This window comes from Diadema setosum, chromosome 19 (assembly GCF_964275005.1).
Source record: "Diadema setosum chromosome 19, eeDiaSeto1, whole genome shotgun sequence".
Taxonomy (NCBI): Eukaryota; Metazoa; Echinodermata; class Echinoidea; order Diadematoida; family Diadematidae; genus Diadema; species Diadema setosum.
This window is the reverse complement of record NC_092703.1, coordinates 3,113,827-3,258,005: the sequence shown is the minus strand read 5'-3', so window position 1 is coordinate 3,258,005 and position 144,179 is coordinate 3,113,827. Positions and strand designations below refer to the sequence as shown.

Sequence of the window (144,179 nt, the reverse complement as noted above, 5' to 3'; positions counted from 1 at the left end):
AATGGCTGCTTCGGGGAACAGTTTAGCGAGGATTGAACACTCTGTGTCGTCATCAATCCATACAAGGATTTAAATCTTGATTCTATATCAGATTTTGATTGCTTTCTTTGTCCTCCTCCGCATTGGTGTTTGGGTTTTTTCCTTCAGACGTTGGGATTTTGCATGGCAGACTATGCAAACATGAAGATACAATGTAGTAGCACGTAATTTTGAGCAAAACAAAATTCTGACCTTCGCACATTGTCACAAAAATGAGGCTCAGTTATCTAATTAATTTCAGTATTGAGTGGTCTGTAGCAAAAAATGTTTTCTGTAATCAAACTTTTTTTTTATTTAATTCACCTTTGAATGATTAAATGGTTTGTTTTTTTGAGTCCACTTAAGATACAAATAATGCTATTGCTAAGCCATTGCTTTTGGCAAATAACCTAACTCCCATTTACTGTATCATGCTTGCTGTCCATAGCTACAGCTAGCTACCTTTTCTGTGTTTAGTCTCAATTCTAAAGCATGCCCTTTGGTGCCAAAGGAGGCAGGCTCAGTAGATATGACCCCACCACTATGTGGTCCAGGATATGTTGCAACAGCTGCTGCCTCAGCCTAAGCCGTGCTGCAAGCACGCCATGCTGCAGTGAGCTTGAATGCCCTTTGGCCCGAATTTGCAAAAGCTGTTTATATCAAATCCATGGCTTGAATTTAGTCCATGGACTAAAACAAGCACAAAAAAGTGTACCGTTCACATATGTCTAACCGTGTGCATTGGATATTAGATTTTTCTAGCCATAGGTGATTTGTCATGCACTGTCACACAGAAAGCCCTGCATAATTCATGGGCTAGATTTAAACTACATGTACCTTTATACGTAAAGAATTTAGGCCATTGTATTATCATGGTTATAATGGCTTCTAGTGTAAGTTTTCAGAATGCATTTTTAATAAATGAATAACCTACAAGTTTTGTCTGTTTCAGCAAAGTGGTTAACATGACAATGATTTTCTCAATGAAATCAATACAAGAATTTGCCTCCGTCATTTAAGTCAAGCAGAGTTAAAAGACTGAAAAATTTTAAAAGAACTGTATTACAAAAAAAAACAAACTATTGGGTATCTCAAAAACTTCCTCTGAATCAGTTGCTCATTAAATGTTCAGTGAAGTAATCTTCTATTGGTTGAATTTATCACATGATTCATAATTAGAAGAACATCACTATTTTTTTTCTTTGTTTTTCAAAAGTCTTTATGAGCAAAGCATGTCTAGCATGTATGTCTAGGAGGGTTTCCTTCCAAGGGCAGAATGAACGCTCCGTATTAACCCGTTGAGGACGAGTCCCGAGTATACTCGGGCAGGGGTCTATAGGAAATGCATATTGTAGCAAAATAAGCCCGTCCTCAACGAGTTAAAAGCATGCCCCTGTAGCATGAAGCCACACAATGTGGCATGGCGTGGTGCGGAATAGGACGACATGATTTGCTTTACCTCTAAGACCGAATGCACCCAAGGACTCGCATTCATTTCGATTGACCAGAATTGATCGATTAATGCCCCTTGATTTCAACCTCCCTTGAACATAAACTGCATACCTCTGATATATTTTCTTTTTTTACTGTCATGGAGCTCCTGCAATGTTTCTATGGTGCTACATCTTTTCAACAAGCCCCAGTTGCATTCTATGTTACCACTCCGACTGAAACGGATTGACAGAACGGCAAAGTTGCAAGCATAATGACTGTATTAACAAACTATGCTACGCTCACCTAAACAGAAATCACGCCAAATAGCTGGATGTCCTACAAGTATTGCAGCAACCAAAACTGTATTCTTGCTTGCTTTTGAGAAGAACTCTTCATTGAACTTCCTATTTCATTTTTTGTATGCGATATAATGCTTTGTATTTAATCAGGGGATGTAAATTCTTCTTATTGAAGTGTGGCTCATGTTTAATCTCTTGTAATAGTAAGACCTAATATCCTTTATTTTATTATTTTGCCGTAAACTCTGTTTCAAAAGGCAGACATTGTATTATGGGATCATAACGCAGACAGTGGGGATTTAGAGATTAATACCAGAGTTTTATATCAGATGTTTCGACAAAACTGCACTCCCCAGTTGGTGAGACGTGTGCAGTACACGTAGCATGCAAAACGTATGCTTTGACAGTGCACATGCATCATCTGTGGTTTCACAAATTTGCTAATCTACTGCTGGATCAGCATGACGCAACTGGGTTTGGAAAAACCCGCCGATGAAACTGAAATGCAAATAGTACAGAGTAATCAGTTGACGTAAACGTATGACTAATTTTAATGCATTTTCATCAGCAAAGTGCACAGGATATGCTCTTTGCAATACATTCATAACTAATGCATACTTAATTCTATATGAAAAATATGCTTTTGTGCTTGATGGAGTGATCTGTTTCTGAAAAGGTATGCGAATACACTAAGAACTTGTGGTAAATGTTAGATGCATGTATATTCATGAGACCATCAAGAAACTGTAGAGTTCAGTGCCTGGTCCTGAAGGAATTTAACCCATACTTAAACAGACAACAATAATTCTTTCAGATTGCGGTGAATGAGATTCATGTTGTCATGGAAATTAATCTCTTTCAGGTGGGCCCATATTTTGTGTTCAGTTCATCTGCCGATGAGATGTGATTTTCAGATTGTGCTCAATACATCAGCAGTATTTCTCTTGTTATTGCACAGTAATCCTGAATTTACTTCTGCAGTGATGTTTATTTATTATTCCAGAAAATTATTTTGTAGCCTCTGTATTTTCCACAGCTGAGATGTCTTACTGTCTGTGTCGAAAAAAAAAAAAAAGGGAAAAAAAAGAGATCAGTAGCCCTGATAGTAGAAACGTGCTGTATGTAACAGCAAATTGCATCAAGAAACCCTGTTGTAAAAAGAATTCCTTGGGTGTCAAAAGATGCTGTTTGAGAAATATTTTTTGGTCTCATAGTAGTATTTGAGATGGTCAGATGATGTATTTGATTTATGTGATATTCGTTCCATTCCAACTCAAGGCAATGTACCTCATGATATTTGCAAGGCTGGTTAGCATACAATAGCAGTACTATAAGATACAATGGGCACCCGAAAGGCTGATGATGGCCTTATAAAATTCATTGGCATATAGAACTATACATTGTACTTTTACCTTTGAGGCACAAATTTGCAATTTGCATGTGGGTAATTCCCCTTTGTGCGACTGTATGGGTGTGTTCGAGCCAAAGCAAACTGAACTAAAGCGTACCGTACTGAACTGTGCCAGATTTGGAGCATTCGAGTGCTCTGTTGAGAAAGCATACCTCATGAGTTATTTTTAGAAGAGGTCACACATTTAACTGGTGCACTTGAACTACTTGCAGATGTCCCGAACAAAGAAAATGAGATCTTTGCATTATGATGTTTGTGCATGTTAAGTGCATTCTCACAAGCAAACTTGTGGTATGCTTTTGCTACCTGTTTGGAGCACATTGGGAAGTGGTCCACTTTTGGCTCGGTGCAGTATGGTACAGTACACTTTAGGAGCATTCGAGCACTCCTCTGGCGCGGGAATGGTACGGTACAGTTCACTTTAGGAGAGTGCTCGAATGCACCCTTTGACTGTATAAAAATTAGTTTTCTGTATAATAAGGTGTAGCCAGTAGTGAATTCTATCACTAACCACGGAAATGCACATAGTGCAATCAGAACTTTGGTAGATATTACAAAATGTTGTATAAAGTTGAAATTTATGTAGATTACACAACTGCTACTATGACATTTCGTGTTCACAATATTTACAAATGAAAACAATTAAAATGGCTTTTACAAATATGTGTCAATTGTGCTGTGTATTTTTGGTCTTTCTTTATCCACAGCATTTCCAGCAGGTCCTGCTGATAGATTTTGTGGTGGTGTTTGTATGTTTGTAAGTTTTGATTTTTGTCTTGGCCTGTCTTTGTCTCAGTTTTTCCTGTTTGTTTTGAATTGTTTTGTTTTGTTTAACTGTTGTTAAACATTCATGTTGTAAGGGTGTACACTGTGACATACAATGTAACGGATGACACAAATCTGTGTGCTTCTGTAGAGGCTTTACAAAGAACGCCCTAATACTTTTGGAGTAGTGAAAGTGAATTGTAATCACTTTCACCTAACAGTGCTCAGCTCTGCCTCTCAACGTGGCAATATTGCTATCATGAAAAAGCCAGTTTGGGTTCCACTTTGTGGAAGAGCCGAGTAAGGTCATTTTATACCAACAGGGCAAACAATGTTGGTTTTTAAACTTGACTGTGATAAGCATCTAGTTGTGATGTAGTGATTATTCAAATAATCCTTGTATAGAATGCTTGCCAGCATTATTTACCTGACAACGAAATAAATATTGTGGCAATATCAAAAGAAAAAGATTGTTACTGCATTCAATGCAAAATAATGAATGGCTATACTCTTCCAGCTATCAATAATGATGGACCATTCTGGTCACCTGGTCTATGCACATTAATCCTTACGTTTGCACATTATTGATGATTTTCTATAAATTGCAAGCCTATGCCTATCATGTTGCTTTGAAAATGAGTGAAAAGAAAGGTTAATTTGTAACTATGTGCATATCAGCTCACTCAGAAATGGCTCAAACTCAAATAACTGTATAATCGGTGGGATGTGAATGAGGTGCGTTGACGTACCACATGCTTCTTGTGTGACCTTCGTAAATCTAATTTTACAAATGAGTTGTAAAACAATCCTAATGTGACACTTTAAACCAACATATTGACTAAGCAAGTCATATGTTTGTTTGTTTGTTTTGGTGGGTTTTTTTTTTTTGTTTTTGTTTTTTTGCTTCCAAAATCATTGTCTTAGAGGCCCTAGTCAGTCAAACTGGCCACTCTGAATTTGACTGCATATTCGGAATTCGGGTTCAAAGATTTATAACTGGTATTGAAGATTCACTGGATCTCTTCAAGGTTTAAAATACACATACATATTGCAAGAATTTGCCAATTTGAGGCAGAAGCATAGATTTGACCTTCAAAAATGTGTTGCCAATTTCAGGATCACTTGTAGATGTGCATGTAGTGGTCTCAAAGCTTTACCAGAAGCAAAATGTAGCAATGGAATATATATTATCTAAACAGGGCTCAAAAAACATATTTTTTTCTGTTCTAGCTACTTCATGAAATGCTGGCAATCGATTATAATATGAGAGTAGACTTAGATAACAGTATCAAAACCACCAAAAACACGATGTCTGGGACTTTGGGTTAGATTACTTTTCGCAATGAAGAGAGATTATTTGTGGCTGTGAAATATTACTGAAATGTAACTTTGTAACAAGACACATCTAGTATCAGGTGAGTATCCAGGAAGGATGTATTTGAATGAATATAGAAGGTACAAGTACCATCATAAGCATTAGTTATCAGTTTGGCCCTCTGTGAAATGTGTGAAAGGTGGAGGGAGCAACTGAAGAGTTTAAAATGCAAAAACTGATCTATAAATTTCAATCAACTTCTGATATTTGAGATTCAAGCTACTGAATTAGAATTAGAGTTACAATGTAAGTGATAATTTCAATGAAATATTCTGATATATTTGGTATGTAATGAGTGCAGTATCATCAAAAAATAGTTTTTTGATAATTACCTTATTTAAAAAAAACACACACACACATTTGAAAGTGGCATTTACCATTGATAGCTGTTTTGGCTCTCAAACTCTTCCATTGATGATAAGATCGAAGAAGGATTTGTAAAAAAAAAAAAAAAAGTGCTGCAGATTTCAGATGAAATAGCAGCAAATTGCCTCCCTATACATTTTCTATATCAGAAGTAATATATTATGAAAATTTTGATTGCAAAATGGGTTAAATGCCACTTTTAACAATCTAAAATAAGGCCATCATCAGATAGAGCAAAATAAATAATTTCCAGAGATACTTGTGACATAATAAGGAATATTCTGTAAGTTATGATAAAAGATATCCTATATATTTTTTTTAGAATTTCCTTAGTTGGTTCTCTAGCTATTTTGATCCCAAATTTCTCAAAGTAACAAGAATGGAGTTATCTTATGTGATCAAACTCTTCATGTATTCATTTGGTTTGTTATTATTTTTCTTTTAGAAGTCACCAATGCATTGTATTATTTTCCAATTTCATACTACTGCACATTTATTCTAAATGTACAAAAAAAAATGTCATTTGTCAACTTGCTTTAGAGGTTACAGGACAAAAATGAATTAATGCAAATTAATCCAGATCCAATACTAATACATATTAATGGATTTCATTTCATTTCATTTTTCATTTCATTTTATTGTTTCTGTATGGCACAATATAATCAACTCTGATCACTTTCAGAAATGAACATATGATTCATAATAATTCATGGCTGATTTTGCACATGACAGGTAATCAGATCTTAGTGACAAAGAGCGAAGACATAATGATAATAAACAAAAAGTCAAGGTACTGGCATTCACTGTTTGTCATTTACTTGACCAATGTGCATCACTATTTGGCACTCTAGCAACAATGATATGATACTTCAAAGAATTATTAGAATACATTGTTATTTGTATTAGTATAGGTAATATGTACTGTGTGACACCATTTCAAGATTTAGTATTCAATGAGGTGATTTCCCTTAACTTCCTTTGCCTTCAAACATAAATTGCAAATTAGGTCATTTTTCACCCTATTTATCTGTGCAGGTGACAACACCCAGTAAGAGGCACATTTGGTAAATGACTTTGTTTGTTATTCCTGTTTTTTTCCCCTTGCCCTTCGTGTCTGGAAGAGTATATTTATTCTGTGTAAAGTTATTTTATATTATATACCTCATAATATATAGATTCCTCTCATCTGATTGGTTAAAAGTAGAGTCATGAAAATAGCTGTGCACCATTTTTGATCAAAATGACGTCACGATTTACTGTGCCCAGGGCATAGAATCAACAGTGCCCTGTGAATAGGTTTGGAGACAGTCGCAACCCCGTACACATAGATCACTCATATGTACGCACCAATGATACGACCGCCGCGCTGTCGATCAGCGTTGATTACGAGTGCTGTAAAAGAGATTAGAATCTATATTTTCGGTATCTATGTTCCGGAATCTATATTTTCGGTATATAAAACAAATAATGACAGCTTGATATTCGGGGCACAGTGATGTGAAAATCATAACTATGCCCTCAGCTTCGCTTCGGGCATAGTTATGGTTTTCACATCACCTTGGGCCCATAATTTTAACTGTGCCCCTCATAGCAGTCATTATTTGTATACTGTTGATTGCGAATTCATAGAGAATCATGAAGTGACAGAAGTAGCACTTTGAATATTGTGAATTTAAACTTGTGAGATACTGTAAATATATATTTAAATGACCTTTGATTGTGTAATGATCTTTGATGGCATGAAACTTTCATGAATTTAGTGTGGAGCCAAGAATCACAAAAGTAGAATGCTCCCAAAAGTCTTTGTCTACACAATACACTGAATGCCACTGAATGACTGCACTATCATGGTCAGCAATGCAGGTTTTGTTTTGTTTTGTTTTGTTTTGTTTTTTGTTTTTTTAATGTTTCTGGTTTTGCAGCATACAGATGCGTTCTTCCTATGTACCACATACAGATGTACCCGTTTTCCATTGTTTCAAATTTTACTCTATGGTAAGAACATTATGGCTCATTTCAAAAGTTTGAATCATTTATGTACTACTGGGAATGAGTTTACTCTTGAATTGTGTGTGTGTGTGTGCATATATGTACTGTAGGCGTATGTGTTTAAATGCAGGCACAAGTCCTTGACTAGTTGGGCCGACTTTGTTCAGCAATAGTACCAGTTTTCACTTCACAATCTGTAACCACCAACTGCAAGAAAGCCATCGGGCACAATTTAAGTCCCTCCTGGGACTAAGTACATGTACATGTTTGGGTAGGTCATGATGAAGATTATATAATTGTATGTTTTTGTTCGCAGCAATCTATGTACGTAAGCATGTAGGCATCATATACAGTTTGTGTTATATGTGTGCTGCAATGTGTAAATCAAAACACCTGTCTGTAATAAAGGACTTGCCCGTCGTAAAGAGAATTAATTGATACTTGGAAGTTTTTGTAATTATATGTCCCTTTGTAGCCTACAGCAGCTCTCCACATTTTCTTTATCCTTTACCCAATCCTCACTCTATTCTTCCGTACAACTGTCCCTGTCGTCTTTGCTCCCATCTCCATCGGTGCAACTTCAACTTCCACCTTATTGCTGCCCTTCGACTGTCACCGTTTGTCTTTCATACACTCTCCGTACGTCCATTCTCATCTTTCTAGGCTCTTTTTTCACCAAACAATGATCTTTTCAAGGACTACACATACACATGGTGTTACCATAAGCCTGTCTGCCTCAATCACATCTCACCATGCAAACTTCTGAGCAGCACAAAGTTGTATTATTATATTAAGAATGGAACAATTAAGTTAAACACAGAACTATGAAGTGACTACAAATCAGTCAACCTGGACCCTTTTATGAAGTTATAATTGATTATATAGTTGATATCTATGGTAAGTCTATGGCAGCCTGTGTGGAAAGGAAATTTATAATCGATTATATCTTGACAAAACGGGGCCCTGCACCACCAAGAGGGGACGGTAATGGTTACCACGGCAGCAGTCCAGTTGCAACCAATCAGCTGATAGCACTGCATTCGATGTCATGGTTAAACAGCCAGTTGTACACTTGAAGTGACTGTAGATTTGTTTGCGTGTTTGTAATTCGCCTCACACCACCGTTTATAAGGAAGGAACAGTCCATGTTTGTTTGTTTGTTTGTTTGTTCTTACCTCCGAGAAAGAAGGCACTGAGAAATTAGAAAAAAATTACCAGACTAACGCTTTGATATAATTTGGAACATGGTCTGCATAGGGTTTGGTACATTTTTGCCCCAACATGGTTGTACATATTTCAGGATATGGCACATACATTGTACAAAATGTACTTGTACATACATTCATCTCTCTCTCTCTCTCTCTCCTTCACTCTCTTTCTCCCTCTCTCTTTTTCTACAGACATAATACATACATACATACATACATACATACATACATACATACATACATACATACACACACATATTCATACTGTACATACACTTGTACATATACATCACACACACACACACACACACACACACAAACATTCATGTGTCATTCAATTGTCTACATCAACTTCAAGTATACATGTGGTACATTAACTGGTAGATATCTCACAATAAAGAAGAAAAGGAAAATTTCACAAGAAAAATATACGACAATGGACAATCATCTTCAATTTTGCAAAAAAACAGTTTTGTTTGTATTACTGCAAATCACATACAGTATTTCTTTCCCATTTCAAAGACACTGATAGATTTATATAATGCGCTTTCAATAGGAACTCTCAAAAATCTGGCTCTGTTGGTATAACAGCCATTTTTCCTGTAAATCTTGATACCTGATGCTGATACATAAAAATATACAATTCATTTGCATCACAGAAACCTCATACGATCTGTAAAAACATAATTCTTTGTTTTGACAGGTTGCATACATCAATGTCATCCAGCTACATGTTCATAATACATGGAGGTAGAATAACACAGTGTGTCCAGAGACCAGCTTACTGTAACATATTTGAATTTTTATGCCTACTTTTTAGAGTGTGGCCATTCATGCCAACCATAATAATGCTTGCAAGACGGTGTCCAGACACTGCACAGACTTTGTGCATGCAAGCTAGACTCCAGGGGTTTATTTCACAAAGAATTAAAGTTGATATTAGAAGCTCAGACTGCATAGAAATATAGTTTGCCACTGGTTTCTCTACTAGGTGTTTTCAGGCCTTCAGAATCCTGCACTTCAAATTGTTACAGAATTTACAGATAAAATTCTTTGTCACCTGTTCCAGTTTGCATATCTACATGGCTGCATGTAAAATTCAAAATTTTCTCATTTCATTAGGTAGTTAGAGCACCACTGAAAAGACACACAGCATATCAATAACTTTAATTTTTTTCCCAGCTTTTAAGATCAATGTAGATTCTTTGTGAAACACTCCCCAGGTTTTTGGAAATTCATCTCAGCGTGAAACACGGATAGAGCATTTGCTTCCCCTCAAGAGTGGGGTGGCATCCATAAAATTCAAATATATCAATAAACGGGTCTTCTGTACTATTGCACTTAGTGTATCAACTCCTTCCCCTTATCCTCAGCTCCAGCCTGTTAAACTATTTCCCATTTTTCCTTATTCTTCTTGTCTTCTCCTTCCTTCTTCTTCTTGTTCTTCTTCTTCTCCTTCTTCTCTTTCTTAAAAATAACATCAAAAAGAGATCTCTATCACCCCCTTTTTTTCCTTGTTCTTCATGCTCTTCTTCTCAGAAGGTGTAACAATGCCAACTCAATCATGGAATGTCATTTAAAATTCAACTTGTAAAAGGAAACATGTCACATGAACTTGATGATCACAGACTTGGGTGACTACAGAAATTAGGAGAAACAAGTTTGAAATAACTAATATCATGATACTTACACAATTTTTCTGAAATATATGCAAGTGTTGGGGATATATCATCCAGAAACTCCCTTCTCCCACAAAAAAAATAAATAAAAAATAGTGCTCGACATAATTTTTTTTTCTTCTGGTGAGCCATCGGGCCACTGAAATCTTTGAATTTGAAATTTTGATGGCCCAATAAAGGAAAGCACTGGCAAAATGTAAAATAAAGATAGAAATCCATTTTAAACATTATTTGTCTTATAGGACCACCAACAGGAAACCTTTTGCAAAATTTGGTGGCCCGACATTATTTTTTCAGTGGCCCCGGACCACTTCTTATGATGAATCCTTTATGTATTCAGAAAAAGAAACATAACGTGACCTTGGAAGAGCTGCTATCACTGATTGGTGGTTTTTCTCTGTTTGGCATTACAGCATAATCTCTCTTTTCTTTTCTTTTTTTTTCTGGGGGGGGGGGGAGGTAACACAAAAGCATATTTTCGTGAAATTTTCACACGTTATCAATGATGTTACAATGATGATGTAAGGACATGGCATTTCAGATCATTATACAACACCAATTCATATTTGTACTTTTCAAAATTGAAGAAAAAAAAATCATAAAACACAAAACCAATGATCTTCAAATCGAGGTAATACTCACAACAAGGTAAAATCCTACACACACAGAGATTTATTTAGGATCAGAAAGAGTGAAAAGGTTATTTCATCCCTTATGACATACATTCAACATACCTCAGACGTCAATCTTGTCAAAATAAGGTGTTTTCCTCTTACACAAGTGAGGAAAATACTGACAAAATATCGTCGGCTGAGAATGATAAGGGCGTCAAGTTGTCACAAAACCCATAGTGTTCAAGATAACTTAACGCCCTTCTCATTCTCAACAGACGAATATGCAAAGGAACAAGAAATAGTTGTGACACAATTGCAAAAGCATAGGATAGATTAACTAAGTTTTTTTTGTTTTGTTTTTTCATAATTTTTTTTTTTGTGGGTGGGGTGATATTTTTTATAGAAAATTTTTGGTTATAAATTGAGGCAGCATGATCTCAAATTATTTGTACTGTACATTCTATAGCTTTTCTCTGTATGTCCTCTATTCTTCTTTAAAAAATCTCAACTTATCTTCAAGTTATCATAAGGCAAGAGAGCATAAAATCTGAGGTAATCGTTGAGAAAGGAGCTTAAAGGGATCGTACAGTTTTGGCTGAGAACTAATTTCAGGTTTCTAACATTTTTTGGTGAGATAATGAGGAACCTCATATGAAATATGAAAAAGCATGTAACTCTGTGAGGAATTCAACGTTTATTTGATGAAAATTGGTTTTGAAATGGCTGAGATATCAAAAAAAAGAGCGATTCTAATAAAGTGTGGGACCCACACTTTATTACGATTGCTGTGTTTTACTTTGTTTTTAGATGTTTCAGTCATTCCAAACCCGATTTTCATCAAATAAACTTTGAATTCCTCTTAAAATGGTATGCTCTGTACTATATCATAAGTGTTTTCTTGGTACATGTATCTCGCAAAAAGTTAAAAGCCCAATTCTCATTTCCACCAATACTGTACCATCCCTTTAACTTCATACATTCAAATTAGATAATGGGGATGATCTTCACATGTTCGAGTAATTTTACCCAATGACCTGCTATTCCAAGCTTTCCTGTGTGGTTTAATGTAAGACACTCTGTGAATCTCCCGCGAGTTGTACAAAAATAGAGATTTATGCACGAATATTGGATATGCCAACTCACAAAAAATGCCCCCCCCCCCCCCCCCCCCCCCCCCCCGTACACTCTATGAGCACACGAAGCTCAGTTGGCACTTTCTAAAGATTGGCAAAACTCCAATGATTTGATTTACTGTATACGCCGAATAATTCGCAAGGTTTTTATTTTCATGAATTTCGTGAGTCAGGTGCTATTCCCGAAATTAAAAACACGCGAAAAATATTGACTCTTATCCCGATATGACTGTCACACACACAATATACATTTCTCTGTTGAGTACAAAACTCCACGATCGTGAATTTAACCACTCGCGAAATTGTCGGGAATTCCCGATTCGCGAAAATTTAGACTCATGAAATATATGGCGTATACAGTTTGTGATACCAAAATGCATTGGTATGCTCAATGTATTCACATTTCAAAAGATGAAATGTCTTGGTTTAGTCAAATTGTAGTTCATACCCTGTTAAAGCATAGAATAACAACAACAAAAAAAAAACATATACTGATGCTTTAAAATAAAGACTTTCTTGTAGCGATGAACTTGAATATCATGGTTAGGGTACATGTTCTTTACATACCTGTGAATTCATATTCAACTCAACTCATGTTCCCTGCAGCATCAAACGCACAGAAAGCTTCCAGATGTGACTGTGCATCACAAAACCAACAAAAAGTTGCACACGCTGATTTTGTGAGAGGACTCAAAATAGGTGAAAATGGTCAACCCAGTTGATCCTTTGGTCTTGATATTTTCTGAAAGAGAAATTCATCTTCTACAAAAATTGTAAAACAAATGGGAAAATCATGTTTTTTAGTTTCTCTGCATCATTTTTTTTTAGACTGTGAAGCTTCTTTTCATTTCTGAAAAACCCTAAACACACTTTTCAATTTTAACTCATTTAACTTTTGAAAGGATGATGATACTGCTTTAAATGTCAGTACTAGTCATGAATATAATGTGCTGATAGAGTGTGCAAAATTTCAGTTAGATCTGATAATCCCTCCATTGCAGTTGCTACAGAGTTTTTCTATCCTTTGTCCCATTCACTGCACAGAGCAGAGCTTGGTAAGATAAAGTGCTTGAATACCACTGCCAGTAGGCCCTAAACTTTAAAGCTTCTTTTCTCAGCAAACTCTTGCTTCGTGTGTGCATTTTCTTTCCATCATTTGGAAAGTCCGGTTTTATACGAAGCTATACTTCATCTGAAGCTCAAAGTCTGCTCTTTCAGAATCTGTTCTTAACTAAAAAAAAAAAAAAAATCCAGGTCTAGCAAATTTTTGGTGGTTTTGTGATGCAGGGTCACATACAGTATGCTTTTTTTATGTTGACTTCATCAGGACATTCCATCTTTTAAGTGATTTTCCTCCTAAGAACACAACTTTCTCAGTTTCTTAATAAATAAGCGAGAAATGGGGAACAGTACTTGGCTGTAAATGGCTCACAAGAGTCTCATTCTATCGGCAGTCTCAGAGCTTTGAATTGCATAAAGAAGGAGGAATTTTGTGACCACCATTTTGCTGCAAATACTTTGTCATCGGTATACACGTGTACAAGCACTGGGGTCTGTGCCCATCTCCCGGCGCCCTGCAGCACGAATCCCATGTGGGCTCCAGAGTGGCAAGCTTGGCTCCAATACGTTGTGACCTCAGTGTGCTTAACGCCTCAAATCTTTGGTAATGGTTCTTCCACGGCGATCCCTTCTGTGAAAAACAAAAACAAAAAAGCACTTCATGCACATCATATTCCTATATGCATGGCTAAGTGGGATATTTCTTGTTTGACTGATTTTTTTTTTGGCAACATAGAATAAAGAAATAAATGGGGGTACACTATCATCATCCTCATATATAGATAGTGTCCAAAACTGAACAAAAAGAAATCTTTGCTTTGAACATCTTTTTAGAAGCAAGCAAGAGATTTGCTTCTGAACATGTAGGAGAATTACAGAAGACATGGAGAGCTTTCTTTTGCAATAATAACACTTTATCATTTAGAATCTGGTAACTACTTCCCAACACTGAAATTTTATAATGAAGATAAGGCAATATCAAAGGATGTGTATGTCATAAATGATGGTTTTTGGGGGGATATTATAATTTAGTGTATCAATTACCCCAGCACCATGTTTGTAACATACAAGAGAGTTTATTGTCTACAAATATTCCAAAAGATTTGAAATATGATCCACTTTTACACCCCAACCCAGTATCAACTGTATTGCAAAAAAAGTGCATATTTTGTTTTTTGAGCATTCAATGAACAAGCCTTTGACTTCATATTCTTCACTCCTTACAGGGGAAAAAATATGATAGATAAACACAAAGAGGAGAGTATTTGGTATGCAAAGCTAACCCTTTCTACACAACAAGACAGTGCTGGGGGGCACTCATTATCCCCAAGGTAATTATTTCATCTTTTTGTCATGCAACTAGAGCAGCAAAGTTTTCATACACCCTGACTTTAAACACTCTAGATAGCTAGATTCCGAACTGTTTGGATTAAATTCTGTGGTGTTTCAGATCTTTGTTTTTCTGTTTTAAATGAGGACGTCCCATACCCTATAAACACCCTGGAAATTCTATGTGTAACAGGAAATGTTGTAAAATGTCAAAACTGCCCCAACTTAGAATAAATCAATAAAGAATTAGTTATCAAAAAAGAAGAAGAAGAAGAAGAAGAAAAAGTTGTTTCCCATTTGAGTAAATCTATTCACGACCTTGTTTAATCATACGCGATGACAGTCTGACATACAACCCAATCCTGCTAAAGACAAATGGCAGAGGTAATGTTGCAATGTAATGCTATGCTATGCCATGCTATCATTTGTGCAACTTAAGGTCAAGCATTTTATTTTGTTGTGCTACATGTTATCTGCCTAATCGGGGACCCTCAAGGAAATAGGAACTCGACAGGGAGCATCGATCACTGTTTCCAACCATCTGACACCACTAGCAATTCTTCCACAAGCCATAATAAAAATGAAACTGAAAATGAGAGTGATTTTTTTATTCTATGTCACAAAGAGACTGCAAACGGGGATATTGGTCAAAAACCACAAATATGCAAATCGGATGAGGTGACTAATGTGTTGCCCAACAATTTTCCAATAGATCCGCATAAATGTTTTCACAAAACGTGCTTTCATTTCCACACTGAAGTTGATGACACGAGTCTGTGAAGTCACCTACAATGATTATGAAGTCATACTTACCTACCTCCTTAAAATAATAATAATAATAATAATAATAATAATAATAATAATAATAATAATAATTTCTGTGCAATAGAAGCAGTGTGATAATGTTGTGAATAATAGCATCAACTTTAATATGTAATTTGCATATATGCAGTTGCAACTAATAAAACTATTTTGTGCAAATGTGTGTGAAAGTAGCTTTGAAATTGCATTAAACTTCCTTTAATTTTGAATGAGTATGACATGAAAGAAAATCAGTATGAATAAACTTATATAATTATGAAAAGCACAGCTGGCATGCCAGTTACGACACCTCTATGGTGATAATGTAGAACATAAAAACAAGGATGACAAAATTTGTGATATTTATGTGTCAATAGCGTTAACACAGATTCCAATTTCAACGTGAACCCTCAAGCAAAAGAACAGTTACTGTACGAGCTGAAATTTTCGCAGTGGTTTTATTTTTGCGAATTTCGCGAATTGCCTTTGAACCGCGAAAATAACAACACGCGAAAATAACAATGCGCGAATACCTACGTTCAGTTAGACCCTCGCAACCGCGAAATTAACAACACGTGAAAATGTCCTCCAAGTAGCAATTGGCGAAAATATCTGTATGCGAAAATTTCAGCTCGTACAGTATCTAGAATGATAAAACAACACAGGGCTTGCCAGATTAATACAGACAGACTTTACATTTATGTTTTAACCCTAAAAGGGTCGGGTGGGGGTGGGGGGGGGGGGGGGGCAAGGGGGATGTGCTCTGTCATGAAACTCATACAAACCTATTTTTACCACTAATTCCTTTGATTGATCAATTTTATTCTAATTGTGGCACAGAAGTGGCTGGTGACAACTTGCAATAAAATATAAAGGAAAAACAAAAGTTAAAAAAGCAAAGAAATATATGACATTCCGAAAATAATAAAATACGTACAAATTGAAATGACTTTTGGAAACTTTCAGTTAGCTACATTTTACTGCACATGCACATGTTGGGGTTGCAACTACGTGAATGCGAAGGACTAGTCATAAAATATTCTCATTATACCCAAATTCTACAGAGATCAGATCGCAGTCTGATGAATCCGACTTGTTGGTCGACTATCAGGTGAGTGTCAGACACGTCGCGCATGATCTTCATGGGACGATCTTTCCTCACCAGGGCCCGAGCTGTTTCATAAAACTTGTTATCAGTGCCAAGTTGTCACACACCCTCGCTGTTATAAGCTACTAAAATCCTTGCATGTGATTGGCTACCAGCAAATTTGTCACAGAAATGTGGCAGTTGTCACTGTTATGAAACAGGACCCAGATCACAGCCCAACACGTCTGACACTGACGTGATAGTCCATCGAAACAAGTCGGATCGACAGGACTGCGACCTGATACACATCGGTGGTGGCTGGAAGAGATAAATTTGCTTCGATAAGTGACCGATGAGAGAAAATCTCTGTGGAATGGTGTATTAATCAGATTACATTGAGTAATATGCAGTCAACCTTTCCAAAGTCGAATCTATTTGGACCGAAGAAATAGCATTGACATAGAGAAAATGTGACTTATGAGGGATTAAAAGCAACAGAATATCAAGAGAAGAGGACTTGAAAAGACCTTCGACTTGGGTGATTATTTGGCTTATGCGAGGTCAACTTAAGCAAGGTTGACTGTATTTTCAACCAGACAAAAGATTGCACAAGTTTTGCCATTTTGTGGAGTCAGTATCAATTTTTGAAAAGAAAATAATTGAATGTATGCTTATAACTAATGCACTTGTCGTACAGCAAAATAAAAATCAATGTGTATTGTCTCTTCCTGATAGTACTTTCTAAAGAAACCAAGATGTGAATGGACTAGCGAATAATTTGAGAGATATGAAAGTCAAGATTCTTTTGATAATCTCTCTGTTTTTAACATTGCACCCACAAGTAGGCCTACTTCAAAATAGAAGTATCTCGGCCATATATGGGACTGTGAAATCACATGCATGGAAGATGTTTTGATTTGTTTCTCTCAATAACTGCACTCTATGTGTTTCTGTTTGTATGAAGATACATATTGTATGTTTAAAGCACATCTTTACTTTTGAACATATGTGTAACTTTTGAATGGATTGTCAAATTTTCAACAAACTTTTACTACACCGCCTGCATTCACTCAATTCACACTTACAATGTACATAACACGTCAAACTTGTCCTTTGATATGGCTGATACAGAAACGATGACTGCTTGTGAGGAAGCAAGCGCCCATGCGACCAACTATGTTACAGTCCACTTCCAAGGACTCCATGGGTAGTGAGGATAAAGTATTTTACGTGGGGCAAAACTGCTGCAACCTCAGGCTTTAATACGAATAATACCAAACATTGGACACATTATTTTAAAAACATTACCTTATTAATTCATTTCCGACCCATGGGACGCATTACCTTTCTCATACCCAAACGAACCCCAAAAAGTAATTGCTTTGAAATTCACGTGCCCCTTTTGCAAACCTGAAAACAAGATTTCTTTCAGAAGCTGGCAGTGTATATTGTAGCCACAGGGAAGTCGGACCTTTCCTAAAAATAATAAAATGGCAAACTGCTTTATTATGAAGGAGGAATAGAACTAAAGATAAACCTCCATTTGATTTATTCGACCCCCCCCCCAAAAAAAAAAAATGCAACCATAATTCTCGGTACAAATGGGAAGCGTATTCTCAAGTTACATGGGGTTAGTTTCTCATTTATTTTCAATTAACGATGAGGTGTATTACCAAAAGGTTTCATACACGATGTTGGGAGACATTCATCAACCATGCAAAATTTTGTGACGTTTCAGACAGGAATGTACAGGACCTTCAAACCACACGCATCATTCAGGGTGTGATTGTTGGTATTTGTTACTAATTGCTTAATCATCATCATCATCATTCTCAAATGTCAAAGTGGGTAAATTTGTCAATCAGTTGCAACAAAAAACAACTCCATGGACAAATTCCATGATTTTGAATAAAAGGATTAGAACCAGTACTTGCTGTCGGGCGGAAGCTCGGTGGTCTAGTGGATAAGACACCTGTCCGGAGATCACGAGGTCGCAGATCCTGCTCTAGAAGTATGTAAGCCCATGCTCTCTATTGTCATGGCTACTACTATAACACTGACCAATTCAGTGCTTAATCATTGTCAACGCACGGCAATTTTTCAATCAGTTGCAATTCTCAAACTTGTAAGCTTTGTGGCGGTGCAAGTATTTTCTTTAATATGTACAATACAGTGCACTCCCGTTATAACAAACACAATTATTTGATAACAAAATTCCGGATACAACAAATTAAAAATTAGGGCCACAACGTTACCTACTCTATATGCTTTTAATCTTAATCTGTTCGGTTATAACGAAATTTTCAATATAATCAAAGAAAACTGCCAGTCCCGAGGACTTTGTTATAACAGGAGTCCACTGAACTTTTAAACGTAGTGTTTCAATGTATTTATGAGTGCAAATTTTGCAAGTAAACAGGTATGGATGACATGAACAACTCAGGGAAAATACTGTCACTTTTACCACAATACCGCTCTATAATATATGATCTTGAGATCGAGAAACCGCTGAAATTTATCCTATGAAGGGATGAATGATGATTCAATCCATCTCATTCAACCATCTACTTCTTAATCACGTATTCAAACACTTACAACACTGTCTTACAAGTTCCAATACCAAACATTTTTTTTTGCACCATACAAAGGAATACATAAGGTGTCACCACATTAGGGCCCCCCCCTTTTTTTTTAACCCCAGAATCATGTAAGTGGCACTAGAAAGAATAGATAGAAACCTTGGAGTGTGAGCGTGGTAAGGCTTTGTCTTGTTTTTGTTTTGTTTTGTTTTGTTTTGTTTTGTTTTGTTTTTTTTTTTGCTTGTCGGCTGAAGAAACCCGGAAGTGGAAGAGTAAGATGAGCTGAAGATCTTTTTTTTTTTTTTTTGCTTGTTAGCTCATGAAATGCGGAAGCCCCCCTCCCCCCACTTTTGAAAACATGGCGCTGGTGGTGTATACTGTACAAAGTCATACAGACACTTGAAGCAGAGACCATTTTCTTTGAACTGAATAGACTGCGGCCATGAGTGATAAATGTGTGCAGTTCTTGAACCCAGGTATTTAAAGAGGAAATCCACCCCAAAAATGAACTCTAAAGGAAAGAGGGGGAAGAAAATCACTCCAAGATGTTGCACAAGTGACAAAAATCAGATGAGAAATATCAGTATTAAAGAAAGATATTACATTTTGAAATTTCACATTCTTTCGGAAAACATTTCTTGACCAGACCTTATAAACATTCAAATGAGCAAATTGATATTAAGATGTCCTCATAATTTTTCATATACATGTATGTCATAAAGAAATTCGTAATAATTGCTATATCTAGCAAAAACATGTAAAACAATATTCCCCTACCAAAATATATCATAGTTAATACTTGTTCTTCTTCATTTTGTGTGGTCTTAGGCAAGTTCTTTATTCATACACAGTAGTGTACCTGAAAAATCAGAGTTTTTTTTTTTTTTTTTTTTTTTTTTTTTTCATTTCTGTATATGAAATGAACAAGAAATTGTTATGGCATGACATTATCAACTTGCTGATTTAAACATTCATAACAACTGGTCCAGACGTTATTTCCTTTAAAAAAAAGTTGTGAAATTTTAGAATGCTATAACTTCCACATTTCTTATCCAAATTTGATAATTTTTACACTGTTCTATTGGATCTTTTTTTTTTTTAAATGAAATTTACAAAATTCTGGAGTGGACTTCTTCTTTCTGGGCATAAAGTGTCAATTATAAACAGCCAAGTTGCCTCTCTCTTTCTCTCTCCCTCTATCTCTGTCTCCAACACACTCTACCGTGATTTTATACTTGGGCCATGACACCAGAAAGGGGCCCTTAGGGCACAAAATACCGAAAAAGAGTTTCGTCCCCACATTGTAGAATGAACACTGACATATTAAGATATGCAAGGTACAGTTTTCTGAAATTCCACTCCCAAATGCCCCAATATGACATTTAAAAAAACATGTTTTGACCAAATCCTGCCACTTTTTTGATGCGGCTATGCATGTGCGTGCAGCTAGCTAACTGATCTTATTTTGCATGGTATGGTATATCAAACTTCAGCGCCGTTTTATGGCATTTGTGCGTGACAGCGCTAAGGGCCCTTTTCTCATATCACGGCTCATCTAGTTTTGTGTGTAAACTATGGATAGACGAATAAGTAAATACAGACAGATGAATAGATAGATTGTCTTGGTATACTTGTATATCTGTTGTACAGAAACATGACAATATTCTTTTGTGTTTCAGACATCCACCTGAAGATGTACTGGTAGCTAAAATTAAGTTACTTTACCAAGAAATCACAAATAGAAATGGTTATTAAAGGTAGGAGATACCTTTTACAGACCTCCCAAAATGCAGCAAAACATTAAATATGAACCTCAGGGGACTTGTTTAGGCCACTGCTGAGAAATTTGGAAGTCAACAGTTATCTACAATTGGAATAATGCACAAAACTCAACTACTCAGTAGTTCTGTGTGTCAGCCACACTTAAGCCTTTTTGTTGCAGTCTTCTGTATTTTTTTTTTCTATTGACCGATTCTGTGACGCGCTATGTGTATTTTTGGCATGGGCGCAGCCATAGTGGGTGTATCAGCCGACCCCCCCCCCTCTGCACTCCCCCACCCCTCTCCCTACATTAGCACGCGCGCAGAATGAAAAACTGCTTTAGCCAATAGGCGTCTCGTACTGAGTGCGCGAATGCTTGCTTAGTGCGCGAACCTTTGTTACGAGTGCGTGATAAACATGTTGCCCCGGGGTGGGGGAGAGCAGGGGGGGTCGGCTGATACACCCACTATGGCTGCGCCCTGTGCCGTAAAATGTCTGCTGCCCTCAACGAACCCGAATCGGTCAATAAACACAAATCTATAAGTATAAGAGCTGATGTAATAACATACAGAGTGTGTGGCAAGAATGTATATAGAAATGTTTGTAAGTTTTGATGAACTTTCTTCACAAAATACACATGATGGACACACATGCAGTGCATGGGTCTGCAAAGGTAGCCTAGTAATGTACTGGAATTTATGGTGAGCCCCGAAAAATTCAATTCAAAATCTAATGGTCAATAAAAATGTACTAAATGTTACCTTCCACTTTCAATACTTTATGGGAGTTTCTACTGTAAAATGATACTCTCTTCAACATACCACTGTATTTATACAACTCTTCATTTAAGGCATGCAAATGGGATTCCCTACCTTTAAAGATAATATAAAGTTTTGGTATTACCTCAAAAGTTTCCCTGAATTTCCTTGTCTTAGTTTGTGTTTCAGGTTAAAGTACCTTTCATATAACTAACACTGTGAGACTTACTCGCCCCAAAGTGCTCTCATGTCTTAGTAATCATGCAATAATGGTTTCGTACCAGAGCTGCCGCCGTACGGCGGCGAGGTAGTACACGTATTGTCCGAAACTATTATTGCATGATAACTGCGACCAGCAGCGTGCATCCCCATACGCATACTGAGTAGCAAACTGCGACCAGCAGCCCCATACTCATAGCTAAATGGGGCTTCGCATTGTAGCTTACAGGATCATGACAGATTTAGTATCGCGGGTAAATATCAACTTAAAATCCAAAAATTTCTTCAATTTGAAGACTTACCAGTTAAGTTGAAGTATTGAAACAGGCTTCGGGCAACGTTTGGTTCTGCCAATAGTCCCTTTCTGTTCGAATTGATGACTGAATGTGACTCGGTCGAGAGGACATTGGGAGAGCTACACTGAATCGACAGCCAGCGCATGCCCACACAAACATCTTATCCGTTCGTGGATTTGAAATTTGTTCGCATGTGATGTGTGCGTATGCGCTGGCCGTAGTAATCAGTGTATGTAGCTCTCCCAAGGTCCTCTCGACACAGAGTCACATTCAGTCATCAATTCGAACAGAAAGGGACTATTGGCAGAACCAAACGTTGCTCGAAGCCTGTTTTCAAGACTTCAACTTAATTGGTAAGTCTTCAAATTGAAGAATTGTTTGGATTTTAAGTTGATATTTACCCGCGATACTCAATCTGTCATGATCCTGAATGCTACAATGCGAAGCCCCATTACGCTATGCGTATGGGGCTGCTGGTCGCAGTTAATTGCATGATTACTAAGAAATGAGAGCACTTTGGGGCGAGTGAGTCTCACAGTGTTAGTTATATGAAAGGTACTTTAACCTGAAACACGGAAATTCAGGGAAACTTTTGAGGTACCAAAACTTTTCATTGGCTTTAACCCTCCTAAGCACTCAGCACTCATTTTTCATACATAAAAAACAATACATACACACACACAAACACAAACACTTCCTTCGGAACTAAATGTCCACTCACAAAATAAGAATACTGTGAATATATATAGTATATATTTAAAGATATATGTACATATATTCAGACACACCTTCGCACATACACTGTGTACATACATACATATGTATACAAACACACACACAATACATACATTCATACCACATACAAACACCTACTTATGCATGTTCTGCCGAAACAGTACCATTTCCTTTACCTACTTAAAGTACCAGAGACAATTTCTTAGATCAAGATCACAAACACTAAGACAAAGTTATGAAAAACAAACCTGTGTAATTTCACAAGCCGACACATACACATTTAAACAATCCCAATATTCATTAGAAACTTCAAGAGAACTCCACAGCAAAACAAAACACATTGTGGCAATTGTGAGGTAAACAAATGAATTTTTGGTGTGAAATTCCTTCACCTAAAAAAACATTTTATACATGATTAGTACTTAGTTCAACCCAAGACTAGTACCACATGCCAAAATGTTTCTTTTTTTTCCCCCCTTAAATTACTGACTACATGTCAGTGTAAATGTAAATCACACAAGTGCATATGATATTGTTTTTGCAAATGAAAGCATTCACAAGGAAATCTTGCAGAGGAAAGGTTGGAACCAATGTTCCTTATGAAGAAAAGAAAAATAACAAAAATGGAAGGCAAGAGCAAACACAAAATGATGAAATGAGATAATGAATATGTTTCTATGGGAAAAAGAAAGAAAGAGTAACTTTTATAAAGTCTGGTTTCAAATTACTCCAAAAACCAGAGAATGATATATATACAAAGTCATTCACGAGTCACAATCCAAGAACACATTAAACACTGTTTAAAAACAAAGTCTGTTGCTAATATCTTACAAGGATACATAAAGAAATAATATACAATAGACATGTATTGTATGCTTTGCATACCTACACAAAATTTTACAAACTTTTTTTGAGGTACTGACCCTTGACGAGTCATCACATCTTTGATACACTTACAAATCATTCAGCTCTTAAAGTTGATTAAAGGGGCATTCCGGACGATTTTCATAATTTCACATCATGTAGTACATAAATCAACAGCTTCATGTATAGATTTGTAGAATTTATTGTGGTTCTTGAGCAGAGAAACAGTACTTTCAAAAACCTTAAACAAATTACACTGAACAAAGATGATGACATAGGAGCCTCACATATCTCAGAAATGTAGCAGTGTCATTCCATTACAATACCGCATGCTTGCAAGCTCACCTGTATGTAATCTATGCATGCCTTCTTCTTTTGTGCTGCTTCCTTGAGCCACATCTCATGCATTCTTATGGTGAGGCTGCCATGTCATCATCCTTGTTCATTGCAATTTGTTATAAACTTCGAAAACATTCTTATTTTTCATCCCAGTCATTATAAATCCTGAAACTCTGTACCCAGTATAATTAATTTATGTATGTTCAAATGTAAAAATTTGAAAATCATCCGGAGGTCTCCTTTAAAGAGACAATTTAACATTATGTGACTTGATTTTACAGAATTCTTCAACTTTACTGGCTGACCAGTTTGATGATGTTGAAATGTATGAAAAATTCTGCAATCAAACTCTTCAAATGTCATCATACTAACAACAAATCTGCTGAATGGTTTATTTCATATCTTTAGTCTTGAGGATGATCTCATTCCTCACAGACTTTGGGTCCTTTGAAGTATTTAAGACTCGGCAGCATGAGAATTCATGCAGTGGGACGAATGGTCCAGCTCCATATATCGTCGCTGGGGCGACAAAACCTCGTATCTACAAAATGTCAAATGTTCAGGAGAGCCAAAAAACATGGCGGCCAAAGCACTATAGCGAATGGGATAGCCTTTCCTTGGACATGCCATGGTGGCTTCATTTTTGGAGTAAGACAGTTGGGATTTGGACAGGACATCACTCAACCGATTATTTGACCATTAATCCAAAAAAGTCAGCTTCACCAAAATTGCAGACACACGGTCTTGTCACCCCAGCGACGATATATTCTTGTATAACAAATTGTGTTTACAGGATAATCGGTAATCTTTACATATAAAGTATACATACAGGCAAGGATTCACAAGTGGAGATGACTGTTACGGATGAGCTTCTGCTTTGTTCCACACATTCACTGGCTGGCTCATTTGTGGCTTTCCAATATAACCCAGTGGGCAATAAATGGAAAATTGATTCTATCACCACCCACGTTTCCTAATGCTACCGGGTCTTAAATGCTTATTTCTGCCCCATAGCTTTATGGCTTTGTATTTTTACTACACATTAAAGAGACTTTGGTAGTATGTAAGAACACGCAGTCCTTACTGGAATTATTTCAAACCGGAAAGAACAGAGAACAGTTTCGATACATTCCCTTCACTTACAAATGCCATTGTTGCATAACAATTTCTTTATAAGTTTTTATATTTCTTCCGAGGTCAAAAGTGGGACAAAATTGAAATAAACACCGCTAAGTTCTACCACAACAGTCTTAGCATTACTACACTACATGTACAAACACTGATCCTAAACAATTTCATACAAATTTATTTCTCATAATTTGAATCATTTTATCTTTGTCTCCTTTTCTGATTTCCTGAGGAGTTAAATTTGCTCCTAGAGTAGTGGAAAACATCTTTAGGTCATCAATTTTTCTCATGCTTCACATCAAACATGGAAAGATCTCTTTGGAACCGATCAACCCATCCTACCGATGCTAATATGTCACTGACATCGGAGAACAAGATCAAAGCATTATCAGATCTTGGAAACTTGTGGGATTCTGCAGCGTTGATGGTGGGAGAGGTGAGATTTTGTTGCTGATTTGTCTACATTTGCAATGTCCTCCACCTTCCCCTCCCACTAAGCTCAGTATTAAACATATTGGCAAACTGCTGTTGGCAGTCCCAGTGTAATTTTGACACATATTTTGCTTAAAGGTCAAGAAGCTCTCACTATACAGGTAAGACTTAACAACCATACCAGTGTACCACTGAGTTACTTGAAAAGTCACGGGTGGGACACATTTCTCCCCAAAAATTGCATTAATGTCACGGCAAGGTACTGCAGGATACAACAAACTACACTTACACAGTTGAGCAAAAGTGACCAATGAACATTTGGACTAAAAATCAGACAAATGCTGAAGAAGTTATGACCACTTTGAGTGTCAGCTATTTACTAAATACTACATCCTATATACTGTAGATGTACACAGAATTTATACTGAATACTAAATCCAGTTAATGCACTCAACAAAACAACCGTAACAATTGTTAACATTATAAGTATGTATATCAGTAAATGATACTCTGTGGTGTCCACTGAGCACCAGGAAAAAAAAAAAGAACCATTAATTGAGGACACTTGAATACATCCTGCTTAGTACTCATTTCTTTAAAAATACAAACATACATTCTGTTAATGTTTTGTTTCAGTTTCAAGTTTTTAAAAGCATTCCATTTCATTTGTCTTGGATGATGTTATCAGAACATAATGCCCTTGGATACAAAGCACAAGATGCATGTATTTTAAATGCATGTAAAGAATTTAGTCTCATTACAGAGCCAGTTTTTTCAAAGCACCCAAATGGAGTAGCACAATATGAATCTTCCTTATCCCCAACAATAGGCAATCTTGCAATCGGCAACCCAGTCAGTGACAACGGTACAGTGATGTTGACAGCTGTTTTGAGGTCATGACTGATCTCCTGGGTTTGGTGAGCTCTCTGCACTTATTCATATGATTTAAATTACCACGTACAGTTATAAATAGTAGATCCTAGTATATCTATAACAACATTTCTGAAGTGACACGCATTGCTGTCATTATACTGCATAGATATGAACTACACTCCATTGATTCTTGCAGCTATAGGGAATTTCATCTCAAACAAATTGTTTGTTACAAATTAATGCTATAAATATGCTTTATCAACCCAAAACAAATGACGAATGTCTTTCGTGCACTATTCTAGCTGATATACACTTCAAATGCAATATTACAATGTAGCCCTTTGCTATTTTATTTCACTGCAGCCTTTGCCTCTGTGAAATAAAACTGCACTGCTAATTACTTGATATGCCTTTGTCATGCATAAAACCTAGTAGAGTACATTCAAGATCATGTACTATTTACAACTGTAATACAGCATGGTGAAGTGGTGCCCTTGCACTGGCTGCATACATATTGACGAATCAAGGGTCAAAAGGGCCGTAACTTTTATCATATTTGTCTGACATCATTTAAATGTTCATTGATCTTTTTCTTTCTTTCTTTCCACCACCTCCACTTATAATGGTCCTTATGCAAATTCACTTCTGAAAAAAAAAAAGGACTACATGAGAACACTGAAATCTAAAATACCTACACAGCTGCTACAGAACAGTGTGTTACCATAGTTTACTTGTAATGCGGTATGGTTTGATCTACGTATTGTACATTCATTTACAACAAAGAATAATAACATGGCTTGTTTTCATTTGGGATGCAAGCCAGCATCAACTTTTGATGTTCTCTTGAACCCTGACTGGATAAATATTCTTATATTTAAATATCAAATACTGTACGAGCTGAAATTTTCGGGGTGGTTTTATTTTCGCGAATTTCGCGAATCGCCTTTGAACCGCGAAAATAACAACATGCGAACAGATAAGCACAGTTAGACCTCGCAACCGCGAAATTAACAACATGTGAAAATGTTCTCCTAGTAGTAATTCGCGAAAATATCTGTACGCGAAAATTTCAGCTCGTACAGTAGTAGTAGTAAACACAAAACAGATCTATTCAAGGTATATACATGTACATGAGCCTTAACACAGGCCTTTGCTTTAAAAAAAAAAAAAAAAAAAGTTTTACACTAGTAGTAGTATAAGAGAATTTTGAGAAACTACACTGTGTGTAGTGGGTAGTTGATCTAATGCTGGTGGTGCAGGTCAATAAACTGTGACAAATTTCAACACTCAACAAGTGGAGAGAAACTATCCAAAAAGAAATGTTATGTCTGACATGTCACACGCACTACACAATACAATGTATCACGTTTGTTTATCTCTTTACGCACAAGCGTAATTTCTTCTTCCAACTATTCTTGCCGTAAGAACTGTCCTTTTCCGGTCTTCTATTGTTTTCAAATGAAGGCGACACAGGAATGAGGCATAAGGTTTGTTTCATGCCGGAAGTGGGCAGAATCACCCTTTGTGAAAGATTTTTAAGGCAATTTAAAAGGTAATTATAGTTCTCAAAGAGTAGGATGCACATTCTGCAAGTTATTGTTCCTGTTATTCTACTGGAGAGAAGGATAACTAGGGGCATTCTTCCTAGAGCAGCTTCCTTCATACAAATGGTACTTGTAACAATTCTTTAGTTTCATACACTACCTTCAATCATATAGCAAATGGAAACAAGGACACCCTCTTTTTAAAGTGAGCACAGGCTTTTTTTGTTTCTTTTTTTTTTGAGGGGGGGGGGGGGGATCGCCCCCAAAATTACTTTGCGTGTACATTGTCAATGTGTATTCTTGTATTTACGAAGTCTTGTGCAACCATGAACTGTGCAAACAAGTGGTTAAAATTTCCACCAATCTTAAAACAGTCATAAAACTGACTGCTGCACATCCATAGGCAATGTGTAGACACTGATATAGCGAGCACAATAAATGGGAGAGTTATTGCAACATGCGGTGAGCTTCAGTTAGTTTCATAGAGCCCTACGTACAAAGTAATATCTGCATGCTCTATGATCAAAGTATAATACTAACAGACATCATTTCTTCTATAAATACAGTCACTAAACTACATTACCAAGAATATAAAACATCCAAAGAGTCTTTTAGAATTCCCTCAAAAAGAGTGTGGATGCACAAAACTCTTATTTTTGTTTTCACGTATCACTGCTTAAATAACCTTGTAATTCATCGCAAAGTCAAGCACACACATTTCAGTGCTTTTAGGAATTACCAAATGTCTAATACAGTCCAACTCAAAAATAGGCTGATTTGTTTAAACATTTTGTTCAACATACATTGATCTTTATAAAATGCTGAATGTAAACAAGGAAGTAGGACATGGCCATGTCGCTAAACAACTTTGATGTGGTAATCATGAAAAAAAAAATGAATTAAAAAAAAAACACCATCTGATGTTTTTATTTATTTATCAACTTTTTTTTTTGGTAGAGTACTGCTCAGGGCTGTCTTTCAAACTTGTTTGTCAGATCTTCAGAATTTTGTCAATCTTGTAACTTTCCTCCACAAATCTATGATTACATAAAACACTGTGATATCTTGCAAGCTATTTGCAGTGGTCTCTCTGATGAGACAATAGTAAGCTTCAGATCTGCGACACTAATGTTCACAATGCACCGACTGTTTACGCCATATAGGGAGTCTAAATTTTTGCGAATTATGACTTCGCGACAATTTTGCGAGGGCGATTGTGAAGTACTGAACTGAACAGAGAAATGCATACCTGTACGTCACATTCAAATCGGGATCAGAATCAATATTTTCATGTGTCTTTAATTTTGTGAATAGCACCTGACTCGCAAAATTCACGAAAATTAAAACCTCACAAAATATTCGGAGTACACAGTATTTCCACTTTGGACAATGGAACAGCTGTCTTGCATGTGTGTGTGTGTGTGTGTGTAGAACACTTTTTTCTTTTTTTTTTTTGCTTAATAATCACATTGTACAATTAGCGTCAAAAATCTAAAGCGCACTTATGTCTATAGGAGACATTACAATACAGAACAGTACAGTGCTACTAAGGGGGGGGGGGGGGGGGAGATGCATCTAACATACGTGTATAATGAAGTTTCATGTAGAATACGGGTAATGATAGAATTAGTAGCACCAGCTTCAGACTATGTTTCTCTTTCAGTTTCTGTACATGACTATTATATTACAACAAACAACACTTCAGAAACTTTGACTGTCAACATTTAGGACTCAAAGTGATTTCTCTAAATATTCAAACATCACCTCAGCACGTTCAGTACATGCCTTCTGAAGTCTTTGGTCATATGACAGTTACATGAATTAGCATGTTAGCTACAACGGTACTGTACCTTTTTTTTTTTTTTTTTGAACAGCATTAGCCATAATAATAGCCTAACGGAACATGATTGATCCTGTGCAAAGTTTCATAGGGTCTGCGGCATCTTGTACCAAATGAGTTACACAAATATCAAAGATACATGTTCATGCAGAAAATCTAGAAATATTTCAAATCTTGTTGAGCCAGTTCACAATCACAATCGCAAGATAAAAAGGTCATGGCAGACTTTTCTCTTGAAATCGACTTGTAACAAAAGAATTCGAAAAACTGGAGGTCTTCACGAAAAATGTTACAAATTTTCATGCATGAAAAAGGTATATATTGACTAACTCAATTTAAGTAATTTGTGCAGCACTTACACATAAATTACCATTTTCTGCTTGACTGTGTTCAAATGCTCTCTTCTCATTCAAAGATTAATCCACATTTTGAAAAGTCTGGTTCAGAGGTCATTGGGGATCACTGCTGTGAACTGGCTTATTCTTTTTTTTCTCTCTCTTTTTTTCATCTTCTATTTGTTATTTTTCCATCTTTTATTGACAAAACAAATCTAATTTCTGCTGCTTATAAGGTGTCTTTACAGCTTACCACCACTTCAATACATTTTGGTTTTGTTTTCAAACAAACTTCTTAAAAATGTAGCTTTTTTTTTTTAACAGACATAAAAACTAAGGCTTCCATCAAGAAAATATGGCACAACTCTCTCTCACACTGTGGATACAATTTTGAGTGGGGAGAGTTCACCATCAGAAAGTTTATTATCCATTTCCTCAACTATTGTTTGAGTAGACACAGCTTTCTTGGAAGGCAATGAGGTATTCTTAATCAACTTTACATGTTGAATCACAGCAAACATAAAAATTTGAATCCATTTTATATAGGCAATGTACACAAGATTCAAGACAGCATGCAACACACATATCATATACAAGTTGTACAATATATGACAGTTCACCAGTTATAAGATCATCATTCAATTGATATAAATCATACAAACATCCAAACATGATATATCATAATTTTGTTTGTTCGGTAAAACATGGGTTATTTTGGAATAATGTTAGAAAAGATCATTTTCCTCATATTCACCCATACCCATTAGAATATGGTAACAGAAGGTGATGCATTTTAAAGATAAAATGCAATGTACAGTAGATCACACACAATAGCATCAGAGTTCAAATGGTATAAAGCAATGTGAGTGCATTAAGCATGAGTACATACATTTAAAGTAATGAATTAAGATTAAAATGCGAGCAAAGCACGAATGAATGAAAGCATCCCACAGCAAAGCACCCGTTTGAGAAGCGAAATGAGTGCCGTTACCCACGGCAACAGTACGTTTAGTGGAACATGGCATGTGTCGACGATGGCAGCGAAAGCACAAGAAATAAAGAGTGGATACATTCAATCACATGAGGTCAGAGGTCAGAGGTCACCATGAGCATTATAGACACCGTGAGCAGCATGAAATGTCGAGACGGAAGAGGCAGGGTAGTAATGGTTGCCCCCCGGATTGTTGAGTGGTCGGGCGAAGATAAATGACAAAACATGAGACAAGAAATGGAAGGAAACACATTATCAGATCGAATATTAGCCAACCTTCACACAACACAACATCTAACAATGAACAAAACAAACACAAACCATGCTCTCATGCCATTCATTCTCAATGGTCTGACATCACTCACGACATGCTCTTCATATTGGCTACTGGCTAAAATCCTAACAGTGACACACCCATGACTACGGGCATGGTGCTACCAGTGATATACAAGGTGGATGTGATATCGAGCTTTGAATTTAACTCCAAACCCCGCCTCACTGTTAATTGTGACTGTATTGCAATAAATGACACCGTGTTTTCTTGTTTGTTTGTTTTTTCTCAGCATGCTATTAAACACCATATGCATTCACAACAATCTCCAAAACACTTACTGAAACCCAGCATGCAAGATATTTAGGCATGGGAACTGAGATTTTAGGTTATTGTACTCAGTGTCTATACTGTCATTGAACGATCTTCTTTTTCAAGTATTCATTAAGGGGTTTGTGCTTCTATTATTCTTCTTGCAATATACTTCTACAGCAAATGTCTTTTTTTTTTCTTTTTTCTCTTTCACTGTTGCTTCATTATACCAGATAGAGAAACTATAAAAGCACAATCACTATATTTGGACGATGTAAAGTGCATGCATGAATGTCTAAAACAGACACTTGTATCATGGCATGACATGGAACCCCCCTCCCCAGACGACCATGCATGGATAATAAGTGACCATCATCACATCAAAATGAAAATCTGAAAACATAATACATGCACAGTGGGCTCTCTCTCTTTGAACCACGATTAAACAGTAAAGAACATGCAATAGTCCAGAGGTTTGACTCTTGCTACGTCAAAGGTCCAGTGACAAGGGTAGATGGAGAAATGTCTCGCATGCAGCACAGTCAAAGTAGGACATAGAGTGGGTTGGTTACCACGGCAACAGGGGAAGTACAGACCAAAAAAAAAAAAAAAAAGATAATAATAATGAACTGTCTTCACCTGGCTCTGGTCAAGGCATGGATAGTTTACAACAAAATTGACACCACCCGTATCAACCATCTCCCAAAAAGTCTTTAAATATTGAAGTGATCATGCTAGAACGGAGATAGGTATCAAATATATGAAGCACACAGTGGAAGTTTGAAAGTAGTAGTACCATAGCCCCTGAGGTAGAAAGATTCATGTTCATCGACAGTGATAATGTGACACAAGATGAAATGGTAAATCGCATGCAACATGTACTTGTACATTTCAGAAGCAGAAGGAAGTTAAAAGCTCTAGAAGGCATTGTAGTATAGCATTAAAGCCCCTTTTGTGCTCAACTGAGTACAGACAGAAGTGTGGGCAGAATAGACTCAGGGAAACAGGGAAAAAAAATGGGGAAAAGAGAAAAGATGCAGCAGACCCAAGGGCACAGGGAAAATCTAGTTAAGTGACTAGGTGTACACACAGCACACAGCATATGAATCAAACCTCAATTCTGGCAGTTCACACTCTCCACACCATAGAACTAGGATATTAGGAAACAGCCTTAGAGAATAATGAGAGTTAAAGGTAGCCCAAGCAGTCAGTATGTTAAAGGTTGAAGCTTGCTTAGAGGGTTTTTTTCTCTCTCACTCTTTTTAACACAATATGTACCCTACTTCCCAAGATTACAATCAGATGCATGCGATCTGATTTATTTCACCAATCATCCCTCCGCAGAAAGAAAAAAGTTTAGAGTTTGCATCCTTGCCAACTAACCAATCACAGAAGTCGTGCGAGGGCACATTTCTATAAACACTGATTGTACAAGACCAATGCCATGGTGTGGAAATGCATGGACAATCAACTGGCAATACGCAACAAACAATTCATGTATGAAATGGAGTAGATGGGTGAGAAATGCAGTGTACACACAAACATCAAGGGGGCTTGAAAAGGGCAATAGAATGAGAACCAAAAGTACTGCATCGTTGCACTCTAACTACTGTTACCGGTAAATTTACAAAAGATCAAATCAGACGACGCTTCTGATTTACACGGATGAAGCACACAGCTGGCTCATATGTACTGAATACATTAAAAAAAAAGTACTGTGCAGTACTGCAGCTAGTACTTGTACGGACACAAAATAACAAAATGGCACACGCACACATACACACACACACACCCACACACACAGCATTTTAGAACATGCACAATTTCTACAGCTTGCAGTCACTGAGGTCCAAAATCAACAGAGGTACCCTGAATCTAATCCATGGTTTAAATTCAGTTCATACATTGAGAGAAGCTCATATCAACCAGACCTTGTATATCAGGTGCGAGTTTCTTCAATTTGTCTCCCTCTACAAATTAAATTTGTTCAGATCGCAACTGCTGATCTGTATATTAACAAACATTTTTCTGAAATCTTTGTTAATTTTTTACAAATCAGCCATTGCGATCTTAACAAAATTAATTTTGTAGAGGGAGACAAACTGAAGAAACTCACACCTGAATCTTAATCCCTTTGAATGATATCTTTCTTTGAGACCCTGTATACTTTATGCCTGAATCGATTTCCCACTGGATTGTATGACATATCACACAGTCATGATTAAACTTTTAACGAGATCAAAACTCTCTTTGTGAATTTCCTGTCAGAAGGACTGAATGACATGTACACCTGAATGAAAGAAGGATGTAACTCCACTGTCTCTTTACATTCTTTCCAAAAAGAAAAAAAAAAAAAAACACAGTTTGATCGAGGTTTTGAGGGAAGCTCACTGCAATTATTCATTCGCAATGTTCAAGTACATGAGGTCTCTGCCTATGCTGATATTTGACAACTTCTGAATGCAATACCGTGTTCAGCCAGCGCTGAATTTTAAAAATCATTCAATGGGAGTTGAGGCCCTCTAGCATACAGGCACAGTATGTCAGTGCAGTACTATCTAAGATGCTGAGAGTTTAGTGTGGAGATCAGAGCTCACTGTAATCAGTAGTAAACTCAAACGCACATTGACCACTCAACTCCCTGTGGTTGTCATCCAGTAAGGGAAATGCGACCCAAATTTAATATGGATTGAGTGGATTCAGACAAAAATAATCCAAGAACACATCAACAAAGTATATAGGAAATGGGATAATCCATGAAGAAGTTATGAATCTAAAAAGTATTTGTTCCACCATCACTGAATCAGAATTACAACACCAGTTTGTGATGTCTTACATGGAAATCGATACCATCCATATCTATCAAAAATCTCTAGTCTTGTCGCTCAGAAATGCCCACACAAAAGCTTTACATAACTCGTAAGTTTTGAACAAATTGTCACAATTTCCCCAAACTTCACAGATGTGTTCTACTGCATTCACTCAATCCACTTTCATTCTCCTGTAAAGGTCTTTGCGACTAGTAAACTTTTCAGAGAGGCTTTCAGGTGAATGGGCCACTAGTTACAAGCTTTTGAACTTCTTATCTACTAGTCAGCTACAGGGTAATCTGCTCTATAGCTAAAACTGCCACAAGTATGCTTTCATATCTACCTGCTACTAGTTTGCTTTACAACTTAACTAGCTACAGGTTAGTTCTTAAATCAATTTGCAGCATACGTTGTGTGCATTTGATTAGTACCAAGCACATTCTCTTATACTACCACTGATCTCTGATCCAACTTTCTACTTTTTAATATTCTTGATTGCCCGAACAGCTTCACACTGAAAGCTTAGCAGCATCTTACCCATGGCTTTCCACTTCAAGGAATTTTCCTGGGCCACAACTAAAATTCTGTCACAGGACAGGTTTGAGAGCAACTTCCAGTAATTGAGGCATCTGCTTTGTTCTTGAGAGCACGGGTCTATTCAGAACACACAATTGTCTTGCGCTTCAGCAGCTTTGATGCTAGACTTTGTACAGACATCAGGTCAGTTGAGTGCAGGTTTAGTTCTGTTGTGGTTCTCACTGCTTTGACTTTATAGTGTATTCGGACTGTTCTGGCAATCAATTAAAGGGTGTGTACAGTTCTGGTCTGGGTGAGGATTTAGCTTTGAACGTTTTGCGATATATTCAGAAACCACTCTATGAAATGTCAAAGAGCATGCAATTTTAAGGGGTATCAAACGTTTATTTGATGAAAATCGGTTTTTAAATGTCTGAGATATCCAAAAACAAGGTGAAACAAAGAGATCCTAATAAAGTTGGGGCATGTCGCCTTTTATTGTTATCACTTTTAGGGATATCTCAGCCATTTGAAAACCAATTTTCATCAAATAAACGTTGAATCCTTCTTAAAATCACATGCTCTTCCATATTTCATAAGAGGTTTCTCATTATCTCACTTAGGAATGTTCAAAACATGAATCCCCACCTCAACCACTACTGTACAGTCCCTTTAACCAACCACTGAAAATTCTTCCTGTTTGTCATACTATACATATGATACACACACCAGCATACACCTACACAAGATCATTCAAGCAATTAAAGGCATGAAATGACTGCAATATAATCCTCACATCTGATCAAGTGAGAATGCAACTTTCATCGCTGTGGATTCTTCCGTTTTGATCAAGTCGGAATGCGACTTCAGTATCATAGCATAGTTACATTGTGGGTGTGAACGCAACCAAAGCATTACTCATGCTCCGCTTCTGATCAGATGGGAACACAACTATCGTCCCACACAAGCATCCGATGGCAATGTTCGGTATCGAAGGAGGTAGACATTCGGCAATCTACCTAACGCCCGGCGTGGACACGTAGTGGTATTTACATAAATACACAGACACATAGAGACTACTCTACACAAAGAACCTGGTGGCGGTAACGAAGCTAAAAAGACACCTGACCTTCGGTTAGATTTGATTGCCTCAAAGGTACAGTCTGGGACGGAGCGCGTGGGAGAAGAATATATGAAATGGAAAACAAAACAAGATAGGGGGGAAAATTGATGAGAATTCCAGTTTCACGCACATATAGCAGTCGCAGCACGCTGAGAATGTGAGCGGATGAATTACTGTGAGCTTACACTGTATGAATTACATCGCATAAAACTTTACTACACAATAGCATTCTGTGTTATAATAAATGTGTCTGTATGTACGTGGAACACATTTTTTTTTTTTTATATGCATAAAAGGGTATAGTGCATACCAAAGATCTGAAGGAAAAGCAAGAAGTTAATTTCTTCAAAGGCAAAGAATACAATATTGCTGCACTAACATGATTTCATACATTATGGTACTTCTCTGAGTGCCCAGCTAATGAATATACAAGGTCCAGGATCACACTGATGATGTAATATTGAAAAGCTCTTTTCCAAATGGTTTTAAATCCCCTTTTTATCTAATTGGACTATTTTGATAGTAATGTATTCATTTTTAGTAGTTCCGTACAGTAAACTCTTTAAAGTACTGCAATTCTTGAGACACACTGGTAAAATTAGGCATGAAAAATGGTCTTTGCCCCCAAAGGTGCTAAATCCATTTCACTTTTGTTCCAAAAGGTATCCAGCAAGATTCACTCAGAAAGCCATGTGCATGCTTGAACGCACTTTGACCCCACAGGGCTAGCTGGCTTTCTTACCTGCATAGCTTTTCAAAAAAAAAAAAATGTTTAGAAATCAAAGTAGACACATGGATTCTTCCACGACACATTTTTTTTTTTTTTAATCCCATAATGGGGTGCTGTAATGGGACATCACGTCTTTGCATGAAAACGCCTAAAACACTGTAAATAAAATCCAGCTTTTTTCACCAAACCATCAAAAGAGGATCTATGGAAAAGAACTCTTCAACTGTACTTTAACAAGAAAGCTTTTGTCTCCATACTCTCGTGAGAGGTCAAATGTAGAGCAATGGAATGATCACAAAGGTATGACCTGCCTCAGAGTTTGAAAAATATTAAAATCCATCTACAGCAGCCACCCAAGGGAGAAAAAAAAAAAAACGGTGGTGGCTACAGACATGGTCTTTAACACGGTTTTCCCCCTCTGGGATAATTTTTGCTTTGTTTTGTTTTGTTTTGTTTTGTTTTTTAAAGGGTCTGTATATGGCAGGTGGCTGCTATAGACAGGTGGCTACCAAGGCAGGTTGGACTGAATGTGGGAGTGGGTTTCTCATCGGTGATTATCTTTTTGTTTATAATGTTTGTTAATACAGTTCAAGATTGTCCTGCGCTAGATGGATACAGGTATTTAAGCTGCCTGAGTAAAATGGGAGGAGCAAACTAAATGGATTATTTGGACACTTAGTATGCAGGCTAAGCTCACACTGATAGCTGGATATAGTCTTTATCTCTAATGCAACTCTTGCCATGCTAATATACACGCCTTCCTGCTCCCCTGGCTAACAAATGAGGCCATATGAAATAAATAAAAAATAATACAATTCCACATTTTGAATTCTCCATCCTCAAACTTGTGGCTTTCTCCCCCCACCCCCCCCCCCCACCAAAAAAAAGAAAAGAAAAAAAGACTACAAACTTTATCACTCTGACTATACACTGTATTAAACTGTTATTCTCTTAACAAATCTGTTTCTAGAATACCCATCCATACACCTGTACTGTCACAAAGCACAGTCCTGAGCAGAAATCTGTTGTGAAGTTGAAGTCCCCTACTATTCTACATGTGAATATGTGACCACCTAGCTCAAAATCCCACAAAAAGAAGGCCAAAATGAATCCCTCTTTCCTACACAGTTTAAAAAAGTGAGTTCTTAGCCTTAAAATGATTATATAGATAACCAGTTAAATTTGGACCATCTGAACCCACTTACAAAGTGATTGAAAAAGAAAAGAATTCAAAGGTGCATTTTCATAAGAAAGGGAGAAAGAGGATTTACAAATTATGATCACTCAGGTGTGTCGTGTAGAACTATCAATGAAAATACAATATTTCCCTGTGAAAGCAGCCCCGTCTGAAAAACATAGTCCAGAAAACCACCAAATATCTTGATTTGAGGTTTGTTCTATTTTTTTTTACCACAAAACTTTGACAGTAAGAAAAGAAAATATTTATTTCCAAAGTAGACAAACTTAGAGTATTTGAATTGGTCAACCCAAATGATATATGGTTGGACCTACTACTAATCGACCGCCTAATGTTTATTTGCTTAATAAGAATATTTAACACTGAAATTCATGTAAAAAACTTGACCTACATGATTGAGAAAATCCAGCTCTATCAAATGCCGTTGTTCCCTTTTCGATTCGAAGTTTCAGTGCAAAAATATCGCCGATGAACTCGCGTGGCCTCGTTTCAGCTCCCCGCGGTAAATCGCGTTATTAGGATCAACCGCTGTTTTTGCATTGACAATGCACGCAAACCGAGTTGTATTGAACACCGTGTTGTACGAAGCTTTTTAGAAGCCTTTTAGAAACTTCCATAGACATTACATTGTGCTGTCATTACGATTCGGTGAAAATATTCATTCGAAATTTTATCCTTGATTAAAACCATTAATGAACAGTGAATTATCGCGTTTTCCCACACCATCCTCATCTACATTCAAAGCCAATCCATTTTTATGTGCTTTGCGCGCAGAGAAGTGCGTACTAAGTGTTCAGTGCGCAAATTATACGCGGTCGGTTTCAATAAGGGTGGTCGATATGTAGTAGGGCTACCATACATGTATTTGGTCCACTACAGAAAATCCAAATCTGTGACTTTCTGTGGGTTGCGAGCTGAGCGGTTACACATAGGGTTTCTACAGTCACTTTGAAAAACATCACGAGCAAGCCTTAAATCATTACTAAGGTATCAAGATATGCACTAGGTCATACATAGTCTTAGTGCATGTACTCCTTATACTTTTCAGAAAGATGAGAGGCAGAAAAGGAAAGATTGACAATTAATCATTCTCATCTATTGTTACAAATATATGCTGGATATTCCCCAGAAGAGTTCAGTATCTACCAACTGTTTTCAAATTTGAATTTGTGTGTGTCATTGTCTGTGAGAAAAAGAGTCAAATTTCACCTTCAAAAGCAGATAGCTAATTTCAAACAGTCGCAAAAAAAATAAAAAATAAATAAATAAATAAATAAATAAATTGGTTGCTGCACGCAAAGTTCTGGGCCCCATTTCATAAAAAGTTTATGCGATAGCAACCCTTGCTGGAATGGCAATTGTCATGGTAATGACATGAATCCAGCCTCCTGATTGGCTGTTGCCATTGAAATTTGCCATTCTAGCATAAGTTGCTATCCTAACATCTTTTATGAAATGGGGCCCCGGTAGCCCTGTTGAAATTGAATGTCTAGATTTGATCTGCTCTGGGGTTGGTTGGTAACGGGTTGGGAGATGTCCGTCAGTTCAGTCCAGAAAAAAGAGTTTGGAAGAGAGCAAGGGGTCACCGAGAGGGGGTGAGTAGGTGGTCACTGAGAGAAGGTCAGGGGTCAGTAGATGAAGAGAACGGATTCACCACACCAACCTCAACATTATTGGTTTCCATCTGCAGCTGACCTAGGGAGGTGGCGCTTCTGCTGCTCCCAATTTGCCGCCGATTGCTCCTGCAGCACTTGTTCTGGTCGGAGCACGAGTCGATCGGACACGGGATCGGGCAGTTCGCCTCATTCTTCAGCTTGAGCTGCCGGCAGAGAGGGAGGTGGGGGAAGTCAGACGTGAGTGAAGAAATTAATGAACACTGGCTGTAACCTGTCAAGTATCTTGACCTATACACTTACATTTGTATATATTTCAAGTTGAGTGCTTTGGTGTCTGGCTCTTGGGCAAATAGGAGTGATGTTATTCAAATTTTGCACTTGTGAATAATCTACAGGTCTGCCAACATTCCCACATCCAAATCAGGGAGATTCCACACAGCAATCAGGGAGATATCTGTGTGTTACATGCATTTCAATGGGCAAAAATAATTCCCAAATCAGGGAGATTTTAATATTCTCTTATTCAGACATGAACAGATTTTGACATTTTCAGGGAGACTCCTGCAGAATCAGGGAGACTTGGCAGCTCTGAAACTAGAAACAAACGAGAACTTTAATTCACAGCTTAAACCAGAACAAAGAGGCAAAAGCAACATTGCAGATAATTTTCAATGCAGGTAAACTGACAAAGTTTTATGCAGGCTCTCAAACAGAGGAATGCAGGCTGTATCATTGTCAAGTGAGTCAGCAAGGTTTTGTGACAATAGCCATATCTCGCTTCTCAAGCAGACTTCACAATATGTTGGTACATTGTATTTCAACTTACTGCTTTAAATCATATGCATATTATTAACAGAACAATAAAAAGTGCAGACACTGGAGAACAAAACCTTCTTGTAGGCTGTGCAAGAGAAACTGTTGCATCCATTGAAATAAATTTGTTCATTTTTCACTGCACAGCAAAATCTCATTGCACATCTGAATCAAATCTTACAAAGTCCAATTATACCCACATACTGCCTGATAAAAGAAACACACACACACACACACACACACACACACACACACACACACACACCAAAAAAAAAAACAACAACAACAACAACAACAACCAACACAATTTCTTTGTAAAGAATAAATATAACCAAAACCTTCCTTTGAGCTTTGAAAGAGGCATTCACACCGAGGAATTCCGGCTGTACTGTTCGCATTTGAAATGCTCATTTTTCACTACATAACATAATGCGATCCAGTAATGCATTGGAAGTTCACTTTTCTGCCTCAGATCAAATACTCGCATGCAACGCAAAAGGGTACACACACATACCGAGACAAAAGAAAAGAGCATGAAAGAAAACGAACTTTTCACGGATCTCATATCAGGACACTAATTGTTTTTTTCCTGACTGGTGTCTGGGAGATACACATTTCGGAGCAGGAAACTATAGGTGACCCATATCGTTTGTCCAGTGCGCTTTAAAGGGACTGTACAGTACTGGTTGAGGTGAGAATTCAGCTTGCAACATTTTGCGAGATATTAAGAAACCACTCTATATGAAAAGAGCATACAATTCTTCTCAGTAGAATAAGAAAAATTATTTGAGGAAAATTGGTTTTGAAATGACCGATATATCAAAAAACAAGGTAAAACAAAGAGATAAAAGTCCTGGCCTGTCAATTTAATTAGGATCACTTTTTTTTGTGTGGATATCTCAGCTATTTCAAGGCTATTTTCATCAAGTAAACTTTGAATCCTTCTTGAAGTTACATGCTCTTTCATATTTCATGAGAGGTTTCTCATTATCTCACCAAACAATGTTATAAACCTGAATCCTCACCTCAACCTCAACAAAGGAGGATGCATTCAGATTTTACTCGCACAGTGCACTTTTATTGTAAATAGAGATCATCACCGTGGCACCTCCCAATGGCACACATGTGTAGTTCATCCCAGTAAAGCTTCTTGGAGCTGCGAGAGGGATTACAGTATCAAGTATCAAGTAACCAGTACTGTACAGTCCCTGTAGGGGAAATACTCACACAGGTGAATTCCGGCTGTATCGTCGTTGAGTGGATCCCTTCGCTGTGTAGGATTCTCGTCGCCTGCTCGATGACTCCGCCGTACTGCTCCAGGGATGACACGCTGACGTGCAGGGTTGCGATCAACTTGTCGCCCGTCAGCTGCCACACGTGAAACTCATGGATGTTGTCTATGTCGCCGCACTGTTGTCGCCAGTAGCGACGTGGCAGAAAATCGAGACGACAAAGTATATTGTAACCACTTGTAAGTAACTCATCTACGAACTATTTCCTTTCCTTTTGGTCGAAATACTCAAGTGGCACGACAGACAACCCTGAGCCCAGTCAAAAGAGTGACCTGCTACAACAAAAGGATCCCAAAAAGTCGAGGGAGGTAGATTTTCTGAAAATGACACGACATTATTCCCTTACTCTTCCACTTTGAAGTCATATATAACACGACTCATAACAGTACTCAGCTGCGGAGATATTTATAATTTTATGAGACCATGATGAGTGGTCTAGGAAATCAGCGTTTCAAGAAAACCACCTTCAAAGTTTTCTTTGCTTTGCGTCACAATTGCTCTGAAATTAAATTATTTGTCCCCAAGCATGGCTTACAATACATGAAAGATTTTGGGTTCTTACACAAATGCTCGATAAGCAAAGTCGATTCCTGAGTGTAAATCCTTCAGAAAACTATTTGTTAATCTCGGTCTTCCATATACTGACGAGCAAATGACAAGCATGATGCAGATTACTAGCCACATTAACCCAGACAGCTTCTATGCAGTCAAAACTATCAGCATGTGCGATGGTTACATGACACAAGGGTCATAAATTCTGTATCATTTGGACAAAAATTGCATGCCTCTTCACCCATCTGTCACTCTTCAACTCATCTGTCACTCTTCAACTTTTTGTCATCTTTATCAACTCTGAAATGATCTCCTCACGACCAAAAGAGCTCACAGTTGCAAAGCTACCGGTAACTTCCTAAAAACCTGAATTCTTCTCCGTGTGACAGTCTTTAATGCATAAACTTGAATTGGTCAGACAGCACATGGGTCTGGAACACGAATAGGATGAAGAATCAGAACTTTAGGTCCACCTTCTTATTTTGAATAATTTGTAAAACAGGACAGTAAAATCAGGGTACATAACCCTGTCTATGCTATGGACTTTGAACAGTGTGTCCAATGCTATGAGATTTCCCGTGCTGCTCAGCACTCAAAGCACTCAAGACCCTTCACTTAACAGAGCGGAGTGCTGGGAAGTTCTTTCAGATCTACAACTCAGTGGTTGCCACATCATACATAACTGAAGCAAGTAACAAAACTGGCAAAGTGCATGGCCTTTAAAGTTTACAGTTCTAACTCAAGTTTCAAGCAACAGGTAATACCTTTTTCCTGTGGCCAAGTGCTTGACAAGCAAAACAAACAGCAGTAAAGGCTAACCTTAGGTTAATGGGTAGCCAATACCACATTACACTCACTTCACTGTCACAATGTCAAATACAACATTTCCCACACAAACTTAAGATTTTTCCGTCTCGGGACTACCGGACAACACCCTTTACATAAATGGGACACTGATATGCCTTTAAATGCTTGACGTTCTGCAGCTGCACTGTGTCAAGGGGTTGAGCTTCATTCAAGCGACAGTCAAGTAGATAGGTAATATTATATCCCTCACAAATTGCTTCTCGTCCTCTGATTGGTCGAGAGCACTGAAAACAACAAAACACAATTCTACCATACAAATCCACGTCTCGCTATTCTCCCTAGGGAAATAGTAAAAAAACTATATCACGCTGGTGAAATTCGCGCCTTTTTTGCTTCGTGTCGCGACGCGAAAGGTTTCACATGTAAATGAATGGGTATCGCAGCACCTTCGCTTCACATGTAAATGAATGGGTATCGCAGCACCTTCGCTTCGCGCGAGATTTCATGTACAAATGAATGGGTATCGCGGCGCCTTCGCTTCGAGAGAAGCACAGTCAATTTTCACGTACAATGAATGAGTATGGCACACCGTAGACAATACGTGTAACGTTAGAGAAAATAACAGACTAAGGGACTCTTATCAAGCCATCATTCTACCTAAAAAAAAAAAAAAAAATATTATGTTACAACAGAGTAGGCGATATCATTGATCTATTAGGCAACATCAATAAGCAAACATGGGCTCTAGATTCTAATGTTAGAGATCTTTACGACGTACCGTTGTCCGTAGATCTTGGCCTCATTCAGGTTTTAAAGATGGGTGCCATAGACCCCCTATATAGAGATATTGGAAGGTCGTTCCAAAGTTTTGGGGCCATGTATGAGAAAGTATGATCCGCTCACTACGGTATGCTAGATTCAAGATTGTGTCTATGCCTATCCCAGTGTAGGACTGTCTGTAATTTTGGGGAGTTCATGCTTCGCCGCTTGAAATTTGGTTTCGCAGTTCATAAACTCGAGCGACCCACCCAAAAGATGTTGACAATAATGTAGTACTGGTAGATAGATCTAGGCCTGCTTAAATTATTTCTAGTGTAAGTTCAATTAGATCTAGCTAAGCCCTATTTCTACCTGTCTAACCGTAGTTCCCATAATCTGAACCTTATAGAAACCCTAATAATTAAAATTGTTACGAGAGTGTACTTATACTAATAGGATCTAGCAGTAGAACACGAATCACACTCGATGCACTCGATGCCTAATCTAACCTTAGAATTGCCGTCACTGAATTTTCTAACCAAATTTACAATGAATACTTGCATTTTTAACAGCATAGGATAGTCCATATTCATGTATAGACAGTTAGAAAATGCCAGAAGGACGATAAAAAAAAAACATAACAGCTGCAGCTCACATCATGATTAACTCGAGCACACCAACGTACCGTACTTGATGGACAGACTAGGCATATTGCATGCATGAAGCGCATACCGAGTTTGCAGTTTGCGCATGTTTACCAGTACGTTGTACAGCAGTACACTGAGTACAATTTGCGGCTGAGCGCGCAGTAGTCTCTTCATAATACGCGTACGCGCTGCCCTCCTCTGCTTTCCCAAGCATGATTCACCTGTCAATCTTCTCGAAAAGAGTGAAGCAAGATGTCCTAAAAAAGGGGTAAATCACAGAATACCAGCAGTCAATTACTCTTAAATTCGTTGGGATGGATACAAAACAAATATACCAGGCCATTGTTCTAGGCACCGGTTGAAACTATGTGCCTTCGGTGACTTCAGTAGCACTATTTTCTGAGGGGCGCAGCCCCTCAGAAAATAGTGCTACTGAAGTCACCTCATGCACGTAGTTTCAACCAGAGCCTCTCAGGCCTGGTATATTTGTATACTTGACAGCAGTGTGATTAAACCAGGGTAGTCCTGACAAAGCACCGATGGTAGCGGGGCATCGATCCTTGACCCACTCTCAGGGCCCAAGAGCCCTTCCCCTATCCCCCCCCCCTGGCATATATTGCTCAAACGCACGCACAACCAGTCAATCAAACCTATCAATAATCGCAACATGCCACAGTACATTGATAGCATCACAACCATACATGTAGCTCTGCTATAGAATTTACATCACAGCAAAGAGTGCAATTTCCCGAAGACTCTGCTGTACTGTATTTTTAGCATAAATGCATCTATAAAAAGTAACTACAGGTAAAAAAATTGAATTTTGTTGTACACATTTTCCTTACAATGATAACAGTTGTAATCACTTGTATAAGCCAGATAAGAAAGACTGTAATCAACTCCTAAGACTCCTCATACATGCACAAGTCGTCACATAAAGTCTTCATTTTTTGACACAAATCAAAACAGAATAAATCACGTCCTTCAATATAAAAGTACTGCAGTTTGGGCAGACTTTAAAAACAGACATGTTAGGGGTGGTATTGTAGATGCTACATTGTCAATCAAACTCTTGAGTGATTACAACCACAACCAGCATTGCCAAAATAGGAAAAACTTGGAACTTCAAAAATTCTGTTAAAATTCAAGTTTTATGCTCAATCTTCATGGAATTTGAACCACCCTGTTTGTTTGCTTCCAGGCTTTCCATAGATTGAAATTAAGTGAACTTTCAGATCTAATCCTGAAAACAAAGCAAAGCAAAGCAAAAAAAAAAAAAAATAAAATAAAAAATGAATATACAAAGTCTGGTTCCATATGACACCTACCTGATTCCTGAGCTTTTTGTCGATGGCTTCAATATCTATACCCGTAGGGATAGACTGTAGTAGGATCATGCTGGACTGTTTCACTGTAGAAATTGGAAGACAGTAATTCAAGGACATAATCAAGTATGAGATTATACAAATATAATGTTTGCTGCCATGGCTGCCATATAGGCAGAGATTTGAAGAATCAAATACAGTTAATTATCAAGGAGTGTAAAACCATAAGATCAATAAATTGATGAGAAAAACAGTTATTTTGGAAGCAATAAACACTTAGGTATGCGGACCTTTGATATAAACAGACAAAAGTAAAGAATAAAGTTTAAGTCTCCATATAATCTGTAAATGCAATCAATCATTTCTTGGTTTATACTACACAAGTGTCATACCAATGCTACATGTATGTAGCTTTCATTGGTATGTGTTTTCAAAGCAAAAAGAGATTCACAAAAGTCGGCCATAGCCTGTCGGTACCCTGGAAAAGCCAAATTGAAGTTTATATCCAAACAGCAGGGGGGGGGGGGGGATGTAGAAATTTCCCTGGGCACAAGAAATTTGTAATCACTCCTAGACCTTGACACTCACAGAGTGGCCATGTCGTGGTGCTGATGATGATGACGATAAGGATGCTGAGGACGGGGTCAACGGCGTAGATCCAGTTGCCCTTGGCAAACATGACGACCAGGGCGCTGATGATGACTACCACCGAGCCCAGGGCGTCCCCGAGAATGTGGAGGAACACGCCCCTCATGTTCAGTTGGGATGCAGAACCTGCAATGCCATTTTGAAAACAAAAACAAGGCAATATGAAATAGGGATAAAATCAAGGTTATCACGATTATAAACATAGAATATATAATTTTCCTTCTCCATATTAAAGTCAGGTTCTATTTGGAACAAAATCACACCACTTACCCATGGATGCCAACTCTCACACATTAGAAAAATCACAAGAATTCTAGAGAGCTACAGTACCAGGGAGAAGTTACTGGTGTATTTATACGTATGCATCTAACCATCATGTTGTGATATCTAATGCACAGAGGCTTTTACTGTACGAGCTGAAATTTTCGCAGTGCTTTTATTTTCGCGAATTTCGCGAATCGCCTTCGAACCGCGAAAATAACAACACGCAAAAATAACAACGCGCAATTCAGTAAGTTCAGTTAGACCCTTGTAACCGCGAAATTAACAACATGCGAAAATGTCCTCCAAGTAGCAATTCGCGAAAATTTCAGCTTGTACAGTATATTCTTTTGCCAAGATGTCAAGGAAAGTGAATTTTTAACCATTTAGATGGCACATCTGCAGGAGCTACGCATGAAAGGAAACAAGGTTTCTGGATGGGATCTCCATGATAAAGCACTGGGCAGTGAGTTCAAATGGTTGGTTTAAGTTCTAAATAAAGCTCCTCTGAACACCTACAATGTATCAATGGACTACCAACTGATTCCCTAAATGCAAAATATAGGATGAAATGACTTTCATTTGCAACTCACTTTAAAAAGTGATTTCAAAATCATTTCAAAACTATTTTTAGTTTTTTTTTTTTCTACCTTATTTCAATCTAGCTTCTTACATGTACATGTATATCAGGAATTCTGAATAGCAAATTCTGTACAAATTGCTGTCTGTAAAATAATTAAATGAGTGGATTACTAAGGTTCCTTTTCCCTTATCTCCCAAATAGAAAAGAGGTTAAGGCCCTGTCACACCTTTCTGGGCAAGCCTTGTGTGTGATTTGCAGAGAGGAATTTTTGCTGCGCGGAGATCCTCGCAGATGATCCGCACATGACAGTACCTTGCACGTATCTTGCCTGTAGTTGCCCGCAGGTGCGCACATGAATCCTATTTACCCGCAGCCATGTTTAGGCCCTGTCACACCTTTCTGGGCAAGCTATGTGGGCTTGTTGCGTGTGGGGATTTTCCAGCATGCACGACAATTTCTGAGGGCAGACAAGGATTTGGGCAAGTTTTGCATATGTCTTACCTACCGGACGCCTGTTACTTAAGTTCTACTTGCGAGTATTCTGTGTGACTTGCATGCCAGGCGCATGGGGGCTGACAATCAGCAAAGGAATTCCTCTGAAGGACTATTTTTTTGGCAGAGGTCTCAGAGAATGTCATTATCCTGGCCACAGCTGACACTCAACTAACTAGCAGAATGGCAGTAACTACCCTCGGCATGCACACAATTTGCTTGTATATCTCCCTCCACGCCTGCAAAACTGACCAGGTACAAGGATGTAGGCAGTATCAACACTGTTCCTTGCCAGTAAAACACCCATATTATGCTCGTAGAATGTTGTCTGAGTGGACCTCTGCTGGCACTCTCCTCAACTCACCCAGAACAAGTTCTGAGCATGCTCAAAACTTGGCTACGGGTAAATTGGACTTGCGTGCGCAACTAGGGGCGACTATGTGCTAAGTACTGTCACTGTGCAGGCCATCTGCGGGGACCTCCAGGTAGCAAAAATTGTTCCCCACAAGTCACAAGCAAGGCTTGCCCAGAATGGTGTGACGGGTCCTTGAGCATGCGCAAACTTGTTCTAGGTGAGTTGCGGGGGTTGCCCGCGGAGGTCCAAGCAGAACACCAGTAGAAGGGCCGTAGCTGTAGCACCTCCCATGCAACTTACCCGTAACTAGAATGTGAGTAGAACGTAAGTAACACATGTCCAGTAGGCAAGATGCACTCAAAACTCGCCCAAATCCTCGTCTGCCCACAGAAAATTATCCTGCGTGCTGGAATAACCATACACGCAACAAGCCCGCGTACCTTGCCCGAAAAGGTGTGACAGGGCCTTCACTCTAAAGCAGACATACCACTCTTTCAAATAACCATCCTAATATTCCACAGCTTTCAGACATCTGAATAAAGAGTTGTGATATAGATCTCCATGCTATATTTCTGATGAGCCCATTCAAAGTACAAATAGCAAGATACCACTACCATACCAATACAAATTCATTTACCCTCTACTATTAAAACAAATCAGTTTCCACTTTGTGTTAACAGGTTATACCCCGAGCATCACCTGAGATTAAGGACATTTTCAGACCCATGCACTGTATAGTGCATTTGTGCATGTGCCGCCGTATGTGCGAGTGTACTTGTGGGTGTGCTGTTTGTGTATTTGTCTCACTAACTTTACATGTTCACATACTGGCATGTCCTTATCTGTAATCAAAAAATTTATATTTACAGACGACGAGGTATCAGAGCAAAGACCTTGGTATGTGCAATGTCAGCTCTTGTAAAGTGTACTGTTACTGGACTGTGCAATTGTTGTTTTTTTTTTTTTTATTCCCTACAAGAAAAGTTGATAGCTACAACGACCGAACACAATGGGGAAGGCTGTAAGGTCAAATTCAGAACGCCAACACCATTGTCTACTCCAAAGGGCAAAGGTCATTCTAGGGATTAGTGATCAATGGACCCTTTTCCATGAGCAGTATTACCTGCATATATTTTTTCGAGCTGTTTGCTCTCTTGACGCCAGAGGACGATTCGCTATTGACACAACTGTCATCTGCCACAAAGCCATATACCAACACACAGGGTGGTGTAGAAGGACAAATATATTTAGATCTGTCATTTGTATGAGATAACATATAATTTGCATTAACATACAGCATGTACATTGGGTAAAGCTAGCTGAGAAATCAGCAATTCTGCATGTTTGTCTTATCTGGAACACTAACCGCATGCTACACAACAATGGACATGAAAACTGTACAAGTTTGTGAGATGAAATTCTAGGTGAATTTATAAGTTTTCGGCTGCCACCCTCCTACCCCCCCCCCCCCAAAAAAAAAAAATAACACGAGTTCATACATCAACAGCATTTGACATTGACACTACAATGACACTAGAAATTTGCTCCTTCAACAATTGCTCCACTCTTATTCTCACCAAGGACTTAGGGTTAGGGTTGTAATCTATAGGGTTTTAGGTTTAGTTTGATGTGAGGATTAGGATAACGGTTAGAGTTATGCTTGTGGGTAGAATTTACATATTGATTCAATTTGTCACAAGTTCTAGAAATATAATTTTGTTTTCTTACAAACGTTTTTATTAATGCTATACTAATCTTTGATTTTACCTTTTTTGAATTATGGCATACTCACCTGAGGTAACACATATTCCTCATATTTAGAAAGAATATTATTACTGCAGAACAAAGCTCTTCATATTGTTTGTAATGAATCATGGAAATGCATACAAATGTTTTATTCTAAGAAAATAATAATTAAAAACAAATAATGACTTGAATTGTTTACATTCAGGACAATTTTTGTACAAACTAACAAATTATTCCTGCCCTCTTGTGTTTAACTCTATGTTTGTTTATTAAAAACAAAACTGTCCATTCATATCCTACCAGACAATCTAATGAATTTCATTTGCCATTGTCAAAGACAATTTTTACAAAATTCATATTCTCTTTTGCCAGCCCTAAATTCTGGAATCACTTGATAATAGCATAAAAGACGCTCCAAGACTTAATAAAATCGAAGAAATTTCTTTAAAATTCCTATATCACTGGGGATTTGCATTTTTGGCAGCTGTAAATTTATTTCCTTGTTTCAGTGTTAATAATTTTGCTTCACTCATTCAATACAACACAGTTTTTTCATATACAGTGGATATCTCGGTAAGCCCGGGTCTCGTGTGCTTTGGCATTGACCCTTGACCTCTTCCCCCTCTGCCCCTTTTCCTGCCCTCTTCCCTCTTGTCCCTGTTTTTTCCTGTCCACTTTGATCTTCTGTTTATTCTTTCAATGCCTATGCAAGACACCTGCTTTGTTTCTGTCCATGTGTGTGGCTATGTGCGGATGATTTGATTTTTGCTTCCCCTGCTTCTTCTGGCCAATTTGCATTCTACAAGCTAGGGCTTTCAGCAGCTCCCTCCATTTCCGAAAACTTTTCCTCCAGATAATTCAGTTACAGTTTGCTACAGGGTATGCTTTGTTTTATCGTAAAAAAGAGATGCACTGATTTTATTTATATATTAATGTGCAAATGTCATATTGTTCTTTTTGTACTATTCATATTGTACTTTTGATAGAAATAAAATATAATGAAATGAATGCTATTTGTTTTTATTGTATCATATTCTGTTGTTTTATTCAAGCTGTCAACTGAAATACAGACTCACTGAATAACAGTCTTGAGGCTGATAGTGCATCTTTTAAAGGTACAGTTTACCTTTGGGAGCAGTGATTTAAAAAAAATGTTCGAGATATCACATTTGATGCATATGTGTAGGTCAGTTGTGTCACAAACATTTTACCCTATAAAAAATTTGCAATAAAGCATGAACTATAAGGAGATATCACTAATTTTCTAAATAAACCATAACTGTAGATGGTTTATTCTAGAAACATTCTTATTACAACTATTGTTCACATTTTATATATTAAACAATATTTAACATTAATTATAATGATTCAGATTTTTACATTGGTTGTTTCTAACATTAACTCACATTTTAGAACTATTTTGAAGCCCTAAAGCTGGGTTTTTGTTTCATTGCAAATGGTAAACTGTGCCTTTAAATCATCTTGAAATAAATAAAATAAGCACACATACTATCTTTACTTTTAACACAGATGCTATTAATGAAAATCATTGTAACCAACCAGTTTGTCTGGGCGATTTCTCCTTTTTATTCTTGGTGGAGTGTCTGGTGTTGAGCCCGGTCTCAACGTCCGGCGTCCCTTCCTCAGGACCTCTGTCGCCGACCCCATTGGCCCGAACGGCCTCCTCGTTCTCTTCCGGTTCATTGAGGGCCACGCGAACTTCACTGCTCCTGTGCCCGTGGCCGTGGCCGTGGCCGTGTCCGTGGCTACTCCCACCGTGGCTGTGTCCATGGCTCATGCCTGTGACGGAAAATGCAACAAATTCAACCCCGGTACCTCTTTCACAAATGCATCTCCAAATTATCTGTATAGGTGACAGTATGAATAATGAGGACAATTTACATTTGAGCAAACTCTGAAGGAATCTGTACTACAGTATGTATTCCTGGTTTATTTTTATTTTTTTTTTATGAGTGCCCATCTAGATAACATGGATAGTTGTCATGGTAACTGGACAACACACCCCTCTTAAGAAGTGATGCTTCTGCATTGGGGGGGGGGGGGGGGGGGGGAGTGTGACCTTTTGACTGCACCTTGGAAATGATCTATATATTGGAATTGTGTTCACGAACTCCCCAGTCTGGTCATGATGTGGATATTGGCCGATTTGAAATAACGCATATTATTCTGGTCCTTCTGCTATTTTACAACCACGTAATGCAGACATTATCTGCATAATTGAATCATAAAGAAGGAATTAGTGTGTCATTGCACTGGACCAGAACTTGTGAAGTATTTTATCTGCCATTGATCACTGCCCTACCCCCTCTACCCCCTTATGAAAACAAACAGCGTGGCCATAATGTAAAGTTTACACGTATAAACCCACTGACACGACTTTATATAAACAATATCAGGCCCTTGCACAGACCATGTAGTTAGCAATTAACAACAAGTGCAATGTTTGTTTAATTGTGCAAACCCCATCAAAAGATTGTTACAATGTAGGTTTAATAGTAAGGACATTGATGCATGTAACCTTCCAGAACAAGGGCCAATATGATCAAAAAGACATACATATCGGTATATATCTCATTGATCGGTAACAAAGAGTCTCCTCACTTGCGAATAACTTCAAGTTATATGAAACACTGCATTTGCTTTTGCTTCGCTTTGCTTTTCTGACACTCATTTATGATAGACTGCAGAAAATATTTCACTAGTCTCTATCAATTCTTGTGAGTGACCCAAGTAACAAGTCTGGACATGACCTCTTTCTACTAAAAGCATATGGCCCATGAAAACAAACAATCAGTCAAGAGACTTTCTTGTCCTTCTGAAGAATAAATCAGTTTACTCTGAAGAGCTGCGGGACGCATTTGGATCCCCCCCCCCCCCACTCCAGGACCGGGGGGGGGGGGGGGGGGGGGGGGGCAGCCTTGGATCTGCAATGAACAAACTTGGAACTACAGTCATCAATATACTGACTCATTGTATTAACTTAGCTCTGATTCTGCCATGAACAAACTTGAAACAGAAGTCATCAATATACTGACTCAACTTAGCTCTCAATCACTTCTGGAAAGAAAATCTTTAAAGATTCCTATACTGGAGGGTGTGTTGGGCCCCCTGGAGCCACCAGGTGGGGCATGGTGCCCATTTGAAGGAACTGAGATTCTATCCCCCTAGGGATGCTACCTGCCAAGTTTGATGAAAATTCATCATGGGGCTTTCAAGAAGAAGATGAAAATGTACAATTTAGGCACCATTAGGACCCTTCCCCACCCCTGATTCCGCCATGAACAAACTTGAAACTACAGTCATTAGTGTACTAAGTCATCGTATTTCTTAGTTCTATCACTTCTGGTTCTAGAGAAGAAAAATTTTTAAGCTGCCTTAGTTTTGGGGGTTTGGGCCCCACTGGGGGCCACGCCACCCAGGTGGGGCATGGTGCCCATTTGAACAAATTGAGATCCAATCAATCAATGATGGGGTTCTCAAGAAGAAGATGAAAATGTAAAAAGTTTACGCACGACGGACGCCAGATGGAGAGCGATCGCAATAGGTCACCTGAGCCTTCAGCTCAGGTGAGCTAAAAACCTGGAAATCTGAAGCCCCATTTCAACCAGAATTGTACCATCCCGTATGAGATATTTTTTGCGTGTGTGAGTTTACAGTTTCTACTTTTTCAGCTGTTAAGTGACCACAAGACTACAATGCGTATAAGACACAAAGTCTATATATCCCCTCACTGCATTTGAAAGTTTGCAGCCATAGGCAACTCCTTTAATATGATATTATTTCTCTCAAGTGATATTTACAAGTGTACACTAGGTGGCAACATAAAAAAAAAAAAATGGTAAATACAGATAGGTTAAAGGTCCTATTTACCTTTGGGAACAGTGATTAAAAAATGTTCAAGATATCACATTTGATGCATACAATTGTATGCGTAGGGTTGTTGTGTTACAAAGCATCCTACCATATAAAATTTTTCCAAAAAAGCCCAAAATATAAGGAGATATCAATATCTTTCTCATTTAACCATAACTGTAGATGATTTAGTCTGGAAATATTTCTATTATAACTATTGTTCACATTTTGTGTATTCAACAATACTTTTAAACATCAATTATACGGATTCAAATTTTTACAGTGGTTGTTTCTTTCCCTAACTCACAATTTAGAACTATTTTCAAGCACTAATGCTGGGTTTTTGTTTCTTCTGCAAATTACATCGTATGCCTTTAAGTCTGCACAGACATTGTAGGTCACATTGCACAATATGTGCACATACCAGCCTCACCCAATTGAAGATTTGTCCCTCCCCCCCCCAAAAAAAAAAAAAGTAATAATAATTGGAGTATTCTTCCACATACAATCAAAATGATTTTCAAGTCCTTGAACCAGAGATGTGATCCTCTCTTGCCAAGTGTTGAAAAAACACAAGCACACATTATTTCATAACATTTTGAGTTGAATTTGGCTACTGTAAAATGTGTGTGTTTTCCCACGGTTTAGGTTCACACGATCCAGATCGCAAAAGGAATGTTGAAATTCAGTATGAGACCTCAACTCTTCAGGCTTATTGTTCTGGCTGCATGTTATTCCATAGGGCTACTCATCCTGACCAGACATGCAACTTCATACCACTGATTACAAGATAACTGTACACGTGACAGTACAACTGACAAGTTAAAGGTCCATTTTACCTTTAGGAGCAGTGATTTTAAAAATGTTCAAGATATCACATTTGATGCATATGTGTAGATCTGTTGTATCACAACACATCCTACATGTACCATATGAAATTTTCGCAATAAAGCCTTAAATATAAGGAGATATCAGCATATATCTCAATAAACCAAAACTGTAGACAGTTTAGTCTGGAAGCATTCTTATTATAACTATTGTTCACATTTTGTGTATTTAACAATACCTACAATGTAACATCAATTATACTGATTCAAATTTTTACAGTGGTTGTTTCTGTCCCTAACTCACATTTTAGAACTATTTTAAAGCACTGATGCTGGGTTTTTGTTTCATCTGCAAATGGTAAATTATGCCTTTAATACATACTGTGCAATGTTAGAGACATACTTATCATGAGACAGCTGTGCCATAGCCAACAGTGCACAAACTGAGGTTGGTTTGACATAGCACTTGACACTACCATGGAAGTATGTGTATCACAATACCTCCTTGACACCATATTGTGTATGTGACCAACTTGCCAGAAGAAAAGAAAATTATCTATAAACTAGAAAAGCACTCTGACAGCGCAGACCTCCGCCAGGCAGTTACTTTCCACCGATGATCTTGCTCTTCCATACATTATAGAGATCAGTGATTTCCACCCACTGAAAAATCGCTGGATTTCCCAATATAGAAGCCTTTGTTACGTCATAAACCCGTTGATGCGCGGTGCGCCTCGCCCCAGCAGAAAATAGAGCACGCACTTTAGTGCACGTATGGATACCTACTCCCAAGTTCATTGACCCTACCTAGCAAAATACCGAAAATCCTTCATAAAACCCATAAAAATTTCCGGATCACTACCAAAACCTAATCATCTGTTCCTTGTGTCATTCTCAACCTTTTCTGCAAGTTTCATCCAAATCCATGCAAAACTTTTTGAGTTATTTTGCACACGGATACGGACAAACAAACAAACCAATGGTAACAAAAACATAACCTCCTCCCATGGTAGAGGTAACTAGCAGTTAGTTGCACACTATCTCCACTTGCATAGCTTTCTTCAGAGTCTATTAAAGTAGCCGGTGTAGTAGGCGATTATGTCCCCCCTGGAGAAACACTCCGGGGGACCAAATCTCCGTGTCAGGTTTCAGGATTTAATGTCTTAGGATGTGATATCCTGATTTCAACCGGCGATATGGTCCTAGGTCTTTTCAACACTGACTGAAATAGTGTCCCTACTCCCACACACAGCAACTCTGTCAGCAGCGATAGCGCCAGTGGCCGATGTGTACTGCGACAGTACAGGACACTGGGTCGAAATTTAATCATTTTAAATCTACATTTCAAGTGGTGTCTGTTTGGTACCATGACCGTATCTATTAATAGTTGAGTGGAAGTTCTGATGTGATTTGGATAACAAAATTACACTTCATATCCGAATATTAGTGTTTGATTCCAGACTTACGTGGTGACTTAAGTCGCTGCGTTCTACATAACACTCAGTCCCACACATTCCTATTTTTGCTGGGCAAGAAAATCGTCCTATTATTGGTATGTACACGTTGTATCACTTGAGTATGTTTCTGTTTTATTTAGTGGTGCTTACACTGTGGTGGTGGTGGTGGTGGTGGGGGGGGGGGGTTCAAAGTTAACCCCATCCCCATTACCATGCAACGTTTCACAAGTTCTACGTCTGCATTCTGAATGCCACCATGGGTACGACTTTCGTGAAATTCATTTTGGAAAAAATAATAATGATAATACACCTGCAGTCACTACGTGTATTCTGTATGGCGCACATATTCAATGTTGGTGCCAAAGGCGCTTTGAAAAGGAAGGAAGAAAGAAAAATATACACACATTACCTAGGCCTACATGTACAAAACATGACAACAGGGAAGTAAATGACAAAAAAAAAAAGGAAACATAATCCCTGACAAGATTTTTTTTTTTAAATATATATCATGGATTGCAGTTATATGTAATCCTCAACACGTAATACGTCCCTAGTTTAGATTTGAATGTTCCTGTAGATGGAAGTTGGCGCAGTGGAATATGTTACAGTTTGCATGATCCTATGACCGAGAGAGAGAGAGAGCGATCCCCATCCATGTTAATTTCTTGGTATTAGAATGGACAGTGCATCTCACATGAAGAACGTATAGGCTTCGTCTCCGCTTCAATGTGTATTTGGGAATCGTACAGAGACTTGCAAGTATGCGGGGAAAGAGAGTGAACTGAATGATGTACTAATAACAGAATCTTAAAAATGATATTTTTTTTTTTTCAACGTAAAGAACGGAAGATTGGTGATATGTTATCAAACTTTTTTTTTGTGACAGGCGGGAGGAATAATGTTGGTATTGTTGAAGTTTTATAACATCTCCCTGTGGAGATTACATAGCAGCAAATTCGAAAAAAAAAATCCAAATGAGAAAATATAAAAAGAAAAAAAAAAGAAAAAACATTCATTTTGCGGATTTAGAGAATATCTTTTTTATGAAACTTGAATTATGCAACTGCATGATATCTAATACTCCGCTGAACTTGAATAATATGATTTGGAAAAGACATTTCCTGGACCCCTATAACACCTATAACGGACTGTTTTTGATGGAATGATGTAAAATTGCTAGCAATGCGAACATAAGGCGCTCTCGTGATAGTCGTTCTTACTTAGCATGTCATTTGAATCTAATAGTAAATAAGAAAAATTAAGCTTTACCATTAGTCAGCTTAAGGTCATTGGATGCAAACTAGATTTTCAGGTCTGGGAAACATTCTTCAAGACAGTTTTGCATTGGCGGATGACACGGTAAACGTAGTATAGGTTTTAAGACACAAAGATTTTTATATCATCTGCATAACAATGATAACTACTACAATGTTAGCGAAATACACTTCACTGATTTATTGTGCACAAGTAAAAAAAGATAGCGGGCTTCCAACAATACCCTTTCCTGGCTTTGGTACATAAAACATTGCCAAACTTGTGCAGTAGCTTTATGACCAGGGGTAAAATAACAAATGTGATTCTGACGTACCACTGGGATTGTTCAGAGAAATGGGACTAATCAAGGACGGTTTCCTCGATACCCAAATATTTCAACCTTTGAGTCTGCATAGCGTGATTTACTGTGCCACGAGCTGAGCTCATATCAAGCATGATAACAACAGTGATATTCCCATGATCCAATTCTCTGAGCACAATAATGTATGTTAAATTGACTAGCAGTGTTTCCACATCATTCGACCAGGCTAAATTGCAGATCTAAATGGATAAAAGAAAACCAATCTTGCAGATAGTTGTCAATTCTGAGAAAACAACAACTTTCAAGCAGTTTACTCAAAAAGAATAAAAGTGAGATTAGACGGTAGTCTCAGAGAAACTCCAAACCTATTGTTATTTCTTAAATTTTGATAAATAGCAACTCTTTTACAATCCTGTGGGAATACACCTTATCTCAGGCTGGCATGTTTGTGATTCTTATAATAACGGGTATAATACCAAAACTGTGCTACAATTCTGAACCAAATCAGTTGTCAGTGGCGTATCTAGGGAAAACGGCGCCCTGGGCAAGCGCGAAAATCTGCGCCCCTAATTTCTGAAAAAGTGTTCAACCTAAACCCCATCCCGATAGAGACTTTATGCTTTTTCATATCATATGCTTTTGAGGTCTTTTGAGGGTGATTTAAATGTAATAAATTTTGGCGATTGAGCGCAACGAGCGAGCCAAAAATGTTTGTATTTCAGCTTATAAAACATGGAATTCTTGTCATTTCAGCTTATTTAATCTTACAATAGACCAGTTCGTAATTACACTCTGCGCATGAGCAGAAAAAGGTCATTTTTACCAACAGGCATTTTGGTTTGTAAATTCATTGAGATAAGCATCCGTGATGCAATAATTATTCATGTGATCCTTATATAGATGAGGCTTGCCAGCACATCCACCTGACAACAAGACTGTTATTTCGCAGTCATCGCTATAAGGAAATAGGCTGTCATTGCATTCAAATACAAAACATGAATTCCATAAATTGTTACGTCGGGCACGCTTATGCATTATGCCCCCTTTGAAAACGAGTGAAGTGCCTAACCAGCAGAGAAAAAAGAAAGGTCATTTGTACCAATGTGTAAATGAGGTAATTACGAACTGGCTTATTCTAATCAAGATATAGTGACGGCCTTATAGATAACAATTTATACCAATAAACTGAGGACTTGAAAAAATACTCCATCTTAGTACGCGCGAGTGAGCTGAAATTTGCATAGGCCCTATTTCCGCGTCATCATCACGTTTTGTTCTTACATTTTTTATGACAGATATTAGGCGAGCGAGCCGAAAATTTTTGTTTTCCAGCTTACAAAACATGGAATTCTTGTCATTTTTGCTTATTAAATCTTACAATTCTAGTCAAAATAATAATAGTGACGGCGTTATAGATAACGATTTATACCAACAAACAGAGGACTTGAAAAAAATCCTCTGAATTAGTACGAGCGAGTGAGCCGAAATTTGTATATTTCTGCGTCATTATTACGTTTTGTTCTTATTTTGTTTTGTTTTTTTGCCCCTCCCCCCCCCCATGTTCGAAACAGTTGGCGCCCTCCTTTGATCCAATCGGCGATCTCTTCAGAATAAAAGAAATTGCAGCCGCTGCTACGTGAAACATTTTGCCTGTTAAATATAAAATGACATGTGTGAACACAATATACATTGTCATTTTATCCGCGTCATCATCATGTTTTGTTTTTATCTTATTTGATTTGGTTTACTGCCCCCCCCCCCCCCCCCCCCCCCCCCCCGTTGGGTCGAGGGTTTTTTTTTTCTTCTTCTTCTTCTTCGTTTTTTTTTTGTTTTTTTTTGTTTTTTTTTTCGTTTTTTGTCGCCCCGAAGAAGTGGCGCCCGGGACAAGTGCCCCCCTTGCCCCCCACACCGATACGCCACTGTCTGTTGGGATTGTATTTAGTTCACGTGATTTGTTTGGTGAGTTCTTGATTAATAAGTTAATGTTCTATACCATCTATAGTGACATACTGTAACTCACTCAATTCTTACTTGGCCTCACAGACAATGTCATCTGACTGTACGATGGAAGTTTGGAAAGACTGTTGAATTGTCAGGATTCTACCAACAAAATTCTGATTAAAACAATTTTCAAGCTCAGTCTGATCACCATGAGTGAGGTATTTTGGTAAAAGTTAAAGCAATAACAGCTTTATACAGTTTCTTTGTGTCTTTCCCACAATCCGTAATACTTTTGAATGGTAATTTGATGAAGACTTAATGAAGGCATTTACATATTGCTTTTGAGTACAATATCTGCTTGTGAAATTCCCGTTTTATGGACCTTAAATTTCGTTTTATTTGTCAGCGAAGATTTGCTCGAGCTATTTCTTGGGTATGGTACCATAAAGCGTTGGGGTGAATAAACCTTGAGCCGTTTCTCATGTGCTAATATTTATCAACCTTCCGCTGCCCGCCTTGTTACACTTGCCAAGAAACGTGAACACATAATCCTTCAAGATCTGCACTGGCTTCCTATAAGATATCGTATTCAATACAAGATCCTCCTCATTACTTTCAAGGCACTACACGGAACAGCCCCGCACTACATTGCAGAACTCATAACCCCATATAAGCCTACTAGATGTCTCCGATCCTCTGCTCGAAACTTACTTGTTGTACCTTCCATTCGAACAAAGTCAATGGGGAGAGGGCCTTTTCTTTTGCTGCACCTACTCTATGGAATTCTCTGCCAGACCCACTTAGAAGTCAGATGCCAATAGACAATTTCAAACAAAAACTCAAAACCTATCTTTACGAAATAGCCTATGATTGTTAAACTTGAAGTCATTTTTCAGTAGTACTGGCAGCTCTGACCTTCAATGTACGTATATTTAAGAAATAGTGATTGTAGGGTAATATATTGTGCTTGGTAAATTGTAATTTTTGTTGCTTCATTTTGTATCATGGTATAATTTGTTTGTTTGTTTGTAAAGCGCATTGAAATTCTTTTCAAGTCTGAAATGCGCTATATAAGAGCTTATCATTATTATTATTATTATTATCATTATCATTATTATTATTATTATTATTATTATCATCATCATCAAGGGCAGAAGTGAAAAAGATGCATGTTGTAAATACATGTATTCACTTATTGAATTCTTCATCAACACTATAATAGTTAGGTCAGGGAGGTGAGACACCTCCCTGGTTAAGTTCATATTCTTAGGGTCTTAGGTTCATAATATTTACAAGAACAATGAATTTTCTTAACCAATTCTCAATTTGGGTTTCGTCAGAAACACAGCACCGTTCATGTCCATTTGAAGTTTATTGACCACACACCGCGCGCATACTATTTATAATCATTCTCATCTTATTGGTATCTTCCTGAACTTCTCCAAGGCCTTCGATACAATTAATCATGACATTTTACTTCACAAAATATTGTCTTATTATTGAATACGGGGGAAGGCCTTGGAGTGATTCAGGAATTACCTACAAAATCGAAAACAATACATAACTCTGAACGAGAACAACTCAAGTCTATTATAGGATTCATTGTGGCGTCCCACAGGGTAGCTTGTTAGAGGACCTTTACTTTTTGTTATTTACATGAATGGCTTTTGCAGATCATGTGACATACTCTCATTTATACTCTTTGCTGATGACTCAAATATTTTCTTTTCTCGCCAAAATCCAGATACTCTCGTTCGAATCGTTAATTCCGAATTGAAGAAAAAGTGTTTCAGTGGATAAGAGCTACTGAATTATCACTTAATCTCCAGAAAACCGAGTAATATGCTTTTTAGCAATTCCAGAAGCTTTACGCATAGGTTATTTCTGATGACTCTGCACGTATCACGATGGACGATAAACTTTCGTGGAGGCCGCATAATTTCGACTAATATTGATATCATTGATAGACTCAAGTTTCATATCAAATTACCCTGTTTGTTGCGGTTGTATTTTCTCTAATTTTACCTTATCTTGATTACGGACTAGTGCCCATCAAACTATGCTAGATAAACTACTGTTACAAAAGAAAAAAAAAAACGAGCACTTCGTATTATTTGTGGCATCCCGCCACGTTCTTATTCAGATCCATTATTCACTAAATATAAGATTTTGAAAATCAAAGATTTGTACCTTTATTTTTTCATCTTGGCAAGTTTTGTGTTTAATTACAACACAAATGCACTTCCCAATATTTTCAATTCAATGTTCCCACGGAACCATTTTTTTCATAAATATCCCACTAGGCAATCGATGAGTTTCATTTACCCCTCCTGAGAACTTTATTGGCTCAGAATACATTTTATTTACACCGGTCCCAGATTTTGGAATTCATTAAGCTGTGAAGCAAAAAAATATATTCATCTTTGTATTATTTTAAGTGCAAGTTGAAATTCTTTCTGTTAAATCCTCTCTGATATCTTTTTTCTTTATTAGCTAGGTCTCATCAACCTCAGGGTTCAATACACCATCAATCAGTCAGTCACTAAATTCATTATTTTGCAATGATTTAGCTATAATGATACTTCCACAGCTGTGAGCTGTGAGCTCTGAAGCACCCCAATTCCCTGTTCCATTTCCCTTGTTCAGCGTGTATAGGCATTCTCTTTTTTCTTTTTTTCCTTCCGTTCTTTCCATCTATTCTGTCAAGACGTCTTGTGTTTCTCCTGTTTTGTTCCGTCCTGTCGTAAATTATATTTGTGATAAGTATGTGTAAATAAGTAATTCATAAGATTCTTTGAGTGGTTAACAGTATACAAGCTTGTTAGTGGACCTCTCAATTTGTTTTCTTAACTAAAACATAACTTTGCATTTTTGCCAGTATGCATTCTTATGTTAAACTGTATTATTTTATCTCTTGCAGAGGCGAATGTTTATGTTCATGATGTAATTCCTGATTTATTCTGTTTTATGTTTGTTGGAAAACGAAGAATGAAAATAAATGTATTGAATCAAATTGAATTGAATAATCCTTTGTTCATGATCTGATTCGTCCAGATTATGCGGTAAAAGATATCATACCGTATATATGATCAGGAGCATGCAGAGAAGGGAAACCTATTTGCAAATACTTTACAAATTTCCTACTTCGTTGACTTCTACACCTGATAATCAGTTTGTTCCCTATACGATGAAGTGCAAAAAAAAAATAATAAAAATAGTGAAAACATTCATGGACAATATGATATTTATACTGCCCTTAGAAGTAGGTCCCTACATGGCAGCTCCTTCTTTGCATATTTTGCCCATAATTTGTATGTCAATAAAATGGATTTAATTCATTCAAAGTTTATTTCGTCTTTCGACAAAAACATAGTATGTACATTTCAATTTCTCAGGCAACAGAGAATGAGGTAAATATAACATTGTATATAGAATATAAGACAATATGATAACAGGCCTATATTGTGAGATAATTTCGACAAAGGATTGAATAGCATCAACTTCTTTTCTGCGGCCCCTGGTATTACCTTCTTGTTAGTGCAGGATGTTACTAGTGTTATTGGATTTGTCATTTCTGTCGAGAAACAGCTGATAGAATGCATGTATGGAGAAAAGGTGATGATTTCCCTTTTTTATGCCAATAATTGGTCTTGCACTGAGAATCATACTAGTTTGTGGGGGGGGGGGGGGGGGGTGTTGTTATTAAGCGTACCTAACCCTATGCCAAAAGAGCCCAATTCCCAACATTAACTCTAATGTAGCCTACTGCTAGCAATCACATTTGTCAATAACCCCACCATGAAGGGACTATTATGGAACAGTTATATTATTATTTCTTGAATCCACTAAACAAATCAAATAACAACACCTCAGCGGCAAATCATCCTTCTGACCTGCTGATTTAAGTCCCTTGCACTTTGACGTTAGCGAATACTACAGTATAATAGTAGGCTTGTCCTTCTAAACCCACCGATCAAGTCCGTTCTCGGCGGCGATTTGGTCCCCCCGAATTTGCGTATAAATCCGCCCATTCGACCCCCTCAGCGGCGATTTGGTCCCCCGAATAGGCTTCTTCGTACAAACCCGGCGATTCGATCCCCCTCGGCGGCGATTAGGTCCTTGCGAAACGGATATTTGGTCCTAGGATACTATTTCCTAAATTCGAACCCGGAAATAAGGTCCCCCGGAGTCTTTTTCCGGACGGACATTACTTCCTACTACACCGGGAATGTACAGTGTAGGCCTACATGAGGCATAGTCAATATGCTGTATGACAGACCCAGTCTTCACCCTTTGCACTCTGGTGTGCGCAATGTGCGCATTGCATGGGTTAAAGGGATACTACAGTTTGGGGTTAAAAGGCTGCAGGTGTCCAAGTTTGTTTGTTTGTTTGTTTGTTTTTTGTGTGTGTGTTTGTGAGATGAGAAACTTCTTATGAAATATGAAAAAACATAAGGAATTCCATGAGATATAAAAACAAAAAATCCTAATCAAACATGACATGCCACGACTTTCATTACGATCTCTTTTGTTTTACATTGTTTATAGATATCTCACTCATTTCAAAACAATTTTCATCACATAAGCTTTCAATTCCCCGTGCAATTGTATGCTACATAAAATTTTATTCGAGTGGTTTCTGAATATCTCGCAAAATGTTTAAGCTGATGCCTCACCTTAACCAATACTATACTATCCCTTTAACAGCCTTGCGACATTTGATATTTCTTCTTCCGAATGATTGACTATGGAAGGACGAGTCAGCCCAGCTCAGAGTAAACAGGGCATACAGAATCACCTCACTGGGTGGTAGAGCCTTTGCTGTTATGATTAATCATAAATGGCTTCGTGCATTTTATGGAGCTATTGCCCTGAATACAGGTATGGGGACATCATGAAGAATAATGCCTCCGGCACCACTTCGTGGCGGAGGCATAAAAATAAAAATACAGGGATGCCAGAAAGAATGAGAGGGAAGACCTGATGAACATACCTACATAAAGAAACTTTGTACACAAAAGAGCCTGAACTTTGTTTGATACTACCTGGGCCTGATTTCAGGCTTTTGCCAGAAAACTGGCACCCTAGAAAAATGATTTATAAAAATTTACTGATTCTTTAAACTCTGAAACTTTGAATATTTGTGTGTGTGTGTCTGTGGGTGTGTGCGTGCGTGCGTGTGTTGTCTTTTTCATTGAGCATTGGTCTTTGATTGTATGTATTTCTTCTCCTTCCTGCTGGTCAACTTGTGTTTTCCGAGATAAAATGTACACTTTTTGTTGTTGTTGTTGTATGCTTATACATAGTGTTTCACACACTGCATTCTACCACTGGGAATTCCACAGCAGGAAGTCCAGAACAGAAAGTTAGCTTGCAAGGATATAGGTTCCTGAGAAACAAAGAATTGTCCAAAATCCTTTCAGCCTCATGCAAATTTGCAGCTTTTGGAGCTATGGGTCTGCATAAACAAATCAACAAGGTTAGTTTCAGCATCTTGAGAAATATGTATTAAACATATAAGGTATGAATTGTGATGCAAATTTCAACATGCACAAGCCATCTCTGTCCAAAATTTGTATCAAACACTGTCTCTTTACGTGCTTGAGCAATTTTAGCCTGTTTCCTGATTTCCGTACCTGACCTGTACCTGCACTCAATTTAACTTGTAATTCTTCTTTTGTAAATCTGACCTACTGCTTGTAGGAGGGACAGATTGCTAACTTTTCAAGAACATTGATGACTTCCTTTATCAAGATTCTAATCCTTCATACAAATGACCCTCAAACACAGATAAAATGTGCCACACCATGTGACCAAAATAATAAAGATATTCAGTCTCGCCTTGGCTGAGCCATACAGCACCATGGATTAGCACATACACTTGTAAATTATGTATCTATTAATACCATAGCCATCATTGGATACAGTAAAGTTAAAGCTGTCAATGAAGGATGCGTGGCAGGGGTGTAATCCTCATAATCACAGGTACTTGCATTCAACTTATAGAAAGAAGAGCATGCTAAAAAGCTCAATACTGCCATAAGACTGCTCTAATTCATGGTGATACATGCAATTAATGTGAAAAGATAGCGGCGATCATAAGTTGATGAGTAATTTGAGCTCTTTGTAATGTAACTACTCTTCTTTTGAAACTACCCCCTTCCAACTCACATTCTTCACTTGGGCAAACTGGAGATCTAAACTGTTCTTATAATCATTTTATCATTTCAAGGTAGATACGACAAACTTTTAATCTTCTCCTCTGTTTATCAAGTGTGTCGGGTGCAGGGCTAATGAGCGAGCACTCACGTACTACGTCTACGTCATCATCACAATGAATACGCACTTGCATACAGGAATGGCACATGAGCAAACACTTGGAACTCTTTTATTGCCAAAATATGTTTAAAAACATGAAACAAACCAAAACATGTGTCATGGGAATTATACCTAGAACTGAAGCGGTGATAACAAAATGTCTTTTTCAACAAACCAAAAAACAAAAAGAAACAAACAAGAACTCATTTTTCATGTCCCACAAAAGCAAAGCATTAAAGGTCATCTGCTAAGAGTGCAACAGCTGTAAGCTTTAATAGAACCTTGTCATCAAGAGGGTCATACAAATGTCCTTTGTACTCCAAAGCTCTGCCAAGATTCAGCAAAACAGAAAATGGTTGAACACAGATGAGATAAAGTATTTTACAAATACCTAGCTTGCACATATTGCATGTTTATAAATTTATATTGTGCACATATGCTATCTTGTGATGCCATATCTGAAGTGAATACAACTGTCTCTGCCCTTGATTTGCGATGATAAAACTTGTTAGCATAGCAGAACGTGAGCCATAAAAATGGATACAGGCAACTCTACACATTACCTTGCTGCTGTAAGCCAATTTATCTACCACTATGAATGCAAGATGACTAGAAATCTAACAGGACACTTTTAATAGAAGTTGGATTTAGCTCAGGTGGAGTGCACCTTCATTAACCCTTGTGGATATGATGACCTGTTAAATATTACTGTGGATGACTTTTTGCAAAAAACAAACAAACAAACAAACACAAAAACACAAAACAAACACAAACACAAGTAACAAACAGTGTGAAGAATATCATAAAAACAGTTGGCCAAGTTTGCTGACATTTAGTTTTATTTTGCGAGGTGTACCCTAGGGGCCTACAATGTACATCTTTCCTATGTACTGCAGCTCCTTATTCATGATCACTTGCATCAAGGCTCGGCCATCCTAACTATATATCCCAGGGTCTCCTTATTGTATGACCCTGAACATTCCTCCCAACATTTCCAAATTTTGGCTATGCTTCTGGTGAAACAAGGAAATGAATACACTATAGCCAAGACCATCACACTATTTTGTCACTATTTCACCCTAAGCAAGGTGCATAGGTGATTAACATGTGTAAGAAGTCACCTTCTCTCCGACACAAGGCACCTCCCTCATCCTGAACAAGGTACCCTGGGTCAGTCATACCTTGCCTTCTCCCTTCTGAGAAAGATATTTTGGTAAGTTTTCAAAACACGCCTTTAAACACAGCAAGTCAAGGTAACCTTATACTGTCTTGTGACAAACAAGTTACTACAATGAGTTTTAAGTTACCTAATGGCCACGTTTTTCAAGCTTTCACACTCGAGCAGTCACTGTCGCCAGTCAGGCCCTGATACAGGTATACGTGTGTATTACGTAACGTTTTCCCGTGTAATCTGCTTACCGTGGGAGCTGAAGAGAAGTATGCCTATAAGGTTGACTCCGAGCCCAACGCCTCCAACGATGAGAACGAGGGTTGGATTTGTGATGTTCTCGCGTTCGACGAGGCGTTCGACTGCATCCACAAGGATTGTAAAGCACAGAGCAAAGAGAAAGACTGCGTTGACCAAGGCACCCACAACTTCAGCACGTTGCCAGCCGTACGTGTTCTTTGGTGTGTCTCGCTTGGAATACTGCACATAGAAATACAGGTCATAGAACAATGAACAAAAAAATGTAAGCCACGAGCAATATGGTCAAACTAACTTGTTAGAATGATAATTATGAGGGTATAAAAGGAAGGATCCTGAAAATAATTGGTCAATGACACTTAAAATTTTTGTACAAAGTACAATACAAATTTCGGATTCAACAAGAACAAGTATTATGCAGTGCCCAAGTAGGCACATATTGTATTCTGGATCTCATTCAGTTTCATTTATTTTCATAGTCCAGACAAAAATGGTTTTCCGCTCAAGAATTCAATGTCAAGTTTTGACTGCAAACTATTTAAAGTTTCTAAAGAAGGGATGGCACAGGAGGATTTGGGAAGAGTTCATTACAATATCATAATACATCAGTCTTTTCAACACAGCAAAGATGAGAGATTTTTAGTTGGACATACAATAATTGTAGCCATGCAAATTGAAACATGAAAGACATTACCGAAAAGCAATGCAAACATTAGGCGTCAGGGAATTAAGTCACTGACGTTCTTCGCCGTTCTTCGCCCGTTCTGAACGCCCATTGTTCTCCGTATCGCTAAGTCGAACGCGAGATTACGGGGCAATTCGATGCGCAACAAAGGGCTTTTGTTCCGCCGTGCGATTACTCAACGAGGCACTTCTAGAACAGGGCTATTAAGGGGAAGCCTGGAACGCCATTGAACGCGTCAATACGCGATTGAATCTCCGTCATTTATTCTGGGATACACTGACGGAGAAAAGGCTCTCTGGGACAAATAGCCGTTTGCAAAAACAGGACGCAAAAAAGCTTAACATTGTTAATTCACAAGCGTTTTCCCTCTGTTTTCGTGCGTGTATGTTTTCGTTTTGATCGCAGTTTTAGTGACATATGAGTAATGGTATAACAGACATAAGAATTTCAGGAAAACTACTTTCATCTTGACGGTGATTTTGTATATCACGCATGTCCTTGCTTTTACGTTCGAAGGTAAATGACAATAACATTCAGCTCCGGAAGATGTTATCAATATCGAATGATCTATCTGACGTTCGAAAATTAGTAAGAATAATATTCAACTCTGTATCCGATGATCAAATAAATGTCGGTTTTTTATGTTTACTTTTGAAAGTAAATGGCAATAACATTCGGCTCCGGAAAATGCTAAAATAAATGTCAGACGATTGCGTTTACGTTCGGAAGTGAATAGCAGTAATATTCTGCTCCATACGATGCTGAAATAACTGTCGGATGTTTGCTTTTAAAATTCGAAGTGAATAACAGTAACATCAAGCTGCGTTCGACGGTAACATTAATGTTTGACGTTTGCTTTGACGTTCGGAAATGAATAACGATAATATTCAACTCCGTACGATGATGAAGTAAGTGTGTGGTGTTTGCTTTTATGTTCGAAAGTAAATAGGAATAACATTCACCACAAGAAGATGCTGAAATGTCGAATGATCCCTTTGACGTTCGGAATGAATATCAATAATATTCGATTCTGTACGATGATCGAATAAATGTCGGATGATCGTTTTTACTTTCGAAAGTAAATATAGCAATAACATTCATCCCCGGAAGATGCCAAAATAAATGTCAGATGATTGTTTTACGTTTGGAAGTGAATAGCAGTAACATTCTGCTCCATGCGATGCTAAAATAAATGCTAAATATTTGCTATTACATTTCGAAATGAATAACAGTAACATTCAGCTGCGTTTGATGGTAACATAAATGTCTGATGTCTGCCTTGACGTTCAAAAATGAAAAACGGTAACATTCGGCTTCGTAAGATGCTAAAATAATTGTCAGATGATTCATTTCCCTTTCGGAAGTGGACAGCAATAAAATTCGGTTCCGTACGATAATAAAATAAAAATTATAATGTCGATGTTTGCTTTTAAATTTGGAAATGAATAACGGTAATATGCTGCTCAGTTAGATGCTAAAATAAACAGCGGATGATTGCTTCACGTTTGGAAATGAACAAGGATAACATTCAGCTCCGTAATATGCTGAAATGAATGTCGGTTGTTTGCTTTTACATTTGAAAATGATACACGGTAACATTCGGCTCCGTAAGTTGATAAAATACTAATAAATTTTAGATGATTTTGTTCACAATCAGAAATGAATAACGCAGGGCTCGACACTAACGGTGGCCCGGTGGCCCGGGGCCACCAAAAATGAAAGTCGGGCCACCAAATTTCAAAAAAGGGCAAATTTGGTGGCCTGCCTCGGGCCACCAAATTTTTTTGAAAAGTATGTCAGTATTTTTTTTTTTTTTTTGCGCCGGATATTAGCAGTTAAATTTGTTTAAAGGATGGATGAAAAGGACTGAATTAGTGCCTGAGAGTGAGTGTTGCAAGTTTGTTGAAGTTTATTTATGAGTAGATATGTCCAACTTCTAATTCTTACTATCATAAAACTTAAATATTTGACTTTTAATGTTTTTTATTGTTTTTTTCGGGACACCAAATTTTTCTCTCGGGCCACCAAAAATTTGAAATTTAGGATTTTGGTGGCCCCATCGGGCCACCAAACAAAAAAGTTAGTGTCGAGCCATGAATAACGGGTCTTTACCATGGTAAAACAAATTCCAAATGTTTACAAATGTCTGCAAATGCTCCCACTTTTTCATTTCAAGCGTAAGTTTTGACCACCTAAATAGGCATCAACTTTTATGATTTAAATTTTCTTTAAATCTTCTTTCTAGATTTTCTTTTCGGGCCACCAATAAATAAAAATCAATAAAAGTTAGTGTGGAGCCCTGTCTTTGTTCATGTGATTTTTCTTTCCCCATGAAGGGATGAGTGGAACCTTTCCTCGGTTAATTAGATCTTGGAAGATATTCGTCGAAAATTGACTGTTTTTTAGGCGGAAATAGAGATACGATTTAGAATCATCACGCCGCAATGATTCCAATATGTTCTTTGACCGAGGCCGTGTAGCCCGTATGACAGCTAGCAGACAGATCCCCGCGCATAAATATAACCATGAAGTATTTAGTTTATTTTCCTTGAAATTAATTATATGCGAAAAAGTGATATTGCAAAAATGAAGGCGCAAATATTCATATGTGCAAAACAGCAACGACAATTTCGTCAGTGTTCCAAGGCTGTGGCCACAATGAACACCTGTGCGCTTGCGCCTGCTTAATCTTTCCTGATGGAAATACTTCGAGACGTTGAGAAGCGTCCAAGTGTTTGTCACTGTCATATTATTACTAGCCGTGGTCAGACTTGCAAAAGTTGGAGAAGTGTAATCGCGATCTTAAACTTCTCGATCTTTTGCCAGTGTGACTGCGCCTACTAGTATTGTCGTTATTTTTCTTGTCGTTGTTGTTGTTGTTACCGTTAATGTTTTGCTTCAAGAGTCTTGAAATGTTGGATGTTAGTGCGTGAGACAATCGCAAAGTTTAGGCTTTGTTGTTTGTGTGTGTGTGTTTCTTTTCTTTATCATTCGTATTTTTCCCCATTATTAACGAGGACCACTGCACGGTGAAGGCCCACCCGGATATACCGGGCTAGTATCACTGCCTTTAGCGAGCTGCTTGTATGTATGTATGCTTGTTTTTTTTTTTGTGTGTGTGTGTGTGTGTGTGTGTTTTGTTTTTGTTTTTTGTTGTTTTTTTTTTTGGTGTGTGTGTGTGTGTGTTTTTTTTTTTTTTTTTTTTTTTATTTCTAACAGCATCCAGCACCTCTTCTTCATGCAAACGTGCATGACAGGCCGTGATTACTTTGGATGCTGTGTCAGATTTGTAAACTGTCACACACACACACACACACACACACACACAGAGAGAGAGAGAGAGAGAAGAAAAAATGCCTCTGCAGTCCCAGTGCTAATGAGCAATCTTGTATGCTGTGATAATACGGGGTGAACGCAACAAAATATGGCGACACATGTGAGGCCGTATAAAACTTGGAAGCGGTCCGTAACGGGACGCGACGGAAAGCACTATAGTCTATCATAGACCAGACGCAGTGAGAACAACGTCTGATAGATTTCATCACCGGGGCGTGGACTGCAACAAACACCGGGGTGTGGACTGCAACAAACATGCCTAGAATGCGAAACGGGATTGGGGGGGGGGGGGAGGGCGAGGACAGGAGAATGTGTTATTTACCCACGGCGCACTGCGTTTCGGGCAAATGGGGCTGCCGTGGCCGCCGGGAACATGGTGCAAACGCAGCTGTATGTAGCTCAAGAATCTATTCATTGCTTAGAAGGCAATCCGATGTGCGTCGGACGTATAGCAAGGAAGGAAGAATTTAGAAGCATGGATTGAAAGCGGACAATGGGAAACACTAACTTCCGTTTGTGTTGTTCGGGCATAGGTAAATAAAAAAGTTTTAACTACATGAATAGCGCGCATATTATTCGGGCAATCAATATGCAACGTGGCATTAGAAAATACAAACAAACAAACAAATAAACAAACACACACGCGCGCGCAAGCAAAGAACAACTACAAACAGAGAATGTTCAATAGCCTTGCAAGAAGTTGGGAAACTTGAGGTACAACATCCAATGGGAATTGTGAAAAATGTATGCATATAAATATATATATATATATATATATACTTGTATACTTATAGGAAATATATATATATATATATATATATATATATATATATTTATATACGTTTATATATATATATTGTATATATATGTATATATGTATATAAATATATATATATATATATATATATATATATATATATATTTATATGTATATTTATATTTTCCTGTATATATATTTGTATGAAAATGCTCATCTCGAATGTCAAGAATACCACTTTTTTTAATGTATCTTTTTTTTTTGTTGTTGTTGACGAGTCTGATTTTAAACAAAATGTTGTACACTTTAATAATGTATGTGTATGTGTGTTTGTGCATGTGTGTGTATGGGTGTGTATGTGCCTGTGTACTGGTTTATTTATGTTTTATACGTGGTTAAAAGTGGGTGTGTGTCAGACATAACATTAACTATGCACACGAACTCGTACACGACAGTCTAGACAAACATATCAAGTATAGTCATCTTATTTTATTCATAATTATTGTATGCGGTCAGCATTAATTATATGAACATAATTGCACACGAAGCACCATACTATGACTTCATAATTAAGTACTATTCAACGCACAACATATTTTCTTATGCTGTTTGAAACTCGCGTCAGTCGAAATGCTACGCCAGAATTAGTAAAGCGCATGTATTTCAATATCAACTCCCCCCCCCCCCCCCCGTAAACTGTGCGAAGCAAAATGGCAACATCGTGGCGTTGGCGACAGAGACAGCGTCACATTATCTCAGTTGGCGAAAATATATTGAGATTAGAGCGATGTTGTGTCAAACTGAAAACACTGACTGATTCTATAAAATTATATGTAGGAAAAGTAATCCATTTGGCAATTACACATGAAACCAGGCGCGTATATTTTATGTACCAACAAATTTACTAAAGAAAACCAATTTGCTTGGGTAGCTTCGTGTAGTTACGAAGCTATGAATGCTACATTGTAATATATATGACTGACGGCTGCTTAATAAAATCCATTGAAGTTACGCATTATGTACAAGATGGGTTTTCCACATAACGTCTACGTGAGGACAAGTAAAGTACAGTACAGTACAGCAGTATAGTCATCCGTCAAGCCACAATCCCTACTGTCTCCCAAGCTTGAAAGCACTCTTCCTGCACTTGGCATTCACCGCGTCCCTGAGCTCAGTTGAGAACTTGGTTCCGGTTGTCTGTCCAGGAAACTGTAGCTCAGCCTGAATGAGGAGTCCACGAAACGCCACATTTTTTCTCAACGCCTCCTTCGTCTTCCATTCCTTCCCATTGTACACGGCGCCACCATGAAAGTTGCTACGGGCGAGTTCTTCGGCTGAAATTACCTTGTCCAGCAGCTTGACGATGAGCTCCTTCGGCCCCGATGATAAATCATACGCATGATCGTACACGTCCTTGTCAATGACGACGGCAGCGTCATCTGTCCCTAACATCACCTTTCCGTGTGGCAGCATGGCGTGATATTCCGGGGCAGTCTTCACTGGAGGCAGCTCCTTCTCCCTCCTGAGCTCATCAAGCTGGCGCTCTAGTTCATAGTTCTTCCTCATAAGTTCCCGGTTCTCTGCATTGAGTCTCCTGTTGTCCTCCATCACCAGTGTGAGCATTCGTAGCGCGGAGGAGGATGTTCCGTTCATTCGGGCGTCTTCGCGGGAGGAGGAGGTTGCGTCTTCTACGATTTCATCGCTGGCTTCGGGGGATAGCGGGGCTGCGCTGTCAGGAACGTCTTCCGCGGCTTCTGGGGATAGCGGGGCTGGGCTGCCGGGTACATCTTCCGCAGCTTCGGGGGATGACGGGGTGGCGTCTTCGGGTTCATCGTCCGCATCTTCGAGGGAGAATGAATCGTCGGCTGTGGAGATGACCGGGCTGTCGGGATCTTCAGTGAATGATGAACTGGCGTCCGTCGGATCCGCGCGGAAGACCAACGACTCCTCGAAGTCATCAACTGAGCTATTGTCGGAGTTGTCTGGAACGGTGATAGGCGCGGCGTGGATCAGGCTGGCCCTTTCATGGCGTGGGACAGAGTCTGCACGGGGAAGCTTGCGGCATGTGGCAGCATTTCGGCTACGAATGAAACGGTGGTGCTGAACTGCAGTTCGCTGTGGTCTCTCTGTAGAGCAAACAAACAACAACAAAAACTTAAGTTAGGTGCACATCGAACAAGTAAAGACATCACAAAATTGTAGCACTCTAACAAATACAAACGGTAAGTACAATTTTCATGCTGTAAACGTTTTGAAGTGCATTCAGTTTTGCATTTACATGACGTGAGTAAATGACTACTGTGTAGGTACGGAGGCACATAAGTTGTATACTGTTAGAAATAGTTAACATGTTCTTGACATCATTCAAAGCGTTAACGTTTACCATTGGGAATTGCAATCAGAAACGTAGTTAAGAATAGGACGACATAGAATAAATGGTATACTTACGCAGACCGATAATTCGCGCCCTGAATCGTCCTCGTTTGTAGGTGACTGGGACCTCCATGCCGATGTCGAGATCGCCAAGTTGTTTGACTCTGCTTCGAGGTACTGTTTCCCTCACGCCTTTCCACTTCGACACCAACCACTCGACGGTAACCTGTGCACCAGACATGTTGAACTAGCACTGAATGTAACACTACGCACTATAAAGGCTGTAACGATGTTTCGAGCTCGGAGTAGAATTGAAAATCTGAAACATGTCAGATCGTACTTTGCTTATTATAGCCAGGAAAAGCGCGATCTCGATTACAGACTATCAGCCAATCACAACTCCACGGACTTCAATGACCAATGAGCATCGCGACTTCAGCGACCAATACGTGCCGCGTATTAAAGTTGTCCTTTGACACACGTCTTTTGAATTGTTACGCAACCAGGCACTACGCTCATAATCAACGTGCTGATTACCCTTGCTTCCAAAGATCCATTCACAACGCAAGGTCTCTATTGTTTAGTGCGACGTCTCTGGCTTCTCTTTATTCTGAAGATATGGCATATCGATTTTCGTTCAATCACGTTGATAAACAGTTTGGAAAACTTTAGGCACTTAATTAACAAAGGCACAAACTTTGACATGACACGCCGTCTGGCCAGCGTATGTCTGAAGTAATGTCAGGGAACAACTCCGATGTACTATGAAATGTACTATGAAATATATCTGTGCATCACATCAATATTAATTGTTAATTATGCATCTATCCTATTAGTATGTTAATTTTCATTGAGCTACTAATATTATTACAGGGTTAAACAGACTTTTAGGGTTGTCTCTAGAATCTAAATGTTTGCTTTATTTCAAAGCTGTAACATCACAACGTTATAAAAATCTCGAGCACTATATACACATGATTTATGAATCTCTTTGATTTCCTTCATGTTGTTTGATATTTATATGACATGAAGTAGGCTCGACCTTGTATGTGATAGGTGCTGACCTGTAAAAGGGTCGAAGGCTTGGCAGCAATAAAAGACAAAGTGACTGTATTGCAACGTTTGTTAGCAGCTTTTTCTTCCTCGTCACAACTATATAAGCTATATATACACTCAACCTAATATGTGATGCGCTCTATCGAAATGAGTCACAAGTCGCAGAAAATGAAATTTAAGTTACACCAGTATCTGAATTCTACAGACTCTAAGCTTTCAATGATGCATACATAATACAGCCCATTTCCACATCTCGAGAAATCTTCAAAATTAAAATAAACTACTATAATAGTAGGAGACATGACCATATATCTCCTGTTCTCCGCTCACTCCATTGGCTTCCAGTCCATTCCCGTATTACTTTCAAGATTCTACTTCTGACGTACAAAATCACACGTAATCTTGCACCCATATATCTTCAAAACCTAGTCTCTCTCCGCTCCTCCTCTTCTGCCAGACCCCTCCGTTCATCTTCCTCTCTCCAATTACTTCATGGCCCACGTACAAAAACTCGTTATGGTGACCGAGCCTTCTCTTCCATTGCTCCCACTCTTTGGAATAGACTCCCTCTTTATATTCAGAATGCCTCATCTGTCGAATCATTTAAAATTCTTCTCAAAACTCACCTGTTTAATCAGTTGTATTTTTTTTTTTTCTGGAGGCGCACACAATTAGCAATTATTGTACCATTGTATCACATGTATTTTTCTTTTCTTTTCTTTTCTTTCTTCTTCTTTTGTTAGTGTTAACGCTGATTTTGTTAATGTTGTTGTGTTTTCTAGTCTATTTGCATGAGTAGCAAAAGTGCGCTTAGAAACGTCAGTATGAAGCGCCATATAAATGCAATTATTATTATTATTATTATTATTATTATTATTATTATTATTATTATTATTATTATTAATGATGTCAGTCCGTTTTATTAAAAAAAAAAGAAGAAAGATAAAACAGCTCTCAAAAATCAAATTACGTTAAAGTTTACAACGTGTTCCTTTCCAGGACGAAACAATAGCAGTCCTGCTTAGGGCACGCACTACCATACAAGGCGACACCGTGGGTGGAAGATGATTATCCAATCACAGGACAGGGCTATTTAATTAACGATTCTGACCAATACGACAGCCCGAATGTAAACTTCAGTGCTTTTGTGTCCGTGCCGCTGTACAAATGAGTCGGTATGCGTTGTTTGTCGGTAGCGGTGTAGTTTGAAGCAAGTTTTAAACTCACAAACAATAGGAAACAGAAAAAAAAAAAGAAAATGGCACGAAGAGCGTATCGTTACGAAAGTCTCTTTTCCCGAGAGCGTTAATCACTTCTTTTCTCCTCCCATGTTGTCGATGGAAACTAAAGAGGATGCTTTTAGCAAGGTCCAATGCCTAAATAGGACTTGAGGAACCCATTCTGTAGACGGGGGTCCAAAAGTCATAATCGTCAGAGAAAGTCAATTGGATGAATTACCGATAGTCGCCTGTCGAGATCGTGCTCTCTCGTGAATTTGCATTTTTCCTGCATATACGTATAGATAGACTGGGGGGGAAAAAATTGTAGGCCTTACTCATGGCGTTTTGAATTTGCGAACGTAATGGGAATAGAATTTACCTTCTGTTCTAACTTTTGGATAAACGAACCATCAGAAACGAACCTCATTTCTTAACGAACCTTCAACACAGAAAACGATATTTCAGTGTGTGACTATAGCGTACCTTCACAATAATTAATTGTAACCACCCCGCAAAAAGGGCTTTATATCGATGTAATACATTGTCAAGAGTGATAAAAGGCCTGTTTCTGTTTCGCACTATGTCTCAATGTTTATCTATAAGGATGTGTCTCACTTTTTTTTTAATGATTAAATGTATGCCATTCAAACATTTTTTTTTTTTTTTTTGCGTGCTTGAAAAAGAAGCTAAAATTCAGGCAAGGACACGAGTTTTCCTCAAAATAAGAGAGGGAGGTTTAGAAATACCCTCATTCCCGATTGTCCTATAATTACTTCTAGGCCCAAGAATTGTGTCCATTTCGTATACTTGCAGGAGACAATAAGATGAAGTCTACCAATATTATGCACTATATTAATTTTAACAGTCGCCGTATTTTCGTGGTCAAAATGAGATAACGGACAGGTGACCTCTTAAATGAAATGCTTGATATTATAATAACCTTTATAATTAAAAGACTCGCAAATTCAAAGTGTCAAACAGTATACTAAAACATTATTTTGTATTTCCAAAACATATTGAATGTGTTATGTGTTAGCATTTAATTACATCCATTTGCCTTTCATTTTCCGTTTGTATGAATAAAAAAAAAAACGCACAAAAGTGCAACCAAGTATTACCAAATACAGTGAAATGCGAGAAAGATTCTTTTTATTCTTCCTCTTCTATAATTATCTTCATTATTATTATTATTATTATTATTATTATTATTATTATTATTGTTATTATTATTATTATAATCATTATTATTATTATTATTATTATTATTATTATTATTATTATCATTATTATTATTATCATTATTATCATTATTGTGTTTCCTTCCCTCCTCGATGAAAATTTTGTCGGGTTTGCGCTAAAGTTACTTACAATGTATTTGGAAACGCTATAAAAACCACGGGAAATGCCTACTATCAAGAGATGACCCATACATACTAGTACATGAAACGCGCACATTCTGTACACGCTGTAATATGGAACTGTTCGTTTGTTTCCTTTATTTTTCGAATTACCTTAGTCGTGGTCGAGGAGAAAGAAAAGAAAAGCAAAGTGTATCATTCTGTATGTTATCAGATCCAGATGAATGCGATAAGGGTGTATTCCCGCCTTTATTACGTCAATGATTTCTGCTATCAATGGCGAAGAAAGAGTTGTGGTTGCTTGATTCTCCATGCACCCCCTGAGAGCTGCAGGAAGCTCACCTTTCATTGTTCAAGCAGAGAGGTGGGATTTCCCACCTTCCTGGTTCAAGGCTTTGTTGTGCGTGGTTTACTCGGATACAAGGCATGAACAGCGTGGTCCGAGTTCTTTCATTCACAATGCACCTTTCAATGGGCAATAATCGCTGATATTTCGCAAAGTTGTTGATACATTTTTCTTTTGTTTCAAAGACTTGACCTCTCAACTGTCAGTACACGTTCTACATGACAAACAGCTGCTATCCTTCCAACATTCTTATTACAAAAAAAAAAAAAAAAAATGAAGTACACTCTGCGGAGCCAGACAACTTTCTTTCTCTTTATCAAATAGGTGCTTCTAAAAATGCTCATATATAACAAGGGTTAAACTATCCTAAGAGCAGAACACGCGCTTAAGATGGAAATTATTGTTTGTTTTCCGATTTCTCCTCCAGCTGGCTTGACCCAGCCATCCTAGCAGGACGATGAGTCATTGAACTAGAAAATTACACAGTACGGAGGAATTAGTGAATTATTACACGAATTGTCGTCTTTTCGTAAACGAAATTAAACAACTTCTTTTATCTCCAAAGATGAACTTTGAACAACCCGTCACAATATACCACGGAACAGTGATGATTATTATTTGAATGAATTTATTATAACGAGGCCAGTAACCGCTGTAAAAATACACACGCGGAGAGGTTGCAAGTTCGATACATCATGCAGTGTATAAGCTCAGTTATAAACTTTAAAGTTGTGGTGCGTGTATTATTTCAAACGCACCTAGCTGGTCAGCTCACCAGTATTGCGCAACTCTATAAAAGCCCTCGCCGCCACCGCCGTGCGCACCATGCTTTTTGTCTTTAACGGGGTCAAGAGCAAAAGCAATGGTTCAATAGCAAACGACCTAGCAACGGAGGCGGAATCTTAATCGAGCAAGAACAACAGAAGAGAAAACGCAACGCCATGACGAAGGTTGGGAAAAAAACTGTAACCGAAAAACCTGTTTCAGAAAAAAACAAAACAAAACAAACGCAGGGACACGTTTTACTCATGTTTTTTAAGACTTAAATTTTCTGTTAAGATCTAGGGAAAAAATCTCATGCCTATTGAAAGTATAATGTTATAAACAGAGCGATATTCCGACTTTCCGTAAAAGGTTATTATTATATTTCTACAGGCAATCTATTTCTTTATGCACTCGTCTATCTCATTTATCTATCAAGGATCACGAATACCTCAATTTTTTTTTTTTTTTTGATAATCTCTGACTGCAGTTTATTTTCTACACCTCGATGTGAATGTGCTGTTTCTTCGTGTTTGCTGTAATATTGGGCGAGGCAGAACAATTTCACGAGATCTGCGGAAGCACAGTTCTTCGAACTGGAAAACTGTTAATTAATGAAAATTCAACGTATATTATACCAAATAAATCAAAGAATGAACGTGTTAATTCTCCTTGCCTGTTAGGATATTTTCATCGCGCAGGCGTTCAGTGGTTTAGCCCACTATGCAGGCTTCCATAGGTTTTACGCTATAGCATATCGTTTTTGTTTTTGTCTTTGTTTATGTTTTGTATTTCGCAGGTCCGCATTAATAAGCATTTCGGAAAAGAAAAACAAAACAAAAAACAGCACATCCAAATTGTGAAACTCTGCCTTTTATTCCGTCCCAGGTCTACGCCTCCCATTAAATCGTACGGCGAAATGTGAAGTGTATACGAAAAACTAAAATTAGTGTTTACCTATGTTTTATGTAGCTTTTGGCCATCCGTTCGCATAAAATATCCAATGTGTGTGTGTGTGTGTGTGTGTGTGTGTGTGTGACCATTTTTGAGTTGTGAATTGAAATGTACAAAAACTCGAATACTAGCAACTTCCACTGTCGTCAATACGCGTAATCTCGTGTTCACTGTAGGACCCTATTCATTGCATTCATACCTGACCCTCATCGAACTGTTATTGTTGACTAATAACCATTATAGCTTGCGTTGTGCTTAACGGTGTTTCATGAAACAAGATAGAAACTGCCCATTTATATAAAAGTTAATCCACCCTCAAAAACAGGTATGCTCACGGTCACTTTACGCTACACAATATGTCGTCCAAACACGCACACACACACACACACACACAGCTATAATTATGTATACGTATCGTGCGAGAAGAAGAGCATTCTCGCACTGAATAATAATGAAGGAGCTACACTGGTGGTGTACACAGTCGCGGCCCCTTTCCGCTCTCTCTCTCTCTCTCTGTACATTATATATATATATATATATATATATATATATATATATATAATAGTATAATACTTATATATATAATACGTACATAGATACAGAGAAGTATCACTATCAGAAAAATAAGAGCATTCAGCATTTTCAAGTCTTTAATCTTCTTTATTCCGGTATATTTTACACTGGTATGGTAAAAAGTTCGCCATCATAAAGTGATGCTAATACATTACACTGAATTACCTCGGCATACCCAGAATCTGGCCACATTGTACAGAATAGCGTGACATCTAAGAATCCAGTTTTGCATATGTTAAATCAATGCCATAATTTTAGGTCGTATGTACAGTATTTATCAAATTATGCAGGGAAGCATTTTGTATACGTAGTACATGCAAAATTGTTGACGAAGAGTTATCAACGCAGTGCATAGATGATCATTGGCATTGATATTTTTAGTTGAAAGCAACATCACAATTAAAACTGGAATTCCTAATCTTGCAGTTATTCAAGTATGAATGAAAACGAAGGCTGATATTACACGTATTTTATTTCCATCATGTAGTAAATCAAAAGGCTTGATGCCCCTTCAAGATCTGACAACCTGACGATTGCACTGCGATTACACCGAAATAAGTAATGACTTGTGAAATACAAATAAGATTTAGACGAGTCATTGCAACTATGTCATCTTTTATCTAACTCTTCGATGGCCCTTGATGATCGCTGCCACGCGATTGCCATATGATTCAGTACCAGTAACAGTTTGACGACTAATGTTACTCCCTGTGCACCTTCTGTCGATGATCCCCCATGTCCTTCTGGCTAGTAAACACATACCGGCATCCATCGCGTTGGCATCTTCCAAGTCCTTTCATCTGGAACTGAGGCATATGTTCACAAGGAGCAGCGGAGTTGGGGGTGGCAATGACCTCGAGAAACGTAGCGAAGTGTCCCGGGAAGTCCTCTGATGGCTTCGGCGTAGGGAAATTACGCAGGAGTTGCATGTCATCCGAAGAGAGTAGAGGGGGGTTGTTCCGGCAATGCTCACAGTTTCGTTCATCACACTTGGTGAAGATCACCATGCCTATCCTCTTGTCCATATGCTGCGCCATGAAAGAGTACTCGTGAGATAGGTCACTTTGTCGAAGCCGCCTCCCCGAGCCGTTGATGACTTCTTTCACTGTGGCAAAGTCCTCGCCATAGGGTTGCGGTGGTGCTCCACTGGGCTCTACCACCACAGTGATGTCCTTCCCAGCAAACTGCACATTCCTCCAGTAGCTGTCCTTGATTCGCGACATTGCTGCATCGAAAACCGCATTCTCTTTCGCGAGTTTTTCTTCCGCTGAAAGCCTCTGGCGATGTGGTGGACATGTCTCTCCCGGCAGCGTAGCTGGCAAGTACACTCCCGTCAGAGCGCGAGTACATGGCGCCCAAACGTGCTCTATTGGGTTCAGAGCCGAGTCACCCGATGCGTATGAAGTCACTACCATGGCGTCCAGGTTCATGTGGTGAAAAAAGCGGGAGTAGAAAAACTGGTTGACCGCGTGATTCGGGTTGAAATCCGGGCCGCCGTCCACGAGGAGAACAAGAGCCCGCTTCCCGCTGGCAACTTGGTCGGCGACCCTCAGGTGGCGTGCCATGTCGCTCATATGCGATGCAACGTTGTTCGCAGAGTGGGGGCTTCGTAGGATGACTGTAGCTCTGCTCTTTTCAGGCATTCTGTAAGGCGCAAACATAATGAGAGAAAAAGAGGAAAGAAAAGTTATTGAACAAAGTAGAATTGACATTAAAAAAAGTTCATGTACATGTATCATATATCTCATCAATAATATCAATATGAATATATGCATACATTATACCCCGCCAAGAAGGAGCACCCTTCTCCCATATTCTGAAGAAAATGCCTCTAGGAGTGTATGCACATTATCGATAATAACAATAATGTCTGAACGAGAAAATCAATAGCAAAAATACACACAACAATTTCATTATAGCGTTTGTAGGGCTTTTTTTACACGTTCCACATGAAATAAATCAGACACTGTTGCACGTATTTTGCATCATGTAGGTCACGAGATCATGTTCAAATCAGAAATAAATGTATTGGCGAAGATGCAACGTATCATACGATGAAGAGCGCATTTTGTTTTCGTTTCAAACAATAGTTAATTCAATTCCATCATCCATCCTTGATTACAATTGAAAAATTCAGTTACTTTTGCTAGCTGTGTGACATTTTAAATATATTACAAAGTATTCTGTAAAATTTAACTTACTTGAATCGATCTCGCCCAAGATGGTCCTTCGTTGTCACCGGTACTTGGTGTGGTTCCAGCTCCAAGTATCCTGCTGGCGTTATCAGGTACCCGGGGTTTGGGAAGTCGTGATCGTTGTACACTGGACAGTCGTTCGTCGGGAAGAGGCGGTTGATCTCTATGCGCCTGTCGACGGCCAAGGTTTCGTCGCCTACTCTGATTTTGTTCTTATTGTCCGCAGAATACAGAAGTGCTCTCTGTCCAAGTTTCGCTGCCATCTCTAGGGTGTAGCGCACGCGCGTTGAACAGAAGTGGCTGTTGTCGTTAGGTTTTCGGGCCGAGTTGTCTTTTCTTGGAACGCGAGCTTGGATGAGCCCCTTGTACGATGCCGCCGAACGGGTGCCCTTGTTCGGAGGCTGCATCATCCGGGCGATAGTTCGACGACCTGAAGAGAGACAAACATGAAAAATAACATTTAGTTGACATATAATATATAATTATGTAATATTAAAAAGCAATTACATATTTACCTTTTACTGAATTACTGATATTTTATCTTCATGTATGAGGTACTACATGGTATTGAATCAATGACATGGCATATTATCACTATACAAGTCAGAAGTCTCACTAGGAACAGGCACACTTACAGAGGTTGGGATGAGCTTCCTTCAAGCCTGGGATTGTCGCGAGGAGATGATTTCGCAGTTGCGGTACAGAGGTGCCGCAGGTACCGATCTCGTTCTGTCTGCGACGGTGAGCCTTGAACCCGTTGCTCTCGATGAAAGATGCTGATGCTTCTATAACCGCAGGGAACTCTTTGTGAAGAGCTATACGACCAGGCCGGTCTCTCTTCGTACGCGGCTCACGTGGCTTACGGCGCTTCGGACTAATATCCAGCCAGCTAATGTCGACCTTTCTTCTTTCCATGATGATGAAGAAGGAAGTACGGAGTATTCGAGAGCAGAGTGAGAACGTGTGTATCGTATGAAAGTCAGAGGAAGACTGTTTCAAAGTGGTGTGCGTTTTGGATATATTATCATCTCGTTGTGTTTAATCGCGTGTGACGCCATTGTTCATGAACCCATTTACGGTAATCCCACTCGTAGCGACTGTGAATGACGTAATAAACAATGGCCTTTTTTTTCAAAAGGGCACGTTACAAGCGCTTCGGCACGCGAGCCTTTTGTGAACGTCCCTCACAAATTTGTTCTATTGTATCAAGGAGGGATGAGAATACCTCCTTGATTGTATCAAGCGTCTCTGGGCAGACAACAAAACAATCACAAATCCCTCACTCTTCTCTCCCAGTCTCTCTGTCTGTCTCTCTTTCTCTCTCTGTCTCTCTCTGTCTCTCTCTATTGCAGGATTCCAGGTTATTTTTGAGCTCTTGACATTTTTCTTTCTCAGGTTTATTGCATGTATACATGTACATACGCCAATACGGGGTGATAGAGAAATAAATAAATGATAAACATATCAATGATTGTAATTTCCATGTATTCAGCGATGTCCATTGTAAAGGGGGGGGGGGGGTATACTTGTATATTGACGTACCACAGCATATATATATATACGAAAAGCTTGCTTCCAAAAGGTGCTAAATCCATTGCAAAGTGATTGCTTTAGCGCCTCTTTGGAAGCAAGCTCTTCATTATTATGTTGATGGAGTGAATGCAGCAATATAAGTAGAACACATAAGTGGACGTTGGAGGAAAATCCGACATTCGGATTTTAAGGTTATGAATATTTGACGTTTCTGCACAGTCAATCCAGTATGGAAAGAATATTGATAGAATGATACAAGGAAAATATGAAGAGAATTTCACAAATGTCAGCTTCTGATTAAGTACAAACCCCATAAAAGTACAGCATAATTATGTTAAAGGTATAGTACAGTATTGGTGGCGATGAATATTAGGCTTTTAACTTTTGCGAGTTACCAAGAAAACACTTACGATATAGTACAGACCATACCGTTTTAAGAGGAATTCAAAGTTTATTCAAAGAAAATCGGGTTTGGACTGACCGAAACATTAAAAAACAAAGCAAAGCAAAGCGATCGTAATAAAGTGTGGGTTCCACACTTTATTAAAATTGCTCTTTTTGGATATCTCAGCCGTTTCAAAACCAATTTTCGTCAAATAAACGTTGCATTCCTTACATGCTCTTTCATATTTCATAAGAGGTTTCTCATTATCTCACCAAAAACTGTTAGTGTTAGAAACCTGAAATGAAGGTCTAAACCAAAACTATACTATCCCTTTAAAGGTAACACCTATAATACCCCTGCCTTCCAAACGGAGTAACTCGAGTTCTCTACTACAATTGTATTAAGCGACAAGAGTGAATATAAGTTTAATTTCATTTCTACTATTCTTCTTTATGTTCTACGCATGTGACATCACAACTGTTGTATAGTCTGCTCATCCAACGGTGGTGGCAACTTTTGAACTGGTTGTCTGATTTACCTCAACTGAAATGTCACTGATATGTTTCATAATAATTCACATGTTTATGAAGTTGAATTTGCCCTTTAGATAAAGTTCGATGCAACGCACACTCATGTAACTTGCCGGATCAAGTACCGTTATTTCAATTCAATCTTCATGAAATCTTATAACGTTCTTTTGCATAGAATATAACAAACTGCAGTTTTCACAAATTGTGATGACGACAAAATTTTTGTGTCACATCATCACACGCTTACTCGCAAAATATGTGTGCTGTGTGTTTTCGGGTTCTCTGGCTTTTATTTTACTTAGTTGTGATAAGTTTGGCAGAGAAAGGTGGAATACTGAAAAACATGAAACTGAAACTTGTCTTTCGTAATTGGAACGCTGACTAAAACGTAAGCCTTTTGACTAAAACGTTGACTAAATCTTTTGCCTTTTGTATAGCAACTCTGCCCAAAAGCAGCACTACACAATCACCTGTGTAGGAGGTCTGAATAAAAGAACCCGGATAACGCCATTGCTATGCCATGCGCCAACTGAACTTTCCAACAATGAGGGCTTCGTTCGTAATCGGTGAATGGAGCCACTATTATTTGCGCTAAACCTTTGATGCGGGAGTGGAAGCGATGAGGCGATACTTGGGAGTAGGCCTATAGAACATCCGCAATACTTCTGCTGCTTTGTCTATCAAAGAGGGACTCGGTTTGTCTGTCGGTGACAATGGGCAATTAAGCAATCGTTATTATCAGACATGTGATGGTAATCATTTTAAATGAGGTGGCGGCGATCGTGATGAGATAAAAAAGACCTTTGTTTTTAATCCATACGTGTGTAGCATGTATAGGTCCACGCTGTCACTCTTCCACACGTAGCGTCCCACTCTCACCCCCCCCCCCACACACACACACACCACCTCCCCACTCATCTCAAATCTGCTCTAGCATGTCTCGGGACAAATTCTCACTTCATGCGCTATACATGAGTTCCGTGGCTCCTCTGGTTTCACACACATACCCCAGTAACACGGAGTCAACAACTTACTAACTCCTATTGTACCGTGGAAATACACGCGATGTACGTCCATGATTGTGCTCTATCGCTAACTTATCAGATCTCAGTTTATTACATCGGGAGAGTTAATAACTTGGGGACCAGAACGTTTACTTTGTTAAAATTGAAACTAAATTCTGTTTTTAGGGTGTTTGAAATGGCTGAAATAATGCAAAACAAGGCAAAAATCTTACGATCGTACGTTTGACTGACTTGCAGGTGTTATAAACTGGTAATTTTGAAGTGTTAAATTACAGTGAACTCTCTTCGAAGATTTGTTGACAGGTGATCAGTTTTATTTTATTTTATTTCATTTTTTATAAGGGGGGGTAATCGATCCGGGGGAAATTTTGGGAGGGATTTATTAAAAAAAAAAAAAAAAAATCCCTACCTACCTACCTACCCTATTTTTCAGTGACCCGTTGCTCCAAGAGTCCAATGCAACATTTCTTCTTTTTTTTTTTTCCTTTTTTTTTTTTGGGGGGGGGGGGCTTAAATATGACTTTTACAAGTAAAATACAGGTAGCAAAAAAGAAAAGAAAAGAAAAGAAATCCGCTCGCCCGACCCTACTTGAAAATCTCATGCTACGCCAATACAAGTATTACAACCTTTTTTTTTTGGGGGGGGGGGGGGAGGGGCTGAGACGCGTTTACGTTTGGCAGTGGATTATCGGCACAGCTCGGTCATGCATGCGCAGCTCAGCGGATCCAGTGCCGCTCCCCACCTTCTGACATCAAGCACAAAAGCTTCCAGCCGCAAGGGTATATCCGGGTCATTGTTAAGGACAACTTACGGTGGGTAGAGAGCACCTGAAATGGTTTTTATGTCAAGAAACAGTTTGTATATATCGTTTGTAATAAAATGCAAACAAAATAGAACACATTAGGCTTTACAAATCGAGGTTGGCCCCGATGAAAAAATTACGATTAGTGACCCGACTGATGTCACCTTTCGGTATAGCTTGATATAAAAGAATACCTTTGTATTTCGCTTGGCGTTCGGTGCTGCAAAATTTCGCTAGGGCTTATTCTCTTCCGTGGTTTCTCATTATTACTAGTTTGGTACGATTTCTTTCGTTTAATGTCACTTTATTCGTTCCCTTTATATTTCGAAGTATTTAAAAGTGATTATTTTAAGTGTCTGGCACTATACATGCATTTTCGTAACGGCGATTTCTCCGCTTTGCTGCAGTATTGCAAAGGAAGTTTGATCCCAGCTGTGTGTGATCTTTTGTAGAGTTTGTGTTGTCGGGGATGTTGTTGTTTGCTTAGGTGCAGTTTATCTCGAGTGGCATGTTGGTCATGTTTCTGAATGTTAATAGGACAAGGGCCGAATGATCTGAGTGATGGTGATGATAATTACTGATGCTGGTGTAAAAGACAGATTGCTGAGCATACTTCTTCTTTCCCCTCCGGCCATGAATGATGACCAAAAAAAAAAAAAAAATACATACACCTCACAACAAGAACCACGTGCTAGATTGCGACCTTCGTTAAGTTAACAGCAAAGGGGAAAAACACGACAGTGAATACAAGCGAAGAGATTGTGTATGCATTCTCTGGTCTTACGAGAAACTTGTGGAAATTTCCACAAAACCAGGTGCCAGACCCCACCCAGGTGCCAGACGAAAGAATGCGCGCACTGGAATAAACAGCGTGTAAATATAGCCTGGAAATACCGATCGAAGAACTAGCTCGTGAGTTGAGTTCAAGGAATCATCGCAAAGATCATGATTCTATAAGCAACACATGGTTCTATAGCCTTTCTTTTGACCCATAGTAGAAATATCGAACAGTCGATTACACTTTAAATTATAATAGTGTGCTTGATCGAGTATTTTAAATGTTTACTGAACTGTAGGAAGGGATTGATTAATCACTCGATTAAAAACTAAATCACAGAAATATGAAAGGTCTCGTATGCCGAGACAAATTCACTATCCGGTTAGACAGTGGGAAGAGATTCTATCACCTCCCTGGGTGTCGGGAAGTTTTCACAAACTCCAGGATCACCCCTTCCCTGCCAACTCCAACATGTTGCTCCCAAACGTGCATGGTGAATGCATGGTGTCTCGATGTCACCGTTAGGTACCCGAGGCTGCTTTGTTTTTGTCTTGGAATATTGATTCATTTCTTGTCATGACATGAGTGTATATTAATCTTTTTGCATGACTATGTAAAAATTTATGATACTAAACTCGTCTTTTTTATTTATTTTTTTCCTTTCAGTCCAAAAGTATCATGACGTTTCAATTGTTCAGAAGGTCTGCTTTTGATAACTCACAGACTAAACACCCTTGCCTGTTCCCAGGCCCTAGCTCCACCCAATCCAGCAATCTACACACGCGCGCAAATTCTGCCATGTGGTTTTGCCAGCCAGCTGTCGGAATGTGCTTTGAAGTTACATGGCAGCCTGGCCTGGCTGGCATGAATGGGTGTCAAGTTTCAATCAACATCTGTTGTTGTTTTATTCTTTCACCTGACAGAAACACGGAAATCAGGATGGTGTAGGGAAGAGGTTTTTGTTGTGTGTGCGTGTGTTTGTGTGTGTGTGTTTTCTCGTTGTTTTTTCTTCTTTTTTTTCCCAATGGGATCGAGGCCAAGGGGTGGAAAGATCAGAGTGAAATGAGAACAAGTACACAGTGAAAGGAGTCAGGTAGAGGGGAGATGGAATAACCAATTACCAGAAGCATTTTTAAATATTGAAGTACCATTATGTGAAAAAAAAAAATAGAGTGCTACCCCTATGTTAGTGTTCCTGACAAGGCGTGAGGAGCGTGGTAATAGTCCTCCTGAAAAATGAAACCCTGATAATTGGCCTCAAATATGCTATTTCTCTCTTTTTCTCAACCTCAGCTGTTTATCAACTTCACTTTCTTTCTTTCTTTTCCATTAAAACCTTGACATGCAAGTGATTTTTTTTTTCAGTTTTTATATTTTCTGATTTTTTTTTCTGTTCGGGGAAGTGTTTTACACTAATTTGCAAATCTGCGTGCCCGATCGGGCAAGTAATTAAAAAAAGTTGTGTAGCACCCTGGTTTATAATGGTGCCTCAAAAAATGCTTAGCTTAGAACGAATTGACCATTAATTAGGCCTGTATTTGTCACTACTGAAACGTTTGTTTGGAGAATAAAAAAAGAATGAATAATCGACCTGTTCTTCACTTCTTGTGAATGTGTTGGTGTGATTACGGTGTGCGTGCGTTCATAAATAAACATCAACATTTCCGAGGCCTGTAGGCTGTATGTCTTGCCCCTGACTCGGAAGACAATTTAACCTGTCACATAACAGTTACAAAACGTAGTGATGATGAATGATGATAATCCGAAGTAATGATAATGAATATGATATATAATATAGTAATTGAAATGTCGTATTACTTGGGGCCCTCCCCAAAGTGACATTAGTCATGCCATTAAAAAACAAGACGGAGTGTTGGCCAGTCAAAAAAGTTGCGGACTAGCCAAAATTGAATCTAACTGGTCTGCCTGGCTAGTTAAAAAGTTAAGCGCGACCCCTGAAGAACCAGTTTTCATTTCTGATTGTAGAAAAAAAAAATATCCAACGTTTATTAGTATTTAATCAACTTACGGAGCAAAATGTTACCGTTTATCATTTTCGAATGTAAAAGCAAACAACCGACATTGGTTTCAGCATCTTACGGAGCTGAATGTTATCTTTATTCATTTCCGGACATGAAAGCAAACATTCGCTATTTATCTTAGCATCTAACTGAGCCGATTGATACCGTTAATCATTTCCAAATGTAACAGCAACAATGTGTTATTTTTTAGCATCATATGGAGCATGATATTACCGTAATTCATTTCCAAATGTAAAAGCAAACATCCGACATTTATTTTATTATCGTATACGAAGCCGAATATTACTGCTGTCCACTTCCGAAAGTAAAATGAATCATCTGACAATTATTTTAGCAATGTACTTAACCGAATGTATACTGTTTTTCATTTCTGAAGGTCAAGTCAGAGATCAGACACTTAGCTTAACCATATAAAACGCAGCTAAATGTTACTGTTATTCATTTTGAAATTTTATAGCAAATATCCGACATATATTTTAGCATCGCATGGAGCAGAATGTTACTCCCATTCAATTCCAAACGTTAAAAGAATAAAACAATCATCTGACATTTATCTTGGCATCCTCCGAAGCCGAATGTCATTACTGTTTACTTTCGAACAAACAGGCAAACATCCGGCATTTATTTTATCATCGTACGGAGTTGAATATTATTATATTTCATTTCCAAATATTAAGGCAAAATCATACATTGATATCACCATCGAACGCAGCTGAATGTTACTGTTATTCATTTCGAAATATAAAAGCAAACATCTGACAGTCATTTTAGTATCGTACAGCCCGTATGGAGCAGAATTAATACTGCAATTCACTTCCGAACGTAAAAGCAATCATCTGACATTATTTTAGCATCTTCCGGAGCCGAATGTTATTTGCTATTTACTTTCGAAAGTAAAAGCAAACATCCGACATTTATTTAATCATCGTATGGAGTTGAATACTATTGTTATTCATTTCCGAAAGTCAAAGGGATCATTTGATATTTACTTCAGCATATTCCGGAGCTGAATGTTATTGCTATTTACTTTCAAACGCAAAAACAAACATCCGGCATTTATTTCATCATCGTACGGAGTTGAATATCATTATTATTTATTTCCGAACGTCAAAGCAAACATTCGACATTTATTTCAGCATCTTTCGGAGCCGAATGTTATCCTTATTCATTTTCGAACGAAAAATCAAATATCTGACATCAATTTTAGCACCGTACAGAGCCGAATCTTACCATTATTCATTACCAAAGGTATAAGTAAACATCCGACATTTATTTTAGTATCATACGGTGTGGAATATTACCGTTATCCATTTCCCAAATTAAAAGCAAATATCTGACATTTACGCTGTTCATTTCCAAAGGTACAATAAAACTTCCGTTATTTGTGTGTGTGTGTGTGTGTGTGTGTGTGTTCGCCGTGGTTTTTGTCACCACAGATTCGCATATTCCGGAGCTGAATGTTATTGATATTTACTTTCAAACGCAAAAACAAACATCCGGCATTTATTTCATCATCGTACGGAGTTGAAGATCATTATTATTTATTTCCGAACGTCAAAGCAAACATTCGACATTTATTTCAGCATCTTTCGGAGCCGAATGTTATCCTTATTCATTTTCGAACGAAAAATCAAATATCTGACATCAATTTTAGCACCGTACAGAGCCGAATCTTACCGTTATTCATTACCAAAGGTATAAGTAAACATCCGACATTTATTTTAGTATCATACGGTGTGGAATATTACCGTTATCCATTTCCCAAATTAAAAGCAAATATCTGACATTTACGCTGTTCATTTCCAAAGGTACAATAAAACATCCGTCATTTGTGTGTATGTGTGTGTGTGTGTGTGTGTGTGTGTGTTCGCCCTGGTTTTTGTCACCACAGAACCCCAAAACAATTGAATTAAAAAGAGGCACATTAACGACAAAAAGAAAAATGGCACATCTTTGATCACAGTGGAGCGACGTCAAGGAGAAAAAGGGGCAGGTGTAAATTGTATGGCCTAGAGAATATCGTTTTCTGCCACATTCTGGGGGCATCACGGCCAAGAGCATCGTCGGCTAATTTTCGAGGTCTACTCTGATAATGGCGCGCGAATTTTATTTGTTACGATCAAGAATTCTTTCTTGCCAAATCCGATAGTAGTATTTCATGTAGATAGCGTCAAACACGGAAGGGAGGTAAGTTTCATGTCATAATTTTAAGGAATACGCGGTCAAATAGAGCATGTCAGTGATGTGCTTTCCGTGAAACGCTCGATAACCAACCCTAATTTCCGCCTTTTCATTCTTATTGTACCACAACACAAGCACCATGTAGCCTCAAATACGATGGGGAGTTCATTTCCCATTCGCAATTTCAAGGTACACAAGCACTGTAGAACGCAAGAGCATTCTCTTATTGTGTGTACACTGTGGATAGATCGTTCAAAAGCGCGTTTTGGAGGAGTAGAGTCGCAATTTCTTAAGTGGATTCGCGAACAATAGCGCACGATCTTTCCGTGGAACGTTCAAGAACCCGTCGTCACTAAATCGGTAATGACTTTGTTCTTGCCCGTTCCGCAAACAATAGCGAGATTTCCGTTAGTTTTCCAGCGGAACGGAAGGTAACGCGCCTTTTGTTTCATTTAAGTACCCCGTTCAGAACGCGTTCAGAACGCGAGCAGAACTGCAGTGACTTAATTCCCTGACGCCTTACAATCCAACCTTTATCTCATCAATAAATACACTCCCTTCAAACTGTGCAATCATGCAATAACAGTCAGAGATAATGCTCAACAAAACATGTACTGTAAATATTAGCTCATGTGCAAAGAATTTTAAGTACAGACATGTACAAAGTGTACAAGTACCACTATACCTTGTACATGTGGGGATTAAAATGTTATGTGTCTACATGCGTATCAAAATTGCTAGTATGTATGGGATACACATGCATGACTTGGTACAAAACTGTTCCTTTATATCAACATTTAAAAGAAAACTAGCAACAGAAAGCAATATTGAAAGTGTGTGGCTCAGATTGGACACAGCTGTCATCTTGTAGTGCCAATGTACAGGGCCTGCCAATTTATAGTAGTACTGGTCATCCCCGAGATGGCTCTGTTATTTGTATGCTACACATTCTGAATCATCTGGCAACAGGGACCACTGCAGCTGTGCCGCCCTTTGTATTGGCAAATTAGGGCAGCCACAAGACAAACATTTTGACTATTCACATTGACATGGTCATCATTTTACATTGTATACATTCAAAGACATTAATCTGCATTGTCCTCTCAGGAAATTGTCAGAAATGATGACCTTTGCGGAAGGCTTGACACAGGTCATCTTATTCCGGTGACCTTCCACAATATCTGTGACATCATCCCTTAAAATGAGAATGTTTTTCACATTGTCAAACTTCGCAATGTCAGATTTTGCAATGACTGGCCTTATGTTGTTGATTTCTGTGCTGCAATCCTCTGACACATGTTACAGTTATGTGCATTCATTGAAAAACAAGGCAAACTGTACTATCTTTTTTTTTTCAAAGTCACAGAAACTCTTTTGTGGTATCTGTACCAGTTCACTGCTTCCACGCAACTGTGAGTGCATAAAGGAAAACTTTTTTTTTTTTCAGAGTTCTGGCAAATCAACAGACAGGATCTAGATAGTGCATGATTTGCTGAAAATATCTACAGGGGCTCTGCATGATCACATACCAATACTTCTCAACAAAAGTTGGGGAATCACACTGCTCCTATTACACAACTGAATATCACAATTGTGAAAAAGCAAATAAATGCATGATGCACAAACAGCTATGCTTCCATGGATTTAATAGAGAAACTTGTATACATTCACCGCATGACTCAAAGGAAACTGTAACCCAAATATGAATACTTTTTTTTTTGGCTGCAAGCGATCTCTTCTGAAAGCAGTCCCTTTCAGTTTTGTATTATGTTGACAATGTGAAAGAACTGAACATGACACTGCAAGGTACTTGACTCCAACAAAATGAATTTAAGTCATCAAAGGAATAAATCGAAACATGAAGAGGCATCTACCTATATCATTTCAAAGGGATGAGGATCACCAAGATAAGTTCTCAAATTGCACTTAATACGGATAACTGTCAGCTACATGGAGGGGGGGGGGGGGGGGGGATCGACCCCGCTCAAGGTCCAGTGAGGTTTCATTACATAGGGCATGATGAAAACAATATTACCAAATAGAGATTATTGGCCTTTTACTGGAGAAGTATAAATTTTCGCAGTGTTGAAATTTTTGCGCATTTCGCGCAACCGGAAACTAGCATGAAAATAAAAGCCCACGAATATTTTTGCTTGCTGTATGTTCCAGTTGTTGAAGTCGTGATTCCACGGAATTAAAAACACAGTAGTTAGGGACCGTGAAGACGCACTCGTAGTTACATGTAGCTAATCTCGAGGTTAGCTCGATGTTAAGAGCTACGAGAAATCTTATGGTTAGCGCTCTAACTATGAGCTGCGGGGGAGGGGGTCCCACCTGTAGTTAAGCACCGTGTGGACACAAAAATCAACATACTCAAAGGGGCAGGAACTTAACCTCAAGGTTTCCCAACCTCGAGGTTAAGATTCGTCGTGTGGACGCACGTCGTAGTTTGGGGGCAAGAGCTTAAAACTTCGAGGTTTTCTAACCTGGAGGTTAGGGCCTGTCGTCTGAATGCAACTATTGTATCCTTCAAAACTGAATGTGTTTTTGAAGTTCATTTACTGATCATAGTGACTTGAATAGGTGTGATTCAGCTGTCATGTTGAGTACATTGTATAAAACATGTTGATTGTTACTAGGGTAAATGCATGCTGCTATTGATAATAATGATAATGATAAATAACACTTAGGTCTATACTGTATACTGACATTTCTAAGCACATTAAAACCGAAAAACTATTAAATAAAATACTGCATTATGTACATATAGCATAACAACAACAATAAAAATTAGGATTGAGTATTAAGATCCCAAAAATCCTGAAAAGAAACAAAATGAGATTTCAACATGCATGTGTTTGTATAAAAGGAACTTTGCAAATCTGCAATCTGTATCTAGGTTTGGTGTGAATTATCTTATTAAATTGAGAAAAACCCTCACAAGCACTGAACATGATTACGTCAGAAAATGTTGAGTTGCATGAAATCAAAGTGAATGTTTGAGAAAGCAGAAATGAGATATCATTCAGTTGCATCAGTTTGGCTTTACCATGTACTGTATTTGAAACTAATAAAAGTCTTGAAATTACCAAGATTACTTTAATACAGTAAGTATGTAGCTCCGTAGATACAATTATAGCTCGTTGGATTTGCCTTGCAGTGTGCGTTCAGTATGCAGACATGTTGTGTAAATTTGACTTGTAAGGGGAAACCTAGAGAGCCTCTTTTAGATTTTGAAAGGCACATACGTCTTCTACGATGTATTCGAGTCTGACAATTATTAGTGTATGGAGAACCAGTCATGTGTGTTGAAAGAACTCTTCTAAGTTGACTTTTGATGGTGCAATTAATGTTCTGTACCTCTTCAAATGCCACATGTGCACATCAAATAGTAATCAGAGCATCATTGAATCAGTGCATTTGTGTTTCTCATTTTGAAGGACACACTTCGCCTACTGTGAAATTGATTTGGATTTTAATAGACTCGGTGAAGAGGAACGTAGAAACTGCCATTTCGAATATGCATGCAATAACTTGAAATTTTTCCTCTGTATTTCTGGCAATAATGTGAACTCATTTACTGCAACAAAATTTCATTGATCAGCATGTAGCTGTGAAGTTCCTATCAAAAGAATTTTAAATGCTTTCTGAAAATTCTCTCCTACACTGTACCTGGAAAGGAAAAGTGCTATTGTATGCAGAATTAATATGACCAGCATAGGTCTTTCCTCCCGTCCAATCTAGGAAAGTATTCTTAGGAATAAAACTTTAATGATATGGTGCATGATGATGCATTATTAAAAGTGATAAGGAAAGTGGAGAAGCAAGAAAGAAGAGAGCACAAACAATACAAAAAGGGGGCAAAGGGCGCACCAATTACCAAAGTGCTAGTAGCAATTTCTTTTCATAGAGCACTTGTACAAGTGTAAGTACAATTAGGCACAGCGTAGCACTTACGGGTGCACAAATTGTGCATTCGGTTCTGTGATGTTGTATTCGCCATGCAGTTCTGTACGTGCCTGGTTTATTTACTGAAGAAAGTGTTCCTTTCCTGCTTTTGTTATTTCAAACCTGAATGCCTTCCTATATAAATTGAGCATTCTCTGATACTATGACATTAAAGGGATTGTAATACATAGTCTTGGTTGAGAAGGGACTTCAGATTTTCAACTTTTCTTTGTGAAATAGTAAAAACATGTTATGAAATACACATACAGTACGCGCAATAGAAAACGCCCGACGAAAGTGCGTCCAAATTTCGTCCCAACGCTTTTAGCGTTGTTGATTTCGCCAGGGACGTTTTCAACGCTTTTTGCGTCCAGACTTCATGGACGGATTTTGGACGAATTCAACGAATTCAACGAAATCCCCGAACGCTTTTCCGAAGCTGTGGACGCTTTCAACGCTTTCAATGCTTTCAACGCTTTCAACGCTTTCAACCCTTTGTACGCGCGATCACACACACAGCTACAGTGTATACAAAGTTAGCTCTAATCGCGAATCGCTAGCTCTTCTTTCGTCGAAGTTCTCTAGGTTTCCCGTCCATTTCTCTCATTTTCTCTCCTTTGCTTCCGTATCATTGTATCCCTTTCTTTTCAGAGTACAATCATACTTCTGAGAGTGTTTTTTTCTCATTTTTATGAAGTGATTACCCTGTTTGCCACAATTTGGGGTGAGTTTTTGTTCGAGTGTTTGTTGAGTTTTTCGATTGAACGATGTGTCGATTATCTTCGTGTGTGCGAGAATATCGTACCCACTCGTTTGTTTCCGTGTAAGTATTTTTACCGTAAAAGTGTCTTCATCGTTCGTCTTCACGCATCGGGTTTTCACCCTAGTTTTCCTCATCGTAGTTTTCCACATCCATTTTTTTTTTTCCGGTGCAAGATACTCTGTGTATTTTCTGCTACGGTAAAATGCCATCGTCGATATTTTTTGTGTATTCATCGTAGTTTTCCACCTCCATTTCATTTTTGTGTGCAAGATGTGTAGCTAGGTCTGCGATGTCTGAATCGTTTACAGATGTGTTTTGTGAGAGTATTAACCACGATGATTTTGAGGATTTTGAGGGTTTCGCTTTGGATGAGATTGACTGGAATGATAGTGATAATGATAATGATTCTACTATCTAGTGGTGTTGATATAAGAGCTCTTATGATGATGCAATTTATTTCGTGTGACCGACCATCATGACGTTGGCGATGACGAGTACGAAACGATGTATGTACAATGTAGGCCTGTATGATCTAAGACGAGAGTGACACTGACGACATGGCCTGGCCCTGGGGGCTGTTTTAGTGTTGCTCGCTCGATCGTGCACTGGAGTGGTCTAGAGACCTGCATTTTATTTTTTCACTTAATTGTATCCTTTTGCTTGTTCACTCTGGTTTACTGCTACCAAAATTTATGTCTCTGAAGAAACTCAACCAGAAGCTAGACAATATGTTTGCATCAGGTCCAAGTCTGTAAATTGCGATGTTCCTACTCCTAATGAACTCGAAATCCCATTTTCTTTGCTCTTTTTTCCACTGATAAATTATTTAGAACTGTACTGCATTTCTGATGAATTGCTTTTGCGTTATATCAAGAGCCTGCTGAGTAGGTGTTTTATTCTATCCTTTCAATTATCTTTCTATCACTTTCTTCTTTTGACCTTGGATGGAAAAAACAACAACCCTATCTTGCCATGTAGAGACAGAACACATGCCATCATGAAATATCATGACATTACGAAAGTAATAAAAGAAATAGGTAAGCGATGAAAATTCTTGTTTGTAAAATCATAAATCAAAGGTGATTTCATATGAACCAGCTCTTTGAAATGTATTTATTTTGCCTATTGATACTTGCTTTGCAAGTATACATTTTCTCTCCCATGGACTTTGTGTCCCCCTTTTTTATGTGCTTTAATGATTATTATTCTAATTTGTTTTGTCAATATCATCATTATTACTGTATTAATATTACCATACTTTGATATGGTTAATTGCATTTGTTGATTGACTCTCACTTTCATTTTGTTGCATCCTCTTGGTACTTGTACAGATCCTTTCTAGGGCTTGCTGTTTGCTCACCCCCCCCCCCCCCCCCTTTGCTGTTGCTATTTCACGCTTTACCTTTCTTTATCTCTCTGTTGTTCCTTATCTTGTTTGATGTTGCCTCCATATTCATCCTTTTCCTTCAATGGTTGCCCCCTGGCCCTCACGGCGACCATTACTAACCTTCCCCTGCCTTTTGTCTGTCCATCCTCCTGCTCTAATCCCCCTCCCTTTACCTGTTGGGCTCCTTGCCCATGACTTCCTACCCTCTCCTTTTGTTTTCTTTGTTCCGTGTCCCTTTGCCCCGATTGTTCTTGTTGTGTGAAGTCGCTTTACATGTGTGTGGTTGCTTTTTCTGCCTATTTGCCATTTTGCTTCTGACGAAGATTCTGCTATAATCGAAAGCTTAGGTCCCTTTTGACTCTATCCTAAAAACATTCATGTACACTCCCAAAAATTGCTGGGCTAATAATGAAAACTTCCATTATCTAGCAGGGGAGGGGGAATGCTTTCATTTTCTCAAGAGAGCTTTTGTGTGAGAGAATGAAAAACTTGATTGAGTGTTGCCAAGTTGTTTTCAAACTTCTTCATTTTATTTGATCTTAAGCATAATCACTTTCGTAAGTACATGTACAGTATTACGATTTCTTCTCCCTTGACTGTAATCGGAAAGTTTGCCATAACGACGATCGCTAATGTGTTTGGATGTGCCGATATGCGAAACATGTGGTTCAAAGGAATGCACCATGTGCTACTAACTTACTGCCTTAGAGGTTACTGCAAGTTGAATGGATCGAATGCGCCATAGGCTTAGTTACGGTAAACAGTTTACGTTCGATGCGAATAATTATTACGTCTTTCAGGATCGAGGAATAATACACACAAAACATGCAAACAAACAAATCCACGAACGAGTGTTGATAACCAAAATTCATATGAAAAGTAATAGGCAGTTTTGGTGAGCGTGAAATTTTACTGTCATGATTTTGCTGTTTAATCGGGTGGTGGCTGCATCTCACATAGGACATCTCAGTGAATTTGTCTAGGCATATGAGACCTTTCATAATCTGTGATTGCATTTTTGAGTGATTAATCAATTCCTTTTTACAGCTCGGGAACATATAAATACATTGTACTTAGATCAAGTACGCAATAATCGACTGTTCGATGTATGCGCCTAAAGAAAGGCGAAAGAATCAGAACATCTTTGCAATGATTCCTTTAACTCAACTCACCAGCGAGTTCTTCGATCGATATACTACACCAGTGCGCGCATTCTTTCGTCTGGCACCTGGGGTCTGGCACGCACCTGGTTTTGTGGAAATTTCCACAAAGGGATCCGAGGGTGGGGTTTTTCCAATCCCAAGAGACCGCATTATACACAAGAAGACAATCTCGTCGCTTCTATCATTTTCCGTCACTCGTGTTTTCCCCTTATTCTTTGCTAATAATGAACGTTTCGATTGAACTTAACGATGGTTGTTCACACGTGGTTCCTTTTGTTGTGAGGTGTAGTTACAGTATTTTCTTTTTTTATCATTCTTGGGAGGGGAAAGAAGAGTAAAAGAGGGAAAACTTATTTAAATAAACGAAGGGCACGTATAAACGCTCAGCATCCACAGCAAGCCGTCTTTTACATCAGCATCGTTGATTATCATCACCTGCACTATCATCAGGCATCACTCAGATAATGTCCTTTTTTTATAAACATTTAGAAACACGATCACCATCACTCGAGATAAACACGTAGCAGTGGCAGATCCAGAGGGGGCGCATGAGGCGCACGCCCCCTTTATTTATCGTGAAAAAAAAAAATAGAAGTGAAACCCGGAAGTGGCACCAGAAATATTAGTTGCGCCCCTCCCCCCTCCTGTACAGAATTCCTGGATCCGCCCCTGCCTGTACGAAAATAAATGTCAACAGACAAAGTATCAACAACCTCCCCGACAACTACATAAACATTACCACAGAGCACACCGAAGCGGCTGGCATCAAACACCCTTCGAAATACTGCAGCAAAGCGGGAAATCGCCGTTACGAAAATGCATGTACACAGTGCGAGGCAATTGAAAGAATTACCTTTAGATTAAGAATATGAAGGGAACAAATAAAGTGATATGAAACGAAAGAAATCGTACACCAAACGAGAGGTATAACGACCTCCAATAGGCCCTTAGCCGCAGCATATCAATAAACATGACGTATAAATAAGCACACGGAATATGCGTGTTTCGGATTCCTCCCTTCAATTTCTTTCCTGAACTATTCCCAATGCCCGAATAAAATAATGACTAGTTTGTTACTCTGATTTCTTCGTCTGAGGAAAGGAAGTTCGTTCATCCGAAAACAAAAGGATTGACACTCCGAAGGTTTGCTAATCGGGCAATGCCCCCCCCCCCCAAAAAAAAAAACAAAAAAAAAAAAACAGCCAACAAAATGCTCGTTAATCAAAATATTGGTTAATGTTAAAGACGATAATAATAATAATAATAAATAATAATAATAATAATAATCATAAAAATAATAATAATAATAATAATAATAATAATAATAAAACAATAGACAGAAATGAAACAATACATGGCCCTATAGCAATTACCCGCAGCATGATTACATTTTCGAATCAACAAACATGGATAGGCACAAGGAATATGCGTGTTTCGGATTCGAAATAACGCCGTAACCATCGGAATAGCGCACCCGTTTTCTTTTTCGGAATAATGAACACCACGGAAATCAAAAAAATGATTTCAAACTAAGAATCCATCGTAATTCTTGCCTTAAAGATTTTCCTGAACTACGTGTATTCTCAATGCCCGAATAAAATAATGACTAGTTTGTTACTCTGAAAGTGGTTTTGTGAGTTAAGGAAGTTCGTTTATCCGAAAACGAAAGGATTGACACTCCGAAGGTTTGCTAATCGAACAATGGGGAAATGGGTTTATTTTCACACTAAGTACGAACATCTATGGTGTAGGGAATTTGCGTGTTACAGAACATTTTATCACTTTCGCATCAGCGAACTTTACGTGCAGTGGATACTACAAAAATGCCTCCCCCCTAAAAAAAAAAAAAAAAAAAAAAAAAAAAAAGTATATATAATTACACCAACACTTGAGCATAACAACAAACAAGCAAGCAAACAAACAAATAAACAACTTAAGATTTAATCTCATAGCTGCTTTGAATATTTCATGTTCCGTCTGTATACTTCTTTTCAGAATTATCTCTCGCTTCCCGCTTCACAACTAGGAAATAAACGATGTCAAACTATAATAAGAATTAAACTTATTGTCTTGCTCTGAATATAAAATTCATTATTCCAAAAGTTCGTTTATCCGTGAATACAACAGGCTCGATACTACAGTACTCCGAAGGTTTGCTAATCCGACAATAACGCACCTATCCAATCACAAACATTCGTGCATTTTCGGATTATGAATCATAATTTGACTATCACATTTACGAACATCTATTTTTCGTGTAGGGAAGTCGCGTGTATCTGAATGTTTCATTTTCGTACTAACGAATCTTATGGGTGCATGGGTACAACGAACATGACCCTCAACCCCCCACCCCCCCCCCCAAAAAAAAAAAGAAAGAAAGAAAGAGCCAAGTCAAACTAAGAATCAGTCTGAATTAGTCGCTTTGAAAATTCCACGTACCGTCTGAATTATCTCTCTGTCCAATAAAGAAATAAACGATATCAAACTAAGAATTAAACGTATTGTCTTGTTTTGAATATTTTTTTTTTTTTTTTGCTTTTCTGGGGCCCGTTGCATAAAACTTACCATTGAATTTCAATGGTAACTACCGTCAAAATTAGGCATCACAGCCAATCAGCATCAAGGATTATAAAATTTACCGCTGATTTGAAGACTTACCGCTAGAAAGGAGCGGTAAGTCCAGCGGTAAGGGTTTTATGCAACAGGGCCCTGATTCAATTAAAAAAACGGGCAATGTAACGCGCAATTGCTGAAGAAAGACAATATATTTAATGACCAAATAACGGCGAACAAATCCTTCTAATTTCTTTTTTCCTCTTTTTGGGGGTTAATTTTCTTTCTATACTCAAATGGATTTTACGTACACGCAATTTTAGTGAAACCATTTTCTTTTTGGTCGGCATTCTACGATAAGGTTCCTGTGGGTTCCTGTGGGTTCACCCTCGCCAAAATTGCGTGATTTCTCTTAAATACTATGAACCCGAATGATCTCTGATTGGTAATTTAGTCTATTTCATGATCAACAGTTGTTTATTTTCTGCTTGTAAAAAAACAAAACAAAACACGTGAACTACTACTAATACATCGCATAACATCTCTGTTTCGTTCAGCCGAGCGAGCCATGCCATAGCAATGGCGACGCACATACGGCGCACTCGCCTTTCCCATACGTGCACATTCCCTGGTTACATGCAGCCCGCATACCACCATGTGATGTATCAGGTGACTTTCACTAAATGCAGTGAATAATCTGCTAACGGTGCCGTACTTACAGCTAGGGTAAGGGAAACTAAAACTTTTACAAATTGCTTCAATGAAAACGGCATCGATATATGTATACATGTTACCATTTTTAATATTATTATGTGTATCAGGTGAATTCCACGCCTGTCTACTGTTCTCATTCCCGACCGCTGTGCTACTTGTTGAGTCTAATCTTGCAGTGATTCACGTGTGTACTGTATTCCATGTGCGCCTTGGATCACGGACGCTTCTAACGAAATTTGGACGAAACTGCCGAGCTCCGAACACGCATTTTCCGAACGAGCAACGCATTTGCCGAACGGAATTGAGCGGGCGGTCGTGCGTGAAATGCGTCCACAAAGCGTCCACAAAGCGTCAGAATCGTTGCTAATGGATCGATAACGAAATTTCGTCCAAATTTCGTCCAGATTTCGTTGCTACTCGATCGATAACGAACTTTCGTTGGAAAACGAAATTGACGGAGGCGTTTCTTATTGCGCGTACTGTATAAAAGAGCTTATAATTCTGTAATAGAGGAATTCAAAGTTTATTTGATGAAAGTTGGTTTTTAAATGGCCGAGATATCCAAAGAAATAGATAAAAGATAGGACCCACCTCTTATTTAGGATTGCTTCGTTTTACTTTGTTTTGGGATATCTCAGCTGTGTCAAAACTGATTTTCTTCAAATAAACCATGAATTCTTAATTGAGTGGTATGCTCTTTAAATGTTTTGAAAAATCGTTTCCGAGTATCTCACAAAAAATTAAAAGCTCAACCAATATTATACCATCCCTTTATACTGTAAATTGTGTTCTTGTCTTCTTTTTTTTTTTAATCATTGAAGAAGAAGAAGAAGAAGAATGGAAAGTTTGTATTAAAGTGCCCGTGTTAAACTTCATAGGCCATGGTAATGCGAAGAACTATGACAGATTGTCCTGCTACTGACTAGATTGTCCTGCTACTGGCTGAAGAATATTTTGATATTCCACACGATTATTGCAGCAATAGCTTGTAGATTTTCAGAAGTTCTGTTCAGGTGTCAGTTTCTTCAAATCGTCTCCCTCTAACAAATGAAATTTGTTAAGATCGCAGCTGCTGATCTGTAAATTAACAAACATGTCTGGAAAAAAAAAAGGACCTAGTGGGACTCGAACCTGACCCCTCTAAAATAATATCTTGCTTTCAAAGTTCTGTTTGAATGTGAATTTGTTTGCTGGATTCAGCTTTATAAAATGACAATGATTTTGGCTTCCTCATTAAAGGGTGTGTACAGTTCTGGTCGATGTGAGGATTTTGCTTTGAATGTTTTGCGAGATATTCAGAAACCACTCTATGCATGAGATGTCAAAGAGCATGCAATTCTAAGGGGTATCAAAAGTTTATTTGATGAAAATCGGTTTTGAAATGGCTGAGATATCCAAAAACAAGGTGAGAAACAAAGAGATCCTAATAAAGTTGTGGCCTGTCGCCTTTTATTATTATCACTTTTTTGGATATCTCAGCCATTTGAAAACAAATTTTCATCAAATAAACGTTGAATCCTTCTTAAAATTACATGCTCTTTTATGTTTCATAAGAGGTTTCTCATTATCTCACTTAGGAATGTTCAAAACATGAATCCCCACCTCAACCAGTACTGTACAGTCCCTTTAAAGAGCCTCCCTCTGGATTTACTGTATTGAGGAGTGGGGGAGTACAATTTTTGCTATTTTTCATGGCCAAACTACTGTAAATCACATTGATGACATTCTGCTCCAGGGTCATTAATTCAAGCTGATGTGGGGAAAAAAGCGCCAGGTCTGACAATCCATGGTTTTTAAAATCATGTAAGATAAAGTTTATTGTTATTGACTGTTTAACTTACAGTATAGTACATTTAGGCCTACATATTGTACACGAAGCTGAACAGGTGTGTCACATTGATGGTATTAATAATCTACTGACATCCTCAAAATCCTTTTCCCCATGCTGAATCTTTCTGATTGTGCTGGAAGCACCATATAAAAGATTGACTTTATTATCACTTCCAGACAGAAGAAAACAAAAGGCCCTGATTTTGGAATCATTGTTGGGTAGAGAGATGCATGTAACACACAAGTATCATCATAGCTGCTCAGATTTGGAACCTTTCTGATTTTCATGTGTGTATTAAATGTTGCCAACCCTAATTAACCTGAAGGAATCAGATCAAGGATTATGTGAGCAATGCTCACAAAAGGTCTTTTGTTTTGGAGCGTGCTGACACCAATTTGGGTCTCTATCTCCTTGTGGAATTTACTGGAAATGGGTATTATCAGTCTTTATATGTGAGATTGTGTCAAGAAGTAAAAGTTAAAGGGGGGGGGGGTAACTACACGTATCTGGCTGTAGGATCAGTACAGACTTTTCGATTGTGTTGACGAGGATGCCATTCTCATACTATAGCGGTCCCAATTGGTTGCAGTCCACTCATTACATCTGCAGTGTTGTCACTCATTTCAATTTTTGTGCACACCGTTCACGACATACTGTTATGACATCATGGCCTCGTCCCCTCCAGTGGGCTGGGGCTGGCTATTGGAGCGCCAAGAAATTATGTCATTCTCGTCCTGAATCTAGGAGGACGTAAAATCCTTAGAAAAACGCATTCTCGATTCTTGCACTGAACGTGCTGCAGAACTTCGAGTATGCGCAGTTCCTTAAAATGACGTCATTACATCGGCGTCCACGTCCAGGATGTGAAATTGAAAAGTCCATAATGTCCCAGCTTGAAGGAGATTAAAAGGCACCTGGAGGGCGTTTTATAAAGCTGTTCTTAAAATTACGAACGACCTAAGAACGATTGGAACATGTTCTGATGTGCTATACTAACTTATCAGAATTTCAGTAACTCAGCACAAGAACTGATCACCGGTCATTCTTAAAGTTGTTCTGAGCCAGAGAACAGCTTTATGAAACACCCCAATGTCAGCACTGGAGAAACTAGAAATGTCGCTACGGCGACTGGTTATACCCCCGCCAAACAACATTTCATAAGCTTTGGTCAAAACAACATTTCATAAGCTTTGGTCAAAAAACTGAGGAAGTAGTTAAATCCGCAAGATCTTTCCTTGATCTTCTGCCATTAATATGCCGTTACCATGGCAACGTACTTTCGGGTACTGTCGAAAAATGCGTCTTGCACATCTACAACCAAAGGCACACATCTGTACCAAGTTTCATGGAAATTGGGCAAAAAATGAGGAAGTAGTTTGCAACACAAAATTTTCCATCATTTTGGCTCATAATATGTGAGCATGTTACCACGGCAACATACTTTTTGTAACTGTCAAGAAATGTGTCATGCTGACCTATATCCTAAGACAAACATTCAATATGAATTCCATGAGAATTGGAAGAACACTGATGAAGCAGTTTTGCCATGAAGCATTTTGCCCTATATTTTACCAATAACATGCCGTTACCATGGCAACACACTTTTTGCCACTGCGGAAATATGTGTCTTGCACATTAACATATTCAGATGAACATCTGTACCTAATTTCATAAAAATTGATCAAAAACTGTGGGAGGAGTTCGCGACGCAAGATTTGTACCCATTTTTGCCCATAATATGCCGTTACCATGGCAACGTACTTTTGGGTACTGTCAAAAAATATGTCTTGCACATCTACAACCCAAGGCACACATCTGTGCCAAGTTTTATGGGAATCGGTTGAAAACTGAGGAAGTAGTTCGCGACGCAAGATTTGCAACGGACCGACCGTCCGACCGACAGCCCGACCGACCGCCCGACCGACCGCCCGACCGACCGCCCGACCGTCCGCTGATTCCTATATACCCCCTTCAAACTTCGTTTGGCGGGGGTATAACTATGCAGCAGATGTTCAGGGGACAGTTCCTGTGATAGTTTCTGGCAAGATATGTTTGAAATTTTGTGGGCTTTCACAAGTAATGCTCAATAAGAAATGAACAAGTTACTCTTTATTTCTGTGGAAAAGAAAAGAAAAGAAGGGAAATGTTGATGTTGATTTTTGTGTCCACACAGTGCTTAACTACAAGTGGGACCCCCCCCCCCCCACAGCTCATGGTTAGAGCGCTAACCATAAGATTTCTCGTAGCTCTTAACATCGAGCTAACCTCGAGGTTAGCTACATGTAACTACGAGTGCGTCTTCACGGTCCCTAACTACAAGCTCTAACCTCGAGGTTAAGGCTTGTCGTCTGAACGTAACTAATGTAATAAAAACTTGTAGAAGGTGGTTCAGTTTGTTTACTCTGTTTAACCATATTTCGTCATGCTGTCCTGCATAGACAATGCACTAAATGTACGAGTCAGATTGGCCATGGTTGTACAAATTGAAATGAAGGAATACTCTGATTGGAGTTACCCCAGATCACAGTTTCCATGGGATAATTGACTTCAGTAGAAATCCACTGCTGACTGAAGTGAGTGCAGAGATCTCCCAAATCTGTTCTTTAATCTTAACAAATTCTGTCTGTAAAAATGATTTCCAGGAGGAAGTTGTAGGATTGGCCTCAGAAGCCCCATTTTCCTGGTACCCCGAGGTAGAGTCATACGAAGCACAGATCCGAGAGAGGACGGGAAGTAAGGTGCACTTAATACACTGGGATGAGAAAGAAATCTCCCATGAAACACCAGCGTTTACTATGCCACAGCTCTAGAGTAGTTTGTATGAGCCCTACAAACAAACGAAACACTAAAGAAAAAAAAAATATGGGAGTCATTTTAGAAATTTAGCAAATTTTGATATTCCTTGAAGTAAAAACAATGTTTGCCCAATGACGTTGACACCATGGTTGTTATCTTAGTCACCATAACAGCACTAATATCTCTTTAGAAATCTCAAAACAGAGTTAGCAGTTGCATGACAAGATGAGGAAGTACAGTGTAGGCCTACATATGTGCTATCAAAACCAGGATAGAAGAGTCTATGTATTATGTAACTTCCTTTCTTTAAATCTGAAGTCTAGAATTGAATGCTGATTTGCTACAAAAAACCTTTTGCATTATAACACACCTATTAAAACAGAATGCGGAGTGCTATCTGATTGGTCAATTGCCCATCACGTGACACTCGGTTAAAATTTCCATCACACACTGTGGCTGTCAGTCGTGCAATTCTGTTTGAGCAAAAATGGATAGTGCATGGCTGACGTCACCCATTTCCATTGACTCCCATGTTTAATAAACCCATGATTGACTCAAAGTTTTTGTTCAATTTAAACGGCTCTGATGTCACAATTAACAAACATTTGCCACGCACACTCAAAAATTACAAGTGCGCTTCAAAGCGCATACTTTCGTCATTCATTTTTGTAAATAACTTCAACCGATCAGTTTTGCGTACGCAAGTACACAATGACTGTGACTGTGTGTCAACTCATTCATTTTTCACGGAAAATGGTTGTCATTTCTGTGCTAAATTTAAGAATCAGTGTGGACCACATCTGTTGATGTTCGAAAGAGTTGTATCTTAAAGACAATGTATCATAAAATGGTCTTTATTCGTGCAGTGGAACAAACTTTCATACTCGGTGAAAGATGAGGCACACTATTCAACTCAACTTCTTCTCGTGGAATAGAGCGCCTCTATCTTTCACCTCGTGCGAAATCTTGTACTATCGCACTATGACCATTCACTATTTGTATGTAGGTAAACAACAATAGATGACCTTTCAAGAATGGAAGCCCTCCCAATATTCCACCACAGCCTCTTGCACGATTGATGATATTCTTCATCTGTAAGGTTTATGTAAAAAAAAAAATGAATAAAAGAAAGCACTGAAGCTTTGACCAGGTGTGTATCATTGTATTGATACATGTATGCTCAGAACTGCCTACAAATGATGACCACCTGTCGAACCAGATTTGCAAGATTCTCCTACGTGTACTAGAGAAATGAAGCTTCATATGTGTAGTATATTGTATGTATCACCTATCATGTATACCTGTATAAAAACAGTGGGTAAGCCCTATGTCTGGTGCGACCAGCCATCATTGATTTTCTTTCTCTTGAATCCTTTATTCTCCAGTCAATACATAATGTACATATTGAGGCACCCTCACCCCTGCAGGCAAAAGAAAGGAAGAAAGGAAAAAGGTTGAACCATGCCTGGATAAGCAGTGGTTTGGGTAATGCTTCATCAATAATCCCCCCCCCCCCCATGAAAACTATGGACTAGAACATGTACATGTGTTACAGAAGTCATATTTGCCTACCATAAACATTTTGGTTACTTTTGGCAGGTGACCAAAAAAAAAAAAAAATATATATGAATGTAACCCTGAATGTAGTTAATATCCATTCAATCCAAGAGTTGTACTTCAACAATGAATATCAATCCATAATGGAATGTATCAAACTTTAGAAAAGGAGTCTTGCTGCCATTTTATTTGGGGGAAGTGATGTGCATTGGTACACATTAGCATCAGTTGATTTCATTTCTAGTTGACATGTTACACACAATGCATGTAAAACCTAATACTACTGAAACATAATGTTCACGGTTGAACTGGTTGCATTTTATGTACAACCACTGGTACAATCAAGGAGGCTCACATGATGGTAGTCACTTGAACATGTACATTGTAAGTTTTATTCCCTTCAAACCCATGTTTGATGCTGCCACTCAAATTTGAATTCTTTCCTTGCTTTCACATGTACAGAGAGTGCTTAATTTAAAACACGATAGTCATGACGCATCACTCCAGAAAAATCAAGCATTCTTGCCGTGTGAATGCGAACTGGAATTGCAGAGGGTGATTTGAATCACAATTCCAATCTGTGTTTCAAATGAAGACGGTCCAAAGGTGTTTTTCAATCACGCTTTGTTCGAATGAAGCACTGAAATGACCGTGTGAACGTAACTGACCTCCTATCGTGTTTCGTTTCAGGGACGGAGCTTATGATGACCTTTGAACCACCTTTCAACCACTTTGACAGAAAGACCACGCTCCTTGAATGCTTGCTACTTTGATGGCTCAAGAGTGCTTGATGGGAACTTGAAAAGAGGCCAAACTTCCCTTCCTCGCTCTGAAATTCAACAATGGAGACTCTGCACAGCCTTCCTCTATCATGTGAGTCGTGTGAACGAACGATGATTGAAATCATGATTGCAATCATACAGTGTATGAATGTATTTCAGCATTCAAATTAAGCACGCAAATCAAGAAAGCAAGGTTTATGCCAAACTGGATCTGCCTCACAGGTGTGTAAGTAGGAAGACGCCCGATTCATACATTGTACCCCTTTGCCCAATGAGCAGCCTCTCTCTAAAGGAACATGTAGTACTTTAACATGTCTTTATTAAAGAATTACTTTTCACCATCCCTACTTTTAAAAGATCTTCCAGCAGAACATTTACAACGATAGAGACACAGGGATGGATGAATGGGAAATGCATACAAAGTGATGAATTAAAAATAAAAATTGTACTGTGTACCCGAATGGACATAACAGTATGGACACTATCATCTGACATGTACTCATTCATAAAGAGCTATACTCAAGGATTATACCATATCAGCTATATTATGTCAGAATCGATTGGAAAAATGATAAAAAGTTCTGCTTTACAGGCAAATTCGGTATCATTATCAAATACTTCTAAAATTCGGTATCAAATACTTCTAAAATACACAGCCAAGACTTACACTTTTGCACATATGTATTGTACATTGTACTTCTGGACAGGATTGACTTTCATCATCAACCTAGGAATTTACATTTAATTTCACTCGCAGAATTAAAACAACTGAATTAAAGTATAAAGTGACATTACAAAATCAACGTTCAGACTTCATAATGAATTTTCAGATTGCTTGTGGAAATAGATGACAGTATCAAACCCCCATTATCTTTTATGGTGCTCACAGTATGCACATGGTCTGTAGGACTCTCTAAACATCAGATGGATCCACAGAAAACTCTCTGATTGATAGACAGTTAGAACTCCAGTTCTTGAACCTTTTCGGTACAGTCATATTGGAAGTCATTACACTGGTTAGACAGGAGCAGAACGTTCAATGTCAACTGCACATTGGAGCCCCACGGTTCGTATGATTATCATTAAAAGAGAAACAATGACGTCAAACAGTCCCCGAAATAACATTGTGGGATTGAAATGTGAATGCACCCTATACTCACAACCTGAGGCTAGAACACAGTTACTGTCTATTCCTAACATTGACAAAAGTCTCTGTCTGGTTATTGGTTTAACAGTCGAAGCACATTGTGAATGCATTATCTCTATTCCTAATGAGCTTCCTCCTACAGGCGAACATGATGAATGGCAACTTTTCATCAGTTACAATGTAAGCAGTTTCACATGAAATTTCTCTCAAAGGGACTGATGCTATGGGATGAGCTGCACTCTTTTCTAACAAGGAATAAATCTAGTGAATAACATGAAGATCTCAAATATCAAAGGCTTGCCTGAAGCAAAAAAATACGAAGTATTAAAGTATGCAGGATGAGTCATTCAAAACAAATGTTTACAACAGAGAATGAAATACATGTACAATGTACATGTAGTGAGCTCTGTTTCATCTTGTCGACTCATGATATACTTATAAGCATCCAACATACAGATATTTACAACGTACAATACATTAGGTTTAAAGTTGTTGTTTTTTTTTCAGCATAAAATTTTTGCGGTCATTCTGCACAAAAAGATACTCATGAAAAACCAAACTCTTACACATATATATTTTTGCATATGATGTGAAATATAGTGTTCAAGTGATGTGATATACAATGTACAAAGTACAATTTAATCTGTTTGATTTGAACAGCAAAATAAAAATTGCACAAAATTACAGAACCACCTCATCCGAGTGCGAAAAGTTACTCACACCAAAATTTCTGTTTTTACATGAAATACAAAGTATAGTGTACATTGTACATCAAACAGTGCATTGAAATGCTTTGCCTGGAAAAGGGTGGCTCATTTCAGCAAACTAGGGCCGTGTTTTGAAACGTGATTAGTGCAAAACGCTGTTGCGTTCATGCTCACTTCGAAACGCCGATCCAAAACGCACAAAAAGGTGCGTTTACGATCGGCATTTCTGACTAATCACGTTTGACGGGGAAGCATAAACGCAATAGCGTTTCTAAACGCGTTTAGAGTGACGTCATCTAAACGTCTTTCCGGTTCACGTGAAAAAGCGCGCGCCCGGCCAGCCAGCTACCCTTGCCTGTGCAGTTTTCCCACGTACTGTGCATACGCATGTCTTCCCAGCTGCTCTCCCAGGCCAGGCCTCCGATCACAGCGTGCGCCCCAATTTGACCTGCCTCTGCTGAGGTCAGCAAAGCAATCGCAAACGCTCTTCCCAAGACTCGAAGAAAGTGAGCATAAACAGTGCTCCCGTGAACGGCGTTTTGAATCAGCGTTTCAAAACGCTGATTCTGCCTTTGCAAATTCAGCATAAACACACCCTAAATTACATGTAGTCATGAATGTACAGTTTGTCAATGTAGTTTTAAGGATACCTGCTTCTGGTGAACCCTACAATATGGCCACTGATCTCCAAGCAATCTCATGACTTCATTTGAGCAAGGGCCCCCATACAATTAGCACCTGATGTACATGATGTACATGTGCCAATTATTATGTGACCGATACTTGCCTACACTAGAGCACTACACACTGTAAAGGCCCTACAGATGTACCTAGAACCTTAAGAGTCGGCAAGTGTATATAATGCAAAATATGTGTGCAGAAACCTGCCTTGGTTGTGGATGGGTTTATGGAAATCCAATTAATTTATCAGGTGAGGGGCTCCTGAATGCTAGCAAACATTTAAACAAACATTAAAGCAAACATTTTTTCAAAAATGCATTAAGTTTACACCTGCTACATGTATGGTAAGGAATAATTTTCCTGGTAGCAATAGCATAGCAATTTGCTATGCAATTTGGTATGACTGCTATACAAAATATTTGCATAGCGATTTCATTACAACTAGTCTAAAATTGCTATTCAATATTGAGAGGAAAAATTATTTCCTGTATGGTGTCACCAGCCTGCAGCAATAAGACCAAGAATTTTAAACAGAAGATTGTTCCAGGTGATACATGTATGTAAAACTTTTTGCATTACACTTGTACATTTAAAGAACTTCAACCTTCAAATCTCTTTGTTCCAATCACATTTTTTTCTTGATATTCTCTATTCAAAACACGTGGCACAAACAAGGAGTTTTGCAGGACCTTGTTCCTTTCTTGGCAAAGATATGGGTCATGTGTGCAGATCACACCACTTATCATGGCTTGACCAGGAACATTTCCATCACGTGGCCTACTTTATTCATCCTGTACATGTGCACAATCACTAGAAGCCAAGGGCCTGAGGCATGCTGTGTGTAGCTACAAAGGACATCTGTACTGTATGGCAAGATTCCTGGGAAGTTAGATTGTGCACAGGTCATACACTGTACGTCTCAGATAAAAAAACAAATAAAAAAAATAAAAAACCGGTAATTTGGTGTCATTGAATATATAAAACAATCTTATTCCACAGAAATACAGGGCATCTTGCTTTCCACCCCTTCATAAAAAAGTGTGATTGGCAAAAATACACAAAAAGGTTTATCACTGAGCAATATCACAGTCACATGGCTGCAGTCAACAATCTACTGTCTAAGCTGATTTTCGCAAACATTTAATTTTCATGAGTTTCGCGATACACTGTTGGAATGCAAAATCAACAACACGAAATGTTGCCATGCGCTAGCTTACCAGTGCACTTACAATAGCCTCGAAGTCAATTCGCAAAAACATCTCGCAAAAATGTCTGTGACCTCATGCGCGAAAGTTCCTGTACACGAAACCCTATATACAGTATCTGGCTATCTTTTTCACTCTCCACAAAAACGCCAAATTAGACAACTCTACATGTAAATTGTACATAATTGACCATTTGAGCTTTGGGCATTATATGAAAGTGAAACTTGGTGACACTTCTTTTCTCTTTTGTAGCAGTCTTAAAACCAATAAGCAAATGAACATCACAAAATGCTTGTCTAACCATTATAATGAAGCAAACTTGTAGTAGGTTTTGTTCTAGTACATTCATAGAATACTATTCTTGACAACTCTCATTAGCATATTACCATGACACTTGACATACATCAGGTAGGTGGCGCTTTGTGGATATATTCTGTGAGGAAGGTTATACATCAAACCTGAAACCTTAAAAAGAATCACTACGAAATGAGACCAAATAATGGGTGGAGGACATTTGTACACTGTAGGCCTATGTCCCAGGTTTGATATCTTCAAACCCATTCCATACTGAATTCTGAAGACTTCAATACGCAGGCCACCAGGTTCCCGTATGGAACGGGTTAAGCTATGAATATGACGGATGCTTCCATGGTATTTGCTCCTTTGACAATTGCTCCCATGAAACATCTGCACTCTGAAGCCAGACACAAAAGCTAACCACAAAAATATTACCCTAACCCTAATCCTAATCCTCCCATCAAACTATATAAAACCCAAAACCCTTTCACAACCCTAACCCTAGTCCTTGGAGATAATAAGACCCCAGCACTTGTTGCTGAGCAAATGTCATGTTACCATGATGGACAGTGAATTTTCATGTCACTTGGCATGGTATTGTTTACACTATGCCTGTGTGGTAGGAAGTAATGTCCGTCCGGAAAAAGACTCCGGGGGACCTTATTTCCGGGTTCGAATTTAGGAAATAGTATCCTAGGACCAAATATCCGTTTCGCAAGGACCTAATCGCCGCCGAGGGGGATCGAATCGCCGGGTTTGTACGAAGAAGCCTATTCGGGGGACCAAATCGCCGCTGAGGGGGTCGAATGGGCGGATTTATACGCAAATTCGGGGGGACCAAATCGCCGCCGAGAAAGGACTTGATCGGTGGGTTTAGAAGAACAAGCCTACTATTATACTGTAGTATTCGCTAACGTCAAAGTGCAAGGGACTTAAATCAGCAGGTCAGAAGGATGATTTGCCGCTGAGGTGTTGTTATTTGATTTGTTTAGTGGATTCAAGAAATAATAATATAACTGTTCCATAATAGTCCCTTCATGGTGGGGTTATTGACAAATGTGATTCCTAGCAGTAGGCTACTTTACAGTTAATGTTGGGAATTGGGCTCTTTTGGCATAAGGTTAGGTACGCTTAATAACAACACCCCCCCCCCCCCCCCCACAAACTAGTATGATTCTCAGTGCAAGACCAATTATTGGCATAAAAAAGGGAAATCATCACCTTTCCTCCATACATGCAATCTATCAGCTGTTTCTCAACAGAAATGACAAATCCAATAACACTAATAACATCCTGCACTAACAAGAAGGTAATACCAGGGGCCGCAGAAAAGAAGTTGATGCTATTCAATCCTTTGTCGAAATCATCTCACAATATAGGCCTGTTATCATATTGTCTTATATTCTATATACAATGTTATATTTACCTCATTCTCTGTTGCCTGAGAAATTGAAATGTACATACTATGTTTTTGTCGAAAGACGAAATGAACTTTGAATGACATACAAATTATGGGCAAAATATGCAAAGAAGGAGCTGCCATGTAGGGACCTACTTCTAAGGGCAGTATAAATATCATATTGTCCATGAATGTTTTCACTATTTTTATTATTTTTTTTGCACTTCATCGTATAGGGAACAAACTGATTATCAGGTGTAGAAGTCAACGAAGTAGGAAATTTGTAAAGTATTTGCAAATAGGTTTCCCTTCTCTGCATGCTCCTGATCATATATACGGTATGATATCTTTTACCGCATAATCTGGACGAATCAGATCATGAACAAAGGATTATTCAATTCAATTTGATTCAATTCATTTATTTTCATTCTTCTTTTTCCAACAAACATAAAACAGAATAAATCAGGAATTACATCATGAACATAAACATTCGCCTCTGCAAGAGATAAAATGATACAGTTTAACATAAGAATGCATACTGGCAAAAATGCAAAGTTATGTTTTAATTGAGAGGTCCACTAACAAGCTTGTATACTGTTAACCACTCAAAGAATCTTATGAATTACTTATTTACAAATACTTATCACAAATATAATTTACGACAGGACGGAACAAAACAGGATAAACACAAGACGTCTTGACAGAATAGATGGAAAGAACGGAAGGAAAAAAAAGAAAAAAGAGAATGCCTATACACGCTGAACAAGGGAAATGGAACAGGGAATTGGGGTGCTTCAGAGCTCACAGCTCACAGCTGTGGAAGTATCATTATAGCTAAATCATTGCGAAATAATGAATTTAGTGACTGACTGATTGATGGTGTATTGAACCCTGAGGTTGATGAGACCTAGCTAATAAAGAAAAAAGATATCAGAGAGGATTTAACAGAAAGAATTTCAACTTGCACTTAAAATAATACAAAGATGAATATTTTTTTTTTTTTTTTGCTTCACAGCTTAATGAATTCCAAAATCTGGGACCGGTGTAAATAAAATGTATTCTGAGCCAATAAAGTTCTCAGGAGGGGTAAATGAAACTCATCGATTGCCTAGTGGGATATTTATGAAAAAAATGGTTCCGTGGGAACATTGAATTGAAAATATTGGGAAGTGCATTTGTGTTGTAATTAAACACAAAACTTGCCAAGATGAAAAAATAAAGGTACAAATCTTTGATTTTCAAAATCTTACATTTAGTGAATAATGGATCTGAATAAGAACGTGGCGGGATGCCACAAATAATACGAAGTGCTCGTTTTTTTTTTTTCTTTTGTAACAGTAGTTTATCTAGTATAGTTTGATGGGCACTACCCCATGCTAGGAGTCCGTAATCAAGATAAATTAAAATTAGAGAAAATACAACCGCAACAAACAGGGTAATTTGATATGAAACTTGAGTCTATCAATGATATCAATATTAGTCGAAATTATGCGGCCTCCACTAAAGTTTATCGTCCATCGTGATACGTGCAGAGTCATCAGAAATAACCTATGCGTAAAGCTTCTGGAATTGCTAAAAAGCATATTACTCGGTTTTCTGGAGATTAAGTGATAATTCAGTAGCTCTTATCCACTGAAACACTTTTTCTTTAATTCGGAATTAACGATTCGAACGAGAGTATCTGGATTTTGGCGAGAAAAGAAAATATTTGAGTCATCAGCAAAGAGTATAAATGAGAGTATGTCACATGATCTGCAAAAGCCATTCATGTAAATAACAAAAAGTAAAGGTCCTCTAACAAGCTACCCTGTGGGACGCCACAATGAATCCTATAATAGACTTGAGTTGTTCTCGTTCAGAGTTATGTATTGTTTTCGATGTTGTAGGTAATTCCTGAATCACTCCAAGGCCTTCCCCCGTATTCAATAATAAGACAATATTTTGTGAAGTAAAATATCATGATTAATTGTATCGAAGGCCTTGGAGAAGTTCAGGAAGATACCAATAAGATAAGAATGATTATAAATAGTATGCGCGGTGTGTGGTCAATAAACTTCAAATGGACATGAACGGTGCTGTGTTTCTGACGAAACCCAAATTGAGAATTGGTTAAGAAAATTCATTGTTCTTGTAAATATTGTTAACCTAAGACCCTAAGAATATGAACTTAACCAGGGAGGTGTCTCACCTCCCTGACCTAACTATTATAGTGTTGATGAAGAATTCAATAAGTGAATACATGAATTTACAACATGCATCTTTTTCACTTCTGCCCTTGATGATGATGATAATAATAATAATAATGATAATAATAATAATAATAATAATAATAATAATAACAAGCTCTTATATAGCGCATTTCAGACTTGAAAAGAATTTCAATGCGCTTTACAAACAAACAGACAAATTATACCGTAATAGAAAATGTAGCAACAAAATTACAATTTACCAAGCACAATATATAACCCTACAATCACTATTTCTTAAATATACGTACATTAAAGGTCAGAGCTGCCAGTACTACTGAAAAATGACTTCAAGTTTAACAATCATAGGCTATTTCGTAAAGATAGGTTTTGAGTTTTTGTTTGAAATTGTCTATTGGCATCTGACTTCTATAAGTGGGTCTGGCAGAGAATTCTATAGAGTAGGTGCAACAAAAGAAAAAACCCTGTCCCCATAAGACTTCGTTCGAATGGTAGGTACAACAAGCAAGTTTCGAGCAGAGGATCGGAGACATCTAGTAGGCTTATATGGGGTTATGAGTTCTGTAATGTAGTGCGGGGCTGTTCCGTGTAGTGCCTTGAAAGTAATGAGGAGGATCTTGTATTGAATACGATATCTTATAGGAAGCCAGTGCAGATCTTGAAGGATTATGTGTTCACGTTTCTTGGCAAGTGTAACAAGGCGGGCAGCGGAAGGTTGATAAATATTAGCACATAAGAAACGGCTCAAGGTTTATTCACCCCAACGCTTTATGGTACCATACCCAAGAAATAGCTCGAGCAAATCTTCGCTGACAAATAAAACGAAATTTAAGGTCCATAAAACGGGAATTTCACAAGCAGATATTGTACTCAAAAGCAATATGTAAATGCCTTCATTAAGTCTTCATCAAATTACCATTCAAAAGTATTACGGATTGTGGGAAAGACACAAAGAAACTGTATAAAGCTGTTATTGCTTTAACTTTTACCAAAATACCTCACTCATGGTGATCAGACTGAGCTTGAAAATTGTTTTAATCAGAATTTTGTTGGTAGAATCCTGGCAATTCAACAGTCTTTCCAAACTTCCATCGTACAGTCAGATGACATTGTCTGTGAGGCCAAGTAAGAATTGAGTGAGTTACAGTATGTCACTATAAATCTAGATGGTATAGAACATTAACTTATTAATCAAGAACTCACCAAACAAATCACGTGAACTAAATACAATCCCAACAGACAGTGGCGTATCGGTGTGGGGGGCAAGGGGGGCACTTGTCCCGGGCGCCACTTCTTCGGGGCGACAAAAAACGAAAAAAAAACAAAAAAACAAAAAAAAAACGAAGAAGAAGAAGAAGAAGAAGAAAAAAAAAACCCTCGACCCAACGGGGGGGGGGGGGGGGGGGGGCAGTAAACCAAATCAAATAAGATAAAAACAAAACATGATGATGACGCGGACAAAATGACAATGTATATTGTGTTCACACATGTCATTTTATATTTAACAGGCAAAATGTTTCACGTAGCAGCGGCTGCAATTTCTTTTATTCTGAAGAGATCGCCGATTGGATCAAAGGAGGGCGCCAACTGTTTCGAACATGGGGGGGGGGAGGGGCAAAAAACAAAACAAAATAAGAACAAAACGTAATGATGACGCAGAAATATACAAATTTCGGAGGATTTTTTCAAGTCCTCTGTTTGTTGGTATAAATCGTTATCTATAACGCCGTCACTATTAGGCCAAGTAAAAAAAGAAAGCAGTTTCTCGTCCGGGTTTTTTGAGGAAGGCGATGAGGGAGGTCCTTACTATTTGATATCTTACTATTTTTTCGAGGATTGTCAAAATGAAAGAAATATGTGTTTCTCGTCCGGTAATTCTGAGAAAGGTAACGAGAGAGAGAGAGAGCTTTACTACATGTATTTTCTATATCCGGTTTATGAAATGAAATATCACTCTGGTAGCTGTGTTATGAGAGACCAGGTCCCAAGTGTATGTCTTGCCTGCACTCTGTGCATTTTTAAACAAATAGATATACTTGAAATGAAACTTCATGCATGCAGAAATACATTTGCTTTTTCTTTCCACTACAGTTGTCGAAGGGAAAATGGCCATCTTAATACTGGTATTGTAATGGCATTTCTGATACCAGCGTACTTGCAATTCTGATGTATTGTGCTATTAATTGAAACAGGTATAAAACATGTCTTTCAACAAATGCAAGACTGAAATAAATTCCATGATATTCAAAACACTGCTTTATTTATCATTTGTGTTTGTGACTTTTTGTGTCCACACAGCTGGTATGTATCTGCATTTCTTCACAGTACAATAAGTGTAGCACATTCAACTGGAAACTGGCTTGTACAATTGCAGATGCATGTCAAAATGATACTGATATGGCATTATAGCATTAAACATTTAAAGATGTTTCTTCATGTTCTAAAAAGACATTTGATAATCACTCATCATTTTGATGATGAATGATTATATACCAAAACTACATATGTAGTAAAAACATGTACCTGTGAAAGTAAGTCACATTCTCCCTTCATTTCTTCCATGGCCATCATTACAGTGCTACCAAGAACTAGCAGTGATATAAACCACTTATCATTTGAGTGATGCATAATTTTATACCAAATCTGCGTAGGGGAGAGCGGGGTGAGTTGGGACGCGGGTCAAGTGGGACACGTTCTCTGAATCAAAAACTGTTCAACCAATCAGCGATTGGCTTATATCTAAAATAAGCCCCTAGCAACCATACATCACACTAAGAAAGCCATGCAGCTCGGCAAATTCTAAGTATGTATAAATTGCTATTGAAAATTTCCCCCAAAATATGACATTTTTTTAAAATCAGGCTAATTAACCTGTTGTCTTTGTATTCATGATTTCAAGGGCACAATTGAAGCTGGTGGTGAGCCTTATTGATATGCAACTAATATAACTTGTTTTTGACAAATGCCTGCGTGGTTACTGAGCAGTCGTACATATTCATGTATATGCCATGTGAGGGACAGTTGGGACAACGTGTCCCATTTGTCCCTAATAATAGCATTACATGTAAAACAGTTCAGATTTTCAAACATGTTGTTCAAACTTGTTTTGTTAAAATAAAGATCATTTTAAAGCATGTTTGACTGTTTTCATTACCAATGTTTCATTACGCCTTCCAACTTTGGCATTTCCGACATTTCTATAGGATGTCACACTTTACCAACACCGTCCCATTTCTCCCTTGCCGTTGTCCCACTTGACCCACGGGTGGGTCAACTTCTCCCCCAAAATAAGGTTTTTTTCTTTTTATTAACTGCAGAAAATTGAAAACAGTGCCACCCCCAGTTTATAGCTCTTTATGTTACCTACCATATGAACCTTCATGCATGCCCGAAAGGAAATGTAATCATCTCTTCTATAAAAAGATATAAGAAGAAAATCGGCGAACTTGAAATAATGTCCCACTTCTCCCCGCTCTCCCCTATATTGCTGTTTATGCATGACAAGTATACCAATTTAACTACACTGTAACTGTATTCATTTAGTCATATGAAGGGTATGGGAAAAAACGTGGTTTTTTTTTTTACATAAAATAGTGACATTTATGCATCACTTGTTGAACCTATGAATCATAACGAATTATAACGAGGAACCTCTTATAACGAGGTGATCGCGTCCGTCCCGTTTTCCTTCGCGTGTAAACCTAAGGCAGAACGAATCGGTTATAACGAGTTCGGTTATAACGAGATTCCGGTTATAGCGAGGACAATTTCGGTAAATCATGATAAAGAAAAACATTAGCAATTTGATCGGATATAACGAGGTTCCATTTCTCGACCAAATTGCCGCTTTCAAACACGCAACAAATGAAACATTGGAAACCGAAATCTCGCTATCCACGTCTTTTCCCGTTTTGCAGAGAACCGTTCCTTCCATGTTTTCTTCTTAATCACGCGATAAGACACAGGAACACCTTCCGATGTTCCTACTAAATTGTTAAACATAATCATTCGATTTTCTTTTTCGCGAGAAACGCGTGCGTGATAATTATGAGGTCAGACCACAGTGCAACGAGAAAAAAATAGATAACGCATTCAAAAACTTTTCATGTAGCCATCAATAAAACTGTGACCAAAAATGGACAATTGGAATGCGTGTGCAACTCATCGTTATATCCTTTCCAATTTTAGTTCCGACTTCCAGTTCTTTTGCAGGTTTTGAGCAAATATGAGTTTGGATGATTAAAGCCGAAATAATAAAATCATCGCCCCTATCCCGCCGGGTGATAGTATAGCGTTAAAATAGTTGAGTAACGCATGTTAACCTGTACTTAATCGGTGTTCAGAAAAAGAAGCAAACGCATTTATTAGTTTGAATAGATCTGGATTTGTTCATTCTCATTTAAGAAATTTTTTAAATGATAATTTAAATATGAGTGTGTATGATCAAAGCAGAAATAATTAGTGAAATCATCGCGATCCTGCCGGGTGACAGTAGAGTAAAAATAGTTGAATAACGCATGTTAAGCTACTTAATCGGTGCTCGGAAAAAGAAACAAACGCATGTATTAGTTTGAATATATCTGGATTTGTTCATTATCATTTAACGAATGATAATTTAAATATGAGTGTGTATGATTAAAGCCGAAATAATTAATGAAATCATCGCGATCTCGCCGGGTGACAGTAGCGTAGAAATTGTTGAATAACGCATGTTAACCTACTTAATCGGTGCTCGGAAATAGAAACAAACGCATTCAACAGTTCAAGAACGGATGTACAAAACGCGAAAAGATTTTCGGAAGAAAATAAAGAACATATTTTTAATCCCTTCGAGCGTAACGATAAAATTACAGCCAAATTAATGATTCATGAAATTATCGAATTCCCGCAGGGCACCAACAGCGTAAAATACAAAAATGTACCTCGCAAGTTAGCGGTAAACAACGCACGTATGTTACTCTGAAATCATCGCGATCTCGCCAGGTGACAGTAGCGTAAAAAAGTTGAATGACGCATGTTTACCTAAATCAGAAAAAGAAACAAACGCATTTATTAGTTTGAATAGATCTGGTACAGATTTGCGTAAACAAGATGACAACCTCCCACATTAAATCCTGTCGCATATTTTCAAGAACGGTCGTACAAAACGCGAAGAGATTTTCGGAAGAAAACAAAGAACGCATTTTTTATCCATTTGGGCGCAACGATCATACATTGTGTACAAGATTACAGCCGAAATGTTTCATGAAATCATCACATTCCCGTTGGGCACCAACAGCGTAAAAATAACTAGCAAGTTACGGTAAACAAGGCCTGTATGTTACTCTATATAGCCTTGCCCCCATGTTTGCGCTGGTGTTTAGAAAAAGCTAAACAAGCAAGAATTACAATAAAGAATTAACTTATCATTTCAGCCTCTATTTCTTCGTCTAATTCACAAATAATCTCCCTTTATTCTCTCAATAATAACGCTCAATAATTGTGTAATAACAACGCGAAGGGTACGTTTAAGTTTCATTGATGGGTATATGACGTCATGCTTATATGTTTTTCTTTGTTTTTGATGAGTACGGTTATAACGAGGTAGCGGTTATAACGAGGTAATATCGCCAGTCCCACGGACCTCGTTATAACGGGGTTTGTGGTTACATTGCGCAATCAATCTAGCAGCACATGAAGCAGGCAACAGCACGAGAGAAATGTACAGAAGGTGCTCAACGTCCTGTCTACACCACGACGTACCGAAAAATAGTAAATATCAAAAAAGTCGATGCGGCAACTGAAAATCGAGGCGGGCGGGGAGCGGGTTGGGAGGAGAATTATGAATTTCTTGGTATTTTCAGCGCCATTTTGAAAATAGCAAATAGTAAAAAAATCGACGCGGCCGCCAAAATCGATGCGCGCGAGGACGAGAAACTGGTTTCTTTTTTTACTTGGCCTTATTATTTTGACTAGAATTGTAAGATTTAATAAGCAAAAATGACAAGAATTCCATGTTTTGTAAGCTGGAAAACAACAATTTTCGGCTCGCTCGCCTAATATCTGTCATAAAAAATATAAGAACAAAACGTGATGATGACGCGGAAATAGGGCCTATGCAAATTTCAGCTCACTCGCGCGTACTAAGATGGAGTATTTTTTCAAGACCTCAGTTTATTGGTATAAATCGTTATCTATAAGGCCGTCACTATATCTTGATTAGAATAAGCCAGTTCGTAATTACCTCATTTACACATTGGTAGAAATGACCTTTCTTTTTTCTCTGCTGGTTAGGCACTTCACTCGTTTTCAAAGGGGGCATAATGCATAAGCGTGCCCGACGTAACAATTTATGGAATTCATGTTTTGTATTTGAATGCAATAACAGCCTATTTCCTTATAGCGATGATTGCGAAATAACAGTCTTGTTGTCAGGTGGATGTGCTGGCAAGCCTCATTTATATAAGGATCACATGAATAATTATTGCATCACGGATGCTTATCTCAATGAATTTACAAACCAAAATGCCTGTTGGTAAAAATGACCTTTTTCTGCTCATGCGCAGAGTGTAATTACGAACTGGTCTCTTGTAAGATTAAATAAGCTGAAATGACAAGAATTCCATGTTTTATAAGCTGAAATACAAACATTTTCGGCTCGCTCGTTGCGTTCAATCGTCAAAATTTATTACATTTAAATCACCCTCAAAAGACCTCAAAAGCATATGATATGAAAAAGCATAAAGTCTCTATCGGGATGGGGTTTAGGTTGAACACTTTTTCAGAAATTAGGGGCGCAGATTTTCGCGCTTGCCCAGGGCGCCGTTTTCCCTAGATACGCCACTGACAACTGATTTGGTTAAGAATTGTAGCACAGTTTTGGTATTATACCCGTTATTATAAGAATCACAAACATGCCAGCCTGAGATAAGGTGTATTCCCACAGGATTGTAAAAGAGTTGCTATTTATCAAAATTTAAGAAATAACAATAGGTTTGGAGTTTCTCTGAGACTACCGTCTAATCTCACTTTTATTCTTTTTGAGTAAACTGCTTGAAAGTTGTTGTTTTCTCAGAATTGACAATCAGTGAAGTGTATTTCGCTAACATTGTAGTAGTTATCATTGTTATGCAGATGATATAAAACTCTTTGTGTCTTAAAACCTATACTGCGTTTACCGTGTCATCCGCCAATGCAAAACTGTCTTGAAGAATGTTTCCCAGACCTGAAAATCTAGTTTGCATCCAATGACCTTAAGCTGACTAATAGTAAAGCTTAATTTTTCTTATTTACTATTAGATTCAAATGACATGCTAAGTAAGTATGTTCACATTGCTAGCAATTTTACATCATTCCATCAAAAACAGTCCGTTATAGGTGTTATAGGGGTCCAGGAAATGTCTTTTCCAAATCATATTATTCAAGTTCAGCGGAGTATTAGATATCATGCAGTTGCATAATTTAAGTTTCATAAAAAATATATTCTCTAAATCCGCAAAATGAATGCTATTTCTTTTTTTCCTTTTTATATTTTCTCATTTGGATTTTTTTTTTCCAATTTGCTGCTATGTAATCTCCACAGGGAGATGTTATAAAACTTCAACAATACCAAAATTATTCCTCCCGCCTGTCACAAAAAAAGTTTGATAACATATCACCAATCTTCTGTTCTTTACGTTGAAAAAAAAAATATCATTTTCAAGATTCTGTTATTAGTACATCATTCAGTTCACTCTCTTTCCCCGCATACTTGCAAGTCTCTGTACGATTCCCAAATACACATTGAAGCGGAGACGAAGCCTACACGTTCTTCATGTGAGATGCACTGTCCATTCTAATACCAAGAAATTAACATGGATGGGGATCGCTCTCTCTCTCTCTCTCTCTCGGTCATAGGATCATGCAAACTGTAACATATTCCACTGCGCCAACTTCCATCTACAGGAACATTCAAATCTAAACTAGGGACGTATTACGTGTTGAGGATTACATATAACTGCAATCCATGATATATATATTTAAAAAAAAAAATCTTGTCAGGGATTATGTTTCCTTTTTTTTTTTTTGTCATTTACTTCCCTGTTGTCATGTTTTGTACATGTACTGTAGGCCTAGATAATGTGTGTATATTTTTCTTTCTTCCTTCCTTTTTAAAGCGCCTTTGGCACCAACATTGAATATGTGCGCCATACAGAATACACGTAGTGACTGCAGGTGTATTATCATTATTATTTTTTCCAAAATGAATTTCACGAAAGTCGTACCCATGGTGGCATTCAGAATGCAGACGTAGAACTTGTGAAACGTTGCATGGTAATGGGGATGGGGTTAACTTTGAACCCCCCCCCCCCACCACCACCACCACCACCACAGTGTAAACACCACTAAATAAAACAGAAACATGCTCAAGTGATACAACGTGTACATACCAATAATAGGACGATTTTCTTGCCCAGCAAAAATAGGAATGTGTGGGACTGAGTGTTATGTAGAACGCAGCGACTTAGTCACCACGTAAGTCTGGAACCAAACACTAATATTCGGATATGAAGTGCAATTTTGCTATCCAAATCACATCAGAACTTCCACTCAACTATTAATAGATACGGTCATGGTACCAAACAGACACCACTTGAAATGTAGATTTAAAATGATTAAATTTCGACCCAGTGTCCTGTACTGTCGCAGTACACATCGGCCACAGACTGGCGCTATCGCTGCTGGCAGAGTTACTGTGTGTGGGAGTAGGGACACTATTGCCGTCAGTGTTGAAAAGACCTAGGACCATATCGCCGGTTGAAATCAGGATATCACATCCTAAGACATTAAATCCTGAAACCTGACACGGAGATTTGGTCCCCCGGAGTGTTTCTCCAGGGGGGACATAATCGCCTACTACACCTGCACTTATCTACTGCAAGCAGCTTGGAGTGATAATGGTCACCACCAAAAGGCGCGCCTCATGCCCCCACCCCCACCCTGCCTCGCCCCCCCCCCCCCCCCATTTCCTGTGCTGAATGCAAAGCAGGGAGAATAGAGCCAACAGTGGCCCTATTTTATCAACCTCTTCAGCTCACAACAGCTCAGCACATTCTATTGTCTGTTTGACTGCTTGTTGTTCACTGTGATGTGTCGGAGAGTGGCTTGGGATTAAAAAAGGGTGCACAATAGATGTATACAGGCATGTACCCTCACACTTGTATTGCTATGTAGGCATGTATGCATCCTATGCAATACCCAAAGGTTTCAACTGAGAAGGGGGTGGGAGAGGGGTTATGGCATCTTTGAAAGAATTTCATCTTGACTCGTAGCCACTCGGCTTTTATCGTCTAGTATAGATCCTGGCATTTCAGTAGCTGATAGACTTGTCAAAGATCAAATTTTTCTCTCCATGAACTGAATAGATTATCGAAGAAAGAAGGTCATGGGTGATGTAACAGTTTCCTACTTAGGAATTCAGGGGGCAAAGAAGGGCCAGGATTCTTTTATCGGGGTTAACACATGTTTGATAATGGTAGCATTCCCTCTCCATGTGCATACCTTAACATCTGTATTTGTGATGTCTAACAGCATTCTATTTTCATACTACAAACATATATTCACATCTAAGGTGTAGTAGTTGCAAGTCTTGTTTCTCCGCTGGCCAGCTGATACAGAGTTCAGCCTCAGTTTCGCTTTACACCAGTACCGTTATTTTGAATGTGTATGAAGTTAGAGTACAACTACTTCAATCACATATTTGGATATTTGTCGGGCAGGTAAGAAATCCAGGCTGTTCTTTGATCACAAGTACAATTGTATTTCAGGGCAAGCATTCGAACAAATGCACAAGAACACAGGATTGGATGCAAACTGGGGCAAACCATGTAAATTCTATTATGAGAAAACAATAATCTACATAAAATGCATAGCACATCTAACAGCCATTAAACAAAAACCTAGCGACTACAGTGCACTATCATTATAACAAACTGGGTTGTTTTACAACAAAATTCTCATTAAATAAAGAAAAACTTCAGGTATCAAGATTATCAGTTAAAAATCTCTTTGCATACTTCACTGTTAGACTTTTAACAAAATGTTGATGTATAACCAAATAAAAGTCCCAAGGACTTGCTTGTGTAATTTCTACACTCACAGGGGACGTAAAGAGCTTTCAACAAAATTAACGAAATTTTTGTCGAAAGCTTTTTTCTTTTTGTTGAAAGCTTTTTCTCTTCTTTAATTCATGAGGAAGGATCAATAAAAGTATCATGTATAATTATTGTATTATTGTATGGTCAATGTTCTACTAAGTTCCCCAACCCCCTTTTCCTCCCCAACCCCCTTTTCCTCCCCTACCCCCCCCCCCCCTCCCATTTCTTCACTTTTTTCCTCCCTCTTCTTCTTTTCTGTCCCTCACCCCTTTCGGGTAATGCATTCAAAACTTCATATATACATACTGTATTACATGTGACTTTCAAAGTTGGCACTTACCCTGACAGCGACGAAACCAACTATGAGGGAGATGATGTCGGAAAGCATGTGGAACGAATCGGCCACCAGGGCCAGGGAGTGCGTGACGTAGCCGACAACGAGTTCAACGAGGAAGAATGAGGCCGTCAGCCCCATCATGGTGACGAGCCGACAGCTCTTTGTCGAGAGCACAGATTTCTTGGAGGCCATGGCTCCGTCCCTGTTCTTCAGCTTGGAGAAATGCTGTTGAGGAGATAAAGCATGACAGCAATGAGTGGTAACCAAGAGGAGAGCTAGTCTGACTTCCTGACCATCTTCCTACATATGTATACGCATTTGCCTCCCAGAACGTCGACGCCCTTTAACGACGAAAGCCGTAGCAGGTGGAGCGGGATGGTCCTGCAGACGAAAGCGACAACTTTGTCGTGGGTAGCGAATAAAGGGTGCATTTTTTGGACGGGACAAAAATTGGCAAATGGTCTGGAAACCAGACAAGAGGAGTGCATGCTACACACATGATAAAAACAAGGTCCAGAGTTTGACCTGCCTTTGACCCCAGGCATAGCAGTCATGTCCAACACTGAATAGGCCTACAGTAACTGGGCACCGCTGCTTCGCTCAGCCCAGGTACCAATAAATCTTTTTTCTTTTTTAAATGGGGGGGGGGGGAACACAGAAGGAGCCACCAATGTGGCGTGGGGTGTGCTTGAGAGGGGCAGCATGGCTGGAATTAAGTCATGGAAGTGGAAAGAGGGCAAATGGATTATGACTTGAGTAGAACATGGACCTAGGTCCATGAGTAAACTGGGGAAAATGATAGAATAACAGTTTTGTGTTTGATGCTGTGTCTTCTTAAAAATACATCAGTCTATATCACAATTATTACATTTGTATTATAATTTCTTGCACTCGCAACAGTGTTTCGTCGAAGGTTGTAGAACTAACAGATTACTTCTCTTCTCAATTTGTTGTTGCTCAAACAATGTAGTGTTGCAGCATTTGCATACTTTTAAAAGCCTCTTCCATTTCATCATTTCCACAACTGATTCTTACACATTTAAAAGATTCCACTACAGAAATTCTTAGAAGTGACATTCTTTCTTTAATTTGATTTTGCACAGGTTATAATTCAACCAATTGTGTTATAATCAATCCAAAATATACTATGTACATGTCAAGTCGAGTAAATCATCACACTGGTCAAGCATGAAATTCAGAGTTGCCAATTTACTAACCACGTGATCATTTTTATCATAAAATCATCCCAAGAATTGATGGGTTCAACAGAAGAGTGCTCTGCACATCATTAAAGGACAAGTTCACCTTCATTAACATAAGGATTGAGAGAATGCAGCAATATTAGTAGAACACATCAGTGAAAGTTTGAGGAAAATTAGACAATCGATGCAAACGTTATGAATTTTTAAAATTTTTGTGTTGGAACTGCTGGATGAGGGGACTACTACAGCTTGTGATGTCATATGCGTACAACAGTATAAAGAAAATGTAAAGAAAATTTAACATATTTTCACTTTTTTCGCATAATAAAAGAACACTTGACTTGCCTCTTTCTAAAGGCAGGGGGAATAATATTACCCATAACATATGTCAGTAACGAGTCAAGGGAATGTGTACTTTTTTCAAAAGATGAAATTTTGTGAAATTCTTTTTATACTTTCCTTATATTGTTGTACTCATGTGACATCATGAGCCTTAGTAGTCTCCTCATCCAGCAGTTCCAACACAAAAATTTTAAAAATTCATGACTTGCATCGATTGTCCAATTTTCCTCAAACTTTCACTGATGTGTTCTACTAATATTGCTGCATTCTCTCAATCCTTATGTTTATGAAGGTGAACTTGTCCTTTAAGCAAAGAATGAGGGGAATTGGCAACTGACATCCTGCTGAGTATTTGGCAACAAGGAATCATAAATCTACATTATAATACAAAAATGCATTATAATACTATCTGGTACATGTCATCCATCATTCATTTAAATAATAGTTTTATCAACAAATGGGACTACATTCCGTAGATTATGAAGACACTGCAGAAATGAAATTTCATTTGCTTTGAACCATGGCCACTTTGGCCTTAACTCTCATAATTCATGTTTTCATATTATCTATTCATCTTTTTTCTTTTTTTGGAGACGGCATTACAGCTATGTAGTTGCAAATGTGAGTGTGTGTGTGTGTGTGGGGGGGGGGGGCATCAAGGCTAAAAGTGAATTATAAATAATCCTTTCACTTTCACAGATATTTATGATTGGTCTCCCTCCCCCCCCCCCCTTTTTTTTTGGGGGGGGGGTGGGGTGGGGAAGGGCTGGCAACAATCAGGAGTGATACTGTACATATTTAATATAAACCTTGACATTTACTTGATGAAAATAGAGGAATTTTTATTGTAATATTTCAAACCACATTTCAGTAGAAAAATACAATGTAGCCTATACAAGAAAAAATAGTTCACATAATAAAACGAAAAGGCGAGGAAATTGACTCTTGTTTTTTATATAAACTCAAAAGGTTTTCTCAGTTATTTTTACCAGAAAATAGTCCCGCCTATTAAAACAGTGGCTGTTTACTCTAGGGATTCTGGAGGGGCAGCACGGCCATTGGCCTCAAAGTGCACTTCAGGCCCTGTGCTCATTAATTTTAAAACGGTGACTGATTTACCACCGGAATCTGTGATACACAACAAGTGTACAATGTACGACAGTTTCTCTGCAGGGATATTCCCCCCTTTCTCATATCAGTGAACCACATCGTACTTCAAGGGACAGTTCGCCACAATTTCATCCATCTTTAGAGCTGATAGAGCTATAAAGGTGGGTAATAAAATCAAAAGGGTGGGGGACTGCATCCAAAAAATCTGTCACTTTGTGAATAAATCACAAAAGCATGCACAGCCTGTTTTCAAGTTATGGCTTTATACTATGAGCATTATACCCATCACACATTGCATGTAAATCACTCCAAACAGTATTACATTTCTATTGCTGTCACATAATTCTTGCCATGACTACCCCACTCATGATTACCTACTGCCACAGATAATCTGAACTTGTAGCTCAATTTAAGGGATGGTATAGTTTTATCCAACTTTTTGTGATATGATGAGAAACCTCTTGAAATTTGAAAGAGCATACAATTCTCAGAGGAATTTTACAACAAAGTTTATTTGATGAAAATTGGTTTCAAATTGGCTGAGGTATCAAAAAACAGAGTGGGTGTTGCTTGAAGGTTTGCATGGTGAAGTTAATTAGGAAGAAAGATTTGCGGTGACACCATGTGTATGTAGTCCTTCGGATCGTTGTTTGGCAGAAGAGCCTAGAAAGAGGAGAAACGAAGAGGGAAGCGACATATGGGGGTTGTGAGGAGGGCAAAAAGTGAAGAGTGGGAGACAGTAATGAGCTAGAAGTTGAAGTTGCACTAGTGGAGACAGTAGAGAAAGGAACACAGAGAGTGGTAAGGAAGAATAGTGTGAGAATCAAGTAAGATGTTCAGATATCGTTAGAAGGGGAAAGATGAAATAGAAGGGAAGAGGAAGAGGAAGGAGTTGAATGTTGGAGTATCATGGAGATAGGGGAGAGCAGTGAAGATTCATGAAACCAAGAGGAGAACGAAGTCGGTGAACAGAGTGGCTATGGAATGCGAATCAATGGAGAAAGGACGAATAATCCCTCGACGGAGGGGTAAGTAGAGGATAGATGAGAATATGTGGAGAGAAGGGAGAGAGAGAGAGAGGGGGGGGGGGACAATGATAAGAAGAAGAAAAGAACAAATTGTACACGAGGTTCCCCTTGCTACGAAACAGCAAAACACCTGTCAGACATTCTACAGCCACTCGTTGGCAACACAGAACACCACATTAACAATTCCAAACACTTCATTGACATTCTCTCTCAAACTACTATCAACCCTACAGACACCCTCGTCAGCTTTAATGTAGAATCACTCTTCACCAGCGTTCCTGTCAACGAAGCCTGTGACATCATCAAACAACGTCTCACCAATGACCCTTCTCTTTCTTCCAGAACACAACTCACACCACAACAGATACACGACCTCCTCCTCACATGTCTCAATTCTACCTCCTTGCGATGGAGGGACACACACTACAAACAGCAACAAGGCGCAGCCATGGGCTCCCCCCTCTCACCAATCATTGCCAACATTTACATGGAAATTTCGAAAGTCACGCACTAGCCACGGCACAGTACAAACCTTCACTCTGGCTCTGGTATGTCGACGACATTTTCACCATCTGGCCACACCAAGCAGATCAACTGGACGACTTCCTCACACACCTCAACGAACAACATTCCAACATCTCATTCACAGTGGAAACGGAACACAATCATTCTCTCCCCTTCCTCGATGTTCTCGTCACAAAGACCAATGCTGGCACTTTTCTCTCACCAGGTCTACCGCAAACCCACTCACACTGACAGATATCTTCACTACCGCTCCTTCCATCATCCAGCAGTCCGCCAGTCAGTACCAAACGCTCTCGTCCGACGTGCTCATCAAATCAGCGACAAAGAACATCTTCGACAAGAACTCGAACATATCACAGACACACTCACCACTATCAACCAATACCCCAAGCACAAAATCAACACTCAAGCACCTTCATCCCAGCATCATCCCAACCAAGCAGCCAAGGAACAGCCCATCACAACTGTAAATCTTCCCTACCTCGGCGCCACCTCACACAAACTACAACGCATCTTCAAGTCCGCCAACATCCAGGTCCGTCATACATCTTCCAACAAACTTCACAATTCATTGCACTCACACAAAGACAAGCACCCCAAACACAAACAACCAGGTGTCTACCGTATCCCATGCGAATGCGGCAAAGTCTACATAGGTGAAACAGGGAGATCGCTAGAGACCAGGCTGAAAGAACACAAAACATGCTACAGACGGTCGGAATGGGAAAAGTCAGCCATCGTGAAACACGCTCAACAGTCGGAACATCGCATCAACTGGGAAGACAGCAAACTCATCACATCCATCAAAAACTGGAACACACGACGCATCAGAGAAGCCATAGAAATTCACACACACGACACTGTTACACAGGATACTGGACTCCACATCAACAACATCTGGCTTCCTCTCATCAACAAACAATCAAACAGCAACAATGACAACAACAACACACTCTCTCCACAGCACATTCCCCCCTCTACTTCTTCCTCTCATATCTCTTCCCCCACCTCTTCACAACAGCGCCCACGACGTCAACCACGCCTCCCACTCACGACCACACCTATCGCTGGTTCTAGAAGACGCCCTCACTGACACAATTCATCCACACCATCGGCGTCCACCCCATCTACTAACCCGGACTCCAGTCTCCGGCCACGACCTACTAACAGCCAAGTTAGCCCTCACAGATGTACTCCGCCATCAACACACTCCAAGAACAATAGAAAGCATCAACGACTGCAACACTCCACCAACAGCCGACGCTCAGCCCGCCTGCGAGCCCGCCTCGACCGACCTCTTCCATCTAGGTCCGCATTCTCCACATATAGCCCGCCTCTTCTCAGATCACGCTTCACTTCTGACGAAGGACAGTCAACCTGCCCGAAACGTCAAGTTCCTCGGTTCTCCTAGTTATTTTTATAACTAGACTTCTTGCTCTACTTTCACCAGCACCTTTACTCAGTGTTTCATTTCTCTTTCCTCTCTCTCTCTTACACTTTTGTCTGTTTCTACACTACTTATCTTTTCTTTTCTGTTTTGTTCTCTTCTTTCTTCTTTTTCTTTTTATTTCTTCCTTCCATACAACCCAACGGTCCTTTTCAGGACCACTAGTTTTAATTTACACATTTTTTTTACAGGTTATTTCTCTTGTTTTCTCTCCTAAGGTCTACACTTTAACCAGGGAGGCCTGCTTTAACCTTATTTTAATTTCTTATTTTTGCATTTCTCCCACAGGAACCTTTTCAGGATTTAACTGTCATCAATTTTCCTCTCCATTTTTTTTTTTCTTCTCCTCGGCAGCATTTAATTCTAGAATCCACACTAGCTCCCTCTAATTTACGTCTTGAATTTCAATTTGTTCTTTTCTTCTTCTTATCATTGTCCCCCCCCCCCCTCTCTCTCTCTCCCTTCTCTCCACATATTCTCATCTATCCTCTACTTACCCCTCCTTCGAGGGATTATTCATCCTTTCTCCATTGATTCGCATTCCATAGCCACTCTGTTCGCCGACTTAGTTCTCCTCTTGGTTTCATGAATCTTCACTGCTCTCCCCTATCTCCATGATACTCCAACATTCAACTCCTTCCTCTTCCTCTTCCCTTCTATTTCATCTTTCCCCTTCTAACGATATCTGAACATCTTACTTGATTCTCACACTATTCTTCCTTACCACTCTCTGTGTTCCTTTCTCTACTGTCTCCACTAGTGCAACTTCAACTTCTAGCCCATTACTGTCTCCCACTCTTCACTTTTTGCCCTCCTCACAACCCCCATATGTCACTTCCCTCTTCGTTTCTCCTCTTTCTAGGCTCTTCTGCCAAACAACGATCCGGTTAAGGACTACATACACATGGTGTCATCGCAAATCTTTCTTCCTAAACAGAGTGGTCCTAACAAAAGGTGGGACCCATCTTTTATTAGGATTGCTTTGTTTTACTTTGCTTTGGGATATATCTCAGCCATTTCAAAACTGATTTTCATCAAAGAAACTTTGAATTCTTCCTAGAATTGTATATCATGCTTAATACTTCATTTGTGGTTTCTGATTTATCTCGTAAAAAGTTAGAATACAGTATGAATCCAACCTCAACCAGAACTGTACATCTCCCCAAGCCCTGGTAGTGTGGAATTCATGGACTGGAAGACTGGTCCAGCTCAGATACATAGGGCCTACATGTTATAGGTCTAAAGTGTACTTTGTACAATGCACAATGTGTGCATTCCAGAATCCCTGTGACGAATTGTCTACAGTTTGTTACTGACCTCTAAAGTACACATTTCCAAGAATCTCAAAGTTCTGGAATCGTCCATTCCTGATGATGGTGCACTTCAATGCACTTTATATTTGCTGACCAGTGCTACAGGTTCTTGAATGTACGCTGGTAGACTGTGAAAGAACCAGGCTACCCATAAATCCACATGCTACCAGGTCATTAATCTTCACTTGTTGCCCTGGTTACCCAACTCTTTTTAAAATCTTCCAACATCAATGCCCTTGTTTTAACGATACATTGTCTCAAGTCCTAATTAAGATGCCAACTGCAAATGTAAAGGTTGTTATCTAAAACAGATAAATCCAGACATGGTAATAAAAGCAGATTTAATGAAACTACAGCTAAAGTACAGTGTATCACAGATCGGACTGTTAGAAAACAAGTCCAAAGTCCTCCTGAGCTTTGGTCTGGCACTCAAGTCCTTGAGACAAGACGTCTCATCCAGTGTGTCAGCAGTCCAGCATACTGAGAGGATCCCCCCTCTCCTTCATCTTCAAAAAATAACTGTCTGGTTTACTCACAACATGCTCAAGGCCAGTCTACTAACAATGAAGACAGAAGACATACAGGTACATACTGTATAAAAACTCAGTCTACCAGTTTTTACTAATCTGGGATACAGTTAATGGAAGGCATACATTGGGTGATTTCAAGTTTGGTGCTAGTGCTAGTGCTATCTCAGCACTAGCACCGGCGATAAAACCGAACTTGAAATCACATTGGTGCTGGGAGTTGACCTCAAAAATTATGACGTATTTCCGGTTGCTGGTGCTGGGCTCGGTGTTGGATGTCGTCTGCTGAACTGAGCTCCACCGATTGTGTTGGCGATTTACGTGCTTTTTTGCCATTGACTAACACTAGCCCCTAGGGATTTACATTTTCTTTACTTTAAGTTTGATGCTGGTGTTAGCGTTGCTGTGTGAGACTCATGTTCACGTCCACAATAGATGCTTGTTTTAACGTGCAAAGTCTATGCTAATGCAGTGGTCGCCCACGTAACATACACGAACACTCTCGACATGGCTTTGTTATTTTGGGGAGTGGATGAAATTTGTGGCATTTTAATCTGTCTTCCTCACTATGTTTCTAAAACTAGGCAATTTTGGCTACATCTTTTAATATTTTACTGTAATTACGCACAATCACTTTTTTTGTCGCACAATACCCGCGGAGCTCGTGGTGCTGTGATTCCAACACTAGTGCTGGTGATCGATAATTTTGATCGGTATTGCCTTGTTAATCTGACCGTCGGTGTTGGAGCTCGTAAGCACTGTTATTCGGGGGCTAGCACTAGCACTAGCACCGAACTTGAAATCACCTACATGTACTGTAGGGCCTACATTCAATGCACCATGCTAGAAGTAGGGTAAATATTAACAAAAAATTTGATACCAGATGGCAAACAATATCAACAATTTTATTTTTCTTCGATGTCAAAAGTACGGTCAATAAAGTATACCATATGTTGTGTGGACCACACAGAAATTTTTCTCATCATTCTGTAAAACACAGGTAGGAAATAAATTGACAAGTAGGATGAATCAGACATCCATGGATGTATACTTTTGTATGATCATGTACAATGAGCAATTTGTATGTATACACTGTACATTGTAGCCACCAAACATTCACAGAATGCAAATTTGATACCAGCCTAGGATGGCAAACAATATTTTTTCTCTTTTGATGCAAATTAAGTCAGGGGCACAGGGTCAAAATTCTCCCTTTAGATATAAAGTGTAACACATGCTACAATGTGGACCACACAGAATACTAAACAGCAAGAGTAAAAGATTGACAAAAAAAAAGGATCTGTCACTTCAATGTACACTTGTATTTAATGAAATCATAAACAAATTCACCTTTTCAGGTATGTTTTCATGGTACATCATTTCCTACAGGGGGATTTTTTTTTTTTTTTCGATCCATAGTAATGCTTGAGCATTTCTTGAATTCTTTGGAATCGACAAACCTTTGAGTACACATTCTGAGTTTTTCTGTACTTCCAGCTGAGTACAGACTGCCACTGGTGAAAGGTCAGTTTACTGACAATATTTGGTACAGTGTACATCAATAAAAATGTTTGATAAGACCACTGACCTTTCCTTTTGAGAGAGTCTAAACACAGGTTTTTTAAGTTTTGCAATGGGCAATACTGTACACATAAAAATTCCACGTTCTGTGCTGGGTCTGATAGGGCATCATATGCTCAATTGGTTGGGCAGCATCATCTGAAAATTGACACCATCTACACTTCCTGGCCCCATGCTCATCTCTTAAAGGACAAGTTCACCTTCATAAACATAGGGATTGAGAGAATGCAGCAATATTAGTAGAACACATCAGTGAAAGTTTGAGGAAAATTGGACAATCGATGCAAAAGTTATGAATTTTTAAAATTTTTGTGTTGGAACCGCTGGATGAGGAGACTACTAAAGCCCGTGATGTCATATGAGTACAACAGTATAAAGAAAATGTAAAGAAAATTCAACATACAACTGTATTTTCACTCTTTTCGCATGATAAAATAGCACTTGACTTGCCTCTTTCTAAAGGCAATGTGAATAATATTACCCATAACATATGTCAGTAACGAGTCAAGGGAATGTGTACTTTTTTCAAAAGATGAAATTTTGTGAAATTCTCTTTATATTTTCCTTACAGTGTATACAGTACGCATGTGACATCATACACTGCAGTAGTCTTCTCATCCAGCGGTGACTGCACAAAAACTTCAAAAATTTATAACTTTTGAACGGATTGTCTGATTTTCCACAAACTTTCAATGATCAGATGTGTTCTACTAATATTGCTACAATCTCTCAATCCTTATGTTAATGAAGGTGAACTTGTCCTTTAATGATATCATTGCAGAACTTACAACACTTGAAACGTCGCAGTGCATCACATTCTTATCCAACCGGTTAACAATACACAACAGGGTTATAATTTTTGCACAAACAAGAGATTACTACATTGTAAACAATGCAATTAAAACTTAAGGCAAGAAAAAAAAATACAAACTTTAACAAAAAAAAGTTCCCAACACCTCCCTAAAAAGAGAAGAAAGAAGCAAGAGACCTGAAAAAGGGAAGCAGGGGAATGTTACACATATTTTTTTTTTTTTTTTTTTACTTTACCTCACCTATTGATCAACATAACATTTGGATAACTGGTGCTCACAGAAATATCATGATCAGGGAGGTGGACATGATAAACCATCTCCCTGATATGATTTTATAAAGCAAAAGTTACAGCAGCGACGAAAAATTTGGTAAGCAAGGGGCAAAAGTCATACAGTCCAACCTCTCTTATCAGGCCTCCCTTTATCCAGATCTCTCTTTATCTGGACGCTATCTTGCCTTTTTTTTTCCAATCTAAAAATTACAGGGAAAAGTGGGATTTCAAACTCAGACAAAATTCCCACATAAACCCATGTATACATAATGAATTACATATTATCCCCAACATAATTAACATGCACATCCACATCAAATTTTTCACCTAAATAACATGCATTCAGACAATCACTATCCCCAAATCACTGCAAGAACATGGACATACAACTTTTCAGTAAATCAGGGCATGGCAGTACAGGCAATCATTCATTGAGCAGGCAGCTACATTTGTACGTACGTACTGTGTACACGTACATTGTATTAAACAATCGAGTCTCCCATATTGGCAAAATCCCTTCTCCGCATGAGCGCCAGTCCTGACATGTCCGGACGAGAGAGGTCGGACTGTCTAATGTAAACATTGTGCAGTTTATCCCGTACTGCCATTCAGTGACTTGGTGGAAATGCTGCGAATAAGGCCAACACAGACTCTGACAGATTATCCATGTTGAAGGCATGTGCTACTTTGAAAGAAATTTGACAAACCTATAGCCATTATCCACGTACTCACTGCAATATCATTGATTTTGTTGTCAGGAATATCATGGCATACAATGTATGTTCAAACTTCTCAAATTGAAATTTCTCAAATGCTTTTCTGGAGAGGTTGGCATTTAAACGTTAAATAGATGGTCTAGCATTTAACACAAGTGTGTAAGTCTCAAGAAGAATTAAAGTAGACAATATTTTATAAATTAAAGGACAAGTTCACCTTCATAAACATAAGGATTGAGAGAATGCAACAATATTAGTAGAACACATCAGTGAAAGTTTGAGGAAAATTGGACAATCGATGCAAAAGTTATGAATTTTTAAAATTTTTGTGTTGGAACCGCTGGATGAGGAGACTACTACAGCTTGTGAGTCATATGCGTACAACAGTATAAAGAAAATGTAAAGAAAATTCAACATATTTTCACTTTTTTTCGCATAATAAAAGAGCACTTGACTTGCCTCTTTCTAAAGGCAGGGGGAATAATATTACCCATAACACTTGTCGGTAACGAGTCGGGGGAATGTGTACTTTTTTCAAAAGATGAAATTTTGTGTAATTCTCTTTATATTTTCCTTATATTGTTGTACGCATGTGACATCTAAGTTATTCACACACTGCAGTAGTCTTCTCATCCAGCGGTGACTGCACAAAAACTTCAAAAATTCATAACTTTTGAACGGATTGTCTGATTTTCCTCAAACTTTCAATGATGTGTTCTACTAATATTGCTACATTCTCTCAATCCTTATGTTTATGAAGGTGAACTTGTCCTTTAAGAACCAGTAAGACCCTTCAGATCCTGCTGTGGTCTGTAGGCTGTACACTATGTTCCATCGTACACCAGTCCTCAACAATCAACAAAAACATTTTTTTTCCAACAATAATTGGTACATAAGAAGCATACAACTGAACTGCTGCTAAACACATTTTACATCATCGATCTGTACATGTACTTGTATAGGAATACCCGTAGTTGAGGTGCCTCGTATAGAATAGTATGCATGTTGTTAGACTGTGCTTGAAATGATGAATGGTGAGACGGCATGTCTAGCTAACGTTTAAGGTTTAAAACTAGATACTGTTTATTGTTACACATGATATCTATAGATCTATTCGCGCCATGAATTTTTCGTGAATTGGAGCTGAAAGCCTTTTTTTTGCGGCATGAAATTTTCATGAACTGCCACTGGCATTCAAGGCATAGGCCTATACTATAGTATAGTATAGTCTAGACAAGAACTTTCGCGTGCATTTTAATTTCGCAAATCTTGGAGATCGCCAAATCTAAATACAAGCGAACATTCCTTGTATTACAGTAGACATGAACACACCGCGGGGCACAGGGTAAGTTCGCTTCTTATGAAATCACGTTAACAATTACTGACTTAAGTTTGTTTTTGTCCGATTCCACAAATCATCCGTCTCATGAATGGCATCATGCAAGTCATGATCATGGATAAGTAGAACCTATAGTATAGACTCTATACTATAGACCTAGACTCTAAATATACATCACTAGGTTACCTACAGCTACAGCCCCGTCGCTGGACACTTCGCACGGCATCTGGTCAGGCTAGGCCCTGTTATGTGCTTATCTCAAAAGGGAAACATATTTTATTCCAAAAAGCTGACCGATACTTATGTAACTAAGTACTTGGTTTAATATGACCGAGGTTTTCCTGAGGCCTGAGGTTTTCAATGACAATAAATATGACAATAGAACTATATTTTCCAGAGAATAATAGCAAAGCATGCATGATGAGTAGATCTATTAACCTAAGCCTAACGTTAACCGTTCCGTTACAGCCCTGGATTACCAGGTATTAATGCCAAGACCACTCCATTGCACTGCACTGGTGGAGATCAAAATGCGCTTTGGACGAAAGTCGATATAACTCAAGCATTCTTTCTTGCCATCCATCATCATTGGACATGGACACGGCTTCTTCACACGCTGCCAGACCAGACGGAGAGCCAATGCAGCAATGAAGTAGCGGCGTGTATTACTGAAGTCACTTACCCTGCCCTGTCTTCTAGCTGAATATCGTCACCTAGAATCTATCAATTTAACCCAGCGGCTATCGTTACTGGTTAGTGTAGAGACTGTCTGTAGGACGAAGTACAAATCGTTCGAGACTTCAATATTTTCTTCTACAGAATGTCGGTTAAACAAACAATTCTTGCAAGGTAACACAATTTTCTCAAAATGGCGAATGTGACTTTGCCCTGAAATTAATAAAGAATATCCGACTATTTTTCCAAACGGCACTTTTTCGCTTTCATTTCATCATAATTTCGTTCTGAGTGCAGAAAGCTGAGTGCTTACCGTTGTCATACTGCACAGGGACTGTACTGGAGCCGAGTCTTGCACCCGGCGCGTTGGGGGAAATAGCGTCTGGACTCTTGCTGCTCTGGCCCTCGTGCAAACTCCGTAGCGACGTGTGCAAAGTGCGATCCTTCAGCATATAAAACGGCAATCGAGCAGATTACGAAGGTAGCCAACCGAATACGTATACCGCTTGCTCGCCCACTACTCAAGTATCTACGCAATTGCAGGGAACGGAGGAGCTCTGAAGTCACGATAAAGATCTTATTATGGGCAGTTATTACAGAAGCCACTGAATTGCACCATTGTCATTAGATCCGTATGACGCCTAACATACTCAAAGGAACGGATTTGCACCTTCTTCTGTAATTAATAATCAGTTGCAAAGAAACATAGATTGAAGATAACCAGGGTCGCCGTGGGTAGCTCTCCTTCACCAACAACACTACACACACGATCGTCGCGTACAAGTCGGTCATGTTCCGCCGCGCACCGTAATGCCGTGCCGTACGATCCACGAAGGTACTGTATGAGTGTGTAGGATTTTTGGTACCACTGGGTCGATCATGTGCGCGCTGCATGCACTCATGCACTCATGCACATTCTCACTGGTATGATTGTATTCTGCTCAGCTCGAACAGCTGATGATACTCGCAAGTATACGCATGCGCAAGGAAAACAATACAATCGCAGTGCTCTCAATAACAACTTTTCATCCTCTCAGCGCAATCATGCAACATAGCAAACCAAACCAAACCAAACCAAACCAAACCAAATACTGAAAAAAACAAAAGAATGATAGACAAGAAAAAAGAAAAACACGGAGAAGACAACCGAAAAAAAAAAAATGCATGGCGACGTGCTTCCCCCAACCAAACTACAATGTATTTATAATCTTGTACGAGTTCTTCTCATATCAATGTTGAGCAAATTATAGCCACGGATTTTCGAAATCTGCGCGTATTATCGTTTTGACTACTGCAGAAATCGATAAAACAATGAATGCACCCTTTGACATGAGCTCAGTTCTGCTTGAAAGAAAAAAGTAGAGTAAAAGCCAGTGAAAACTGAGTAATGAATTATTCATCAGAGGGGTGGCGGAACGTGCGTTTTATAAGGTGTGGTGGGGTTGGGCTGCGGGTCAGTACCAATCGCCTTGTAGGTCAGTGGTCAGTACCCGCCCGTCTCGCGGAAGAATCTGGACGGAACCTTGGAAATATTATGATTTATAGGTATCGTGATTTTTTCCAGATTTTTTTTTTCTAGTGGCACCCCCAAAATGTGTGTGAGTGTGTGTCTGTCTGTCTGTCTGTCTGTGTGGAGGCTGAAGCCCCCCCCCCCCTCCCCCCCCCCTTCCCGACTTCGCGGTCCATGCATCAAACTCGAAACAAAAGGAAATAGAGAAAAGCATGGAATAATCTTGAATTCCCATGCACGTTTTCTGGATAGGAACAATGATTTTTTTTTTTTTCACTATATACCACATGAAAAGAAGCGACACGATGCCATGGCGTCGGAAGCCCTACACTCACATGGACTCAAACCTTCGCTTCTCAATCTTTTGTAGATTCAAGAAGAGGAACCCAATGTAGGCCCTATTTTTTAGGTGGGTGCAGCAATAAGGGTCCCTATATGCGTATATACAATGTATGATCGAACACAGCGACAGTGAAGCTTGGGAAAATTCTTTCAAATGCTAAGAGCGTTTAAAGATAAAATCCTGTCCGGAAATGAGTTAGTCTGATAAAAAGAGTAAAATCTTACGAGTTAAACGGTAAAAAATTGACTAAAATCGGATGAAAAATAAGGAAGTTATGACATTTTGAAGTTTTCTTAATTTCTGCAAAACAGTTCTGAATATGCAAATGAGTGAGATAACTATGTCATACCCTCACAATTTTCTATTGGTCAGCAGTGAACAAAAAATGACGAAAATTTCAAAGTTTCTGTCACTGAAGTCTGAAACATGACGTTCTTCATGGTTGAATAACTTCAGAATAGTGATCAGTAAGATATGCGAGGATTTGAGCCTCAAGCATAAAAATTATTGCGTTTGAATGAAAAACTGGAAATTTCAAAATTTGTATGTACAGACTACTGATTAAGTTGTGAGGGAATGACATGCTCATTTTGCCATTTGCATATTCATATTGACTGTTCAAGAACTGTTTCTTCCCCCAAAAAAGCGAAACTTCAAAATGTCATAACTTCCCTATTCTTTTATCCGATTTCAATCAAAATTATACCGTTGAACTCATAATATATATTTTACTCTTTCTTATCAGACTAACTTATATTTGGACTGGATTTCCCCTTTAACCTAGTCGATGACAGACAGACAAACATTTTTTAAAGCTAAAATCTTCTGGAATTCTCTTTTATGCTAAATATTTAATATAATAAGACCCTATATTCCTTTACATTTATAAATTATCTATTATATATATTATTCATATTCCGAATTTCGGGTTTCATTCCCCTTTAAGATTTGTATATGTGACCCAAATAATTATATAGGCCTATATTATGTTTGTATAGGCCTAGAGAGAGAGAGAGAGAGAGAGAGAGAGAGAGAGAGAGAGAGAGAGGAGAGGAGAGAGAGAGGGGGGAGAGAGAGAGATGACTTATCATAAGCTTTATGTCATGATTATAAAAGGTTGTAAACTGCTAATAAAAACGAAAACTATATGCGATAGCGGGAGAGTTGTAATATAGCGAACCGTATATACGCAGACTGTATTTTATACTTATGCCTCAGCTTATTGCACACATGACCATGTCTGATAATCATCATTATATTGCTATAAACAACATCAACAACTTTATCGAGTAACTGAATGCAATTCATATTATAGTGCATCCGACAGTAACTTTGGAGGAGATGTTTCTTTTCCACCGTCTGGTCATGCATGGATGCCCACACTGCATGCCTCTTGACCTGGGAGGAATAAAATAATGTAC

At 38.5% G+C, this 144,179-nt stretch overlaps 3 protein-coding genes across 3 annotated transcripts in view; 1 reads left to right on the top strand and 2 right to left on the bottom strand.

The window, feature by feature from the left end:
- LOC140242897 (tumor necrosis factor alpha-induced protein 3-like) overlaps window positions 1–282 on the top strand; it is a 22,261-nt gene extending 21,979 nt beyond the window's left edge. The window contains exon 7 of the mRNA XM_072322643.1: window positions 1–282. This exon is cut by the window's left edge and continues 512 nt beyond it. Within this exon, the coding sequence (XP_072178744.1) occupies window positions 1–36 (36 nt within the window). The 3' untranslated portion in view covers window positions 37–282.
- Window positions 283–39,842: 39,560 nt separating this feature from the next.
- LOC140242896 (uncharacterized) lies at window positions 39,843–141,559 on the bottom strand. Its single transcript, XM_072322642.1, has 8 exons — window positions 141,219–141,559; window positions 128,020–128,241; window positions 67,529–67,757; window positions 51,678–51,917; window positions 46,621–46,806; window positions 46,036–46,118; window positions 41,878–42,060; window positions 39,843–40,040 (listed from the first exon to the last, which is right to left on the bottom strand). Exons 1-8 carry the CDS (start codon window positions 141,225–141,227, stop codon window positions 39,843–39,845), a joined length of 1,350 nt encoding a protein of 449 aa, XP_072178743.1. The 5' UTR covers window positions 141,228–141,559.
- On the bottom strand, window positions 81,079–83,560 carry LOC140243026 (uncharacterized). The gene is made up of 2 exons (XM_072322765.1): window positions 83,157–83,560; window positions 81,079–82,599 (listed from the first exon to the last, which is right to left on the bottom strand). Exons 1-2 carry the CDS (start codon window positions 83,558–83,560, stop codon window positions 81,657–81,659), a joined length of 1,347 nt encoding a protein of 448 aa, XP_072178866.1. The 3' UTR covers window positions 81,079–81,656.
- Window positions 141,560–144,179: the final 2,620 nt, after the last annotated feature.

What these genes read in the sequence shown, in the direction of transcription:
- LOC140242896 (XM_072322642.1), bottom strand. An exon ending in TTGGTTTCGTCGCTGTCAGG is followed by an intron (nt 67,758 to 128,019) that starts GTAAGTGCCAAC and finishes TTCTATGTGCAG; the next exon opens with TATTCCAAGCGAGACACACC. An exon ending in ACTTCTCTTCAGCTCCCACG is followed by an intron (nt 51,918 to 67,528) that starts GTAAGCAGATTA and finishes TTTCCGTCACAG; the next exon opens with GCATGAGCCATGGACACAGC.
- LOC140243026 (XM_072322765.1), bottom strand. Translation starts at nt 83,560, where the DNA reads ATGATGCAGCCTCCGAACAAGGGCACCCGTTCGGCGGCATCGTACAAG. An exon ending in CTTGGGCGAGATCGATTCAA is followed by an intron (nt 82,600 to 83,156) that starts GTAAGTTAAATT and finishes TGCGCCTTACAG; the next exon opens with AATGCCTGAAAAGAGCAGAG.